At 39.6% G+C, this 144179-nt stretch overlaps 1 protein-coding gene and 1 long non-coding RNA gene across 3 annotated transcripts; both read left to right on the top strand.

Moving 5' to 3' along the window:
• Positions 1-27904: 27904 nt before the first annotated feature.
• Positions 27905-30837, top strand: LOC145999516 (uncharacterized). The gene is made up of 2 exons (XR_014443412.1): positions 27905-28021; positions 30723-30837. It is a non-coding gene; the product is annotated as an uncharacterized LOC145999516 (long non-coding RNA).
• Positions 30838-59935: 29098 nt separating this feature from the next.
• LOC145999764 (uncharacterized) lies at positions 59936-115055 on the top strand. 2 transcript variants are annotated; one of them, XR_014443427.1, is made up of 3 exons: positions 59936-60056; positions 105394-105547; positions 114981-115055. XR_014443427.1 is itself a non-coding variant. In XM_083137057.1 (2 exons), exon 2 carries the CDS (start codon positions 95331-95333, stop codon positions 98556-98558), a length of 3228 nt encoding a protein of 1075 aa, XP_082993183.1. In that variant the 5' UTR covers positions 59936-60056; positions 95228-95330; the 3' UTR covers positions 98559-101288. The 2 variants fall into 2 exon arrangements, 1 of the variants encoding a protein (XP_082993183.1); XM_083137057.1 differs by lacking the exons at positions 105394-105547; positions 114981-115055 and adding an exon at positions 95228-101288.
• Positions 115056-144179: the final 29124 nt, after the last annotated feature.

Raw genomic sequence — 144179 nt, 5'->3', positions numbered from 1 at the left:
ATGTGCAAAATAATCTACGTAACCAGTTCAATGTCTATAAATTGTATGACAGTCTTCTTTTACAGCAAGTAGGATCCGAGAGAGACTTAAAAGTTGACGAGCTATATCTTTGCGGGTGACTTGGCTACTCCGCGCAGAGTGTGAGAGAGATACGTTTATGTAGTTGCCACCTACTCGCCCTTTGGGTGGTCGACAGCAAGAACAGAACGCAAGGATAATGACGCGCAGCCGGTAGCTCCTCCCCCTTGCTACTGCGCAGCCAGGCTTGGGCAGGGTTCACCCGCAAAGATACAGCTCGTCAACTCTAGAGCCTGTTGTCTGGTTAGTGTGCGGCGTATTCCCCGCTCCTCATTTCTTTGCTAGCATGTAGTGTCCTCCCACCGTAAAACCAGACAACAGCTTTATGTAAAAAAAACGCGGTGATATTTTAGGTTCCAAAATTGAAAAATTCGAATAATTTCACAAAACTCCCCCCACCATCAATTCTTTTTGTATATCCTCTTTCTAATATATAAAAATGGATGTGTGTGTGTATGTATGTGTGTTTGTTCCGAGATAAATGTCGAACACCTGGAGCGATTTCAACCAAACGTCGTACGCGTATCACTTGCAATCTCGACGAAAGAAATACTGTTGTGGTAAGACACCTCTAGAAGAAGGGGTGGAAGGAGGTAACATGTAAAAATAATAACGAACGACCGATATTAGTATAGAATCAATAGTTGTTGGGGTCGCTAAAATGAATAGTGACATTCCCAATGCCGTTCAACTCCAAGACACCCCTGGCACTCCTAAGGCGTGGGGGTGCGAAGGGGTGGCTTGTAAAATTAATCGAAAACGACAGATATTAGTGTGGAAACCATAGTTATTGGTTTCGCTAAGATGAATAGTGACACTCCCAATGCCCTTCAACTCCAAGACACCCCTGGCACCCCTAGGAGTGGCGGTGGGAAGAGGGTGACATGTAAAACTACAGACATTAGTGTGGAATCCATAGTTTTCGCGGTCGCTAAGATAAATAATGACACTCTCAATGACATTCAACTCCAATACACCCCTGGCACCCCTAAGGGTGGTAATGGGAAGGGGGTTGCATGGCAAAAAATGAAAAAGACCGATATTTGTGTGGAATCCATAGTTTTCGCGGTCGCTAAGATAAATAGTTACACTCTTAATGACATTCAACTCCAAGACACCCCTGGCACCCCTAAGGGTGGTAATGGGAAGGGGTTGCATGTAAAAAAAATGAAAAAGACCGATATTAGTGTGGAATTCAAATTTTTGGCGGTCGCTAAGATAAATAGTGACACTCTCAATGACATTCAACTCCAAGACACCCCTGGCACCCCTAAGGGTGGTAATGGGAAGGGTGTTGCATGTAAAAAAATTGAAAAAGACCGATATTAGTGTGGAATCAATAGTTCTGGCGGTCGCTAAGATAAATAGTGACACTCTCAATGACATTCAACTCCAAGACACCCCTGACACCCCTAAGGGTGGTAATGGGAAGGGGTTGCATGTAAAAAAAATTGAAAAAGACCGATATTAGTGTGGTATTCAAATTTTTGGCGGTCGCTAAGATAAATAGTGACACTCTCAATGACATTCAACTCCAAGACACCCCTGGCACCCCTAAAGGTGGTAATAGGAAGGGGGTTGCATGTAAAAAAAAATTGAAAAAGACCGATATTAGTGTGGAATACATAGTTTTCGCGGTCGCTAAGATAAATAGTGACACTCTCAATGACATTCAACTCCAAGACACCCCTGGCACCCCTAAGGGTGGTAATAGGAAGGGGGTTGCATGTAAAAAAAATTGAAAAAGACCGATATTAGTGTGGAATCCATAGTTTTCGCGGTCGCTAAGATAAATAGTGACACTCTCAATGACATTCAACTCCAAGACACCCCTGGCACCCCTAAGGGTGGTAATAGGAAGGGGGTTGCATGTAAAAAAAATTGAAAAAGACCGATATTAGTGTGGAATCCATAGTTTTCGCGGTCGCTAAGATAAATAGTGACACTCTCAATGACATTCAACTCCAAGACACCCCTGGCACCCCTAAGGGTGGTAATGGGAAGGGGGTTGCATGTAAAAAAATTGAAAAAGACAGATATTAGTGTGGAATCCATAGTTTTTGGGGTCGCTATGATGAATATTCACACTCTAAATGCCGTCCAACACCAAATTCAGCACCTATCGGGATGGAGGGTTAGAGGGGGTGAAAAATAAAATGTCAAGAATGACCTAGATTTGTGTCGAATCCATACTTTTCGCGGGGCCTCCCCGATGGCGCAGTGGTAGCGTCGCCGCCTTGTAATCAAGGGGTCCTGAGTTCGATACCCGGTGGAGGCACATAGTGGTTCGGATCCCACTTTAAACTGTAGGCCCAGTCCCGATTAGCCATACTGTGCATAAAGTGGACTTAAAACACCGAATCAACCAACCAACCAACCAACCAATCATATTTTTCGGAGTCTCTAAGCTAACTGGGGACATTCACTATGACCAAACTTGGTACACATATGACTTACAATCTGGAAAGAAATGCTGTGGGGTTAAGACACCCCTGGCACCCCTCGGGTGGGGGTGGGAAGGGTAAGACATGTAAAAATAATCTAAAACGACCAATATTAGTGTGGAATCCACAGTTTTCGGGGCGGCTGAAACGAATAGTGACACTCCCCACGCCGTTCAACTCCAAGTTCATTTTACGCTATAGAGAGAATTCATTATATTCCTGTCTAATAAAAGATTGGGATAAATAAATACACAGACAAAGCCAGGTAATCAGCTAGTTTTTAAATATTAGTGAACTAGACACCACATTAATGTATTCGCAGAGTTTAGCGAATGGAATTGTTATTCAAATTAAATTATAGAAATAAGTGGCACACTAGTTGTCAGTGTGCATTTACAAAGTACAAAGTACTCTGTTCCGGGACTCTGTGGAGCAACGCCGTGCATTACGATAGAGAAGGGGAGAAAGCGAGTGTGTGGAGCAAAGCAGTGCGCGCTGCTGCAAATGTCTCTCGTAGCTGCAAATGGCTCCCAGCTGCAGCCACTTTATCTCCTCCAGGAACTCACTCCACCTCAAGCGTTCATTGGTCAAGCCCTCTCATGTTACTACTTGCGCAGAACACATTTTCTTCGTTTGGTTGCTGGGACAGAGTATAGGTGAGCTGAATGAGTAATGAAGCGTGAAACGCAATGTATTGCAGAGATATACACAACCTACAATCCTGCATTAGCGGACGATCTGCTAGCCATTTATATACTCTGTCCCAGCTATCTCTGAAGAAAGCGAAGGAAAACAAGTCTTTGCGTAAGTAGTGACGCGAGACGGCTCCACCAATGAACACATGAGGAAAAACGAGACTGCGTGGAGGGGAGGGAAGCGACTGCAGTTACCAGCCTTCGTGCAGCATGAACCGTTTTGTTCCGACCACTAGATTGCTCCGGCATCTGTGACGCTGTGAGTGGCCTTGTTCCAGAGATACTTGGGACAAGGTATAGTAAATGAATCTGACCGTATGGCTTTTGGATGAGCCCGTAAGGTTTAAAATATGCAGTGATGCCAAAACTTCAACCTCCTCACCATACAAAGCGTGCCTCCATAACGGAAATAGTGACGTAGGTAACCGCAGAAGGAAATCCATTTATTGACTGCACGCATGTTGGTGTCTCATATCAAGGAGCGGTTAAAATCAATGGACTTTCATGACTGCGGTTCCGCATTGTAATCGATGGTTGTTAGGGTAAATAAAACACTTTGTTTGGCTTAGAGCTGCTATCAATTACGCAGTGAACCTTTTGAATGTTTTGGTATCATTGCTCATAATTAAGTCAGTTCAGGTAATACTCCATCTCGGGAATATCTAAGGTAAGGCCTGGGCATAACAGTGGAGAAGGGGAGGTAGCGAGTGGGCGTTGTTGCAAAGGCTGATTACTGCAGTCACTTTTCCTCTTCCACGCAATCATGTTCCCTCTCACGAGTTCATTGGTCAAGGCTTCTCGAGTCGCTACTTCCGCCGAGACTTTGCTTTCGTTCGCTTGCTCCAGAGATTCCCGCGACGGAGTGTACCTGCAGATATTCACCCTTTCAGTATAGCTAGTGTTAGTTCAAGTGTAATTAACTGACGAAAAATAATGCTCTTGTGATAAAGGAGAAGCAGTTTAAATTTCAGTTCAATCCATATTTAGGAAATAATTTCAGTCCCTTCTTGAGATTGAACTTAAACAAAAATGACATAGGTAAATTTGTATTAACTCATTAAAAATAACTGAATACTTTAAATATTTTATTTCTAGAAGTTTAGGAGTTAATAATAAGCGTTGACTTTAAGGGGCGCAAGGCACCTTTGTGCCCCCCAAAATTTCTCGAAATATATCCATTTACATAAGAATGAAATTACTGTTGCCCCCAATATTTACATGAAGTTTGCGCGTCTGAGTCTAAGGATTCAGCGTTTGAGTTCCCATGTAGCGGAATGGTGAGGACTCTTACCTTTGGTGCGACCGGTCGCTGGTTCGATTACCGACAGGTGATACAGACTTTCTCTGTTGGGGAGCTCTTGGAAAACAAGAGAAATGGATTCTGCTCTCGAGTTTTAAGTCCACTTTATGCACAGACAGGCTAATCGGCACTGCAGCTATTGTGTCTCCACCGGGTGTCGTACCTGTGACCCTTGATTACAAAACGACTAAAATTACGGTTTCGATGGCCACACAAAAGCAGCAACTTTGATGACTTTCATAGCTACAGAAAAAAGTAGCTCTCCACTGGCTAATCGCAACGGTTAGGATGAATGACGATTAAATGAATTGTTGAAGGAACACTGGCAAAGGAACAGCCATACCCAGTCCAGGACTCCCGTTGTAGATATCTCATTGTCACTGGTTTACTTATCATACTTAATTCTGGCACATAAAATTTAAGGTTCTGGACATGAGATTGGTTTAAAATATTCATACAGCAATGATTTCATAGAAATACGAAGTGCTTCGCGGGGTCTGCTAACAAATGGAAAAAAGCTTGAGTATGATGATGGTATAGCCTGAATGCATAACAAGCACTAACAAAAATTTATTACTGCGTGATTGTTTTAAACTGTAGAAAAGATTTGTCAAGCATGTTTCTGTTAAGCATATAGGCTACAGGTGCTAATGATTTTGTCGGAGATCAATGAAAATTGTGCGTTCACAAATTTTTAAGCTTTTATGCAATTAGAAACAATAATAATTTCCAGATTAGTTTATTTACTTATTTACATTGAGTAGGACAACTTTTCTTTTTCGTGAAATCTCGCTAGTATGACTTGTTATTATTTTCGCGTACTGAATCCATTTTTGGAGATAATTTCGCACCCTGCATCCATTCAAATGTCCAAATGCTTTCTATAATTTCTTCGTCATTTTGAAAACGGATAATGTACACTTCTCCATATGTTACTTCACCGTCCTGAAAGTTTTCTAAGTTCAGAATTCGTTAATTTGGCAACATAGCTCTTGAGAACGAGCAGAGAGTAGCCAACTTTACTGCAGGTCCCTCTACTAGGCGAGAAACCCTATGGTGAAAGATTTACATTATTTTTAATAATATGAAGTCAGAAACTATAATTGCTCAACATATTAATAGAGAACAATATGAAAAACTCAAGTATGAGAAATAACTTACGAGAATACTTGCGATTCGGCATGTTAAAATATGAATGAGAGAAACTGTTGTGAGGCTGGAAACACTGCACTTGCTCGTGATACACCTGGAGGAAATCGCTGTAACGTTTGAACAGAAAAGGACATAATTACGAATAGTTTATGCAAATAAAAATAACAACACCTTGCAAAGTACTGTGCAATGAGGGAAAATTAAAGAATCTCGCAATTTGCAGCGAAAATGTGTTCGTCGCATAGAAAAGTGGTAGCTTGAACAATCATCAACAGGTTTCAAAGCATTTGCTACAAGCGATGTTGTAGAGTATTGGTAAAGTACTGGTTTCACAAATATCTTTTTTCAAATAATTAATGGTCGCGGGTTCAAATCCAAAGCTCTCCAATTTTTTCGTTGGTCTTTTTTATAATTTTTTCTGTACGTATGCCATCAGATACATTGAGCATTGAGTTTAGTAATTAAGTTTAATAATTTTGTTTCAGAATATTCGTAAAAAATAATTGGGTGTTAAAATCCACGAATGTTTACAACAGCTCAATGTATTTGTTTCTTCTTTCTGCCACTAACTTTAATCAATATGAACCTAGAAATGTCTAAATTGTTGTCGTATTCCAACAGATACTATTTGGTCAAACAATTTATGTGCTGACTATGGTTCGTCTTTTCTGAGTCTACAAAAGAATGCTAAACCGAATATCAGCTCGTTTGCTTTCAGCTAGAACCAGTCGGCCTTCTCTTGGATTTTAAGTCATATTCAGTAGTTTTTGCTTTATATGGCTTGTGTTTCTCCTTCCTTGTGGTTTCGTGAATTTTAAATGCAGTTGTTAGCATAACTTGTAGATTTAAATTTCCTGACATGGTCCTTTTAGCAAGTTCGTCATTAAACGAATATATGGTCAATGGAAAAGCACAACTATCATTTTCAAGTTTGGCAATGTATTAAATAATTAATTGTGATACATTTATTTTTCCTACTCCAAATTTAAGATACTTTGTGTGAACCCTACTTTGAGATTCCTCTCTAGCCTCTGTTATCGCTTTAATCTGTGATTTTAAAATAAAATTTGTCACAATATTAAAGAAGATATAAGCTTATGTACGCCAAACACAAATGTATTTCAGTTGCTGGCTGTCTACTGTATAGTGGGAGATTTATTCCCAAAGGAGGTGAATGATTTATACATTTCGCCATCTGAAATAGTTTCTGTTGAGCTTAGGAATCGATTTTGCGACCCCTGTCAGTGTCACACACGATACCACTACACCACAGAAACCACTTGTACTCAACGTGTAGTTTAAAAATATGAAAGTCAACTATTTAGATCTTTTTGTTTAACAATATCTCGTAATCGTAATCACTATTAGTTATGTGAAACGTGCGGGGAATTACTGATGGTTGTGCAAGTAGTGCGTTCGTGTGTTCATTCGAAGTTCTGAGAAACGTTGGAGAATAAAGAGAGGCCAAGCACAAGGCTTTTCGATCTCACGAGTGGGAGAGAGAAAGACTCCTCACAAATAAAGATGGGTATTTACAATTTCATTTTGCGTGATTTGAGAAATAAGGATACGAGAATTTGTTAAATTAAAAGATCTATGCTGTGGGATTGTCATTGTTCGAACTTTACGTTCAGTAGGGGAGAGTCGTACAGTACCGGCCACCTTAAGCTTAATGATTATAACTGATAAAGGATTAGGAGATAGTCGGATTGAACATAGTAACATGATACCTCCATTCATACTTTAAGGAACACGGGTTTAATTTCTCTGAAATGTTTTCAGAACTACAAGATATATGCAAAAAACGAAAAGCTGAATTTTCAATGAGTGGAAAATGTGTCGTCCAGTATCGGCCAGTCAATATTTTAATTTTAGATGGTGATAACTATTGATAAATTCTTCGGTTTTATGAAGAAACTGTGAACTATGTGCACAAAGGTATGGTAGTTAACAAATGTGGAAATAAAGTCCGTTAAAGCAGAATTAAAATCACATATTATCAATAGTCACAATATATATATATATATATATATATATATATATATATATATATATATATATATTTTCTTGGTCTACGCATTCAACATGTGCCAAACTCCACATTCGGTACACTGAACCCAATCGTCCTCAAAGGACTCTAGACAAATTACGCATTGTGCAGTTTCTACAGTTGTCTTCTTTGTTTTCTAATTTACTGAGGGACATTCATAAACTTATTGTCCAAGTCTTTCATATACGAAAGTAATTGTTTTTCCATTTCGTCATCAAACGTCTTCTTAAATCTGTCCATCTGAGGTGGGAGGTCCACATCCATACCACGTTGAATTGCTCTCAATCTATCTCCTAGCGTGCTTCTTGGTAAACAATATATACTACCTGCTTGTCTTGCTGTCATTTCGTTTGTCATTGCCTCATTTACCACCGCTTTCATGGCCTCTTCAATTCATTTACCTCTTTTGTTGCCCTCCTCGTCTGCCATCTTACTCTGAAAACAAAAGCAAGCAGGACTGCAGTACGCGCGTACGAAATTCTGTGTGGCCGATACTGGACGACACTTCACTGGCCGATACTGTACGATCATTAGGTGGTGACAAAAGATCCGATTACACGTTGTTTATAATCAATTTGCTAAACTATTTACAGGATTTCGTATCCTTATAGAATACCGATAAACTAAATCTGACAATAAAATCAAACACTTACCTGGAACATGAATACCAGGGCCCCAGAAATAACTTCTCTCACGCAGCCACTTGACTCTTCACAGAAACACAGGCACAGCTCTCACAATACTGCGTGAAAGCAGGTGACCCCGAACTATAGAGCACACGAATACTCCAACTCCCCTGAACTACTGCTATGTAACGTCAAATGTCCGAACTAGAAATTGACCGATGCTGTAGGACGGCCGGTACTGTACGACTGTCCCATACTACTGGCATCCGTGATGTAGTGGTAACCTGCTCGACTTCTATGACAGTGGTCGTGAGATCGATGCCCAACCCTGGCAGAACATTTTTCAAGAGGCGAAAAGCGTTTCACGAAACTTTTCTTCAGATTCATAGAAATGACTTTCACTTCTTCCAAGACTTGGAAACCTTAAATTCCAGACAGCTATCTAAATTGAAGCAGACAATCAGATGCCACGTGACAGAGGCAGAAATAAGATAGGAAGCATAGATTAGTCATCGCTAGGGCTGGGAAGTTGATGACTTGTAGAATAACCTAAAACTAATTTTTAAAAATTGTCTAAAATAATTTTCGCGCTGAAAATGAAAGCTTGATTCTTAAATAAATTAAAAGAGAGTCGTTGAATAATTCGCTGTTTGGTGGTTTAAACTACTAAACTACTGAAGCAAAGGGATTAAAGTAGTTAAGTGCTAATTTAGTTTTCTCTATTTTAACTTCAAGCATAACATGCACTGCAATTTTTTTCTATAAATCATTCACCTCCTTTCAGAATGATACAATAGACGTCCAGCGACTGAAATACATTTGTGTTTGGCGTACATGATTATGTCTTCTTTAATTTTGTGACTAATTTTATTTTAAAGGCACAGATTAAAGCGATAACAGAGACTAGCAAGGGAATCTCAAAGTAGGGTTCACACAACGTATCTTAAGTTTGGAGTAGGAAAAATAAATGTATCACAATTAATTATTTAATACATCGCCAAACTTGAAAATGATAATTGTGCTTTTCCATTGACCATATATTCGTTTAATGACGAACTTGCTAAAGGACCATGTCAGGAAATTTAAATCTACAAGTTATGCTAACAGATGCATTTAAAATTCACGAAACCACTAGGAAGGAGAAAAATTAACCATAAAAGGCAAAAACTAGTGAAAATGACTTAAAAGCCAAAAGATGGCCGACTGGTTCTAGCTGAAGGCAAACGGACTGATATTCGGTTTATCATTGTTTTGTAGGTTCAGAAAAGACGAGACATAGTCAGCACATTCCTTGTTTGACCAAATAGTATCTGTTGGAATACGACAACAATTTAGGTATTTTTCGATCCAAATTGATAAATGTTAGTGCCAGAATGAAGAAACAAATACATTGTGTTGCTGGAAACATTCGTCGATTTCAACACGGAATTACTTTTGGCGAACATTCTGGAACAACATTATTCAACTCAGGGCCGTATTTAGGTTTGTGTAGGCCCCTGGGCAAAATGTTTGTGGGGCCCCCCCATTTTTATTATTATTTTTTTGCTAGAAACTTTATTAACTCAATATGTTAAACAAAATTTTCAGCAGTTGAAATGGTAGACCTGCTTTTGAATCAGTAGTCATTCACAATCGATGATATCGCAGATAAGTTTGCAGGGAGAATAGCGCAGTGAAAATAAAGTTACAGGGCGAAAATTGTAGCGCTATAGCAGCACTAAAATTCTGCGTCTAAATGTTTACAGTATATTATGAAGAGTGAACACCGTAACTACAATATATAGTAAATAGTAAGGAGGTTCAAACGGAAACAGAGAACTGAGCAGTAGACTGTACTTACGTACATAATTTATTACAAATGATATTATTTATAATTAAGAGTAAATATGTCACTACATATGCACGGTCCATCTACCGGACAATTACCGACAGGTTCATTGTGGAAATTGTAGTAACTACACTTTCTTCAAGAAAATTCCCAAAGGCTTAACACTTATAGTACACACACTTTTCTTGACTTTTTCGCCGAAAATTCATCTACTATATCATCGAAGTCCAATTCACGAAGAAGTTCATGTTCAATGCTTAATAAACAAAGATTGGATAAGCGATACTGTCCCATGGCAGCACGAAGCCTGTTTTTCACTAATTTCATTTTTGAGAAAGATCTTTCTCCGCTGCAGTTTGTTACCATAAGAATTTCGACATTGGGAAATGTACTGTGGAACGAGTCCTTACATACAAAATTACGGTATACATAGACAGTTCCATTGGGATATCTTCCTGATGTTTGACATTGCTACTGCTTACTAGGTATGCAAACTGTATCAGCTCATTTTCTAGCGAGGGTTCTCGATCATCCTCGTAGATGCTCGCGATCTGCAGATGTAATATGTGATGGAGTTGCCAATTTTTTTCCCTAGAAAAACTCACACTTCTTATAATATGTTATTAACAAAAGAACGTTATTTACTTCGTAGGATTATATATTATCTTAATCGTATCTGAGAATTGATTGCTTGAATAAGTGTGCCTTATTTCCACACCACAGCCAAATCAGTCCATGGTATAAAGTATACTGAGCTTCAGATATCTACAAATAGATCGACTGAGAGCTGTGCTACAGTTGGATCGAGAACAGTGTAGACATACGACAATATTGAAGATCTTTTGATTTTTAAAATACAACTTCTTATGTAATTTTTCACAAGCATAGCCAGCTGGTTAAAATATTTTTTGGTGGAGGCCCTTCACAGCTTCCTTTTAGTGGGGGCCCCGGGGCAATTGCCCCAGTTGCCCAGAGGTTAACCCGGCCCTGATTCAACTTAATTACTAAACTCCATGCTCAATGTATCTGATGCCATACTTACAGAAAAAAATAATAAAAAATACAACGAGAAAATTGGAGAGCTTTGGATTTGAACCCGCGACCATTAATTATTTGAAAAAAACATATTTGTGAAACCAGTACTTTACCAATACTCTACAACATCGCTTGTAGCAAATCTTTTGAAAATTGTTGATGATTGCTCAAGCTACCACTTTTCTCTGCGACGAACACATTTTCGCTGCAAATTGCGAGATTCTTTAATTTTCCATCATTGCACAGTACTTGGCAAGGTATTGTTATTTTTATTTGCATGAACTCTTCGTAATTATGTCCTTTTGTGTTCAAACGTGACAGCGATTTCCTTCAGGTGTATCACGAGCGAGTGCAGTGTTTCCAGCCTCACAACCGTTTCTCTAATTCATATTTTAACATGCCGAATCGCAAGTATTCTCGTAAGTTGTTCCTCATACTTGAGTTTTTCATATTGTTCTCTCTTAATATGTTGAGCAATTATAGTTTCTGACTTCATATTATGAAAAATAATGTAAATCTTTCACCACATGGTTTCTCGCCTAGTAGAGGGACCTGCAGTAAAGTTGGCTACTCTCTGCTCGTTCTCAAGAGCTATGTTGCCAAAGTAACGATTTCTGGACTTAGAAAACTCTCAGGGCGGTCACGTGACTCTTCCAGAAGTGTACATGAGGGGGGCATGGAAATTGCCTTGCAATTTTGAGCCACAGTTTCGTAGAAATATCCAGATTATATACTTCTTGCTTCTCTTGTGTTTGAATTATTGTTTAATTAGGTTTATTATTGGCTCACTACTCTGCTCATTTTGGCTATTCACGAAGATAAGGATGAGAAATAATATGATGAAATATTGAAAGGACATTCACTAACAACGTCCATTCGAAGCCGGCCCATGGCGCCGTACCGCGCTGCGCTAACAACTCCGTCAAGGATGTCGCCGCGTTAACATGAATACGGCTTCAGAACAGAAGTTTCCAAATAACCCTTGATGCGAAGGAACATATTTTACAACATATAACATGTGGTATTGCGAATTGCTTCATAAACTTTTGAAAGAAATCGTGCACGATTGTCAAAGCACCTTTGCACAATTTGCATTTTCAGATGTTTATGAAAGGGAATGAAATCTAAAGTGAAATTCGACTGTTCTATATACAGTGATTTTCACGGTCGAGTCATCCGTAAAGCTGTGGCTAAAACGCCAGGCAGTGAGAGCGCGTCTGCCGGCATTTAGACCGACAGCTGTACGCTGATTTGCCACTGGACGCATCAATGTTCAGATAAATGGTGTCTCGTTTGTGGCGTGTTAAGGTGTTAATAACGTGTTTTTTAGATTGTTTTGTTTTAGTTTACCTATTACTGGGGCTTTCTTGCAGTCTAATAATGCAACGCAATCCGTAGAATTTAAATTAAGGAATTTTTGCGTGCAACTTTTACGTCATTACGAATTCTTGTAGGAAAGTTAGAAGGCGTTTTGCAGCAGAATTCCCAGATGTTCCTGTTCCACACAGAGAAAATGCTCGAAAACTTGTGAATTTATGAAAACTGGGTCTGTTCTTGATAAGAAGCGAAGGGTGAAACGGTATGCGCTTTCTGAGGGGAAACTAGACGAGTTGGAGCACGATTGGAACGTACAAGGTAAAGTTTCCCGTGCAAATAGCATTTTAGCATGAAGGCACATTTAGGGAAAGTGGGGGTAGGGCCCCACACATTCCTAATCTCGCCCATTTTGAGGGTGATGTGATCAGCACGATGCTCCGGCCGCATTTACCCCCCCCCCCCGCCCCGTTAGGGTTGCCCCAGGTACTTTTATCAATATAAAGATTGATTGATTGGTTTGGTTTACTTTACATCGCGTTTTGTGCCTCTTGGCTAATTTGCGAAGATGGGGATGGGTGATGAAATGATGAAATTGATGAATGGACATTCACAAACAACCAAGGCCGAGCGGGATTCAAACCCGGGACCCTTGGCGTCGCAGCGCGATATGCTAACCACTCGGCCACAGGGTCCGGCTTATCAATATAAAGAAAACCCAAATTAACCAACCCTTATGAATTTATCATATCATCACTTATCTAGACGATTAACCGGGAAATGCCAGGAAAGCGAAATGAAATAAGGAAAATCAATCAATCCATTATTCTGACACTACGTTTCGAGAGAGAGCTTCTTCTCTCGTATTTAGGTGAAAATATTTATTTTTGACGGTGGTGGAATCGAACCTACCATTGACCTATTAAATCACTAGACAAAGGATAATATCAAAATAACATTGCATGCTGATATGCAGCGTTATTCAAAAGTCCATTTAATACCCCTATGAAAACATTCTGGCATTGGTTTCTCACACCTGGAAAATGAGACAATGACAATCATGCAGTCATAACTTTTTCTGATTAATGATAGGTTTTAAAAAACCTTCACCATTGCACTTCTCGTGAAATTCTAGCCTGATCTGATATGTCATATCGCGATCTTCCGATTTCAACAATTTTGAGCTGAATTCAATATGGCGGCTACCAATATGGCGAACGTCTTCTTGGACGCACCAATATAGTTTCCGCTAGGCATAATCTGTTTGTACCCAGCCTAAGTCCTTTACATTTTATAGAGGAATGTTAATGGGACTTTTGAATCACCCTGTAGAACCATTTCGCTAATATTCAGATATTTTACACTGTATTTTTATTTTCACGAACTGGCATCACATTTTGCAGCTCTTGTAATCATCTAATGTGAGAACGACGGACTGAGAAGAATCCCAATCGTGTAGATTTTCTCGTTCTGTCAACTTTTCCATTCATTTCTTTGCATAGGACTATCAATATTTAACAGTGAATATTTCTTTACAATAACCTGTGAGAATCTGTCAGTTTTTATTAAATGCGACAATGGTATTGTTAATCGGGGGAGGGGTAACAATTCAGTTTTGTTGCAGAGGACACTTGGAGTCTAGTGGGGAAAGATACCGTTTGAAACCTGGAAAGCGACATACAGTATATTGTTAATCGATATTCCACGCCAAGTAAACTTGTCGAACTATTATTACGTGTGTTATTACTACCTTCTGAAAATATTGAACGGCCACTACCACTGCTTATTTCTTCCAGTTGCGATACTAAGTGGTGATTTGCGTGTGCATTAAAGACGGGGGCATGCGCCAACTGGGTGACGTTGTTTTGAACATTCAATAGTCACTGTCTCTCTCTTGGTAGACTGGAAGAGATATGTCAATATCACCTCATAGTGCTGGTATCATCAATACCGAAAGGTGTTGAACGGGTACTCAAAAATCAGACAGGTAAGTTTGATGACAACTACTTACAAGTGTGTGTGTGTGTGTGTGTGTGAGAGAGAGAGAGAGAGAGAGAGAGAGAGAGTAAATGATTACCTCCCGTTTCGCCGAATCTTCCAGAGACAAATATCTCAAACTAAGCAAAATTTTCGGCGAAATGGGAATTCCCGTTTTGCCGAATCCTATTTCGCCAAATATTCTGAATCGAGAGAAATTTCCCTCTGCCGGGAAATTTCAGAAACTGAAGGGAAAAAATACGAGCGGTTAGGGACAGCATTAGCACATTGAGAAATACATGCTAACAGCACCAAACCTGACCTGCCTAACCTATCCACGTAGGCATTAGCATGTAAACAGGTTGGGCAGGTTAACTTTGGTGTATGTAACCTATTATATGCATACTTGGAGAGGCTAAGCAGGCCAGGTTTGATACTGTTAGCATGTATTTTCAAGTTGCTAATGCTGTCCCTAGCCGCTCGTGAAAAAAATGTTCTACCAAGTTAAAAGCTTATTATACATTTTCATTGACAATGAAAGTGAATGTAGCTATACAAGATTTAGAAAATCGGATATCAGAAACTCTTTGTTAATGCAATGCAAGCTCACTTTATTGTTTTCAAAGGGTAGCAGTGCTACATTTCTTGTGGTGAATTAAACCATAAAAATAACATTTTATTTTTCCAACTCTCTTTTCTGAGAAGAATGTCAGAAAGAAACCTAATACTTTAATACTCTGATACTTCAGTCCCTTAACAAAAACATGGTATTTGAAAAACGACCAAATATTTGGGGGCGAACTCGTTATGAACAAAAGAACGAAACACGGTGAGAAAAGGGGAAGACACGGAGTAAATAGTATTTCAGGGTAACGTGCAGTAACGACAAGAACCTGTCAAAAACCTGTCCTTACCTCCCCCTCTTCCCTCCCGAGGCAGCTGTTCCTGAGTTGGGAATATCCACTTCAAACATTCCATGTGAAAATATCGGTTCCTGAATGGGGACATCCATAGATGGGGCAAAGATGGTCTGTTCCTACGGCATGTAATCCAGTTTTTAGAATCTCAGCCGAATGAGTGAAATAAGGGGTTTTCCTGCATGGGTACCCTATCTCCTACTTGGCAGGGCAGATAAATCATTAGCGATATGCAGTAACATTTTATGAAAACAGGTATTTGAAAAAATTTACCACCCCGATGGGGCAGTTGTAATCAAGAGGTCCCGGATTCGATACCTCCTGAAGGCACAAGTGGTTCAGATCCCACTTTAAACTGTAGCTCCAGCCCCGATTGACTTACTTAATTCCTTTTGCTGCATCAGGAGCATAGGGCTTTAGTGAAACGCCTTCATTTGGCTCTGTGACGTGCCAACTCCTTGACCTCTCTCCATGTTTTTCCTTTCTCAGCTGCTTCTTCTTCTACTGTTCTCTTCCATGTCTTCTTCGGACGTCCTATTTTCCGGGCTCCTTGGGGTTTCCAGTCTAAGGCTACTTTCTCTATTGCTCCAGTTGGTTTTCGTAAGGGGTGTCCTAACCAACTCCATTTTCTTCTTTTTATTTGGGTTGCAATTGGCTGTTGTTTAATTTCTCTCCGTAATTCTTCATTTGATATTATTTCTGGCCATTTTATATTGAGGATACGCAAGAGACAGCGATTAATAAAGGTTTGTACCCTTTTCGTGTTAGCTTGTATGGTTTTCCATGTTTTGCAAGCATTTAGTAAAACTGATTTTACATTTGTATTGAAAATCCTTGTTATTGTCTTTGTAGAAACATTGCAGGTTTTCCAAATATAATACAGTTGTATCAATGCCGCCACATTGGCTTTCTTGATTCTATTTTGTATGTCTTCATCTGAACCTCCTTCTTTTGTCATGACACTTCCTAAGTATGAAAATGACTCTACTTGTTCAACCAGCTCATGACAAACATTCAATTTTTCTTTTCCTCTTGCATTGACTCTCATTTCTTTAGTCTTGTTCACATTAATAGTGAGTCCTTCTATCTTTGCTTCCTCAACCGCTCCTGTAGTCTTTTTAGTTTCTCCTTCATGTCGCTAACTCTTTGAGCTAATAAGCAGATGTCATCCGCAAAATCTAAATCTTCTAGTCTATATTTGAGTCTCCATTGTATTCCTCTTTTCCTGCAACCCATCGTTTTCTTCATAACTGCATCTAGTACTAGCAGAAATATTGTTGGAGATAGAATGCAGCCCTGTCTTACTCCATTTGTAACATCTATGTATTCTGTAAGCTGTCCTCCATGTACGATTTTGCACCTGAAACTTTCGTACATATGTTTCATTAGATTTAATATCTTCGTTGGAATACCATAGTCTGCTAGTGTCTGCCACATGACTCTTCTATTTAGTGAATCAAAAGCCTATTCAAAATCGATGAATGTAAGATATAAGGTGGCTTGCCATTCACTGTTTTCTTCCCGAATTATTCTTAGAGTATCTTGATTCTACAACATCCTTCACTCTATTTAAGATTATTCTCGATAGTATCTTGCTTGGTATACTTAGCAAAGTAATTCCCCTCCAGTTTTTACAGTTAGTTCTATCTCCCTTTTTTGGCAGCTTTGCTATTAAACCTTCTCTCCATTCCAATGGAACTTTTTCTTCCTTCCATATTTTCTCTAACATCGGTTGTAATAGGTCAATGGAAGTTTCCATATTAGCTTTAATTCGTTCCGGATTGATGTTATCCATTCCAGGAGCCTTGCCATTCTTAATTTGCTTTATTGCTAGTCTAACTTCTGCTCTAGTTGGAGGCCCTAATTTAATTTTGGCATATTTTCTATTTCCTTCTGTTCTTGTTCGATTACAAGTTTCTTCTTCTCTTTTATCATCTCTATACAATATGTCTGAAAAATATTCTCTTCATCTTTCCATTTTTTTTTCTTGGGTTAGCAATAGATTACCATTTCTATCTCTCGCCAGATTACTCTTCCTGAATGTGTTTCTGGATAATTTCTTAGTTATTTCATATAACTGTTTTAAGTCACCTCTCTTTTATGTCTCTTCTACATTTTGTGCTAAGTCCTCTACCCATTTCCTCTTATCTCTCCTCACACGTTTCTTTACCTTTTTATCTATTTCCGAGTACTCTGTTTGGGCTTTTGCTTTCTGCAATCTTGTTCTGCTTTGGTTTATTTTTTGCTTTGCTTGTTTCCTATTTCTTATTACTTCCCAAGTGTCTTCAGATATCTCCCGGGTTCGAATCCCGGTCGGGCTTGGTTGTTTGTGAATGTCCATTCATCAATTTCATCATTTCATCACTCATCCCCATCTTCGCAAATTAGCCAAGAGGCACAAAACGCGAAGTAAAATAAGCTAAATCAATCAATCAATCAATCAATCAATCTTCAGATATCCAGTCTTTTTGTAATTGATTTCTAATTCCAAGTACGTTCTCTCTAGTTTCTAAGTAGATTATCTTCACATTTTCCCAATTTGTTTCAATATCTGGTTCATGCTGTGTACTTCCCGACAGAGCTTGGAATCTATTATTTATTTCTAATTTAAATTCCTTTTGTTTTTCTTTCTCTGTCAATCTTTGAACATTAATTTTCTTTCTTCCTCCTTCAAATTTCTTGGATGTTGACATTATTTTTAGCTTAAATTTGGCTACCACAAGATGATGGTCACTGTCTACATCTGCTCCTCTTTTATTTCTTACATCCATTAGCGATCTCCTAAACTTCCTGCTTATTGTTATATGGTCTATTTGGTTTTCTGTAATACTATCTGGTGAAACCCAAGTTACTTTGTGACAGTTTTTATGAGGGAAGATGGTTCCTCCAATGACCAATTCGTGATATGCACATAGGTTTACCAATCTTTCTCCATTATCATTTATGTCTCCCAAACCATGTTTCCCCATTATATGTTCCAATCTCTCATTTTGCGAGCCTACATTGGCATTCATGTCACCCATGAGGATCAAAATATCTCTCTTCTTCACATTTTTTATTGCGTCATTTAGTTGTTGGTAAAATTCATCTTTCCTCTCAATTTCTGTCGTCTCTGTGGGAGCATAACATCGTATTATAGTTATATTTCTAAAGCGGGTTCTAAACCTAACTGTAATAATTCTGCCTGAGATAGGTTTCCATTCCATAGCCCCGATTAGCCTTCCTATACATATAAGTGGACCCAAAACCAAAGCTCAAACTCATCATCCGATAATTTGATAGAGTCACTCGGGGGAATACGCTCAATTTTTTTCTTGGTGGTTTATAGCTTCGCTAAATGAAGGAGTGTAGCAATAAAAAGGATGTCAAATGAAAGCTACATGTTTTGTTATTGTTACCTATAAGTTTTATTACTGTTAGTCTTATAGCTAAAGAACCAGAGAGAAATAAACAGATGAACGTCAATTTGGGCAAATCACAACGTGTTCAGTGTAAAATACCCACCCATTAGGAGTGAAATGCCCAATACAAGAAAATTGTTGTAATAAAGGAAAATAATACACAGGATTAACTGGAAGATTATTAATGTATATTTCGTAAACACATAATTTGTACAGACAAGCATAGCGTTCCTAACAACATTTATTTTGAATTTACCATAGCCTCTTTTACTGTTTACATTTGTGCGAAATTGCATTGAACTTTGGACACATAGACGTGAATTTGATACTTATTTCATGCATCCACATACTAAAACGAATACACTGCATCCAGTCACATTGTGGTCCTTTCTGGTTATAATGCCCATAATGCCATAATAAAATGCCCATGGGCATATTACACTTAATTTCTGTGGGCATATCACCCAACAGCTAAAAGCACAAAATCAATATTGGTTAGGAAAGATGGAGTTATCTAGGCTTCTTGTCAGTGGTTGCCACAAGGGAAGAGGAAAATAGGTGCCTTAAGCTTCGCTTCGTCATTTGCGAACGTTTGTTACATAATGTAAAGAGCATACAAAAAGTTCCATGTACGAAATGGAATGTGGAAATTAATATTAAACTATCTCTAATTGATTCATACAATTTTTTGACCAATGAAATAATTAATACAATTATAATAATGCCCACATGTGCAAAATGATCTACGTAACCAGTTCAATGACTATAAATTGTTCAAAGGTCTTCCTTTACAACAAGTAGGATCCGAGAAAGACTCAGTGCCTGTTGTCTGGTTGGTGTGCGGCGTATTCGCCGATCCCCATTTCCTTGCTAGCATATAGTCTCTTCCCGCAGTAAAACCAGACAACAGCTTTATCTAAAAAAAAACGCGGGTGTTATTTTAGGTTCCAAATTCCAAAAATTTGAATAATTTAAAAAAAAAACACCACTACCACCGCCATTAATTTTTTTTATTTATTTTTAAATATTAGGGAACTAGACACCACATTAATGAATTCGCAGAGTTTAGCGAATGGAATTGTCATTCAAATTAAATTAGAGAATTAAGTGGCACAGTAGTTGTGGGTGTGCATTTACAACGTCATGATTTACCTATACTCTGTTCCGGGAATTTGTGGAGCAAGGCCGCGCATAACGGTAGAGAATGAGAGAAATCGAGTGGGTTAAGCAAAGCAGTGCGTCCTGCTGGAATTGCCTCTAGTAGCTGCAACCACGTTATCCCCTCCATGCACTCACTTTCCCCTCACGCGTTCATTGATGAAGCCCTCTCATGTCACTACTTGCGCAGAACACATTTTTCATTAGCTTGCTGTAGAGATTCCTTGGACAGAGTATAGGTGAGCTGAAGGAGTAGTGAAGGGTCAAACGAAAATTAATGTACAGATCTCCAACCTATGATCCTGCATTAGCTGACTATCTGCTATCCATTTACACTATGTCGTAGTTATCTGTGGAGGAAGCGAACGAAAACAAGTCTCTGCGTAAGTAGTGACGCGAGACGCATCCATAACGCAAATTGTGACGTAGGTAACCGCAGAAGGAAATCCATTTATTGACTGCACGCATGTTGGTGTCTCATATCAAGGGGCGGTAAACATCAATCGACTTCAATAGCTGCGGTCCCGCAATGTAATCGATGGTTGTCAAGGTAAACAGTCCTTTGTTTGGCTGAGTTGCGATCAATTACGCAGTGAACCTTTTGAATGTTTTGATACGATTGTTGGTAATTAAGTCAATTGAGGTATGCCGGTAATCTGTGGGGCAAAGAGACAGCGAGTGGGAGCTGTTGCAAAGGCTGATTAGTGCAGTCACTTTTCCTCTTCCACGCAATCCCGTTCCCTCTCACGAGTTCATTGCTCAAGGCTTCTCGAGTCACTACTTCCGCAGAGACTTTGTTTTCGTTCGCTTGCTCCAGAGATTCCCGCGACGGAGAATACCTGCACATCTTCAAACTTTCAGTATAGCTAGTGTTAGTTCGAGTGTAATTAATTGACGAAAAGTAATGCTGTTGTGATAAAGCAGAGGCACTTTCAATTTCAGTTCACTCCATAATGTGGCCAAATTTAACATATTTAGGAAATAATTTCAGTCCCTTTTTGCGATTGAACTTAAACAAAAATGACATAGTTAAATTTACATTAATTCTTTAGAAATAACTGAATACTTTAAATGTTTCATTTCCAGAAGTTTAGGAGCTAACAATAAGCGTCGACTTCAGGGGGCGCAAGGCACTTTTGTCCCCCCAAAATTCATCAATTCATTTTACCTGGTCGCGATTGTTACATGTGTGTAGTGTATATTCAACCTGCATCTCCCGTGGCCGTATACGAGAACTTATTTAGTCATATAACTGCACATTACCCTCTGGGGAGCCCGTTGGTCACTGCAGGTGATTTCAACATCCCTGAAATTAAAATTTTAAACACGGAGTTGCTCACGTTAGGCGCACAATGTCGCGAACTGAAATATTTCCTCGATTTCAACGACCTGAAAAGCAAAAATTCCTTCCAGAACGCCAACAGTAGAACGGCCGACCTAGTTTTAACAAATATTGAAAATACTAAAATATTTCTCCAAGAGCCTCTGGTAAGCGACGATAAACACCATCCGGCTCTAGGAATAACTTTAACGCAAACCATGCCTAAACAAAGAGCTTTAAATCCAAACAACCAACGATATAATTTCAAGAAAGCAGATTTCATTAATATGTATCGGAAACTCGAATTAACTGACTGGGACCAACTGAAAGGATGCGAAGACGTAGATATTGCTGTTGATAAATTTTATGAAATGATCAAAACCATTTTTTAATGAATGTGTTCCATGATCTCGCTCCTCTGTAAAAAAATCTTACCCATGTTGGTTCACGTGGGAAATTATTAAATATCTGAAAGCATAATCACGTCACCACAAACCACTAACCAGTTTTGGTCCTTCATTAAAAATCAAAGAAAAAATTCACCCGTGCAGCCAACTAAGTATAATGATAAAACCATTGACGATAATGAAAGTATCCAAGATCTCTTTGCAAAGTATTTTGAATTCGTATATTCCAAATAACCCTTTTTCTACAAGGATCCGGATCCTAATGTAAACATGAACTCGCTTCCTAGTATCTTAAATATCTCTGAAATATCACTAAATGAAATTGAGGAAGCCATTAAGAAACTCAAACCTAAAAAACCTGCCGGCCCTGATTCAATCCCCCCTTATGTAATTAAAGGATGTTCGGAAATTCTTAAGTACCCTCTTCAGCCGCTGATAAGGCTGACATATGTAACTACAGGCCTATTGCAAAATTGTCAGTACCAGCAAAACTCTTCGAGCAGATAATATACAAACATATATATATTTTCATATTAAACCCATTCTTTCCCCCAAACAGCACGGATTTGTCCCAAAGCGCTCAACCGTAACTAATCTTGTCGAACTGACAAGCTACATTGCACCCAGTATAGCTAATAAAGGGCAAGTTGACGTTTTATATAACAGACTTTTCATAGACATTCGACACGGTTCACCACGATATATTAATACAGAAATTACCCAAAAATAGCCTTTCTCCTCCACGTATAACCCTTCTTTCTTCCTACCTGCAGAACCGCCGACAATATGTCGTGTATCAAGGCAGCAGATCAACCGAATACGTGGCCAGTTCAGGAGTCCCACAGGGGTCGAACCTTGGTCCCTTGCTATATTTAATTTTTATAAACGATTTGCCAGAACTACTCACAAAATCTGAGACATTAATATTTACCGATGATGTTAAAATATATAAAAATATCGAAAACGCTGATGACTGTACAATATTACATGAAGAGCTGAATAACTTGCTTCAGTGGTGTGAAATTAATAAAGTCAGCCTAAACCTAAAGAAATGTAAACTTGTATCATTCACCCACAACAGACACCCTATTCATTGAATTTTGCTTTTCATTCAGCTTGTAAGGCTACATCCAACAGTTTAGCGTCATTAACTATTGTATTGTCTCTGTGTTCCCTTTGCTTCTATAATCTAATAATTAATTTCTTCTCACAATTGTTCTTAAATGTAAAATGTATATTGCGTCATTCATATTTATTGTTAATTTTCTTGTTTATGTAATGGTGTCATCCCATATTGAACACTGTAATTGGGTATGCGCCTGTTGTGTATCAATTAAATAAATAAATAAATAAATAAATAATGATTCAACGTTTGAGTTCACATGTAGAGAAATGTTGAGGACTATTACCTTTTGTGCGACCGGTCCCTGATTCGATTACCGATGGGGGATACAGACTTTCTCTGTTTCCACTGTCTCCTGGAAATAACTCGGTTATATAGCGAGTAATGATATGTTGAAAATCATGAAAGAACACTCACAAGGAATACCCAAGCACAAGCCAGAATTCGAACCCGGGACCCCTGGCGTCGTACCGCACTGTGATAACCACTCTGCCACTGAGGTCGATGCGATTACATAGGTACGTCTTCAGAGCAGAAGTTTCAAGATTTCCTTGATCACACTTTCCAACGTATAACATGTGGTAATACGAATTTCTTCATAAACGTTTGAAGGAAATCCTGCACGATTCGCAAGGCACCTTTGTACACTTTGAATTCTCAGATGTTTATGAATGGCCATCCAATCCAAAGTGAAATTCAACCATTCTATATACAGTGCTTTTCACGGCCGAGTCGTCCGTAGAGCTGCGGCTGACGCACGGGACAGTGACAGCGCGTCTACCGGCAATTAGACCAAAAGCTTTACGCTGACTTTGGTACTGGACGCGTAACTGCTTCAGAATTCAGATAGCTGGTGTCCAGTTTGCACGAGTTTGTGGCGTGTTAAGGAGTTAACAAGTGTTTTAGATTGGTTTGTTTTAGTTTCGTATTACTTGTCCTTTTCTGTTGTCTAATAATGTCACGCAATATGTACAATTTAAAACAACTTATTTTTATGTACGACTCTTACATCATCACGAATTCTTGTAGGGAAGTTAGAACGCGGTTTGCATCTGAATTCCCAGATGTTCCTGTTCCACACAGAGAAAACTTGTGAGCAAATTTAGGGAAACAGGGTCTGTTTTTTATAAGAAGCCAAGGGTGAAACGGCGTGAGTTTACTGAGGAGAAACTAGACGACGCTGGAACCCGATTGGAACGTAGAAGATAAAGTTCTCCGTTCAAATAGCACCGTGCCATGAAGGCACATTTAGGGAAAGTGGGGGTAGGACCCACACATTCTTCATCTAGGCCATTTTGGAGGAGATGTGATCAGCACCACGCTCCGGCCGCCTTTGCCCCCGCCCTCCCCCTTCGCCAGGGTTGCCCATAGGTACTTTTATCAATTTAAAGAAAAATCAAATCAACCAACCCTTACCAATTTCATCATATCATCGTTCATCTTGATGATTAACCAGAAGTGCCAGGAAAGCGAAATGAAATAAACCAAATCAATCAATCAGTCTACAGGGTCATCCGTTTGAGATGTCAGAAAAGTAAGCAGTTATATACAAGAGGTTAATGTACGTATCTCCGAGCAGCTTGTTGTAATATAAGCAGAAAGGATGTAAGTTTCGAATGAGTGGAGGTTTACAGACTTCAGCCACATGGCGGCGCTAATGTGCATGGTAACAAAGGTGGTGGTCACGTCACAACAGCGCACACAGTATGTCGTATGGTATGCAAATTTTTCGACAATTACATGCATGCTACTGCCGCCATGCAGCTGAAGACTGTAAACCTCCTTTCACTCGAAACTTACATCCTTTCTGCTTATATTACAACAAGCTGCTCGGAGATACGTACATTAACCTCTTGTATATAACTGTTTACTTTTCTGACATCTCAAACGGATGACCCTGTATTATTCTACCACTACATATCGAGAGAGCGCCTGTTATCTCGTCTTTAGGTGAAAATATCTCTATTTGATTGTGGTGGGATCGAACCTACGACAGACCTATCGAAAGCACTAGACAAAGGATTCAAAGTTCCCTTTAAAGTCCCCTTCTGGCACTGCATTCTCACACCTGGAAAATGAGACATTTCGTTACAATCATGCAGTCAAAACTATTTCCTGATTAATGACAGGTTTATAAATCTTTCACCAATGTATTTCTCGTGTAATTTTAGCCTGAACTGATATATCACATAACCCCATTGTAATTTAAAAATTTTGAGTTGAATTCAACATGGCGATAACCAATATGGCGGACATCTTTTTGGAACACATCAATATTATTTCCCGTAGTCATACTGTTTCTTTCAAGACCAATTGTATCCATCCTATGTTAATGACATTTTATAAAGCGATGTTAAAGGGACTCTTGAATCACCCTGTAGAACCATTTCGCTAATATTCCCATATTTACTACTGCATTTTCATTCTAGCGAATTGGCATCCCATTTTGCAGCTATTCTTGTAAGCATCTAATGTGAGAACGTCGAACTGAAAATAATTACAATCCTCTATATTTTCTCGTCCTGTCATTATATGAAGTTTACATTTTAGAATTTAATGCAAATCTTTGAGTTCCAGTACTCAATGTGACAATTGTATTGTTAAGCGGTGGAGGGATGAGAACTGAGCTTTGTTGCAAAGGACACTTGGAGTCTAGTGAGGAAAGTACCGTTAATTCGAAACCTGGGGAGCGACATATAGTATACTGCTAATCGATATTCCACGCCAAGTAAACTTGTCGAACTATTATTACGCGTGTAATTAGTACGTGCTGAAAATATTGACCGGCCAGTTCGACTGCTTGTTTCATCCAGTTGCGATACTAAGCGATGATTTCCGTGTAGATTAACGTCGGGGGACATGCGCCAACTGGGTGACGTTGTATTGAACATTCCATAGTCACTATTTCTCTCTTGGTAGAAACATGTTAATATCGCCTCATGCTGCTGGTGTCATCAATACTGAGGAATGTTGGACTAACACTCAAAAATCAGCCAGGTAAGTTTGATGACAATTGCTTACAAGTGTGTAAGTATGTGTGTGTGTGTGTGTGTGAGAGAGAGAGAGAGAGAGAGAGAGAGAGAGAGAGAATTGCCTCCTGCCTTATTTCCCATGCAAGATTTCTCAACTCAGGAACTCTGAAAATTCTAATGAGAACTGTACCGTCTCCGAAACTGGTTTTACCAATTGGATATTTCAATGAAATGCCTTCCCAACTCAGAACGTCATAATTGCCTCCAGGGATGATGAATGGGCGTTTCAAACAGTTTTCATTACGCACATCTAACCTATAACCTACGTGCTTGATTGATTGATTAATTTGCTTTATTTTACTTCACTTTTTTTCCACATTTGGCTAATTGCAAAGATGGGTATGAGTGATGTGTATAAAATTGATAAATGGACACTCACAAACATCCATGCGCAATCAAGGATTCTAACCTGAGACTCCTGGCGTCGAAGCGCAATGTGCTAGCCTCTTCGCCACGGGGGTCTAACCTACGTGCAAAATATCTGCAAAATACTCATAACATGTGAGAGGAAAGTAGAATGTCCCGTAATGCACAATACTTTATTTCTGCAAATAGATATGTACAATATGTACGTATTAGTATTTCAGGATAACGTGCAGCAACGATGAGAACCTCTCAGTCCTTACCTCTCCCCCTTAACCCCAGAGGGAGCGGTTCCTGAGTTGGAAACATTTCACTTCTAACATTCCGCTTGAAAAACATCACTTCCTCAATTGGGAACTTTCGTCATAGTTCCTGAATTGGGACGTCCTATGTTGGGACATCACCAGTCTTTTCCTACGGGTGCTGATCCACTTTTTAGAATCCCAACGAACAAATGAAGGAAGAGTTTTTCTTGAAAGGATGCCCACTCACCTACTTGATAGGGACAGATAAATCAATGGCTACATAAAGTAACATTTTCTTCGAATATTTCCTTTATATATATTACAAAACTTATCATCCGAAAATTTAATATTGTCTTCATCAATCCTAATCCAATCTGTGACTGGCAAAATCAATATTGGTTAGGAAGGATGGAGGTTTTTAGGCTTCTTGTCAGTGGTTGCCATAATGGTCCCACAAGGGAAGAGGTAAATAGGTGCCTTAAGCTTCGCTTCGTCATTGTCGAACTTTGTTCCGTGATGCAAACAGGACACAAAAAATTCCCCAGTATGAAATTGAATGTGAAAATTAATATTAAACATTGTGTAATCAAATCAAATATTTTTGACCAACAAAACAATTAATATAAGTTTAACAATGCCCACGATAGGTTGCAAAATGCTGTACAAAACAAGTACAGTCACGGCCACTTCTGGGTTGTAGCAATCCTATTGAAAGTAAATGGGGCTGTTACAACCCAGACGTCTACGTGACTGTACAATGTCTAACAGCGGTGAAAGCGTTTTCGTTTTAGCAAGTAGGTTTCGAGGTAGACTCTGAGATCCACGCTTTAGTGAAATAGAGAAATTAATACCTTGTGATTTGTATAGCATTCATCATAGTGCAATGTATGCAGCCATGTTATTATTAACCATCATTTCATATATCGTATTTTTTTGCTTACCAATCCTGTCTCATTGTGTTCTCGTAAGATTTATTTGTGTAGTGATCTAGCGCTACGGAATCTAGAGGAAGTATTTGTGAAACTCCTTATATAAGGCCTCGCTCACATCTGAAGAGAACCCTAAATCCAATATCATCACCAATGTTGCTGCTGGTGTGTATTGACGTCATTATTGTGGTATTACCTTTATGGACCTGTAATCAAGATATCCCTCCGGTAAATAGAATTTCAAATAGATGTAGCACCTATTAGCCTGTTAATAGTTGACTTTTTGGTTGTATTCTTTTGAAGTCTGTGAAAGGATATTATTGAAGGATTGTATTCTACGATGAGATATATTGTTGCCTGTTTCAATGTTGTTATATATCCATCTCATCAATTTTCGTAATACATAGCCATGGCTTTCTGGAGAGTAGACACTTGCCCCAATGTCCCCCTACTAAATCAACCAATGAGTGAGTGTGTATAACTGTCACTTTGTTTTTCTCTACAGAATTCAACTCCCAGTTCATCTTCTATAAACCTGTATGGTTTATCAACGCAAGAAATTGATCTTCTGGAGACTGAGCCATAGCAGGGGCACTCCCGTGCGTCCTTTCCTGCTGAGTTCAGAGGTGAGTGCAAATGACTTCTATGCTGACGTATCTACAATATAAGATGAACAGATTGTTGAAGTCAAGCACGATCTGAAATGTTGAATTCAGATAGTTATAAAAACGTCAAAGTAATGATTACTTGGAAAGCAAATTCAACTAAATTTTAACTAACAACAAAAATAAAAATTTCAAAGATTTATATAATGATTTAAAGGAATTTAGAAAAATATTGCAACCTACAGTAATATTAAAAAAAGATCAAACTTTGAATTTATGAATGTCCCAAACTATATTCATAGAGATGGAAGAACTACCTTTAAATGTTCATGTAAGAGAGTCCCGTTATTTGCACCCTGAAAGGCAACATTCGTTTGAAATATTATGTTAGGGCTTTTAAAAATCTAGGTATTATACTTGCATATGTAGCTACTCCAAATTCGACTAGGTCAATTGTTGTGTAGAGTATTGTTGATTTAATATAATTATTATTATTTGCTTCTGAAAATATTGAATGACGTTTCCAACCCCTCTTTCCTCCTGTGTCGCAACTAAATAGTAGCTTGCGTGTGCATTAAGTTGTAAGGGGGGGGGGGGTGCATGCCAAACTGGGTGATGTTGTTTTGCACATTCCATAGCGACGATTTCCTTTGGAGCAGACATGTCAATATTACCTCATGGCGCTGCTATCATCAATACTGAAGAGTGTTGGGCGTACACTAAAAAATCAGCAGGGTAAGTTTGATGACAATTGCTTAGAAGAGTGAGTGTGTGTGTGTGGGGAGAGAGAGAGAGTGAGACAGAAAATAGTATCTTGATTTATTCCTGGTTCAGTATTTTCCAATTAAGGTACTATATAAATTCGAATGAAAACAGTCCTATCTCAGGAACATATCTTTACCAGTTGGATATTTCACTGAAATGTCTTCCCAACTCAGAACGTCCTACTAATTGCCTCTGGGGAGCATGAATTGGTATTTCAAGTAGTTCATATTCGCACACCTCCCTTAACCTACGTGATTGATTGATTGATTTACTTTAATTTACTTCGCTTTTCTGCCACTTTTGGATAATTGCCAAGATGGGGATGAGTGATAATATGATGAAATTGATGTATGGACACTCACAAGCATGAATGCCCAGTCCGGGATTCGAACCCGGGACACCTGGCGTCGTGGCGCGATGACCCAACAAGTCCGCTACGTGCAAAATACCTGCAATATACTCAAAATATGTGAGAGGAAAGTAGAAAGCCCCGTAAAGCACACAACTTTATTCTGCAAATGGATATGTACGGTTCATACGCATTAATATCTCAGGGTAACATGCAGCAACAACAAGAACCTCTCAAAGTCCTTACTTCTCCCCCTTCCCTCCAGAGCCAGCGGTTCCTGAGTTGGGAACATTCCAAAATATCGGTTCCTGAACTAAGAACTTTCGTCATAGTTCCTGAGTTGGGACATCACCAGTCTTTTCCTACGGGTGCTGATCCACTTTTTAGAATCCCAACGAACGAATGAAGGAAGAGTTTTTCTTGAAAGGATGCCCACTCACCTACTTGATAGGGACAGAAAAATCAATGGCTACATAAAGTAACATTTTCTTCGAATATTTTCTTTATATATATTACAAAACTTATCATCCGAAAATTTAATATTGTCTTCATCAATCCTAATCCATTCTGTGACTGGCAAAATCAATATTGGATAGGAAGGATGGAGTATTTTAGGCTTCTTGTCCCACAAGGGAAGAGGTAAATAGATGCCTTAAGCTTGGCTTCGTCATTGTCGAACTTTGTTCCGTGATGCAAACAGGACACAAAAAATTCCCCAGTATGAAATTGAATGTGAAAATTAATATTAAACATTGTGTAATCAAATCAAATATTTTTGACCAACAAAACAATTAATACAAGTTTAACAATGCCCACGATAGGTTGCAAAATGCTGTACAAAACAAGTACAGTCACGGCCACTTCTGGGTTGTAGCAATCCTATTGAAAGTATATGGGGCTGTTACAACCCAGACGTCTACGTGACTGTACAATGTCTAACAGCGGTGAAAGCGTTTTCGTTTTAGCAAGTAGGTTTCGAGGTAGACTCTGAGATCCACGCTTTAGTGAAATAGAGAAATTAATACCTTGTGATTTGTATAGCATTCATCATAGTGCGATGTATGCAGCCATGTTATTATTAACCATCATTTCATATATCGTATTTTTTTGCTTACCAATCCTGTCTCATTGTGTTCTCGTAAGATTTATTTGTGTAGTGATCTAGCGCTACGGAAACTAGAGGAAGTATTTGTGAAACTCCTTATATAAGGCCTCGCTCACATCTGAAGAGAACCCTAAATCCAATATCATCACCAATGTTGCTGCTGGTGTGTATTGACGTCATTATTGTGGTATTACCTTTATGGACCTGTAATCAAGATATCCCTCCGGTAAATAGAATTTCAAATAGATGTAGCACCTATTAGCCTGTTAATAGTTGACTTTTTGGTTGTATTCTTTTGAAGTCTGTGAAAGGATATTATTGAAGGATTGTATTCTACGATGAGATATATTGTTGCCTGTTTCAATGTTGTTATATATCCATCTCATCAATTTTCGTAATACATAGCCATGGCTTTCTGGAGAGTAGACACTTGCCCCAATGTCCCCCTACTAAATCAACCAATGAGTGAGTGTGTATAACTGTCACTTTGTTTTTCTCTACAGAATTCAACTCCCAGTTCATCTTCTATAAACCTGTATGGTTTATCAACGCAAGAAATTGATCTTCTGGAGACTGAGCCATAGCAGGGGCACTCCCGTGCGTCCTTTCCTGCTGAGTTCAGAGGTGAGTGCAAATGACTTCTATGCTGACGTATCTACAATATAAGATGAACAGATTGTTGAAGTCAAGCACGATCTAAAATGTTGAATTCAGATAGTTATAAAAACGTCAAAGTAATGATTACTTGGAAAGCAAATTCAACTAAATTTTAACTAACAACAAAAATAAAAATTTCAAAGATTTATATAATGATTTAAAGGAATTTAGAAAAATATTGCAACCTACAGTAATATTAAAAAAAGATCAAACTTTGAATTTATGGATGTCCCAAACTATATTCATAGAGATGGAAGAACTACCTTTAAATGTTCATGTAAGAGAGTCCCGTTATTTGCACCCTGAAAGGCAACATTCGTTTGAAATATTATGTTAGGGCTTTTAAAAATCTAGGTATTATACTTGCATATGTAGCTACTACAAATTCGACTAGGTCAATTGTTGTGTAGAGTATTGTTGATTTAATATAATTATTATTATTTGCTTCTGAAAATATTGAATGACGTTTCCAACCCCTCTTTCCTCCTGTGTCGCAACTAAATAGTAGCTTGCGTGTGCATTAAGTTGTAAGGGGGGGGGGGGGGGTGCATGCCAAACTGGGTGATGTTGTTTTGCACATTCCATAGCGACGATTTCCTTTGGAGCAGACATGTCAATATTACCTCATGGCGCTGCTATCATCAATACTGAAGAGTGTTGGGCGTACACTAAAAAATCAGCAGGGTAAGTTTGATGACAATTGCTTAGAAGAGTGAGTGTGTGTGTGTGGGGAGAGAGAGAGAGTGAGACAGAAAATAGTATCTTGATTTATTCCTGGTTCAGTATTTCCCAATTAAGGTACTATATAAATTCGAATGAAAACAGTCCTATCTCAGGAACATATCTTTACCAGTTGGATATTTCACTGAAATGTCTTCCCAACTCAGAACGTCCTACTAATTGCCTCTGGGGAGCATGAATTGGTATTTCAAGTAGTTCATATTCGCACACCTCCCTTAACCTACGTGATTGATTGATTGATTTACTTTAATTTACTTCGCTTTTCTGCCACTTTTGGATAATTGCCAAGATGGGGATGAGTGATAATATGATGAAATTGATGTATGGACACTCACAAGCATGAATGCCCAGTCCGGGATTCGAACCCGGGACACCTGGCGTCGTGGCGCGATGACCCAACAAGTCCGCTACGTGCAAAATACCTGCAATATACTCAAAATATGTGAGAGGAAAGTAGAAAGCCCCGTAAAGCACACAACTTTATTCTGCAAATGGATATGTACGGTTCATACGCATTAATATCTCAGGGTAACATGCAGCAACAACAAGAACCTCTCAAAGTCCTTACTTCTCCCCCTTCCCTCCAGAGCCAGCGGTTCCTGAGTTGGGAACATTCCAAAATATCGGTTCCTGAACTAAGAACTTTCGTCATAGTTCCTGAGTTGGGACATCACCAGTCTTTTCCTACGGGTGCTGATCCACTTTTTAGAATCCCAACGAACGAATGAAGGAAGAGTTTTTCTTGAAAGGATGCCCACTCACCTACTTGATAGGGACAGAAAAATCAATGGCTACATAAAGTAACATTTTCTTCGAATATTTTCTTTATATATATTACAAAACTTATCATCCGAAAATTTAATATTGTCTTCATCAATCCTAATCCATTCTGTGACTGGCAAAATCAATATTGGATAGGAAGGATGGAGTATTTTAGGCTTCTTGTCCCACAAGGGAAGAGGTAAATAGATGCCTTAAGCTTGGCTTCGTCATTGTCGAACTTTGTTCCGTGATGCAAACAGGACACAAAAAATTCCCCAGTATGAAATTGAATGTGAAAATTAATATTAAACATTGTGTAATCAAATCAAATATTTTTGACCAACAAAACAATTAATACAAGTTTAACAATGCCCACGATAGGTTGCAAAATGCTGTACAAAACAAGTACAGTCACGGCCACTTCTGGGTTGTAGCAATCCTATTGAAAGTATATGGGGCTGTTACAACCCAGACGTCTACGTGACTGTACAATGTCTAACAGCGGTGAAAGCGTTTTCGTTTTAGCAAGTAGGTTTCGAGGTAGACTCTGAGATCCACGCTTTAGTGAAATAGAGAAATTAATACCTTGTGATTTGTATAGCATTCATCATAGTGCGATGTATGCAGCCATGTTATTATTAACCATCATTTCATATATCGTATTTTTTTGCTTACCAATCCTGTCTCATTGTGTTCTCGTAAGATTTATTTGTGTAGTGATCTAGCGCTACGGAAACTAGAGGAAGTATTTGTGAAACTCCTTATATAAGGCCTCGCTCACATCTGAAGAGAACCCTAAATCCAATATCATCACCAATGTTGCTGCTGGTGTGTATTGACGTCATTATTGTGGTATTACCTTTATGGACCTGTAATCAAGATATCCCTCCGGTAAATAGAATTTCAAATAGATGTAGCACCTATTAGCCTGTTAATAGTTGACTTTTTGGTTGTATTCTTTTGAAGTCTGTGAAAGGATATTATTGAAGGATTGTATTCTACGATGAGATATATTGTTGCCTGTTTCAATGTTGTTATATATCCATCTCATCAATTTTCGTAATACATAGCCATGGCTTTCTGGAGAGTAGACACTTGCCCCAATGTCCCCCTACTAAATCAACCAATGAGTGAGTGTGTATAACTGTCACTTTGTTTTTCTCTACAGAATTCAACTCCCAGTTCATCTTCTATAAACCTGTATGGTTTATCAACGCAAGAAATTGATCTTCTGGAGACTGAGCCATAGCAGGGGCACTCCCGTGCGTCCTTTCCTGCTGAGTTCAGAGGTGAGTGCAAATGACTTCTATGCTGACGTATCTACAATATAAGATGAACAGATTGTTGAAGTCAAGCACGATCTGAAATGTTGAATTCAGATAGTTATAAAAACGTCAAAGTAATGATTACTTGGAAAGCAAATTCAACTAAATTTTAACTAACAACAAAAATAAAAATTTCAAAGATTTATATAATGATTTAAAGGAATTTAGAAAAATATTGCAACCTACAGTAATATTAAAAAAAGATCAAACTTTGAATTTATGGATGTCCCAAACTATATTCATAGAGATGGAAGAACTACCTTTAAATGTTTATGTAAGAGAGTCCCGTTATTTGCACCCTGAAAGGCAACATTCGTTTGAAATATTATGTTAGGGCTTTTAAAAATCTAGGTATTATACTTGCATATGTAGCTACTCCAAATTCGACTAGGTCAATTGTTGTGTAGAGTATTGTTGATTTAATATAATTATTATTATTTGCTTCTGAAAATATTGAATGACGTTTCCAACCCCTCTTTCCTCCTGTGTCGCAACTAAATAGTAGCTTGCGTGTGCATTAAGTTGTAAGGGGGGGGGGGGGTGCATGCCAAACTGGGTGATGTTGTTTTGCACATTCCATAGCGACGATTTCCTTTGGAGCAGACATGTCAATATTACCTCATGGCGCTGCTATCATCAATACTGAAGAGTGTTGGGCGTACACTAAAAAATCAGCAGGGTAAGTTTGATGACAATTGCTTAGAAGAGTGAGTGTGTGTGTGTGGGGAGAGAGAGAGAGTGAGACAGAAAATAGTATCTTGATTTATTCCTGGTTCAGTATTTCCCAATTAAGGTACTATATAAATTCGAATGAACACAGTCCTATCTCAGGAACATATCTTTACCAGTTGGATATTTCACTGAAATGTCTTCCCAACTCAGAACGTCCTACTAATTGCCTCTGGGGAGGATGAATTGGTATTTCAAGTAGTTCATATTCGCACACCTCCCTTAACCTACGTGATTGATTGATTGATTTACTTTAATTTACTTCGCTTTTCTGCCACTTTTGGATAATTGCCAAGATGGGGATGAGTGATAATATGATGAAATTGATGTATGGACACTCACAAGCATGAATGCCCAGTCCGGGATTCGAACCCGGGACACCTGGCGTCGTGGCGCGATGACCCAACAAGTCCGCTACGTGCAAAATACCTGCAATATACTCAAAATATGTGAGAGGAAAGTAGAAAGCCCCGTAAAGCACACAACTTTATTCTGCAAATGGATATGTACGGTTCATACGCATTAATATCTCAGGGTAACATGCAGCAACAACAAGAACCTCTCAAAGTCCTTACTTCTCCCCCTTCCCTCCAGAGCCAGCGGTTCCTGAGTTGGGAACATTCCAAAATATCGGTTCCTGAACTAAGAACTTTCGTCATAGTTCCTGAGTTGGGACATCACCAGTCTTTTCCTACGGGTGCTGATCCACTTTTTAGAATCCCAACGAACGAATGAAGGAAGAGTTTTTCTTGAAAGGATGCCCACTCACCTACTTGATAGGGACAGAAAAATCAATGGCTACATAAAGTAACATTTTCTTCGAATATTTTCTTTATATATATTACAAAACTTATCATCCGAAAATTTAATATTGTCTTCATCAATCCTAATCCATTCTGTGACTGGCAAAATCAATATTGGATAGGAAGGATGGAGTATTTTAGGCTTCTTGTCCCACAAGGGAAGAGGTAAATAGATGCCTTAAGCTTGGCTTCGTCATTGTCGAACTTTGTTCCGTGATGCAAACAGGACACAAAAAATTCCCCAGTATGAAATTGAATGTGAAAATTAATATTAAACATTGTGTAATCAAATCAAATATTTTTGACCAACAAAACAATTAATACAAGTTTAACAATGCCCACGATAGGTTGCAAAATGCTGTACAAAACAAGTACAGTCACGGCCACTTCTGGGTTGTAGCAATCCTATTGAAAGTATATGGGGCTGTTACAACCCAGACGTCTACGTGACTGTACAATGTCTAACAGCGGTGAAAGCGTTTTCGTTTTAGCAAGTAGGTTTCGAGGTAGACTCTGAGATCCACGCTTTAGTGAAATAGAGAAATTAATACCTTGTGATTTGTATAGCATTCATCATAGTGCGATGTATGCAGCCATGTTATTATTAACCATCATTTCATATATCGTATTTTTTTGCTTACCAATCCTGTCTCATTGTGTTCTCGTAAGATTTATTTGTGTAGTGATCTAGCGCTACGGAAACTAGAGGAAGTATTTGTGAAACTCCTTATATAAGGCCTCGCTCACATCTGAAGAGAACCCTAAATCCAATATCATCACCAATGTTGCTGCTGGTGTGTATTGACGTCATTATTGTGGTATTACCTTTATGGACCTGCAATCAAGATATCCCTCCGGTAAATAGAATTTCAAATAGATGTAGCACCTATTAGCCTGTTAATAGTTGACTTTTTGGTTGTATTCTTTTGAAGTCTGTGAAAGGATATTATTGAAGGATTGTATTCTACGATGAGATATATTGTTGCCTGTTTCAATGTTGTTATATATCCATCTCATCAATTTTCGTAATACATAGCCATGGCTTTCTGGAGAGTAGACACTTGCCCCAATGTCCCCCTACTAAATCAACCAATGAGTGAGTGTGTATAACTGTCACTTTGTTTTTCTCTACAGAATTCAACTCCCAGTTCATCTTCTATAAACCTGTATGGTTTATCAACGCAAGAAATTGATCTTCTGGAGACTGAGCCATAGCAGGGGCACTCCCGTGCGTCCTTTCCTGCTGAGTTCAGAGGTGAGTGCAAATGACTTCTATGCTGACGTATCTACAATATAAGATGAACAGATTGTTGAAGTCAAGCACGATCTGAAATGTTGAATTCAGATAGTTATAAAAACGTCAAAGTAATGATTACTTGGAAAGCAAATTCAACTAAATTTTAACTAACAACAAAAATAAAAATTTCAAAGATTTATATAATGATTTAAAGGAATTTAGAAAAATATTGCAACCTACAGTAATATTAAAAAAAGATCAAACTTTGAATTTATGGATGTCCCAAACTATATTCATAGAGATGGAAGAACTACCTTTAAATGTTCATGTAAGAGAGTCCCGTTATTTGCACCCTGAAAGGCAACATTCGTTTGAAATATTATGTTAGGGCTTTTAAAAATCTAGGTATTATACTTGCATATGTAGCTACTCCAAATTCGACTAGGTCAATTGTTGTGTAGAGTATTGTTGATTTAATATAATTATTATTATTTGCTTCTGAAAATATTGAATGACGTTTCCAACCCCTCTTTCCTCCTGTGTCGCAACTAAATAGTAGCTTGCGTGTGCATTAAGTTGTAAGGGGGGTGGGGTGCATGCCAAACTGGGTGATGTTGTTTTGCACATTCCATAGCGACGATTTCCTTTGGAGCAGACATGTCAATATTACCTCATGGCGCTGCTATCATCAATACTGAAGAGTGTTGGGCGTACACTAAAAAATCAGCAGGGTAAGTTTGATGACAATTGCTTAGAAGAGTGAGTGTGTGTGTGTGGGGAGAGAGAGAGAGTGAGACAGAAAATAGTATCTTGATTTATTCCTGGTTCAGTATTTCCCAATTAAGGTACTATATAAATTCGAATGAACACAGTCCTATCTCAGGAACATATCTTTACCAGTTGGATATTTCACTGAAATGTCTTCCCAACTCAGAACGTCCTACTAATTGCCTCTGGGGAGGATGAATTGGTATTTCAAGTAGTTCATATTCGCACACCTCCCTTAACCTACGTGATTGATTGATTGATTTACTTTAATTTACTTCGCTTTTCTGCCACTTTTGGATAATTGCCAAGATGGGGATGAGTGATAATATGATGAAATTGATGTATGGACACTCACAAGCATGAATGCCCAGTCCGGGATTCGAACCCGGGACACCTGGCGTCGTGGCGCGATGACCCAACAAGTCCGCTACGTGCAAAATACCTGCAATATACTCAAAATATGTGAGAGGAAAGTAGAAAGCCCCGTAAAGCACACAACTTTATTCTGCAAATGGATATGTACGGTTCATACGCATTAATATCTCAGGGTAACATGCAGCAACAACAAGAACCTCTCAAAGTCCTTACTTCTCCCCCTTCCCTCCAGAGCCAGCGGTTCCTGAGTTGGGAACATTCCAAAATATCGGTTCCTGAACTAAGAACTTTCGTCATAGTTCCTGAGTTGGGACATCACCAGTCTTTTCCTACGGGTGCTGATCCACTTTTTAGAATCCCAACGAACGAATGAAGGAAGAGTTTTTCTTGAAAGGATGCCCACTCACCTACTTGATAGGGACAGAAAAATCAATGGCTACATAAAGTAACATTTTCTTCGAATATTTTCTTTATATATATTACAAAACTTATCATCCGAAAATTTAATATTGTCTTCATCAATCCTAATCCATTCTGTGACTGGCAAAATCAATATTGGATAGGAAGGATGGAGTATTTTAGGCTTCTTGTCCCACAAGGGAAGAGGTAAATAGATGCCTTAAGCTTGGCTTCGTCATTGTCGAACTTTGTTCCGTGATGCAAACAGGACACAAAAAATTCCCCAGTATGAAATTGAATGTGAAAATTAATATTAAACATTGTGTAATCAAATCAAATATTTTTGACCAACAAAACAATTAATACAAGTTTAACAATGCCCACGATAGGTTGCAAAATGCTGTACAAAACAAGTACAGTCACGGCCACTTCTGGGTTGTAGCAATCCTATTGAAAGTATATGGGGCTGTTACAACCCAGACGTCTACGTGACTGTACAATGTCTAACAGCGGTGAAAGCGTTTTCGTTTTAGCAAGTAGGTTTCGAGGTAGACTCTGAGATCCACGCTTTAGTGAAATAGAGAAATTAATACCTTGTGATTTGTATAGCATTCATCATAGTGCGATGTATGCAGCCATGTTATTATTAACCATCATTTCATATATCGTATTTTTTTGCTTACCAATCCTGTCTCATTGTGTTCTCGTAAGATTTATTTGTGTAGTGATCTAGCGCTACGGAAACTAGAGGAAGTATTTGTGAAACTCCTTATATAAGGCCTCGCTCACATCTGAAGAGAACCCTAAATCCAATATCATCACCAATGTTGCTGCTGGTGTGTATTGACGTCATTATTGTGGTATTACCTTTATGGACCTGCAATCAAGATATCCCTCCGGTAAATAGAATTTCAAATAGATGTAGCACCTATTAGCCTGTTAATAGTTGACTTTTTGGTTGTATTCTTTTGAAGTCTGTGAAAGGATATTATTGAAGGATTGTATTCTACGATGAGATATATTGTTGCCTGTTTCAATGTTGTTATATATCCATCTCATCAATTTTCGTAATACATAGCCATGGCTTTCTGGAGAGTAGACACTTGCCCCAATGTCCCCCTACTAAATCAACCAATGAGTGAGTGTGTATAACTGTCACTTTGTTTTTCTCTACAGAATTCAACTCCCAGTTCATCTTCTATAAACCTGTATGGTTTATCAACGCAAGAAATTGATCTTCTGGAGACTGAGCCATAGCAGGGGCACTCCCGTGCGTCCTTTCCTGCTGAGTTCAGAGGTGAGTGCAAATGACTTCTATGCTGACGTATCTACAATATAAGATGAACAGATTGTTGAAGTCAAGCACGATCTGAAATGTTGAATTCAGATAGTTATAAAAACGTCAAAGTAATGATTACTTGGAAAGCAAATTCAACTAAATTTTAACTAACAACAAAAATAAAAATTTCAAAGATTTATATAATGATTTAAAGGAATTTAGAAAAATATTGCAACCTACAGTAATATTAAAAAAAGATCAAACTTTGAATTTATGGATGTCCCAAACTATATTCATAGAGATGGAAGAACTACCTTTAAATGTTCATGTAAGAGAGTCCCGTTATTTGCACCCTGAAAGGCAACATTCGTTTGAAATATTATGTTAGGGCTTTTAAAAATCTAGGTATTATACTTGCATATGTAGCTACTCCAAATTCGACTAGGTCAATTGTTGTGTAGAGTATTGTTGATTTAATATAATTATTATTATTTGCTTCTGAAAATATTGAATGACGTTTCCAACCCCTCTTTCCTCCTGTGTCGCAACTAAATAGTAGCTTGCGTGTGCATTAAGTTGTAAGGGGGGTGGGGTGCATGCCAAACTGGGTGATGTTGTTTTGCACATTCCATAGCGACGATTTCCTTTGGAGCAGACATGTCAATATTACCTCATGGCGCTGCTATCATCAATACTGAAGAGTGTTGGGCGTACACTAAAAAATCAGCAGGGTAAGTTTGATGACAATTGCTTAGAAGAGTGAGTGTGTGTGTGTGGGGAGAGAGAGAGAGTGAGACAGAAAATAGTATCTTGATTTATTCCTGGTTCAGTATTTCCCAATTAAGGTACTATATAAATTCGAATGAACACAGTCCTATCTCAGGAACATATCTTTACCAGTTGGATATTTCACTGAAATGTCTTCCCAACTCAGAACGTCCTACTAATTGCCTCTGGGGAGGATGAATTGGTATTTCAAGTAGTTCATATTCGCACACCTCCCTTAACCTACGTGATTGATTGATTGATTTACTTTAATTTACTTCGCTTTTCTGCCACTTTTGGATAATTGCCAAGATGGGGATGAGTGATAATATGATGAAATTGATGTATGGACACTCACAAGCATGAATGCCCAGTCCGGGATTCGAACCCGGGACACCTGGCGTCGTGGCGCGATGACCCAACAAGTCCGCTACGTGCAAAATACCTGCAATATACTCAAAATATGTGAGAGGAAAGTAGAAAGCCCCGTAAAGCACACAACTTTATTCTGCAAATGGATATGTACGGTTCATACGCATTAATATCTCAGGGTAACATGCAGCAACAACAAGAACCTCTCAAAGTCCTTACTTCTCCCCCTTCCCTCCAGAGCCAGCGGTTCCTGAGTTGGGAACATTCCAAAATATCGGTTCCTGAACTAAGAACTTTCGTCATAGTTCCTGAGTTGGGACATCACCAGTCTTTTCCTACGGGTGCTGATCCACTTTTTAGAATCCCAACGAACGAATGAAGGAAGAGTTTTTCTTGAAAGGATGCCCACTCACCTACTTGATAGGGACAGAAAAATCAATGGCTACATAAAGTAACATTTTCTTCGAATATTTTCTTTATATATATTACAAAACTTATCATCCGAAAATTTAATATTGTCTTCATCAATCCTAATCCATTCTGTGACTGGTAAAATCAATATTGGATAGGAAGGATGGAGTATTTTAGGCTTCTTGTCCCACAAGGGAAGAGGTAAATAGATGCCTTAAGCTTGGCTTCGTCATTGTCGAACTTTGTTCCGTGATGCAAACAGGACACAAAAAATTCCCCAGTATGAAATTGAATGTGAAAATTAATATTAAACATTGTGTAATCAAATCAAATATTTTTGACCAACAAAACAATTAATACAAGTTTAACAATGCCCACGATAGGTTGCAAAATGCTGTACAAAACAAGTACAGTCACGGCCACTTCTGGGTTGTAGCAATCCTATTGAAAGTATATGGGGCTGTTACAACCCAGACGTCTACGTGACTGTACAATGTCTAACAGCGGTGAAAGCGTTTTCGTTTTAGCAAGTAGGTTTCGAGGTAGACTCTGAGATCCACGCTTTAGTGAAATAGAGAAATTAATACCTTGTGATTTGTATAGCATTCATCATAGTGCGATGTATGCAGCCATGTTATTATTAACCATCATTTCATATATCGTATTTTTTTGCTTACCAATCCTGTCTCATTGTGTTCTCGTAAGATTTATTTGTGTAGTGATCTAGCGCTACGGAAACTAGAGGAAGTATTTGTGAAACTCCTTATATAAGGCCTCGCTCACATCTGAAGAGAACCCTAAATCCAATATCATCACCAATGTTGCTGCTGGTGTGTATTGACGTCATTATTGTGGTATTGCCTTTATGGACCTGTAATCAAGATATCCCTCCGGTAAATAGAATTTCAAATAGATGTAGCACCTATTAGCCTGTTAATAGTTGACTTTTTGGTTGTATTCTTTTGAAGTCTGTGAAAGGATATTATTGAAGGATTGTATTCTACGATGAGATATATTGTTGCCTGTTTCAATGTTGTTATATATCCATCTCATCAATTTTCGTAATACATAGCCATGGCTTTCTGGAGAGTAGACACTTGCCCCAATGTCCCCCTACTAAATCAACCAATGAGTGAGTGTGTATAACTGTCACTTTGTTTTTCTCTACAGAATTCAACTCCCAGTTCATCTTTTATAAACCTGTATGGTTTATCAACGCAAGAAATTGATCTTCTGGAGACTGAGCCATAGTAGGGGCACTCCCGTGCGTCCTTTCCTGCTGAGTTCAGAGGTGCGTGCAAATGACTTCTATGCTGACGTATCTACAATATAAGATGAACAGATTGTTGAAGTCAAGCACGATCTGAAATGTTGAATTCAGATAGTTATAAAAACGTCAAAGTAATGATTACTTGGAAAGCAAATTCAACTAAATTTTAACTAACAACAAAAATAAAAATTTCAAAGATTTATATGATGATTTAAAGGAATTTAGAAAAATATTGCAACCTACAGTAATATTAAAAAAAGATCAAACTTTGAATTTATGGATGTCCCAAACTATATTCATAGAGATGGAAGAACTACCTTTAAATGTTCATGTAAGAGAGTCCCGTTATTTGCACCCTGAAAGGCAACATTCGTTTGAAATATTATGTTAGGGCTTTTAAAAATCTAGGTATTATACTTGCATATGTAGCTACTCCAAATTCGACTAGGTCAATTGTTGTGTAGAGTATTGTTGATTTAATATAATTATTATTATTTGCTTCTGAAAATATTGAATGACGTTTCCAACCCCTCTTTCCTCCTGTGTCGCAACTAAATAGTAGCTTGCGTGTGCATTAAGTTGTAAGGGGGGGGGGGTGCATGCCAAACTGGGTGATGTTGTTTTGCACATTCCATAGCGACGATTTCCTTTGGAGCAGACATGTCAATATTACCTCATGGCGCTGCTATCATCAATACTGAAGAGTGTTGGGCGTACACTAAAAAATCAGCAGGGTAAGTTTGATGACAATTGCTTAGAAGAGTGAGTGTGTGTGTGTGTGGGGAGAGAGAGAGAGTGAGACAGAAAATAGTATCTTGATTTATTCCTGGTTCAGTATTTCCCAATTAAGGTACTATATAAATTCGAATGAAAACAGTCCTATCTCAGGAACATATCTTTACCAGTTGGATATTTCACTGAAATGTCTTCCCAACTCAGAACGTCCTACTAATTGCCTCTGGGGAGGATGAATTGGTATTTCAAGTAGTTCATATTCGCACACCTCCCTTAACCTACGTGATTGATTGATTGATTTACTTTAATTTACTTCGCTTTTCTGCCACTTTTGGATAATTGCCAAGATGGGGATGAGTGATAATATGATGAAATTGATGTATGGACACTCACAAGCATGAATGCCCAGTCCGGGATTCGAACCCGGGACACCTGGCGTCGTGGCGCGATGACCCAACAAGTCCGCTACGTGCAAAATACCTGCAATATACTCAAAATATGTGAGAGGAAAGTAGAAAGCCCCGTAAAGCACACAACTTTATTCTGCAAATGGATATGTACGGTGCATACGCATTAATATCTCAGGGTAACATGCAGCAACAACAAGAACCTCTCAAAGTCCTTACTTCTTCCCCTTCCTTCCAGAGCCAGCGGTTCCTGAGTTGGGAACATTCCAAAATATCGGTTCCTGAACTAAGAACTTTCGTCGTAGTTCCTGAGTTGGGACATCACCAGTCTTTTCCTAAGGGTGTTGATCCACTTTTTAGAATCCCAACGAACGAATGAAGGAAGAGTTTTTCTTGAAAGGATGCCCACTCACCTACTTGATAGGGACAGAAAAATCAATGGCTACATAAAGTAACATTTTCTTCGAATATTTTCTTTATATATATTACAAAACTTATCATCCGAAAATTTAATATTGTCTTCATCAATCCTAATCCATTGTGTGACTGGCAAAATCAATATTGGTTAGGAAGGATGGAGTTTTCTAGGCTTCTTGTCAGTGATTGCCATAATGGTCCCACGAGGGAAGAGGTAAAATGAAATTGAATGTGAAAATTGATATTAAACATTGTGTAATCAAATCAAATATTTTTGACCAACAAAACAATTAATACAAGTTTAACAATGCCCACGTTAGGTTGCAAAATGCTGTACAAAACAAGTACAGTCACGGCCACTTCTGGGTTGTAGCAATCCTATTGAAAGTATATGGAGCTGTTACAACCCAGACGTCTACGTGACTGTACAATGCCTAACAGCGGTGAAAGCGTTTTCGTTTTAGCAAGTAGGTTTCGAGGTAGACTCTGAGATCCACGCTTTAGTGAAATAGAAAAATTAATACCTTGTGATTTGTATAGCATTCATCATAGTGCGATGTATGCAGCCATATTATTATTAACCATCATTTCATATCTCGTATTTTTTTGCTTACCAATCCTGTCTCATTGTGTTCTCGTAAGATTTATTTGTGTAGTGATCTAGCGCAACGGAAACTAGAGGAAGTATTTGTGAAACTCCTTATATAAGGCCTCGCTCACATCTGAAGAGAACCCTAAATCCAATATCATCACCAATGTTGCTGCTGGTGTGTATTGACGTCATTATTGTGGTATTACCTTTATGGACCTGTAATCAAGATATCCCTCCGGAAAATAGAATTTCAAATAGATGTAGCACCTATTAGCCTGTTAATAGTTGACTTTTTGTTTGTATTCTTTTGAAGTCTGTGAAAGGATATTATTGAAGGATTGTATTCTACGATGAGATATATTGTTGCCTGTTTCAATGTTGGAATATATCCATCTCATCAATTTTCGTAATACATAGTCATGGCTTTCTGGAGAATAGACACTTGCCCCAATGTCCCCCTACTAAATCAACCAATGAGTGAGTGTGTATAACTGTCACTTTGTTTTTCTCTACAGAATTTAACTCCCAGTTCATCTTCTATAAACCTGTATGGTTTATCAACGCAAGAAATTGATCTTCTGGAGACTGAGCCATAGCAGGGCCACTCCCGTGCGTCCTTTCCTGCTGAGTTCAGAGGTGAGTGCAAATGACTTCTATGCTGACGTATCTACAATATAAGATGAACAGATTGTTGAAGTCAAGCACGATCTGAAATGTTGAATTCAGATAGTTATAAAAACGTCAAAGTAATGATTACTTGGAAAGCAAATTCAACTAAATTTTAACTAACAACAAAAATAAAAATTTCAAAGATTTATATGATGATTTAAAGGAATTTAGAAAAATATTGCAACCTACAGTAATATTAAAAAAAGATCAAACTTTGAATTTATGGATGTCCCAAACTATATGCATAGAGATGGAAGAACTACCTTTAAATGTTCATGTAAGAGAGTCCCGTTATTTGCACCCTGAAAGGCGACATTCGTTTGAAATGTTATGTTAGGGCTTTTAAAAATCTAGGTATTATACTTGCATATGTAGCTACTCCAAATTCGACTAGGTCAATTGTTGTGTAGAGTATTGTTGATTTAATATAATTATTATTATTTGCTTCTGAAAATATTGAATGACGTTTCCAACCCCTCTTTCCTCCTGTGTCGCAACTAAATAGTAGCTTGCGTGTGCATTAAGTTGTAAGGGGGGGGGGTGCATGCCAAACTGGGTGATGTTGTTTTGCACATTCCATAGCGACGATTTCCTTTGGAGCAGACATGTCAATATTACCTCATGGCGCTGCTATCATCAATACTGAAGAGTGTTGGGCGTACACTAAAAAATCAGCAGGGTAAGTTTGATGACAATTGCTTAGAAGAGTGAGTGTGTGTGTGTGGGGAGAGAGAGAGAGAGTGAGACAGAAAATAGTATCTTGATTTATTCCTGGTTCAGTATTTTCCAATTAAGGTACTATAAAATTCGAATGAAAACAGTCCCACCTCAGGAACATATCTTTACCAGTTGGATATTTCACTGAAATGTCTTCCCAACTCAGAACGTCCTACTAATTGCCTCTGGGGAGGATGAATTGGCGTTTCAAGTAGTTCATATTCGCACACCTCCCTTAACCTACGTGCTTGATTGATTGATTTACTTTAATTTACTTCGCTTTTCTGCCACTTTTGGATAATTGCCAAGATGGGGATGAGTGATAATATGATGAAATTGATGTATGGACACTCACAAGCATGAATGCCCAGTCCGGGATTCGAACCCGGGACACCTGGCGTCGTGGCGCGATGACCCAACAAGTCCGCTACGTGCAAAATACCTGCAATATACTCAAAATATGTGAGAGGAAAGTAGAAAGCCCCGTAAAGCACACAACTTTATTCTGCAAATGGATATGTACGGTTCATACGCATTAATATCTCAGGGTAACATGCAGCAACAACAAGAACCTCTCAAAGTCCTTACTTCTCCCCCTTCCCTCCAGAGCCAGCGGTTCCTGAGTTGGGAACATTCCAAAATATCGGTTCCTGAACTAAGAACTTTCGTCGTAGTTCCTGAGTTGGGACATCACCAGTCTTTTCCTAAGGGTGTTGATCCACTTTTTAGAATCCCAACGAACGAATGAAGGAAGAGTTTTTCTTGAAAGGATGCCCACTCACCTACTTGATAGGGACAGAAAAATCAATGGCTACATAAAGTAACATTTTCTTCGAATATTTTCTTTATATATATTACAAAACTTATCATTCGAAAATTTAATATTGTCTTCATCAATCCTAATCCATTCTGTGACTGGCAAAATCAATATTGGTTAGGAAGGATGGAGTATTCTAGGCTTCTTGTCAGTGGTTGCCATAATGGTCCCACAAGGGAAGAGGGAAATAGGTGCCTTAAGCTTGGCTTCGTCATTGTCGAACTTTGTTCCGCGATGCAAACAGGACACAAAATTCTCCAGTATGAAATTGAATGTGAAAATTAATATTAAACATTGTGTAATCAAATCAAATATTTTTCACCAACAAAACAATTAATACAAGTTTAACAATGCCCAACACAAGTACAGTCACGGCCACTTCTGGGTTGTAGCAATCCTATCTTTTTGCTTATCAATCGTGTCTTATTGCAGATGAGCTCTACACCCTTCCTGTCTGTCGTTGTTGCTTAGCCGAAAATGAATGGCCTTGCTCGATGTAAATATTTGAGCCTTTCAATTTGCTGCTATTTCGAATAATTTTCTATTTCTCTATATCGCGGAGGAATTTGCACAATGGGACGAGGTTTTCCGGACCGCATGCTTCCGATACGATGAGCGCTCTGGATTGAGTCCATTGGTAGGGAAAGATGAAATCTTTCTTCGACTAATTGTCGGAGCGCGTTAAGCGATTCATTTCATGTCTCGTTCATTTTCTCATGCTTACCGTGGAAAACAAGGTTTTGCCCTTAGATCTGTTTTCGACATCGTCCAGATGATCCTCCAGAATCCGAACATACGATTGAAGCTCGCTGATGTTACAATTAATCTTGCTTGGCTCGGCCTCAATCATGTCAATTCTTCCAACGACTTTGTTCACAGTGACGGACAGATGCTTGACCTCACGCTTAATAACATCGTTCGAGCTTTTTACTAGAAGCAGAACATGTTTCAGTTCCATAATTTCTCCTGTGAAATCAACATTGTTATGAAGGCCTGGATTTTTCTCGATGCCGTCTGTAATCATCAAAGTTAGCAGAAGCAGCAAAGTTAGCAGAAACACTCCATAAGCATGGTACACAGTTTTCGGAAAAACATTTCCCTTCTCCGTTCGGGTGTTTGGGCACCAAGCTGCGTGAAAGAGGCCGATTGCCTGCCGCCACTGCCCCACGGAATTTCCAATCTTGTTCCGCTTCGCTGCACTCTGATGACAACCGAAAACACGTCCTTTAGCTTTAAACACTACCATTGTAGTATCTCTTTGTGTTGTCGTAAGATTTATTTGTGTAGTGATCTAGAGCTACAGAAACTGTAGGAAGAATTTGTAAAACTCCTTATATAAGGCCTCGCTCACATCTGAAGAGAGAACTCAATCCGATATCATCGCCAGTGTTCCTGCTGGTGTGTATTGACGTTATTATCGTGGTATTAACTTTATAATCAAGATATCACTGCGGAAAATAGAATTTCAAATAGGTGTAGCATCTATTAGCCTGCTAATAGTAGACTTTTTGTTTGTATTCTTTTGAAGTCTGTGAAAGGATATTGTTGAAGGATTCTCTTCTACGATGAGATATGTTGTTGTCTGCTTCAATGTTGGAATATATCCATCTCATCAATTTTCGTAATACATAGTCATGGCTTTCTGTGGAGTAGTAACTGGCCCCAATGACCCCCTACTAAATCAACCAATGAATGGGTGTGTATAACTGTCACTTTGTTTTTCTCTACATAATTGAACTCCCAGTTCATCTTCTATAATAAACCTGTATGGTTTATCAACGCAAGCAATTGATCTTCTGGAGACTGTGCCATAGCAGGGACACTCCCGTGCGTCCTTTCCTGCTGAGTTCAGAGGTGAGTGCAAATGACTTCTATGCTGACGTATCTACAATATAAAGAGAACAGACTGTTTGTATGATTTGTTGTTTTAGGTCCAATTTATGCACAGTAAGGGTAATCGGGATTTGATCTACAGTTTAAAAGAGATCCGAAACACTATGTGCTTACACCGGGTATCGAACCTAGTACCCCTTGATTACAAGGCGACGAAGCTACCACTGCGCCTCGGGGAAGCCAAGAAGAAACTGTTGAAGTCATGTGGGATCTGAAATGTTGAATTTAGATGGTTAAAAAGACGTTAAAGTAATGTTCACTTGCAAAATCAACGAAATTGAGACTAACAGTAAAAATACAACTATCAGGGATTTATATAAATGTGTAAATGAATTTAGAAAAAGTTGCAACCTACAATAATCTTAATAACAAGATAAAACTGTCAATTTTTGGCTGTTTGAAGCAATATTTTAAATATATGGAAGAATTACTATCATGACATGTTAAATGTTCATGTAGGAGATAAATCAGATGAAGTACACACTGCAGAACCTTTAGTTCCAGAATCTACGTAACTTAACACAAATGTAAAATGCTATTAAAATACTAAAGAATAACAAACCACCTGCAATTATTAAATACCAGCTGAGTTAATTAAATATGGTGGGAATTTGTTGTTAATTTATAAAATTCGTAAATTAATTTGTATAATATGGAATATAGAGGAAATTCCTCAACAGTGGAAAGAACCTATCATTCTTCCTGTGTTTAAAAAATGTGGTAAAACGAACTGGAATAATTACCGTGGAATTTTTCTCCTGTCGACATCATACAAAATATTATCTGACATTATTCTAACAAGGATGAGGGTGAGTGAAGATAACATATAATTGATGAAGGGACCAATTTAAAATACAAAACAAGATTAAAGGGAAGGAACTCCCAAAATATGTCGGATTTAATATGATCCCGATATAACACGATTCATTGAATGTTAAGCAGGGTCTATGTTAAAGTATGTAATGTTTTAGATAGTGCTATATTACTATTGGCTTTGAGGTGTAAATGTTAATAGTAGGAATGCAGAAAGGAGTAGGCAACATGAAACGAACAAATCCAGATCTACAGGGGAAGAATATGCCAGGCTTAAAGTTGAACAAGTGCAAATTGTTTTATATTACATATAACGATAGTGTTTTATTCATATTTGCGCCGCATTCATTTTTTTTTTCAAACTGCAAATCTCTTCTAGAGGCAAAAAAAGTAATACTACAATATTTTGATTCATCGAAAAATATTTTCAGAATTAATCTTCAAACCTTTTGTTTCTAACAACGTCATTAATCACGTGTACAAAATTCTCCCTCACTAATAGGTATAGTTTGAGGAACACTCAGAGTGTAACAAAATAGGAATATATGTACTATTAAAAACGTCTCAACTAACGATATATGTGTGTGTGTGTGTGTGTGTGTGTGTGTGTGTGTGTGTGTGTGTGTGTGTGTGTGTGTGTATATATATATTATTGTCACTTTGCAAGGGAATAAGTTTAAAAATGTTGTTGCTCGACTCACTTGCTACACAGTTTTTTATAAGCCCCACGTATTGCATAAGAACGGATGTTATTTGATCTTTTGTACGGTTTGATGGCAGCGATGTGATATAGAAGGAACCGAATGATGAAATGTAATTATGTATTTCATTGTTTTGTTTATTTTACTTCGCTTTTCTGACACTTGTGAATAATCGCGAAGGTGGGGATAAGTAATGATACGATGAAATTGATGTAATATATAATAAAGACACAGAAAGAATACCGAAGCCCAGGCCAGGATTCGAACCCGGGACTCCTGGTGTCGTACCGCGCTGTGATAACCATTCCGTCACGAAGGCCGGAGTTATGTTAGGTGATTGTTAAAGGTGCATAATGCCGTTACATGAAAAGACGTTAAGCATGCTCAGCATTTAATAATGTCAGTCATAAAATAATACCTTGCCATGTTAGATTCAAAGGAGGTGAGCTTTAAAATTATTATTAGAAACACTAACATGTTAACTATTTTACCTATGCGGACATAATTCTATTTAATATACTATAAATTATCCATTAGAATAGAGAAAGCAAAAATACCAAGTGCGCATTTCGAGCCTTTGGAAAAGGACAATTTTATCCCAGTGAGCTCTGACTTTTGTTACATTTAAGAATGTTTTTGTTGTAAAGGAGTGTGCACATTTGAGATAAAATTAAATTTTTTGGCGTGAATGAGCATTAATGAAAATAGAGCATGTCGAAGAAATACATTATATTTTCACTTCCAATTGTTATTTAATATATGATTTTAATGAGTTCCAAAACAAAATGTTAAAAATTTTAAAAAAATATTTAACGCCTTAGTATTTGACGTTTAAAACTGGATCTTTTAATGCTACACAAACAAAAGGAAATCCCGCATGAGGAATGGTCTTACTACGCATGAACCCGTCAACTCCGATTTCACAATGACCTTGACTTGCGCGGTCAGTTTTCCTTCAAACAACGCGTTGCCAGTGTATAAGGTTTGATCCTTCAATCAACTATGAAACGCGGTTTGAAACATCCACACATGGTAAATGTTGAACCGAAAGAGTCTGGTTTCAGGGAAGTTCGAAGAAGCGCTGATCTTGTGTAGGAGCCTTAAAACTGATTTCATCACACTTTTCTATTGTTGCGATGTGGTGGAAATGAATAAGCTATGAATGCTAAATACTCGTTCAACATTGTTAAAACAACTATTTTCCGAAATCTCATTTCTAGTCGAACGTTTTTGTTTGTAGCTTTTCTAATATTTGTGTCATCTGTACACATTTGGAAACAGAGGAACGAAATCTGGAAGGCGAGATTTGCTCGTGACATTCTCTTGCTTTAGATCTCGACAGAAAAAGAAAAATTGGTTACGGCAGATGTTCTCAAGAAATTATGGTGACAAACGTATTTTGCAGCTTTTTTTTTAATTCTCACGCAACATGCAGCGATTAAATGATTATAGACCTTGTTTGGTGTTGGTGCTTGAGAGATTGTGAGCTGCTTCCTGAGAGGAAAGATTTAGATCCTTTGAGTGGATGAAGGTAAGTCTTCAACATACTATTTCATGTTTGTAAGCAAGCAACCAGCGGATTACTGTGAATGGTTAGAGTGAAGACTTGCACACACACAAAAAATCTTTAACTCTCCACACCGAAAGAAATACTAATAGTCGAGGTGAGGTTCATAAGGTTTAATGCCGACGTTGAATACAAAAGGTTTGAAGGTAGATTGTGAAACATTTTCTGTGCATTATTCAGATACTTGATTCTTTCATGCAAGTGATCACGCATTTGATCCCTACTAGAGTTTAAAATAATCAAATTCGCGGAAAATATGTGGTTAATGGAGATGTTGAACTTAAAAGGTTTGAAGGTGGATCCTGAAACCATATCTTCTGCTAAATTCAAGAATGTTATTTTTACAATTAAATGTATGTTAGGGCAATAAAAATGAAAACATTATTTTGCAAGAATCACATTTTTGAATTCTGCAGAAAAATGCTTTTGCAATATATATCTTCAAACCATTTGTATGTGAGAATAGTATTATATATTGCAATAACTATTCTCTGTCACTAAACTATTCGTCTCTTAAATGCAGTTTGCTTTTATAGTTAACGTTAATCATATTATTTTACCAATTTCAATACAATTTACGGTACTATTAAAAGTAAATACTCAGAATGACTTGCAAATACTTTTATCTGTGTATCGCTTTTCTGCCACTTTTGGATAATTGCCAAGATGGGGATGAGTGATAATATGATGAAATTGATGTATGGACAATCACAAGCATGAATGCCCAGTCCGGGATTCGAACCCGGGACACCTGGCGTCGTGGCGCGATGACCCAACAAGTCCGCTACGTGCAAAATACCTGCAATATACTCAAAATATGTGAGAGGAAAGTAGAAAGCCCCGTAAAGCACACAACTTTATTCTGCAAATGGATATGTACGGTTCATACGCATTAATATCTCAGGGTAACATGCAGCAACAACAAGAACCTCTCAAAGTCCTTACTTCTCCCCCTTCCCTCCAGAGCCAGCGGTTCCTGAGTTGGGAACATTCCAAAATATCGGTTCCTGAACTAAGAACTTTCGTCATAGTTCCTGAGTTGGGACATCACCAGTCTTTTCCTACGGGTGCTGATCCACTTTTTAGAATCCCAACGAACGAATGAAGGAAGAGTTTTTCTTGAAAGGATGCCCACTCACCTACTTGATAGGGACAGAAAAATCAATGGCTACATAAAGTAACATTTTCTTCGAATATTTTCTTTATATATATTACAAAACTTATCATCCGAAAATTTAATATTGTCTTCATCAATCCTAATCCATTCTGTGACTGGCAAAATCAATATTGGATAGGAAGGATGGAGTATTTTAGGCTTCTTGTCCCACAAGGGAAGAGGTAAATAGATGCCTTAAGCTTGGCTTCGTCATTGTCGAACTTTGTTCCGTGATGCAAACAGGACACAAAAAATTCCCCAGTATGAAATTGAATGTGAAAATTAATATTAAACATTGTGTAATCAAATCAAATATTTTTGACCAACAAAACAATTAATACAAGTTTAACAATGCCCACGATAGGTTGCAAAATGCTGTACAAAACAAGTACAGTCACGGCCACTTCTGGGTTGTAGCAATCCTATTGAAAGTATATGGGGCTGTTACAACCCAGACGTCTACGTGACTGTACAATGTCTAACAGCGGTGAAAGCGTTTTCGTTTTAGCAAGTAGGTTTCGAGGTAGACTCTGAGATCCACGCTTTAGTGAAATAGAGAAATTAATACCTTGTGATTTGTATAGCATTCATCATAGTGCGATGTATGCAGCCATGTTATTATTAACCATCATTTCATATATCGTATTTTTTTGCTTACCAATCCTGTCTCATTGTGTTCTCGTAAGATTTATTTGTGTAGTGATCTAGCGCTACGGAAACTAGAGGAAGTATTTGTGAAACTCCTTATATAAGGCCTCGCTCACATCTGAAGAGAACCCTAAATCCAATATCATCACCAATGTTGCTGCTGGTGTGTATTGACGTCATTATTGTGGTATTGCCTTTATGGACCTGTAATCAAGATATCCCTCCGGTAAATAGAATTTCAAATAGATGTAGCACCTATTAGCCTGTTAATAGTTGACTTTTTGGTTGTATTCTTTTGAAGTCTGTGAAAGGATATTATTGAAGGATTGTATTCTACGATGAGATATATTGTTGCCTGTTTCAATGTTGTTATATATCCATCTCATCAATTTTCGTAATACATAGCCATGGCTTTCTGGAGAGTAGACACTTGCCCCAATGTCCCCCTACTAAATCAACCAATGAGTGAGTGTGTATAACTGTCACTTTGTTTTTCTCTACAGAATTCAACTCCCAGTTCATCTTTTATAAACCTGTATGGTTTATCAACGCAAGAAATTGATCTTCTGGAGACTGAGCCATAGCAGGGGCACTCCCGTGCGTCCTTTCCTGCTGAGTTCAGAGGTGCGTGCAAATGACTTCTATGCTGACGTATCTACAATATAAGATGAACAGATTGTTGAAGTCAAGCACGATCTGAAATGTTGAATTCAGATAGTTATAAAAACGTCAAAGTAATGATTACTTGGAAAGCAAATTCAACTAAATTTTAACTAACAACAAAAATAAAAATTTCAAAGATTTATATGATGATTTAAAGGAATTTAGAAAAATATTGCAACCTACAGTAATATTAAAAAAAGATCAAACTTTGAATTTATGGATGTCCCAAACTATATTCATAGAGATGGAAGAACTACCTTTAAATGTTCATGTAAGAGAGTCCCGTTATTTGCACCCTGAAAGGCAACATTCGTTTGAAATATTATGTTAGGGCTTTTAAAAATCTAGGTATTATACTTGCATATGTAGCTACTCCAAATTCGACTAGGTCAATTGTTGTGTAGAGTATTGTTGATTTAATATAATTATTATTATTTGCTTCTGAAAATATTGAATGACGTTTCCAACCCCTCTTTCCTCCTGTGTCGCAACTAAATAGTAGCTTGCGTGTGCATTAAGTTGTAAGGGGGGGGGGGGTGCATGCCAAACTGGGTGATGTTGTTTTGCACATTCCATAGCGACGATTTCCTTTGGAGCAGACATGTCAATATTACCTCATGGCGCTGCTATCATCAATACTGAAGAGTGTTGGGCGTACACTAAAAAATCAGCAGGGTAAGTTTGATGACAATTGCTTAGAAGAGTGAGTGTGTGTGTGTGTGGGGAGAGAGAGAGAGTGAGACAGAAAATAGTATCTTGATTTATTCCTGGTTCAGTATTTCCCAATTAAGGTACTATATAAATTCGAATGAAAACAGTCCTATCTCAGGAACATATCTTTACCAGTTGGATATTTCACTGAAATGTCTTCCCAACTCAGAACGTCCTACTAATTGCCTCTGGGGAGGATGAATTGGTATTTCAAGTAGTTCATATTCGCACACCTCCCTTAACCTACGTGATTGATTGATTGATTTACTTTAATTTACTTCGCTTTTCTGCCACTTTTGGATAATTGCCAAGATGGGGATGAGTGATAATATGATGAAATTGATGTATGGACACTCACAAGCATGAATGCCCAGTCCGGGATTCGAACCCGGGACACCTGGCGTCGTGGCGCGATGACCCAACAAGTCCGCTACGTGCAAAATACCTGCAATATACTCAAAATATGTGAGAGGAAAGTAGAAAGCCCCGTAAAGCACACAACTTTATTCTGCAAATGGATATGTACGGTGCATACGCATTAATATCTCAGGGTAACATGCAGCAACAACAAGAACCTCTCAAAGTCCTTACTTCTTCCCCTTCCTTCCAGAGCCAGCGGTTCCTGAGTTGGGAACATTCCAAAATATCGGTTCCTGAACTAAGAACTTTCGTCGTAGTTCCTGAGTTGGGACATCACCAGTCTTTTCCTAAGGGTGTTGATCCACTTTTTAGAATCCCAACGAACGAATGAAGGAAGAGTTTTTCTTGAAAGGATGCCCACTCACCTACTTGATAGGGACAGAAAAATCAATGGCTACATAAAGTAACATTTTCTTCGAATATTTTCTTTATATATATTACAAAACTTATCATCCGAAAATTTAATATTGTCTTCATCAATCCTAATCCATTGTGTGACTGGCAAAATCAATATTGGTTAGGAAGGATGGAGTTTTCTAGGCTTCTTGTCAGTGATTGCCATAATGGTCCCACGAGGGAAGAGGTAAAATGAAATTGAATGTGAAAATTGATATTAAACATTGTGTAATCAAATCAAATATTTTTGACCAACAAAACAATTAATACAAGTTTAACAATGCCCACGTTAGGTTGCAAAATGCTGTACAAAACAAGTACAGTCACGGCCACTTCTGGGTTGTAGCAATCCTATTGAAAGTATATGGAGCTGTTACAACCCAGACGTCTACGTGACTGTACAATGCCTAACAGCGGTGAAAGCGTTTTCGTTTTAGCAAGTAGGTTTCGAGGTAGACTCTGAGATCCACGCTTTAGTGAAATAGAAAAATTAATACCTTGTGATTTGTATAGCATTCATCATAGTGCGATGTATGCAGCCATATTATTATTAACCATCATTTCATATCTCGTATTTTTTTGCTTACCAATCCTGTCTCATTGTGTTCTCGTAAGATTTATTTGTGTAGTGATCTAGCGCAACGGAAACTAGAGGAAGTATTTGTGAAACTCCTTATATAAGGCCTCGCTCACATCTGAAGAGAACCCTAAATCCAATATCATCACCAATGTTGCTGCTGGTGTGTATTGACGTCATTATTGTGGTATTACCTTTATGGACCTGTAATCAAGATATCCCTCCGGAAAATAGAATTTCAAATAGATGTAGCACCTATTAGCCTGTTAATAGTTGACTTTTTGTTTGTATTCTTTTGAAGTCTGTGAAAGGATATTATTGAAGGATTGTATTCTACGATGAGATATATTGTTGCCTGTTTCAATGTTGGAATATATCCATCTCATCAATTTTCGTAATACATAGTCATGGCTTTCTGGAGAATAGACACTTGCCCCAATGTCCCCCTACTAAATCAACCAATGAGTGAGTGTGTATAACTGTCACTTTGTTTTTCTCTACAGAATTTAACTCCCAGTTCATCTTCTATAAACCTGTATGGTTTATCAACGCAAGAAATTGATCTTCTGGAGACTGAGCCATAGCAGGGCCACTCCCGTGCGTCCTTTCCTGCTGAGTTCAGAGGTGAGTGCAAATGACTTCTATGCTGACGTATCTACAATATAAGATGAACAGATTGTTGAAGTCAAGCACGATCTGAAATGTTGAATTCAGATAGTTATAAAAACGTCAAAGTAATGATTACTTGGAAAGCAAATTCAACTAAATTTTAACTAACAACAAAAATAAAAATTTCAAAGATTTATATGATGATTTAAAGGAATTTAGAAAAATATTGCAACCTACAGTAATATTAAAAAAAGATCAAACTTTGAATTTATGGATGTCCCAAACTATATGCATAGAGATGGAAGAACTACCTTTAAATGTTCATGTAAGAGAGTCCCGTTATTTGCACCCTGAAAGGCGACATTCGTTTGAAATGTTATGTTAGGGCTTTTAAAAATCTAGGTATTATACTTGCATATGTAGCTACTCCAAATTCGACTAGGTCAATTGTTGTGTAGAGTATTGTTGATTTAATATAATTATTATTATTTGCTTCTGAAAATATTGAATGACGTTTCCAACCCCTCTTTCCTCCTGTGTCGCAACTAAATAGTAGCTTGCGTGTGCATTAAGTTGTAAGGGGGGGGGGTGCATGCCAAACTGGGTGATGTTGTTTTGCACATTCCATAGCGACGATTTCCTTTGGAGCAGACATGTCAATATTACCTCATGGCGCTGCTATCATCAATACTGAAGAGTGTTGGGCGTACACTAAAAAATCAGCAGGGTAAGTTTGATGACAATTGCTTAGAAGAGTGAGTGTGTGTGTGTGGGGAGAGAGAGAGAGAGTGAGACAGAAAATAGTATCTTGATTTATTCCTGGTTCAGTATTTTCCAATTAAGGTACTATAAAATTCGAATGAAAACAGTCCCACCTCAGGAACATATCTTTACCAGTTGGATATTTCACTGAAATGTCTTCCCAACTCAGAACGTCCTACTAATTGCCTCTGGGGAGGATGAATTGGCGTTTCAAGTAGTTCATATTCGCACACCTCCCTTAACCTACGTGCTTGATTGATTGATTTACTTTAATTTACTTCGCTTTTCTGCCACTTTTGGATAATTGCCAAGATGGGGATGAGTGATAATATGATGAAATTGATGTATGGACACTCACAAGCATGAATGCCCAGTCCGGGATTCGAACCCGGGACACCTGGCGTCGTGGCGCGATGACCCAACAAGTCCGCTACGTGCAAAATACCTGCAATATACTCAAAATATGTGAGAGGAAAGTAGAAAGCCCCGTAAAGCACACAACTTTATTCTGCAAATGGATATGTACGGTTCATACGCATTAATATCTCAGGGTAACATGCAGCAACAACAAGAACCTCTCAAAGTCCTTACTTCTCCCCCTTCCCTCCAGAGCCAGCGGTTCCTGAGTTGGGAACATTCCAAAATATCGGTTCCTGAACTAAGAACTTTCGTCGTAGTTCCTGAGTTGGGACATCACCAGTCTTTTCCTAAGGGTGTTGATCCACTTTTTAGAATCCCAACGAACGAATGAAGGAAGAGTTTTTCTTGAAAGGATGCCCACTCACCTACTTGATAGGGACAGAAAAATCAATGGCTACATAAAGTAACATTTTCTTCGAATATTTTCTTTATATATATTACAAAACTTATCATTCGAAAATTTAATATTGTCTTCATCAATCCTAATCCATTCTGTGACTGGCAAAATCAATATTGGTTAGGAAGGATGGAGTATTCTAGGCTTCTTGTCAGTGGTTGCCATAATGGTCCCACAAGGGAAGAGGGAAATAGGTGCCTTAAGCTTGGCTTCGTCATTGTCGAACTTTGTTCCGCGATGCAAACAGGACACAAAATTCTCCAGTATGAAATTGAATGTGAAAATTAATATTAAACATTGTGTAATCAAATCAAATATTTTTCACCAACAAAACAATTAATACAAGTTTAACAATGCCCAACACAAGTACAGTCACGGCCACTTCTGGGTTGTAGCAATCCTATCTTTTTGCTTATCAATCGTGTCTTATTGCAGATGAGCTCTACACCCTTCCTGTCTGTCGTTGTTGCTTAGCCGAAAATGAATGGCCTTGCTCGATGTAAATATTTGAGCCTTTCAATTTGCTGCTATTTCGAATAATTTTCTATTTCTCTATATCGCGGAGGAATTTGCACAATGGGACGAGGTTTTCCGGACCGCATGCTTCCGATACGATGAGCGCTCTGGATTGAGTCCATTGGTAGGGAAAGATGAAATCTTTCTTCGACTAATTGTCGGAGCGCGTTAAGCGATTCATTTCATGTCTCGTTCATTTTCTCATGCTTACCGTGGAAAACAAGGTTTTGCCCTTAGATCTGTTTTCGACATCGTCCAGATGATCCTCCAGAATCCGAACATACGATTGAAGCTCGCTGATGTTACAATTAATCTTGCTTGGCTCGGCCTCAATCATGTCAATTCTTCCAACGACTTTGTTCACAGTGACGGACAGATGCTTGACCTCACGCTTAATAACATCGTTCGAGCTTTTTACTAGAAGCAGAACATGTTTCAGTTCCATAATTTCTCCTGTGAAATCAACATTGTTATGAAGGCCTGGATTTTTCTCGATGCCGTCTGTAATCATCAAAGTTAGCAGAAGCAGCAAAGTTAGCAGAAACACTCCATAAGCATGGTACACAGTTTTCGGAAAAACATTTCCCTTCTCCGTTCGGGTGTTTGGGCACCAAGCTGCGTGAAAGAGGCCGATTGCCTGCCGCCACTGCCCCACGGAATTTCCAATCTTGTTCCGCTTCGCTGCACTCTGATGACAACCGAAAACACGTCCTTTAGCTTTAAACACTACCATTGTAGTATCTCTTTGTGTTGTCGTAAGATTTATTTGTGTAGTGATCTAGAGCTACAGAAACTGTAGGAAGAATTTGTAAAACTCCTTATATAAGGCCTCGCTCACATCTGAAGAGAGAACTCAATCCGATATCATCGCCAGTGTTCCTGCTGGTGTGTATTGACGTTATTATCGTGGTATTAACTTTATAATCAAGATATCACTGCGGAAAATAGAATTTCAAATAGGTGTAGCATCTATTAGCCTGCTAATAGTAGACTTTTTGTTTGTATTCTTTTGAAGTCTGTGAAAGGATATTGTTGAAGGATTCTCTTCTACGATGAGATATGTTGTTGTCTGCTTCAATGTTGGAATATATCCATCTCATCAATTTTCGTAATACATAGTCATGGCTTTCTGTGGAGTAGTAACTGGCCCCAATGACCCCCTACTAAATCAACCAATGAATGGGTGTGTATAACTGTCACTTTGTTTTTCTCTACATAATTGAACTCCCAGTTCATCTTCTATAATAAACCTGTATGGTTTATCAACGCAAGCAATTGATCTTCTGGAGACTGTGCCATAGCAGGGACACTCCCGTGCGTCCTTTCCTGCTGAGTTCAGAGGTGAGTGCAAATGACTTCTATGCTGACGTATCTACAATATAAAGAGAACAGACTGTTTGTATGATTTGTTGTTTTAGGTCCAATTTATGCACAGTAAGGGTAATCGGGATTTGATCTACAGTTTAAAAGAGATCCGAAACACTATGTGCTTACACCGGGTATCGAACCTAGTACCCCTTGATTACAAGGCGACGAAGCTACCACTGCGCCTCGGGGAAGCCAAGAAGAAACTGTTGAAGTCATGTGGGATCTGAAATGTTGAATTTAGATGGTTAAAAAGACGTTAAAGTAATGTTCACTTGCAAAATCAACGAAATTGAGACTAACAGTAAAAATACAACTATCAGGGATTTATATAAATGTGTAAATGAATTTAGAAAAAGTTGCAACCTACAATAATCTTAATAACAAGATAAAACTGTCAATTTTTGGCTGTTTGAAGCAATATTTTAAATATATGGAAGAATTACTATCATGACATGTTAAATGTTCATGTAGGAGATAAATCAGATGAAGTACACACTGCAGAACCTTTAGTTCCAGAATCTACGTAACTTAACACAAATGTAAAATGCTATTAAAATACTAAAGAATAACAAACCACCTGCAATTATTAAATACCAGCTGAGTTAATTAAATATGGTGGGAATTTGTTGTTAATTTATAAAATTCGTAAATTAATTTGTATAATATGGAATATAGAGGAAATTCCTCAACAGTGGAAAGAACCTATCATTCTTCCTGTGTTTAAAAAATGTGGTAAAACGAACTGGAATAATTACCGTGGAATTTTTCTCCTGTCGACATCATACAAAATATTATCTGACATTATTCTAACAAGGATGAGGGTGAGTGAAGATAACATATAATTGATGAAGGGACCAATTTAAAATACAAAACAAGATTAAAGGGAAGGAACTCCCAAAATATGTCGGATTTAATATGATCCCGATATAACACGATTCATTGAATGTTAAGCAGGGTCTATGTTAAAGTATGTAATGTTTTAGATAGTGCTATATTACTATTGGCTTTGAGGTGTAAATGTTAATAGTAGGAATGCAGAAAGGAGTAGGCAACATGAAACGAACAAATCCAGATCTACAGGGGAAGAATATGCCAGGCTTAAAGTTGAACAAGTGCAAATTGTTTTATATTACATATAACGATAGTGTTTTATTCATATTTGCGCCGCATTCATTTTTTTTTTTCAAACTGCAAATCTCTTCTAGAGGCAAAAAAAGTAATACTACAATATTTTGATTCATCGAAAAATATTTTCAGAATTAATCTTCAAACCTTTTGTTTCTAACAACGTCATTAATCACGTGTACAAAATTCTCCCTCACTAATAGGTATAGTTTGAGGAACACTCAGAGTGTAACAAAATAGGAATATATGTACTATTAAAAACGTCTCAACTAACGATATATGTGTGTGTGTGTGTGTGTGTGTGTGTGTGTGTGTGTGTGTGTGTGTGTGTGTGTGTATATATATATATTATTGTCACTTTGCAAGGGAATAAGTTTAAAAATGTTGTTGCTCGACTCACTTGCTACACAGTTTTTTATAAGCCCCACGTATTGCATAAGAACGGATGTTATTTGATCTTTTGTACGGTTTGATGGCAGCGATGTGATATAGAAGGAACCGAATGATGAAATGTAATTATGTATTTCATTGTTTTGTTTATTTTACTTCGCTTTTCTGACACTTGTGAATAATCGCGAAGGTGGGGATAAGTAATGATACGATGAAATTGATGTAATATATAATAAAGACACAGAAAGAATACCGAAGCCCAGGCCAGGATTCGAACCCGGGACTCCTGGTGTCGTACCGCGCTGTGATAACCATTCCGTCACGAAGGCCGGAGTTATGTTAGGTGATTGTTAAAGGTGCATAATGCCGTTACATGAAAAGACGTTAAGCATGCTCAGCATTTAATAATGTCAGTCATAAAATAATACCTTGCCATGTTAGATTCAAAGGAGGTGAGCTTTAAAATTATTATTAGAAACACTAACATGTTAACTATTTTACCTATGCGGACATAATTCTATTTAATATACTATAAATTATCCATTAGAATAGAGAAAGCAAAAATACCAAGTGCGCATTTCGAGCCTTTGGAAAAGGACAATTTTATCCCAGTGAGCTCTGACTTTTGTTACATTTAAGAATGTTTTTGTTGTAAAGGAGTGTGCACATTTGAGATAAAATTAAATTTTTTGGCGTGAATGAGCATTAATGAAAATAGAGCATGTCGAAGAAATACATTATATTTTCACTTCCAATTGTTATTTAATATATGATTTTAATGAGTTCCAAAACAAAATGTTAAAAATTTTAAAAAAATATTTAACGCCTTAGTATTTGACGTTTAAAACTGGATCTTTTAATGCTACACAAACAAAAGGAAATCCCGCATGAGGAATGGTCTTACTACGCATGAACCCGTCAACTCCGATTTCACAATGACCTTGACTTGCGCGGTCAGTTTTCCTTCAAACAACGCGTTGCCAGTGTATAAGGTTTGATCCTTCAATCAACTATGAAACGCGGTTTGAAACATCCACACATGGTAAATGTTGAACCGAAAGAGTCTGGTTTCAGGGAAGTTCGAAGAAGCGCTGATCTTGTGTAGGAGCCTTAAAACTGATTTCATCACACTTTTCTATTGTTGCGATGTGGTGGAAATGAATAAGCTATGAATGCTAAATACTCGTTCAACATTGTTAAAACAACTATTTTCCGAAATCTCATTTCTAGTCGAACGTTTTTGTTTGTAGCTTTTCTAATATTTGTGTCATCTGTACACATTTGGAAACAGAGGAACGAAATCTGGAAGGCGAGATTTGCTCGTGACATTCTCTTGCTTTAGATCTCGACAGAAAAAGAAAAATTGGTTACGGCAGATGTTCTCAAGAAATTATGGTGACAAACGTATTTTGCAGCTTTTTTTTTAATTCTCACGCAACATGCAGCGATTAAATGATTATAGACCTTGTTTGGTGTTGGTGCTTGAGAGATTGTGAGCTGCTTCCTGAGAGGAAAGATTTAGATCCTTTGAGTGGATGAAGGTAAGTCTTCAACATACTATTTCATGTTTGTAAGCAAGCAACCAGCGGATTACTGTGAATGGTTAGAGTGAAGACTTGCACACACACAAAAAATCTTTAACTCTCCACACCGAAAGAAATACTAATAGTCGAGGTGAGGTTCATAAGGTTTAATGCCGACGTTGAATACAAAAGGTTTGAAGGTAGATTGTGAAACATTTTCTGTGCATTATTCAGATACTTGATTCTTTCATGCAAGTGATCACGCATTTGATCCCTACTAGAGTTTAAAATAATCAAATTCGCGGAAAATATGTGGTTAATGGAGATGTTGAACTTAAAAGGTTTGAAGGTGGATCCTGAAACCATATCTTCTGCTAAATTCAAGAATGTTATTTTTACAATTAAATGTATGTTAGGGCAATAAAAATGAAAACATTATTTTGCAAGAATCACATTTTTGAATTCTGCAGAAAAATGCTTTTGCAATATATATCTTCAAACCATTTGTATGTGAGAATAGTATTATATATTGCAATAACTATTCTCTGTCACTAAACTATTCGTCTCTTAAATGCAGTTTGCTTTTATAGTTAACGTTAATCATATTATTTTACCAATTTCAATACAATTTACGGTACTATTAAAAGTAAATACTCAGAATGACTTGCAAATACTTTTATCTGTGTATATGTTATTAAATCATCGTTATAACAACGATTTTAGAATAGATAACACGATGAGTGTCATTCTGTAACGATTATAACACCATTAAGCCTTGTTTCCATTATATAAAAATTCAATACGCTGACCAAGGCAGTAATTTAATTTCATTATAAAACATAAACTAAACGTAACGTTTCAACCTTATAGCAAGATTTTCTTCAGACTATGTACCAAGTACAAATGTAACAAGATACAAAAACAGGACGATTTATATACACAAACATTACTCCCCTCCAGACTATTAGAAAGTTGTTCTGGAACATTCTAGCAGGTGGCTTTCCCTTCTCAACTGTACATTCACCTGAAAATGAATGTGGCTGAACTCTTTATCTCAAGCTCTTTCTCCTTCATTCTTCTTTCTTCTCCTCTCCTCTTTCTCTCTTGTCCTTTCCACTCTTTCTAACTCCTTCTTCCATTCTTTGTGTCCTCTTCTCCTTTCTTTTTTGTATTTCCTGGGCTTTCTTCCAATTTCTCATTAGCATTCTCTTCTCCCTTCCTATCTGCTAAGCCTTATCCCACTCTATATCATGTCCTGTTTCTCTCGTGTGTTTAAATATCGCATTTCTCTCTCTCTTAAGTCGTCCATCATCCCTATGTTGTTTCAACCTGTCTTTCAGCCTTTTTTTCGTTTCTCCTATGCTATGTACACACTCTGACATTCTTTACATTTTACTTCGTAGATAATCCCTTCCTCTTCCTCTTCTCTGTTTTCCTTTTTCTTGTTTGTATTCTTCGCTTTCTTAAGATGCTTCTCCCTCCCTTCCTGCAAGTTTTAATGCCCGCTTTCCTAAGCACTTTGCATATCTTTTCTGTGGTCTCCCCCATACTCCTTATTCCAAACCTTCTCTCTTTTTCTTTCTCTTCCAATTCTCCCCTGCCACTTTCCTTCCTTCTGTTAATGTCCAGTCTATCCTCCTTCTCACAGCCATCCTTTTCCAGCTGTTTCCATAGGCTATTTATTTTGCCTTCATTTTCACATTCTTTCGTGCATATTTTCTTGATTCTGTTCTCCATATTCTTTACAAAATATATTTTTGTCACCTCACTTACGTCACTTTTTTTGTGGCAGATTACCTCTGCTTCACACTTCTTCTGATGCCAATCGGTTTCAATTTCTTGTTGGCATCAGAAGAAGATGGCAGCAGGGGTATTCTGCCACAAAAGAAGTGATGTAAGTGAGGTGACAAAAATATATTTTATAAAGAATATGGAGGACAGAATCAAGAAAATATGCACGAAAGAATGTGAAAAAGAAGGCAAAATAAATAGCCTATGGAAACAGCTGGAAAAGGATGGCTGTGAGAAGGAGGATAGACTGGACATAAACAGAAGAAGGAAGAAAAGAGGCAGGGCAGAATTGGAAGAGAAAAAAGGATTGATTGATTGATTGATTTGGTGTTTTGAGTCTACTTTATGCACAGTAAGGCTAATTGGGACTGAACCTACAGTTTAAAGTGGTATCCGAACCACTATGTGCCTCTACCGGGTATCGAACCCTGGATCCCTTGATTACAAGGCGATGACGCTACCACTGCGCTATCGGGGAGGCCTAGAAAGAAAAAGAGGAAGAGAAAGAAAAAGAGAGAAGGTTTGGAATAAGGAGTATGGGGAAGACCACAGAAAAGATATGCAAAGTGCTTAGGAAAGCGGGCATTTAAACTTACAGGAGGGAGGGAGAAGCATCTTAAGAATAGCGAAGAATGCAAACAAGAAAAAGGAAAACAGAGAAGAGTAATATGAAGGGATTATCTACGAAGTGAAATGTAAAAAATGTCAGAGTGTGTAAATAGGAGCAACGAAAAAGAGGCTGAAAGACAGGTTGAAACAACATAGGGATGATGGACGACTTAAGAGAGAGAGAAATGCGATATTTAAACACACAAGAGAAACAAGACATGACATAGAGTGGGATAAGGCTAAGCAGATAGGAAGGGAGAAGAGAATGCTAGTGAGAAAATGGAAGGAAAACAAGGAAATAGAGAAGAAAGGAGAAGAAGACACAATGAACTGGAATGGGGGACTGAAGTTAAACAAAGAATGGAAGAAGGTGTTAGAAAGAGTGGAAATGACAAGAGATGAAGAGGAGAGGAGAAGGAAGAAGAATGCAGGAAAAAGAGCGTGAGATAGAGAGTCTAACCACATTCTATATGGAAGAAAATATGTTTAGCCTTTTAGGTGAAAGTACAGTTGACAAGAGAAAGCCACCTGCTAGAATGTTCCAGGAACAACTTTCTAATAATCTGGAGGGGAGTAATGTTTGTGTATATAAATCGTCCTGTTTTTGTATCTTGTTACATTTGTACTTGGTGCAGAGTCTGAAGAAGTCCTTGCTATAAGGTTGAAACGTTACGTTTAGTTTATGTGTTATATTAAAATTAAATTACTGCCTTGGTCATCATATTGCATTTTTTTCTGTAACGAATCATTTCCTCTTGTCATGTTCAGCATATTATGCTAGAGTTATGTTACAAACTTTATTAACGAAACTGTCTAAAGCAATTTAAGAATTATAATAAGTATTAATCGGAAATATATATATATATTGAGTTATATTTCCATTCAAATTGTGAGTCTATTACGATTTTAGAAAGTAACAATTCACCCTATTCTTTCTTTGAATAAACTGCAACGTCCCACCTACACACAATTACCACACTCTAAACACTTCACTTAGGAGGATGGCAAAAGTCTACCCATATGCGCTAACTTTTTGTCAGCCGTAGAACATGGTCTTAGAAATATCTCAGGGCTAGCTGGGTGTAAGGAAAGACTATACCAGCTTAATATATATATTTTTATATGTTTATTATAGTCTCAACACAAGGGTGTCCGTTTGCACATTTACACACGTGTCTTTACTAGGGATGGCCAAACGGATACGGATCCAAAAGTTACGGATCTGGATCCGGATCCGGATCCGGATCTGAAAGTTTCGGATCTGGATCCGGATCCGAGAGTTCCGGATCCGCGGATCCGGATCCGTGTCTGAAAGTTTCGGATCTGGATCCGGATCCGGGTCTGAAAGTTTCGGATCTGGATCCGGATCCGAAAATCCGGATCCGGATCCGAGAGTTTCGTATCTCAATCCCATTATAATATTACCACACCTTAGTCCTACAAGAATTTTTTTCAAGTGTTGTTCCTAAAATACTTTGCTAAGCATCGGCTAACACACTCGTGCACAAATGTCCGAAGTGATTTTGTAAATGCCATTGAAACGAATATGTATTCATTCGAATGTATTGGAAATGAAAACACACATAAATGTGAGACATTCCATTCCAGGATGAAACCTTTAACACATATAACAAGATAGAAATGTTATACAAAAATTATACAATTGTTCTACAGTTACAGTTTTAAAAATTAAAATAAAACATTATAATATATGCAGTGTTATATAATTACAAAGTGTAAGACTAACAAGGGAGGTTATCTAAAGGTCCCCCTCCGATTTCCATGAAACTTGGCAGTATAGTGGGGCCCAAAGGAAGAATTACGTGTTTTTTTGTTTCAGCTAAAAAACGGTTTTAGGGGGCAAAACCCCCTCAAATGTCAAGATGAGGACAAATTGAAGTGAGGATCTGACCCCTGTGTCTTTTCGATTTCCATTAAACTTGGCAGGTGTATAGTGGGGCCCAATGGAAGAAATACGTGTTTTTTTGTTTCAGATAAAAAACGGTTTTAGGGGGCAAAACCCCCTCAAATGTCAAGATGAGGACAAATTGAAGTGAGGATCTGACCCTGTGTCCCCCTCCGATTTCCATGATACTTGGCAGGTGTGTGTATAAACGGGCCCAAATGAAAAAATACGTGTTTTTTTTTTTGTTTCAGCTAAAAAACGGTTTTAGGGGGCAAAACCCCCTCAAATGTCAAGATGAGGACAAATTGAAGTGAGGATCTGACCCCTGTATCCCTCCCATTTCCATAAAACTTGGCAGGTGTATAGTGGGGCCCAATGGAAGAAATAAGTGTTTTTTTTTGTTTCAGCTAAAAAACGGTTTTAGTGGGCAAAACCCCCTCAAATGTCAAGATGAGAACAAATTGAAGTGAGGATCGGACCCCTGTGTCCCCCTCCGATTTCCATGATACTTGGTAGGTGTGTGTATAAACGGGCCCAAATGAAGAAATACGTGTTTTTTTTGTTTCGGCTAAAAAACGATTTTAGGGGGCAACCCCCCCTCAAATGTCAATATGAGGACAAATTTAAGTGGGCATTTGATTTGTGTGTCCCCCTCCGATTTACATGAAACTTGGCAGGTGTATAGTGGGGCCCAAAGGAAGAATACATGTTTGTTTTTTTTGTTTCAGCTAAAAAACGGTTTTACAGGGCGAAACCCACTGAATTGTCAAGATGAGGACACATTGAAGTGGGGATCTGACCCCTGTGTCCCCCTCAGATTTCCATGAAACTTGGCAGGTGTGTGTATAAACGGGCCAGTAGTGGGGGAAAGAGAGTTCTGCGCCCGAAAATGAGGCTCGGTGAGGCTCGCCTTAATGGATTTCTCTCGTAAGGCATGAGCCTCATTTTCTCGCAGTGTTGCCAGCTCACCCCAAGAATATTTCACCATGTGATATTTTACAGGCGAAGCTAACCTACAAATGGGAGTTGGCAACACTGGCAACATCAATTGCGGTTCAGTGTTGCCAACTCACCTCAAGAATATTTCACCATGTGATATTTTACAGGCTAAGCTAACCTACAGAGTAGAGCAGTGGGCCCGGTTCACCAACCGAAAATGGGGCTCGGTGGGGCTCGCAGTGTTGCCAGCTCCTCACTCGAAAAAATCACCAAGGTTTTTGTTTTTGGGTATAACCTAACCTCAAGCAAGGAGCTGGCAACGCTTGAGGCTTTCTCGCAGTGTTGCCAACTCACCCCAAGAATATTTCACCATGTGATATTTTACAAGCGAAGCTAACCTACCAATGGGAGTTGGCAACACTGATTAGTAGAGGTAGCCGAGTTCACCAACATCAATTGGCGATCAGTGTTGCCAACTCACCCCAAGAATATTTCACCATGTGATATTTTACAAGCGAAGCTAACCTACGAATGGGAGTTAGCAACACTGATTAGTGTAATCAGCTCAGTTGAGCGCCATCAATTGGCGATGAGTGTTGCCAACTCACCCCAAGAATATTTCACCATATGATATTTTACAAGCAAAGATAACCTACGAATGGGAGTTGGCAACACTGACTAGTGGAGGTGCGCGGGTTGAGTGCCATCAATTGATGTTGCCAGTGTTGCCAACTCACCTCAAGAATATTTCACCATGTGATATTTTACAGGCGAAGCTAACCTACAAATAGAAGTTGACAACACTGGTAACATCAATTGCGATTCAATGTTGCCAACTCACCTGAAGAATATTTCGCCATGTGATATTTTACAGGCGAAGCTAACCTACAAATAGAAGTTGACAACACTGGTAACATCAATTGCGGTTCAATGTTGCCAACTTACCTGAAGAATATTTCATCATGTGATATTTTACAGGCGAAGCTAACCTACAAATGGGAGTTGGCAACACTGACTAATAGAAGTGGCCAGGGTTGCGTCCGAATCAGCAGCAGATGTCACCTAGAGCGCTGTTCCATCCGGGACTCAGCCAATCTCTGTTGTCCGAATTTGCGGTAGACGTGGAGTCGGAGGGAAGAGCAGAGAGGCGCGACAGATGCACGCTTGAACTCGCTGTGACGCTGCGCTTGGCAGCCATATTCTAACTTTCACTTTGTACAGACAACATTTACTGATTAGAGGATGTAAAACTCTATATTTTAATATTTTATCGATAATACTGAATGCAGAAAACATAAATAATGAAATAGCGTGTTATATTTTTAATGTGAGTAGTTAGGTGGAAATCATTGTCATGTTTGTTTGCGCCCCAGAGCGCGGTGGGTGAAGTTCGGGCTGACACCTGGCGGGAAAAGTGACAGCCGTACTACAAGGGGACATGCAGATTCGGACAACTTGGACGCGACTTCGAGTGCACGCGAGAGCAACGGGAGAGAACAGGATGGAGCGCTTGCCAATCCGGACACGGCTTTTGTAAACCTCTCTCGGGAACGATGTGCCACACACGCGCGCGCGCGCCTATCGGTAGATTACGTTTCGCGTATTTATTCGTTGCGCTGACACAGCGTGATGAGTAAATAATGCATTTTCTCATTTTTGAAGTACGAATGCACTTTATCGTAATCTTCCAAGTCCCGGGGACACCAATGTATATCGTGACCTTTGTAAACCTCTCTCGGGAACGATGTGCCACACACGTGCACGCGCTGGCGCCTCTTATTATTTCTGTATTATGGCGCAAACACATCTAGAAAAACTACAATTTTGCTCCCTCTCCTCTCTGCGTGTGCTATCAACAATACGTAGGCCTTGGGACGACGAAAGTTACACAACGGTGAGCCTCGTCAGTACACCTACCCCGCAACATCTGGAGCATGCAAGTACATAATAGCGGGTCGCTTGGGTGTATACAATTTGTTTTGTTTATATTTTGTTTCAGAGCGAGCGAGATAACCGGAGCATGCAGGCACACAACAGCGAGCTGGGATGGAAGATCGTCAGCATATCCGGAGCGTGCAGGTACATAATAGCGAGCTGCTTGGGCGTTAGCGTGGCTTCGCCGGATGCAATACACACGATGCTTAGGTTACAACAGGTTGTTAACATTAGCTTTGGGGAAGAATATTCTAGAGAAGATTGTCTCAGAACATTTTCATAGTTTCACACTTCTATTAGATTGGTAGAAAAATATATTAGTGGGCAATAAAATCTGAAGAAGATTTGTGTCTAGCAAAAATAAGCTAAATAGAATTACACATGCATACAATATTTATTTTTTTTTCTATCTACAATCATATTTTTCTTATATATTTTTTCAATTTTTTTATAGGGTTGATTAAAACACATATTTGAGGAAGGCAACACTCTACCACCAACCGATCACATATAAATAAACATACCCAAAAAAAATGCGCTCCATGAAAAGTTGCCCTGTGTGCAAAACAGCCATATCAAGCAAAAATTTTGCAAGACATTGTCGCACCTGCGTGCCAAGCAAGCATTTGGCTGCCACCGAACTGTGTTCCGGATGCAATAAACATATTACAATTGCGTATGTCAAGAAGCATAAGCTTACTTGTCTAAGCAAAAATACATCTGGGGCCCAGCCTTCGACCTCCACCAAGAGGAAGGCAGAAGCAGCCTCCATCAATGCACCACCTGCTAAACGCGTCAAGCCTGCGATAAAAGCAGACCGGTCTGCTTTCGGTGGAATATTAGGAGATTACGTTCAATTGTCGGATGGCTCATGCGACGTGCGTAGCTTTTTAGAGGAGAAGCGAGCAGAAATAGTTTCTATTTTTAGTAATGCACTGGCTACGCACGCCTCCACTAAATTCTACGCATCGCTTCGTTGCTGGTACAAAAGGCCATCTGATGAAATTTACAGCTTCTGCCACAACACCAAGGCGAGGACGCTGCATCTGGCGGATGTCGACAACCTCGAGGACATCTACAACAAGTTTGTCGAGGAGCTGGTGGCAAAGCAAGAAGAACATCAAGCCAAGGGCTCGGGGGGTTCGCTGTGTGGGGAGCCTCACGAACTGCGCGTCAAACTTTCCAAGTTTGTGCCTCTCTCCGCCTCCAGCTACGTCCCCTTACCAGAAGCAATTGCGGAAAAGAAGGCCGTCCTGAACATTCAGAACAGTGACGCCAAGTGCTTTCTCTGGTCGGTGCTTGCAGCGTTGCACCCTGTCGACCGGAAAAACCATCCACACCGAGTTAACCACTACCTACCCTACGAGCCAGAGCTGGAAGATGCCATTGCTGGGATCAACTACCCGGTGGAGGTCACGGATATTCGCAAGTTCGAGCCCCGTACACACAACCCTCGGTTGGCCATTAATGTTTATGGCCTCATCGACAAAAAAATGGTGTACCCCATCCGGGTGAGCGACGTAGACGACAATGATGCTCGAGAAATCCATCTCCTACTCATCAAGAACAAGGCCCATCACCATTACACTCTTATTCGCTCGCTCTCCCGGTTGGTGTCGAGTCAAAAAAGCAAGCATCATGGTAGCATAGAAGTTTGTGGAAGATGTCTGATCACTTTTGACAACCAACAACAAAAACACCAGAGCTTACAAGAAGAAAACATCGCTGCCGAAAAACTCGCTCGCCACAAACTTTATTGCAATACTAACGAGCCTGGGCTGGCAGACTTGCCCAAACCTGGCACCGTGGAGCGTTTCCACATGCACAGTGCCATGGTAGAGCACCCTGCCATCATCATTGCGGATTTCGAGGCCTTCCTCAAACCCCTGTCCACTTGCGATCCCGATCCTGAAGTTTCTTCCACCACCCCTTACCAACTCCACGAGGCATCCAGTTTTGCATATGTTGTGGTGCGACGAAATAAACACATCGCCCCCGAGCCCTACGTGTACCGTGGTCCCGACGCAGCCAAGCACTTCCTCGAGAGGATGGTTGTCGAGGCCATCGAGATAGGAAAGATACTATTGGCCCCCAAGTCTATGCTCCCACTGTCCCCCGACGATCAACATAGACACGACGAGGCCATCGCTTGCCCTGTCTGCGTCAAGGAGTACACTGCCAACAACCGTAAAGTCCAACACCACGACCACTTTAACGGTAGGTATGTTGGTCCTTGGTGCAACGGATGCAATCTCATGGCCCGGGACCCGCGATTTATCCCGATCTTCTTCCACAACGGCTCGGGGTACGACTTTCACCACCTGATCAAGCATCTTGGGTACGACAACGAGGGAATCAACGTCCTGGCGCAGAACGAGGAGCGTTACATTAGTGTGAGCAAACGAGTGCCAATCCCGGGATCATGCTCTACCGTCGAGCTTCGCTTCCTCGACTCCCTCAGGTTCCTCCCAGCAAGCCTCGATGCTCTCGCGGGGAAGCTTAGCGACGAGCAAATACGCATCACCTCTGCGAATTTTCCGAACTTGGACGTCGGTCTCTTCAGGCGTAAGGGGGTCTACCCCTACGAATACGTCACAGACCCTGCCAAGTTCGCGGAGACGTCGCTACCCCCCCCCAGGCGAAGTTTTACAGTCAGCTACGAGGCTCGAACATCACTGACGAAGAATATTACCACGCCCAGTCCATGTGGCGCGAGCTGGGTTGTCGAACTCTCGGAGACTACCACGACGCCTACCTCAGACTTGATGTGACGCTCCTCGCCGACGTGTTCCAGACATTCCGGGCGACTGCAAAGACCATCTACCAGCTGGACCCCGCCTACTTCTATAGTCTCCCCGGACTGGCGTGGTCAGCCATGTTTCTGGTGACGAAAATCGAGTTGGAGCTTCTTTCGGACGTGGACATGATGCTGTTTGTGGAACGCGCCGTGCGGGGTGGCATGGTCCAGGTGTCGCAACGGCACGCGCGCGCCAACAACCGTCACATGGCTACTGGCTACGACTCCACCCAACCGTCGAGCTACATCATGCACACGGACGTGAATAACTTGTACGGGCACTCCATGATGCAGCCACTCCCCTTTAGAGGGTTCGAGTGGGCTGACCCTTCCAACTTCGACGTTGAAGGTTTCGACGATTCGGAACATGGGTTCTTCGCCGAGGTGGACCTTGAGTTCTCCGAGAAGCTGCAGGATTTGTTCTGCGATCTCCCCCCTGCACCCGAGTTCAAGTGTCCACCCGATTCCAACCAGAAGAAGCTCGTCATGGATTTCGAACCCAAGAAGAATTACGTTCTTCACTACCAGAATCTCCGGTGGTTGATGCAGCGAGGTGTCACGGTCCACGCAGTTCACCACATCCTCAAGTTCGAGCATTCTCCGTGGTTGCGCCCATATATCGAAGTCAACACTGAACACCGCACCGCAGCTACGTCCGAGCTTGATAAGGATTTCTTCAAGCTCATGAATAATGCGGTGTTTGGCAAAACCATGGAGAATGTACGGAATCGCGTGGACATAAAATTGGTGACGAGGAAAGAGCGATGTCGTCAGCTTGTCGCGAGTCCATTGTTCAAGTCTCGAACAATCTATAACGAGCAGCTGGCTCTAATTCACATGAGGCAAGGTGTGGTGAAACTCACCAAGCCCATCTACGTTGGAGCCACTGTTCTGGATCTGAGCAAGCTCCACATGTTCGAGACATACTACGACATATTACGTCCACACTACGGCCACAACATCTCGCTTCTCTACACGGACACGGACAGCTTGGTGTACCACGTCCGCTCAGCCGACGCATACGGGGATATAGTCAAAGTTCGAGCTCTTGAAAAGCTCTTTGACACGTCAGGCTATTCCCAGCCGAACCGGTACGGTATCCTGGCCCGCAACAAGAAGGTGCCCGGCAAACTCAAAGACGAGAAGGACGGAGACGTGATTCTCGAGTTTGCAGGTCTTCGCGCCAAGGCCTATACTATCAAAGCCGAGAGTAGCGTTACCAAGAAGGCCAAGGGTGTCGGCAGACAGGTGGTTCGGGAGCATCTCACATTCGAGGACTTCGTCGATTGCCTCAAGACCAGGTCGTCGGTTCTAAGAGCAGAACACCGCATCCAGAGCGTCGACCATGTGTTGACCACCAACAAAGTGAGGAAGATTGCCCTGGATCCCAACGACGACAAGAGGTACGTCCTCGAGTGTGGAATCCACACACTGCCGTGGGGACACTATCGCTTAGCAGAAAGCAAAACCTGCAACATATGCCCATCTTCAACAGAAGATTCATAAAACAAAACAAAAAAAAAACAAAAAAAAATTATTTTGTTAATCATTACAAAAAAAACACTGACTGTCATTACAAAAAAACTTTGACCGTATTTTAAATAACCAGCATACCTATGAATCTCTTTGGTTTCCGAAAACAAACCAACATGGAGACTGTACACCGCGCGACGACAGATCATGAATTTCTACCTTCCATGTTAACTAAACTCAACGGTCTACTGATTGTTCACCTTAACAGCATTTGGACGAAATTGGATGACGATGTGGGCAAGATGTTTTACGTCTTCAACAACAATTTACATTTCTACGAAATTCCGATCGATGGAAAACTTCAAATCGCCGTGAATCCGGAAAACGTAGGCGAAATCAAAATATCTACCGGCAAGAACATTTTTCGAATCAAGCACGACAAGATGCTTTCTAACATTACGTACGATGTTTCTGCAGGAGATTGTTTATACGTGGAACTCCTAGGAGATTACGACAAACTCATTCCTCTCTTCGTAGAATTACGAATCGTCTATCCTATTATAAATAACCGTTAACCAAAATGCCTAACGATATTTTCGGCAACACTAAGCGTGTAGACCACGCAGAAGAGATTCTCATGTTGGACGTCCGAATTAAAAAGTTGAGGAGCGATTTGATCGCTTTGCAGGAGACCTTAAACAAAAGTTTAGAGTCGGAGATCGCTACGCTCCAAACGCAATGTCTCGACCCCATTCTGAAAATCGATTCCGAACTGAAAACGCTCATAAAAAATTACGTCGACGTACCTTCTTACGACAACGTTCAAAATATACAGTTGAGCGTGGATAAGCTTCAAAATGATTTGGCCAAATTACAACAATTTCAATCGAAAAATGAAGATTTGGAAAAATTGAAACTCGAAATCGAAGAACGAACTTCGGCAATCGAAAAGAATTTCTCTGAACTTCAAACCGTCGTGAAGGATATTGATGTAGAACGCTTGCATGTTGTTGTTTCCAAATTACAAGAAGAATTCGCCGGCACGTTGGAAGAAATTAAATCCAAGTTACAGACTTTGGAAGATACCATGACGAACCTACCATCGTCAGACGAACTGCAGGTCATCGGCAAAAGCGTTGCGAACATAAAAATTCAATTAGAGGCTTATCAAGATTTCGAACACATTCAAACCACCATCGCTACGCTTCAGGCGTCTCTGGAGTTGATCAACGAAGAAATTAAAAATATTCACGCTGAAGCAAGTGCGTTGACGAGCATACAAGACACGTTGAGCACGGTTCAGCAGAAGATTGAATATTTAGAAAATTTGAATGTCGAAACGAATCTTGCTCATTTTCATCACGTACTGGACAACATACAGGGTGACTTGGAATCGTTACGGACGAGCGTACCTTCGAGCGAAGATTTGGAAAAATTGAAAACGGCGGTGACGGCACTATCCGATTCGAGTGACATCAAAAGTTCGTTGAGCGATCTCGAGAGTAGGGTTGCCAATCTCCCCACCTCCAAAGAATTGCACGCTTTGAAAAGGAACATATCACGTATGCTAAAACGACTGGAAACGGAAACGGCGAACGTGGAACAGATTCGAGACGAACTTGCTTCGCTGGTGTCGACGCTGCCCACTTCGCAGAGCGTCGCCGATCTTCACACGCAGTTTACCGAGATGCGAAGCATCGTGAACGATCTCACCGAGAAAAGCTCGAAATTGAATCAAGTCGAGAACCTTCAGAGTATCGTCGTCAACATCAGAGATCAAGTTGGAGTGCTGGAATCCACGCAGGAATCGACGCTGGCCTCTTTCGGTGCCAAATTACAAGAACTCAACGAAAACTTCAAGCAGTTGAACGTGGAAGTGAAAATCAAACCGTCATTTTCTTCAGTAACGGATACCATAGTCGAATATTTGTTGCCCGTACAAAATACACTGGGACAGCTTCACAGCAACCTCGTTAGCGTCGATACTAAATTCGCTAAACTGCATTCTCTGCAAGCCATCGAAATCAACAGCGTACCCAATCAACAGAGAATCTCCACGTTCGTCGACGGTAACAAACTGTACATGTTACATCCTTATCATCCGTACTACAAGTTTCTCCTCGATGGCACGATTCAGATAAATGAATTTTCGTACTGGTCTCACGGCAGAAAAGCTAGCGTTCCCACCATGACCTTGATATCGAATCGTGGTGTCCAGAAAGCAGGAAATATTCCTCTGGCACGTTGGAACGAAACGCGCAACATATATGAAATACACGAAGACGAAGATCTCACCGTTTTTGACGTGAGTGCCGGCGATAAGCTGATCATTCAAAACACGAGCGAAGTGCCACCCTCTTTGAATCCCATCACGCTGGTGCTTCTCTTCAAACGTAATCTCTAAAAAATGTCTAGGCAAGCCATCGTCGAAGAATTGCATAAACCTGCACGCCGCAACTACCAACGTTTAGCTGTGGTAACCAAGGGAATCGACGACCTCTGGCAAAGTGACCTCGTGGAGATGAGCAGCGGCAATCTAAAAAATGTGCATAAATTGAACAAGGGCAACAAGTACCTCCTCACCGTCATAGACACGTTTTCGAAATTCGCATGGGCTCTACCTTTGAAAGCCAAAACGGGAACATGTGTCACGGAAGCATTCAAGACAATTTTTCGCGAAAGCGACAGACGACCACGGTTTTTGCAAACAGACAACGGGAAGGAATTTTACAATGCCGTATTCCAAAAGTTTATTCGGAAACACGACATTCGACATTATTCAACCTTCAGTCACATCAAAGCCAGCATCGTGGAAAGATTTAATCGAACCTTGAAAACACACATGTGGAAACAATTCACCCTTCGGGGGAATTACAAATGGGTCGACATCCTGCCGGAACTCGTCGACACCTATAATGATACGGTACACAGAACGATAGGCATGAAGCCAGCTGACGTTACGAAATCCGACGAGCAGCGTTTAATTTCTTCAGTTTACTGTCCAAAGTACACTCCCACAACTACCAAAAAATCAAAATTCAAAATTGGAGACCAGGTGAGGATCAGCAAATTCAAACACACCTTCGAGAAGGGGTTCACAAAAAATTGGAGCACGGAGCTCTTTACCGTGGTTCGAGTTCTACCCGGAAACCGTCACACGTATATAATAAAAGATAGTAGCGGCGAGATTTTGAAAGGAAGATTTTACGAAGAGGAACTCTCTAAAACAAAACATCCCGACACGTACCTCATCGAGAAAGTATTGCGTAGGAAAGGCGACAAACTGTTTGTTAAATGGCTGGGACTTCCGGAAAAAAGTTGGATCGACGCAAACGAAGTGATCTTGTGAGTACGTGGAACGTGGTGAAACGTCTACCGGATTCGGAAAGTCAAACAAAAAAAAAGAACGGCGAGTTGCTTCCCGACAACATTCGCTGTCTAATCGTAGGTCCTTCAGGGTGTGGAAAAACAACACTGTTCGTGGACAATTTTCTCCTCGCACCTAATTGGTTAGATTGGAAGAACAGGCACCTGTACGTGTTCTCGAAAAGTTTGGAGCAATCCAAATACCAGCAACTGATGAAACTGTACGATGGTCTGGACATTGCAACGTTCGCTTCGGAAATAAAACCACTCGACGATTGTCGTGAAAATTCAGTTGTTGTGTTCGACGACGTCATCCTGGAAAATCAAAATGAAATTCGCAACTTTTTCACGCTGGGTCGTCACAAAGGAATGGATTGCTTTTACCTAGCTCAAACGTTTTCCAAAATTCCAAAACAGTTAGTACGCGACAACGCTAATTTCATATGTTTGTTTCGCCAAGATCACACTAACCTCAAGCACGCGTACGATGACTATGTAGGCGGAGACATGAACTACAATCAATTTTCGGAACGCTGCTGCTCCCACTGTTGGAACAGTGACGATTTCGGATTCGCGACGATCGACATGACGAGGAAACCCAACGACGGAAAATACAGAAACAAAATCAACGACTTTCTAAACGTTGCAACGTTGTGAGAAACGACGTGTATAAATAACATTATGACGAAACGAAAAATCGAAGACGAAAATCTCAAGCTTCGCGATTACCTCGCGAAACGCTTCAAAGGTTGGAAATCCGAGAATCGCGGATTCTACGAAGAGAAGAAACGTCAAGATCAACCTGTGATCGACGCCATCAGCGATCTAGGTAAAGAAATTAAAGGCGTGACGGAACAAAATAAAAATTTGATCAACGAACTCGTACCACTTGCAGCTAAAAGTTACACCGTACCCACGCCCATTTCGAGCATTCCTTCGACGCCGTTCGAACTAAGGGACGTACCGGCACGACGTCAAGCCATAGGTAGCACGTCGTCGTCTTTGGATAAGATCGAGTTGGGGCCTTTGGCACGAGACTACCTGAGCACGGGGAAATTCGACAAGGATGAAGTGTTCGGATTGTATCCGAGCATGGAGAGCAACGAAAGCGGCGGTGTGGTTTGGAAGATTGGAAAATCGAAGGTGACCTTCGAAGGCAACGACATTAAAGTTAATTTAGGCGAGAAGGATAGTTGGAACAGGTATCCGGGTACGGTAGGACTGTGGGAACTCGTTGCCAAAAAGCAGCCGAAAGATTACACCGACGAAGATTACCAGAGTTACAAGGAAATATTTGATCATGACGGATGCCTTGTACCAGAACAACGACGCCTCGCAGAATAGGGTGAAATCGAGCAGCGGCGAGAAGTACAGAAATCTCATCAAGCCGATATGGAACCAGGTCAAAACAGGCAGCGGCGTCAAACTCTACAACACCCTACCCAAAGAGTTTGTGTGGGTGGACGACGTGCGCAAGCTCATAGACCGATTGTTGGTTATTGCAGGAGAGGAGAATGCAGGCAATCGTAATTTCTACAACGAGAAGGTAGGAATTGTGGACATGATCAGCGCCAAACTTTCCAACTTCATCGTGAACGACGACAAGGGCATAGGTTACCTCATTAAAATTATCAACACGCTGCCTCCGAGATTCTGGAACATGGTCGAAGGAAAGGGACTCGTGAACGACATCATCAACAAGTTACCTTTCGAGATGCATTTACCCGGCTACCAGTACTGCGGACCGGGTACCAAACTCGAGAAAAGATTGGAGAGAGGAGACAAGGGTGTAAATCCGTTGGACGCCGCATGCAAAGATCACGACATCGCCTACAACACCACTCGCACCGATCTAGATGCACGTCACGAAGCAGACAGAAAATTAGAGCACGCAGCTTTCGAAAGATTCGTCAGCAGAGACGCATCGCTGGGAGAAAGAGTTGCGGCACTGGGCACCACCATAGCCATGAACACAAAACAAAAACTTGGGTGGGGTATATAAATAACATACAGTAAAAAAAAAAACATCATGTCTGGTATAACCGACTTGCCACACGAACTACTGTGTAAAATATTCAAACATGCAGTAAACGGAGATTGTGAGGATATAAGAAAATTTTTGATCATAGCGAGATCAACGCCGGAATTTCGCATCCCTTGTGAAATGGCTGTCAAGGATTATCTTCGGGAAATTAGCGGCATGAGGTGCGACGATCTCGACACTCTTTTTTCGGCCGCAGGGGAAAAATTAAACAATAGGTTAGATGAACTGCATGAGGCGAGGCAGGGGAGAAGACGATTCACAGATGATTGGCATAAGTCGAAACAAGAGACGGAAGATATCATCACGCACATCATCGCATTTTCCGAAGCACAAACTTTCTTCCTCTAACACAGACAAAAAAAATCTTCGATACAAAAATCTCGTGAAAAAAAAAAATATATATAAAATAACACACATCGTGAAAAAAAAATAATCTTCAGTGTATATATAAATAACACACATTGTGAAAAAAAATTAAATTTCTCTAACACACACACTGAAAATTTCTCTTCAATATGACGACTGAAAAAATGAGTGACCTCCAAGCATTAAAACAAATGCTAAATTTGTCAGTAGAGTATGTAAAAATTCAGGAATTGGAAGTGGACAAACCTTACACGATAACTTCCGGTTCAATTGTTTCTACCCAGTATGGTCCCAAGGCGCGTCTGTTGCTCAACGCACAATACAGTCTATTTTTACCAGATCGATACGCTAACATGTTATCCGACGAGAAGCTAGCTATTTTAATCGAGAACAAAACTCAAATCGTGTACAAGGGTACAAAGGAACTTCTTGGTAAGAAAACAAAGCACGTAATAGAATTTGTGTAAGGGCTCTGCGCGGAGTATATCCTTGAAAAAAAAATTACACGGAACAAAAAAAATCTCAGAACATTTATATATAAATAACATACCGAAAAAAATTACACAAAACAAAAAAAATCTCAGAACATATATATAAATAACATACCGTGAAGATAACATATAGAGCATCAACATGAAGCCTAAAGGTGTCGTGTACCAGATACCATACTCCAATCTGAAAAATCTAGGTGCCCTCGATGGGTTACTCACCAAGAAACAACGCGAGAAGAAACGTTCTTGCTTGACGAAAGGACACGGAATGAAATTACATCTCAGCACACCTCAATTGAAACGCTTGCAGCGTTCGCGGAAACAGCAAAAAATCGGAGGTTTCATATTCAGCATCCCGGCCATCCTGGCAGCATTGGGGGCCGTTGGAAGTTTGGCCGGCGGAAGCGCCGCCATCGCGAAAACCGTCATCGACTCGAAGAAGAACAAGGCGGAACTGGAAGAACAAAAACGTCACAATCTGGCTATGGAGAAGAAGGGGAAAGGTATAACCAAAAAGCAAAAAAGCAACCTCGATGCTTTGAAAAAATATAAAAAAAAGAAGAAGCCCTGTCCAACTTCGATATTGAATCTCTAATCGAACTGTTGGGAATAAGAAACTTCAGGGGTGTTTTCATGTCCGATTCTCTACCCTCTGCTGTGAAGAAAAAGGAGTATGGCGTGGTCAACCTTGACAGTTACAAAAATCCTGGTACACATTGGATATGCTACCTCAAAATTAACGATAACAATGCATTTGTTTTCGATTCGTTCGGTGGCACACCACCTGCCAGGTTGGTGAAGTATCTCAGTGTTGCCAACCTCTACTACAATGACAAACGCATCCAGGGTTTCACCGATGTTAACTGCGGCCACCTTTGCCTTTCTGTTCTCGCATACATGTCTAAAATAAATAACCCGTCGGTGGAACATTTTCAGAAAGCATTGTGGAATCTTAAACACGATGGGCGTGTTCCATCTCACGAGCGAATCTTCAATCTTGAAACTCACGCTGCACGACGACATCGTCTATCCTAAATCCGTAGCTTTGCGTGCATTCTACAGCATGTACCTCATACCTAACGTCACGCATCACAACAACAAAATTAGCGTCGGAAGCGAACACATCGTCGTCACGCCAGGTCAATACAATCTTTCCACTTTGCAAGCTCAATTACCCAAAGGCACGTACCTTTCTCAAAATTCGGTCACGCACAGAGTGGAAATCGTGTCGGCGACGGAGACCGTGGACCTGGGCACCATGGGAGAACTTTTAGGTTTCGAGAACAACACAAAACTCGAAGCTGGCATCAAGCACACGGCAGCAAACATTCCTAAATTTCTGGCCATAGAGACTCTGAACGTTCACTGTAACGTAGCGGAAGGAATGATCACTAAATCTTCGGACGGGGGGTTGCTGGGAAGTCACAAGCAGACGGGAATCATCGCCACATTCAAACCCAATTCCGAATTCATGGAACCGATCATCTACACGCCCTCTTCGCCGATCTATTTTCCAGTATGTCGCAACCGCATAGACGACATAGAGTTGGTAGTGACGAACGAGAAAGAAGAGGTGGTGGATTTTGCAGGTGCCACTACGACGGCCATCGTGGAGATCAACGTATAGTAAATAACACGCATAGTGAAAATGGAACAAATCGAAAGTTACGAATTGCAATCTTTCCCTCCGAACCGTCGCACGTTCGCTAATCTCAACGAAGCGAACAGGGAGATCGAATACGACGTGGACGTAGGGGACGGGTTTGTTCATCCTCACAGAGCAGACCTCTACCTTCAATTCGACGTGGTGAAGAAAGAAAGCGGAGAAGCGTTTTCGCCCAATGCAAATTTGAAACTCGTGGACAACTTCGTACCTCACCTGTTCTCGCAGGTGGAGGTGAGGAAACACAACACCGTCATCGACAGAATAGATTATCCAGGCATCACGTCGACGGCAGTGGGAACATTAAAATTATCCAAAACGGATGCGGCATACTACCAGGCGGGGGGATTCGAAGCGGGAACGAAAATATCGACGAGAAGTCACACGGTGCTCTTTCCCATGCGTCTGCTACCGGGATTCTTCTCCGACTACAAAGAGATCATGTGGAAGGGGGGATTGCGCGTCACGTTTCGAAGAGCGGCCAACGACAACGACGCACTGATGCGATACACCAACTTGAATGCCGACGGCACGCCGATAGCCAACACATTACCCGAAGCAGCCAAGTGCGTCATCCGGAGCATGGAATTGAGAATGCCGATCGTGGAATACGAAACAAACTACGCCCTCAAGTACAAAGCGGAGATCTTGAAGAGTCCACAGGTGCCGATTCACTTTCACGGTTACCAGTGCGTGCAGAAGTTGGCGTCGGGAAGTCACATGGAATTCGACGTGACGACTCAGTTCAACAACATACAGTTCGACATGCCAGATTTCGTCGTAGTGCTCTTTCAGACCGGGCGCGATAACAACCAGGAAAAAGATTCCAGCAAATTCGACGACTGCAAGATCAAGAACGTTTATCTCAAGAATGGTAGGAACGAAGTGTTCCCGCGCGAGAATTACAACCTCGACATGACCAAAGACGATTACCTCAAACTTTACGAAGCTTACACGGCTTACAAGCGCGTGACCGAGGGAAACGTGGACGTGTACTACACGCCCAGCGAATTCAAAATCCGCAGGCCGATGTTCGTCATCAACACGACGAAGAGGAAGCAGGTGGTGGTCAACGATCGCACCAACATCAAGATCGTCTGCGAGTTCCACGACGCGCTGCCCGATGATACCGTGTGCAGCGTTATCCTGATTGCAGAGAAGTCTTTTGCGTACGACGTGAAGAACGAGAGAGTCACAGAGCAGTTTTAACAGGTTTAACATCTTTTTCTTGCACAATCAGTTACAATAAAAATTTTGTGCTAGCACAATAATAATACGAATTTCTCTAGTTCAGATCAGTTACAATGTCAATTTCACCAATTATCAGTTACAATATCTTTTTTTCATCAGTTTTTTTTTGCACTATAGCACGAAACAATCAGAATTTGCACAAAATTTTGTTGTTTTTACATGAGAAAATTAACAATAAAATTCTTTTTTTATCGTTACAGATGCTGTCAAACATCAAGCACACACACACACTAGAAAAAAAGCATGCAACTTTAGTTTTTATAACACACACATTCTCCATCTTCATCAAGAAAATATTATAATAAACATATCTCACAATAAAACTCTATATCCAAAAATATTACAACATCAAATAACACTAGAGTCGTTAGTACACGTTGCATGCATTACGGAGGTCCTCTGTAGAGTTTCATGGAAGTTTGAGAGAAAAAAAACACATGAAAACTCTACAGAGGTGTGGTTATCCATAACCACAGCCGTTAGAACCTTTTTGGGTTGAGCACCACGCACCCTGGCGAGGTTAGAGGCTAGGAATCCTAAAAAAATTATTTGTTTGTTTGCTTGAGTCACAATACAAAAATAATAAGAGGCGCCAGCACGCGCGCGCGTGCGTGTGGCACATCGTTCCCGAGAGAGGTTTACAAAGGTCACGATATACAAACATTAGTGTCCCCGGGACTTGGAAGATTACGATAAAGTGCATTCGTACTTCAGAAATGAGAAAATGCATTATTTACTCATCACGCTGTGTCAGCGCAACGAATAAATACGCGAAACGTAATCTGCCGATAGGCGCGCGCGCGTGTGTGTGGCACATCGTTCCCGAGAGAGGTTTACAAAAATCACGATATACATTGGTGTCCCCGGGACTTGGAAATAAAATATCATATGGTAAAATATTCTTGGGGTGAGTTGGCAACACTGAACCGCAATTGATGGCGCAGAACCGGGTTGATTACACTAGTCAGTGTTGCCAACTCCCATTTGTAGGTTAGCTTCGTCTGTAAAATATCACATGGTGGAATATTCTTGGGGTGAGTTGGCAACACTGATCGCCAATTGATGGCGCTCAACTGAGCTGATTACACTAATCAGTGTTGCTAACTCTTATTCGTAGGTTAGCTTCGCCTGTCAAATATCACATGGTGAAATATTCTTGAGGTGAGTTGGCAACACTGAACCGCAATTGACGTTGCTAGTGTTGCTAACTCCCATTCGTAGGTTAGCTTCGCTTGTAATATATCACATGGTGAAATATTCTTGGGGTGAGTTGGCAACACTGATCGCCAATTGATGCTGGTGAACCCGTGCACCTCCACTAGTCAATGTTGCCAACTCCCATTCGTAGGTTAGCTTCGCCTGTCAAATATCACATGGTGAAATATTCTTGAGGTGATTTGGCAACACTGATCGCCAATTGATGTTGCCAGTGTTGCCAACTCCCATTTGTAGGTTAGCTTCGCCTGCAAAATATCACATGGTGAAATATTCTTGAGGTGAGTTGGCAACACTGAACCGCAATTGATGTTGCCAGTGTTGCCAACTCCCATTCGTAGGTTATCTTCGCTTGTAAAATATCACATGGTGAAATATTTTTTGGGGTGAGTTGGCAACACTGCGAGAAAGCCTCAAGCGTTGCCAGCTCTTTGCTTGAGGTTAGGTTATACCCAAAAACAAAAACCTTGGTGATTTTTTCGAGTGAGGAGCTGGCAACACTGCGAAAATAAAAAAGTAGGTCAAAGGACCCAGCCAGGATCGCCCCTTCCACCTACTACTAAAGTTAGCTTCGCCTGTAAAATATCACATGGTGAAATATTCTTGGGATGAGCTGGCAACACTGCGAGAAAATGAGGCTCATGCCTTACGAGAGAAATCCATTAAGGCGAGCCTCACCGAGCCTCATTTTCGGTTTCAGAACCCGGGACACTGCACTACTCGGGCCCAAATGAAGAAATACGTGTTTTTTTGTTTCGGAAAAAAAATTGTTCTAGGGGGCAACCTCCTCTCAAATGTCAAGATGAGGACAAATTGAAGTGGGGATCTGACCCCTGAGTTCCCCTCCGATTTCCATGAAACGTGGCAGGTGTATAGAGGGGCCCGAAGGAAGAATTACGTGTTTTTTTGTTTGAGCTAAAAACTGTTTCAGGGGGCAAAATCCACTCAAATGTCAAGATGAGGACAAATTGAAGTAAGGATCTGACCCCTGTGTTCCCCTCCGATTTTCATGAAACTTCGCAGGTGTATAGAGGGGCCCAAAGGAAGAAATACGTGTTTTTTTGTTTCGGCTAAAATACTGTTTTAGGGGGCAAAACCCGCCTCAAATGTCAAGATTAGGACAAATTGCCGTGGGAATCATCTGACCCCTGTGTCCCCCTCCGATTCCCATGAAATTTGACAGGTGTATGCCCCCTGTTTCTTCCTATGCCATATTTACGTGGTTTCGGGGACAGATCCCCACTTCAATTTCTCCTCATCTTGACATTTGAGGGGGGGGGCTCTATACACCTGCCAAGTTTCATGGAAATCGGAGGGGCAGACTTAGACCTCCCTAGTAAGTAAGTGTATTAATTAATTACAAATCGCGCACGCGAGCACACACACTATATATATATGTGTGTATGTATATTATATATATATGTATATTAGCAGGTAACAATATGTTATAAGCACATTCTTACTTTCCAAAGAAGCGCATGTGGGATGGCAAAACGGATCCGGATCCGAAAATTCCGGATTCGGATCCAAAAGTACCGGATCCGGATCCAAAAGTACCGGATCCGTATCCGAAAGTACCTGATCCGGATCTGAAAGTACCGGATCCGAAAATTCTGGATCCGGATCCGAAAGTTCTGGATCCGGATCCGGATCTGAAAATTCCGGATCCGCGGATCCGGATCCGAAAGTTCTGGATCCGGATCCGGATCTGGATCTGAAAATTCCGGATCCGAAAAATTTTAGGATCCGGATCCTAAGGATCCGGAACCAACCGGATCCGGATTTCGGATCCGCCAGGATCCGGATCTGGCCACCCCTAGTCTTTACCTGAAACCCTTACCACGCGCGTGTATTTACTTGTACCACACACGTGCTTTTACCTGTACCACGCACGTTCTTTTACCTGTACCACCTTTGGTCTCGAAGAGATAAGGGGGGGCAGGGAACATCCAATTTATTCCTCGCTGTGAGGCGCCAGGGGGAGTATGGGGACCTAATTTTATTTAGGGCCTTGGTCGCCGCTGACGTCACGGGTTCCCCTGTAAAAGACAGTAGGTTGTGCGTAGTACCCCAACCACAGCCGGGAATTGGCCGAAACCAATCGGTACTCCCGAATAACGGGCGCAGGGTAAAAGGATTAAAGGATGCCGTGACACCCCCGGCGTAAGCTGGTAATTGGCAAGCCAACCGGTGTCTCCTATGCAGGGACGGCAGGTTAGAAAGGAAGGTCCGGGTGCTCCCAGACAAGCCGGGCAGGTAGAACCTGGGCACCTATCAGCCTAAGCGAGCGGACCAGGTAGGTAGGTTGCTGCTAGGCTCTTCTTCTTCTTTCTTCTTTCTCCGTCCTTCCTTCTGGGATGGCTTCTAGTTCTCAGGCTGGGAGGCCAGTTAGCCCTGGATGTTTGCCTGTTGACATCAGGGAGCCAACTGAGCTCCGGGCCTCGCTGCGCTGGCTTTATACTCGCGGGGGCGGCGCATTGGTGGTGAAAATTTTAACTACAAGTACGCGTTGCTAACTCATTTTTTTACATATAGCAACCTTCGTACTGAGAAACATCCAAGAAGTGACATTAAGAAAACACTAGTGGGAAAATCACTATATGCACGCGTTAATATAAAGTAAAACTGTGTGCATTCAGACAATACAATTTATAATGAGCCTCGCAGGACTCTGCAATTTTAAACAACGAGTTGAACAGTGTAAATGACAATAATTAATAACATTTACTGAATACAGCAACCACGCAGGGTCTAATAATAAGCAAAACTAATAAACATAGAGGTGGATCCGTTAACGTTTACAGAATACAGCGACCACTCAGGGTCAAATAATAAGCGAAACTAATTATCGTAGAGGTGGATCCGTTAACACATTTAAACTAAAAGCGTACTCCTCGCAGGGACATATAGCATGCATTCTTCTTAACAAAATATAATATGGCGACCACGCAGGGTCGTTACAAAACTACATGTATTTCGTTACCCCCCTAACATAAGAATATTTTGTGAACATATTTGGCAATGAATTGTTTTAATTCCACTTTATGCAGGCTAATCGAGACTGCGCCTACAGTCTCAAAGCGGGATCCGAACCACTATGTGTCTCCTCCGGGTATCGAACCCGCGATCCCTTGTATACAAGGTAACGACGTTACCGCTACACTATCGGATGGCTATTGGTGCACTGAATTATCAGAGAGTTTATCGACACTGAAGCGTTTTCACTTCTGCAGCAGAGCCACGAAAGTACAAAGAGGAAAGAGTGTTAGTGTGGAAAGTGGCTGTCATCTGTGCTTTCTGACACGAGCGGCTAGCGACAGCCTTAGTAACTTGGAAATCCATGCTAACTGCACCAAACCTGACCTGCCTAACATATCCATGTATGCATATAATAGCTTAAATAAACAAAACTTAACCTTCCTAACCTATTGACATGCTTATTTATTATATGCTTACATGGATAGGTTAATCAGGTCAGGTTTGGTGCTGTTCGCAGCATATATCAGCCAAGTTGTTAAGGCTGTCGCTACGCTAGCTGCTGGTATATCTGAAGCTTACACTTAATGATTAAATCCGATAGAGCCGCTGGTGTCGTTAGCTGTATGAGGAACTCGTCAAATAGAATTATCTAAATGAATGTTTACTGTGTGTTCCAGGTTATTGCGAGAATTGTTAAACATGTGAGGTAACTGGGCTCCTTTTTTCTATGAGCTCACAAAAAAATTAAGAGTTTGATGCTCTGTAACCAAAATGGTAGACAAGAGTTGAAATCTGAAATTTGTTCATCTTAGGACCCGACATAACAGTAAGGCGTTTTTCCGAATGAGAAATATTTAAAATTAAATTTAGTCAAAATTAGCCCCTTTATTATACTAAATACGTAAGATTAGGAAATGAAGATAAAGCAACACATTTAAAACGTATACTTACTAAAAATACTATATGCTACATATGAAACTATGTATTATATGTAGGTGAGTCAATAGTCGTGAACCGCAGGAACATTTTTAAAACAACTTTGCAAGTAAAAATTGATCGATTAATTGAATTAGGTTATTTTACGTCACTTTTCTGACACTTTTGGTTAATCCAAAGATGAAGATGAGTGATGATGTGGTGAAATTGATGAAGGGACATTCACAAAGTCTGCCAACGACTTCGTAGGTAGTCTGAAAGTGGAAATATTTAAAGTATTAGATCATATCCAGTTTCAAATATAACCATTGAATTCCTTTTTCAACCTTTTGTCTCGATATGTAGACCTATAATATATCTATAATATGTTTTATACGTGAACGTCATCTGAACGATTTCATTTTGCTTAAATGTGCTGTAGATAAGAAAACATATATTCTGGACTAAATCTGGATAGCTATTATAATTTAGACATTAGCAAGTCAATCAAAGGTTCACACTGGGAATCTACATGCACTGCAGTATGTTATCATATCGGTATGTTCACACATAGTTTGGACACGAAAACATCTGTGCCATTAGATTTAGGCATATCAATAACAAACTGTAGCATAATAGATTGTGTGTTAAGATCAAGCAATAGTAAACATATTATTTACTCTTTCAAACCGCTAAAGCAAAGATAGAAATGCTGGTTATTTTTAATTACCCATTTCTTAAAAAAATACTTGCGCCTGATTCGCCGCTTTCATTTGATTTAAACAGAAAAATCCTAACACAAAGTATATATTTTGATCGATAGTTACATAAATTGCAATCAGTCATTTTAATGTTTAACAAATGACAAGGTTATAAAAAATAAATTTCATTTTTTGAAAGATTTGGTTTAATATTTGATATCCATCATTTGAAGTGCGTTAGATATCGAAAAAATATTTTATATCCAGAAAGATATATAATACTTGGCATTGTCGATGTAATATAGTTTTCAAGTTGCCAATTGCATCCTCTAAGAACCTCTTGATCTAAACTAATTCAAAATGGTGATTTGAAATATCCTTCCTTCTTTAGAACATAATGATAATCTTTTGAAAATTTTCAATCCAGGCATTTTGAAGATATTCTAGCGGCACACAACTTTTGATTTACATTGTATCTACATACAGTAGTTTCATGATTCATATACATTTTTAGTAAGTATACGTTTTAAATATATTTAGACCATATTTTGTTTTGCAATTTCCTCAGTTTGCAATTTAAGATGTTTTAGTTAGGAATTGTAAAGTAACAAATGTTGGCTATGTTTAAACTTAAGTACCCTTCTTAATCGGAAAAACAGCTGCAGCAATTGTTACCCTCACTGTGGTACAATTTCAGATTTTCCCTGTTCCCGCATTTGGGTTAAAGAGCGTCAAACTTTTGACTTTCGTATTTTTTTAAAAAAAATATCGAAGACCTTTAGATAGAAGACACTGTACAGTAAACATAAACGCAAGCTTGAAAAAACATTAAATGTCTTTGAACACTGTTGGATATAGAAACAAGTGGTTAAATTATTAACATTTTTTAAAAATGTTGAAGCGACAAATTAATTCAAAATTGTTAGGAATGGTATAGAATGACCCTGTGAGATATTTAGAATTGAATATTACTACTTGAAAACAGCAATTGTTAAATCCATACTACAGTTTCGTATTTCTCATCCCTCAAAGAGCATTCAATTTCTTTATCTATTTTTCATGGATATCTTGGATACTAAGTATACTTAATATTGTAGTTATTCATGTTTTCTTTCAAATTGTTACAAAATTTAATTTGGCCTTTCACACGTTCCAATCACAGACTCGATTCTCATTGTAATATCAGAAGCCAATACGACTGTATGAACTTTAACTAGGTTAAAATCAGAATCCCTAATCTCAATTTAGGAGTGCAATTCCTAATTTTATTGCACAAGTTGAATCCTTAACTCTTCATTTGAAGACTCAAATTGAAATATTAATTATTTAAAAGCGGGGCCCAGATTTTGACAACATGACATATTTTTTTCCTCATGTAGTATGCATTGCTCTCAAATATTAAAACCCTAAATGCGAAACTCTGGTCATAAAAATGTGAATTTTATTGTGTATTTTTCGTTATATTTTCTATTTTCTAAGTTTTAGGTCATTTTTTCAAGATTTTACGTCACTTTTTGGTCATTTGTCGCGATTTACGTCTTTTTCTGTTTCTTTTTAATGAAATGTAATTGAATTATGTTTCACTTACTCATTTTTATCCAGGAACTGACATTTATCGCCTTAATGTCGGTAGCAATGAAAACGAGAATTCTATTGCCACACGATTGTAGGAGCAAAGCAACATGCCGCTCGACATTACCTACTGCAATAATTTTGAATAAGGGAAGATTTCAATTGATTTCCATACTTAAAATTCCCACATACACCTTGTAATTTCAGTTGTAACGTTACAGAATTAAGAACTGTGCCGTAATACACTGAAATAAACAGAATTTTTAAGTCATTTTTCAGGTCATTCTATTGCCATTTTAGGTCATCTTATACCGGGTGACCGAGAAGTCTTTGTATGAAAACAAAAATTTACTGTATCTGCTATATGCAACATAGACATGAAAAAATGGTACTAAAATGTTCGGAAACTATTCAAGTTTTCTTGCCAATAGGAAATAAATCAATAAATCTCCACGTGAGCACCCTTGGTAGCACGGAGTACATCTAGTCGAAATTCAACTTTTCGCCATGCATTAGCCAACATCACAGGAGGGATTGATGTGATGACTTGGGTTATCCATTGTCGCAGAGTTGCAAGATCGGATACAGGAGTTCTGTAGACATTGTCTTTCACATAACTCCATAGAAAAAATTTAAAGGGGTTATGTCTGGAGATCGTTCAGGCCACGCCGTCGGTCCATCTCCACCAATCCATTTTCCAGGAAATGTCTGTTCAAGGTAGGAACGAACCTCCAGACTCCAATGTGGCTGTGCACCGTCTTGTTGAAAGACAACATCTGGGTGGTATTCTAGCAGTTGAGTAACAGAAAACAATTGCAACATATCGAGATACACTCCAGATGTTACGGTGTCCTCACAGAAAAAGAATGGTCCGATTATTCTGTCATGCAGCAGCGCGCACCAAACATTCACCTTCGGGCTGTCCATGGTCGACTCCCTCACCTCATGAGGGGGCTCTTTACCCCAGATACGAACGTTGTGTTTATTCACTAAACCACTAACATGAAAGACCGCCTCGTCTGAAAAAGCAACACGTTCCAGATAGCCATTATCAGCGTCAATGCGTGATAACATTTTCACCGCAAAGTTATACGGACGTTTGCCGTCATTGGGCAACAAAGCCTGCAAGATTTGCACTTTGTATGTATGAAACAGTAATGGCTTGTGTAACACATCATGAACAGAACTTTTTGACATCTGTAATTCACGTGAGGCCGTACGCACGGATTTCTTTGGACTGCGCACAAAAGCCACTCTGACATCTTCCACCCTTTCGTCTGAGGTTGATGGTCGGCCACTTCTCGGTGCGTAAAGAACAGATCCTGTGGTGTTGAATTTGTCATACCACGACTTAATGCTCCCACCATCGGGCGGCACCTTTCCGTACGATATTTGAACTGTCTCTACACTGTTTTTTGTGACCTGCTCTCGTGAAACCACAGGACACACTCAGCTTTTTCTTGATTTGTGTACATTTCCGATTTGCTGGACACTGGTACTGCTACACTACTGCAATGTTACAGAAACCTGATACCAAAAAAAACTTGAATAGTCTCCGAACATATTTGTACCATTTTTTCATGTCTATGTTGCATATAGCGGATACAGTTAATTTTTGTTTTTTATACAAAGACTTCTCGGACACCCGGTATATCATTCTTCTTTTTTTAGCTCACCAAATTCCTGACCCTGATTGTAAGAGACCTCAATCCGTGTTTGTTCCAGTATGCTTCATTATTCATCATTCATTTGCATCTTCCACAATAAGATGACAAGATGAAAGGTGCTGACTTTGCAGAAGGATAGCACTGATTAAAAAATTACGTCCGGTGGAGCGTAAAATATAGCTTAACCCTCGAGTACTCGCGTGGCATCCCGTAACACGGATACTCGCGCGGGTGACAGTTGTCACCCATAAGGTATTTTATTTATTTCGAAAAGACTAATTATAGTATGGTGGATTTTTTTGTTTTGTTATATTTACAATCTATTCTAGTGACTCTTAAAAGTGGTTTTTGTATTATTTTTGTATCAAACAGGTGTTGTAAGAAAAAAATTACCAAATCGTTCTTTAACAAAATTTTGCATGGAAAAAATATCTTAAACTTTAGGCTACCATAACTTTTTTTTAATGCAGGGTAACATTGTAAAATTCCTTGCTCATCTCAAAGACAGCTTTATTGGGAATTCATAAACATATATATTAACATATTTTTGGCTAATATTACAAGGCAAAAGAAATCGCTAAAGCGTACCCTGCATTTTACATATAGAAAGAGTATAGTCACAACAATTTTTGTTGCTCGTAATATTTTTTTTTACGCATGTTGTAGGTTGAAAATTTCAATGTAATAACTAGGCCTATAATGTCCTTATTTTGTTTCACATTTTGGATATCAAGATTGAAATGAATGTTTAACTACAGAAATACATTTGTACATAAGAATACTAAGAAGTCAGCAATATTTTACAGTTGCAATGTTTGTATTACCTTAGTCCCATTATAAGCATTGACTACAAACAATTGATGAATGATCATTACAGATATGACGGTCACATTTTTTCACAATGTTTTCTGGTCGTTTTGTCTCTCGCCCTCCCACACAGATAACAGTGACCTCTACTGTTACCTTGTTGTCTGCGCTAAGGCTGAAGAGTTTCTTCGATTACAAGAAGGGCCTTTCCTCTTCTTTTCAGATGTACAGGGATGAAAGAAAGCTGGATTACACTCTCAATAAGAGGTTTTATGAGTTCCAAAGCCAAACTTTTCAGGAATTCTCGTCTTGCATGTGGTTTAGCTGCATCATTGTTGAACTTGTAAATGATTGAGGCCTTGACCACAAGTTTTGCCCCACAAGTTCTATAATTTCTCTGATAAGCGCAAGCTGATCAATTTCTTTTCGCTGCTGACGATCTCTGATGTCATCAAAACGAAGACATCGCATGAGAAAATGAAATCTATTCTCACTCATGGCAAGATAACAGACTTCCACACCAGTGCCTGCAGAGTTGTCCCGCACCTGCTTAGTTTTTTTCCTGTTACTCCCCAAACAGCGGGTTAGTAGCAAAATGCCTATGAAAGCACGAATTTCAATAAACATTCGTGTGTTTGGCGTCCCTTGATTGATTGATTGATTGATTTCGTTTATTTTACTTCGCGTTTTGTGCCTCTTGGCTAATTTGCGAAGATGAGGATGAGTGATGAAAGGATGAAATTGATGAATGGACATTCACAAACAACCAAGCCCGACCAGGATTCGAACCCGGGACCCTTGGCGTCGCAGCGCGATGTGCTAACCGCTCGGCCACAGGGTCGGGCTGTTTGGCGTCCCTGTCTCGGATAAAATGCTCCTTTATATGGTCAATATAAATGTTGGTTGATGTAGCTATAGTTCCAATAACGTTAAAAAGTACAAAGCAATCAAGTGCACTGCGTGCTTCCCTACCCTGTCCAGTTGGTCCTGAGAGCCGCAGAATAATGTTGTCAGCTCTGGTTCGTACATTTCTGGACTGAGGGGATAGTTCATCCACTTCATTACATTTTTAAACTGGTCTCTTACCATGCATAAATTTGCAAATGGGATGTCCTCTTCTTCAGTGGATTCTTCTTCCGCATTTGGCTCCAGGTCATTTTCGACATTTTTCACTTGGTCCTTTTGTGGCTCACCTTCTTCTTCGGTGTCAAAGAGATCGTCCTGGACATCTGGAACTCTCACCAAGCAATACGTCCAAAATAAGAGAGCTATTACAGAGTCGTGGACGCTTTGGTGCATTCATAACGCCGTTAATCGCGCGGGGGACAAGTGTCACCCAACTGACTTTCAAGCGCAATAACACGGGCCACTCCTCACTACAACATACTAACGCACACTAGTCAGGTAGCTGAAAATGTAGGCGGAAGGTACTGAAGCCCCTACCACTCCCCTCCTCCACACTACTTGGCGGTAACAAAAACAAAGGGGCTGGGTGACAATGGTCACCCGCGCGAGTACTGGAGGGTTAAACTGTAGTTTTATATCATGTACTTTAAAAACAACAAACTCAAGTAATGAAGTTTGGTTGACAGTTTATAAAAAAATATTTTTTGTTTCAGGAACAGCTGCTATCCAGTAAAGGTTAAAGTAGACATACACGTTTCAAAGAGTCATACATTGTGAAGACGTAAGTTTTGTGGACAACCAAGACTCTCAATCAAGATGGGAGAAAGATCATATTGTGAAGGTACCCAATTTGAAGCCAGAGAGAAGGGGTTACAGCAGGATCCATCCCTTTGTAGAGTGTTGGACAAGAGTGTAACTTTTCAAGGAGTTCCAGTGACACTGAGAGAACTGTGCAGCGAAGATTCTACACCCTCCTTCACCCAAGAAGATATTATGAGATTAAATGAAGAAGAAGACATTTCTGTGGGAGAGAAAGTTACTACTGTGTATCAGAAAACTATGACCTACGTACCTCGCACACTCTATGCTCAACATTTTTTACGCGAGGAATGTTTATATAACTTGAAAGAGGAATTATTTGTTATATTAATTGCACAGAATACGGAGAATGTTTACAGCAATAGCGCTAATTCGTCGCCAGATGAAATGGAGTTTCATTTAAAAGAAACTATGGAAAATATCCATTCTGCAATGGATGAAGAAGAAGCGCAGCAAATTTTTGCTGCACTGTGTTGTTCGTCTCCAGAAAGAAACATTCATATGTTAAAAGTATACAAGAACGTTTGTCATTGTAGGTCAATTCTGTGGCTTCAAACACATGGTTCAATTCGCGAACTGAAAAATTTTGTATTTCCATATCTAGGGTACAACGAGATCAAAATTGAACCTAAATCATTTGCTGTTATTGCAGCACACCCAGGAATGGAAAGAACCACTCTCCTATCTCACATAGCAGAAGAAGTGAAGGATCAGCACAGAGACTGGTGGGTTCTTACGATATCCCTCAGAGATATTGCAGATAAATTCCTTAAAATGATTCCAGACGTAAGCATTACGCATTTCTATAAGTTCTTGAGCGAAATCTTCCTGGAAGGAGAGACATCGCTTTCCAAGATCCTGTTTCAACACAGCCTTGAAGAAACAGGGAAGTTTGTCCTCCTCTTGGATGGATACGACGAGATTGCTTCGAAAGAAGAAAGGGAGAAGGTCCTTCTAGTTCTTCAGAAGTTGAAGAAGCACTCACGTGGACAGGTGATAATCACGACAAGACTTCATTTGAAGGAGGAGTTGGAGGAGGCGACTTCAACCTTTGCTTATCGCTTGGAGCCATTGAATGAAACAGAACAGAGGAAACTGCTGGAAGAGATTTGGATTAAGAATCTGGATGATTCTTCCGACGAGGAGAAAACAGAACGCGTTCATGTGGACGCACAAGAGTTCGTGATGGCTATCATTAAGAAGGTTAGACTATTATGTGAGGAAGATTTTGATAGCCAATCCTCACATGAGTGCGAGGAGGCATTTGAGTATCTGGTCAGACGAGGATGTGAACTACAAGCTAGAAAAAATATTGCAAATTTTACACCATCGGAATTGGCTGTGAAGCTAAACAGTTTGTTTCGTCTCCCCATAGATTTCATATTGATGCAAAAAGCTGAAGTAAGGAATCTAGTTTTGGTTGCAACTCACTCAAAAATGAAAAAAAGTAAATGGCTTCGTCATGTGATGGAGGACTCGCATTATTTCATGAGTCCGTATATCTTGGACAAAACTGTTATTTTTCAGGGGTTTCCAGTAACACTGAGGGAATTGTGTAACAACAAGTTTGTGCACTCGTGCACCGGAGAAGATATTACGAGATTAATTAAAGAAGAAAATATTTCTATGGGAGAGAAAGTAACTAGCGCATATGAGACAACTCGTATTTACGTACCTCGTACACTCTATTCTCAGCACATTTTCCGAAAGGAATGTTTGTACAATTTTAAAGAAGAAGAATTGATTGTGCTTTTAATTCCAGAAAATGTGGAGAATCGTTCTGGAAACAAGATCAATTCTGCACAAAATGACGAACATGAAATTCAACATAAGTCAATTGTGGTTATTGCAGCAGAGACAGGGATGGGGAAAACCACTCTGCTATCTCACATAGCAGAAGAAGTGAAGGATCAGCACAGAGACTGGTGGGTTCTTACGATATCCCTCAGAGATATTGCAGATAAATTCCTTAAAATGATTCCAGACGTAAGCATTACGCATTTCTATAAGTTCTTGAGCGAAATCTTCCTGGAAGGAGAGACATCGCTTTCCAAGATCCTGTTTCAACACAGCCTTGAAGAAACAGGGAAGTTTGTCCTCCTCTTGGATGGATACGACGAGATTGCTTCGAAAGAAGAAAGGGAGAAAGTACTTCTCGTTGTTCGGAAGTTGAAGGAGAACTCACGTGGACAGGTGATAATAACGACAAGACTTCATTTGAAGGAGGAGTTGGAGGAGGCGACTTCAACATTTGCTTATCGCTTGGAGCCATTGAACGAAACAGAACAGGAGAAGTTGCTGGCAGAGATTTGGATTAAGAATCTGGATGTTTCTTCCGATAAGGAAATGTCAGAACGTGTTCATGTGTACGCAAGAGAGGTAGTGAGACATTTCTCTACGAGGGTCGACAGAAGGATAGGAAGCCTCATTGGGATTCCCCTGCCAGTAACATTGCTCACGGAGGTCTGTGAAGAAAGATGCAACTTATTTTGCCACCAGCAAGATAGTCCTTCTGTAGAACTTCCTTTCAAGATCCTACTTTCACTTTATTCAAAATTTGAAAACATTAGGTATGAGAAATTGGTTAAGATAAATTCTTGCTTGACCTTCGACACCGTTTGCGAACAGCATAGAATGGAGTGCGCTAAAATAGCACTTGACGCCCTCTTCCCAAAAAATAAATTCCGTCGTGACTGCTGCTTGGGAGGAAATGAAAGCAAACCGGACTTAGATGACCATCAGATTCTTCAAATTGGGATTTTGGAAAAATCGGAGGGAGGAAATATGTTCTTCATTCACACGAGTTTTGCAGCTTATTTCTTTGCAATGTACATTGAAAGGTCCATAACAAAGAAAAAACCTTGCAAAGAATGTATGAATATATTTAAGTTCATTTTGTACACGTATCATCAAAGAAATGAACTAATAAGAATGTTTGTTGATAATTCTTTAGCTAAGAGCGGAATTCACATTGCTGCTTTATCAAATGACGTCGATGCCCTTGAAGAGGAATTAGAAAACGAACCAGATATTAACAAAAGAGATGCTCTTGGAAGAACTGCTTGCCACTTAGCAGAGGCCTACGGGCACAAGGAGGCTTCTAAATTTCTTATGAGCAGAAAGTGCGATCTAGACGCCCGAGAATATGTGGCAAACTTTACTCCATCATCACTCGGCACGTATTTCAGACTTTCACAATATCTTTTGGATTCGGGTTCATGTTGAATCTAATAACAGTGTATCAAGGGCTTGTTGAATATCCGTGCAATGATGTGAAAACAATAAAAAATCCCAAGATAATGTGAAAGACATTATATTTAGTATTCTTGCCTTTTTATGATAGTTCGAATACGTGTAAATAGTGATCGAATTGAAATGGAAAGATGTTTTCTGAACAACGCTAGACATTTACGTTTCATATTTGTATTGTTATTATCTTACTGGGCCACTGGAAAGTCCGCCGCTTAATGCGCTTGACCACCGAGCCGCAATGAGGAGCATTGCTACAGTATTTCATTTATAGAAATGGGGAGACAGCAAGAAGAGCAAGTGAATATTTTACTAGTTCTCTTCTCTGAAGATGATTTACTAATTCACCTCGCAGTCAAAACCGACAACTGTGACATGTTTCTCATCTTCATTCACTTCATCAGACTGAACCAAGGAAATATAGAAATCTACCTCCAATAACATTCTCACGAAAAAAAATGTCCATGTTGCTGTCGAATTTTACCAACACGAAAAATTAAACTGGAATTTTTTGAGCACGCACAAATTTTAGAGGTAGTGTTGTGGAAGTGTGCTGAATGCCATTACCGAGAACCAAGGTTCATGTAATATCATTTGGCATGAAATATGCGGTGGGTCTTTACCGACCATACATGGATAGATTAATTAGAAAATAACACATGCACATGACAACTGCTCGTCCAAATGGAAAACAGGGTTATTTGTAGAGACCGAATTTTAAAGGGAAGTGCCTTTTTATTTTTCAAAATGTTATCATGGAATAAATAACAACTGTGTTGATAATTATCTTCCATCAATAAGATTACATGGTTTGGGTTCCCCCCCCCCCCCCCAGTTTCAGCCCACATTCCCTTTTTTCCCTTCGTTAAAAACATTTTCCTTTCTAGTCCCTCTATGGACTAGTTTTTCAGTCTACATTCCCTTTTTCAAACAAACATCTTCCTTGGTCCCTATATTGACAAGATTCTCACTCGGCATTTCCAGCGAGTGCCTGTTCGCGGGCGCCAAATCTCACTGGGAAACTTCACCTTCGTCGGGTGACCGAAGTCCCCTTTCTATGTGCCGAGCTAACGGTTCGATTCCAGGATTCGTGTGACCGAATCTGTTTTTCACCCCCGGCGCATAGCCAACTCGTGCAAAAAGTGATGTTGAATAATTGATGATGATAATAATAATAATAATGTCGATAATAATAATCACGTCGATAATTATAATAATTGATGTTAAGTTATAAAAATCAGCGGGAATGAGCTGAACAAGGCTTAACTTCGAACAAATCTAAATACCAATATTAATGAGGATATAATATATATACACAAATAAATCATAGTCATCTGTAAAATAACGTAAATGTATATTGTATAAAACACATAAAAATAGACAAATACACAACCCCTCACTTGCATTCAAGCATTCACAAGCACACTCATACTGCAGGGGTTAAAAAATACATTAACTTCAGTACATTGGCCCTGCATTAGATATAAGCAACATTGATTGCGTTTTATTTGAGCACGGATGAACCATAACTCGTGCCTGCAGACGTTAATTTATCAGATACCAACATACTTAGCATAGCACGTAGTCTTTTGCATTTCGCAATTAATTAAGCATTAAATATTGTTATCAAATGTTCACAAATGTGCCTAGAAACTGATTAACATTAGGCAGGGCACAACTCGTAGAACATAAATGTCAAATGCCAGGCAAGTACACGTTCACTGAATAAAAAGAAGACAACTAGTGTATAAAGATAATAAAAATAGCACGAGGTTAAATTACATTCGTACCTAACAAACTGAGAGGTGATCTCTGCAAAAGATACACGAATTCTCCGGACGGGAGACAAGTTACACAATTATAATCAAATACTGTATTTACTGAGCAAAAGAAACATATAATATAGCAAAATATAGCACACTTACACACTGGTAATACATACTTCTTCAATAAAACAAAAAAGTAGCTTGCATCATTGTGTTTGACTCATTTTCAATTGTCTCATACAGGGATCTACTCAACTAACACTATAATGTGCTATATGTATATGATGGTTTGAGTACTTCTGTAGTGCAATTCTATACACACAAGTAATTCCTTCTGTTAATAAAATAATAAACATCATTACCTTCTTGTAGCTGTCAAAATTATTTGAGAAGGTATAGGGGATAAATTTGGGTCAAGTGGATAAATGGGTAATTTATACCTCCAATTTTTTTAAAGAAAAGAAAGTATTTGAGAATTAAAGAATCATTCATTGCCTAAAAATTTACATTCAAAAGACATTAGAAGTGTACGAAAGTCAAATTGTTGCTATTGTTGTTATGATAAAAATAATAATATTTGTTTTGAAGAATATCATCATAAGTTACAGGTATATAGTTTACATTTGTTGATAGCAGTAAGAGATTTTGTATTTTATTTATTATTTTTTGTAGAAAGATTAGGAATGAAAATTTAGAGTTTCTTAAATATGTAATAATAGAGTAGTAACATATATTTTATTGTAATGATTGTTGTATATTGACCATGTAGATGTGATATTTATATAATATATTTGAAATGTTTACACACACACACATCATGATCATCATGTATATAATATCCTTGAAATGTTTACATACATACATCATTATGATATGCATATAATATCTTTGAAATATGTAAAGAAGTAACTGTGTGGAGGTTTTACATCATATTAACAAAGTAAGGTATTGCAAATAAAACACTTTGCTAATATTTTATCTTCTTATTTATTTTATGGCTCTGTTAATGTACTCTTGTTATTGTTTGATTCATATTTTATGTTGTTTGATTCAAATATTTGGAGCAGGTAGCTTGGTTTGGCAGGACAAAGCTTTCTAAAGCATGTTTCTGAGTCGCAATTATTCTTCCAGACGAATTTGCTTTAGTATTCTAGAGTAAATGTGTTTTCATTAAAACCAATACCATGCAAAAATTCACTAAATCCTTCCGAAGTAACTGGCATTATCAGAACAAATTTAGGAAAATATCCAAAATTTCAACATCTTTGATTTTGATTTGCTTTATTTTTACTTCTCTTTTTATGCTACTTTTGGCTAATTTGCGATGATGGAGATGAGTGATGATATGATGAAATTGATGAATGGACACTCACAAACATCCATGCCCAGGCCAGGATTCGAACCCGGTACTCCTTGCGTCGTAGCGCGATGTGCTAACCACTCCGCCACGGGGCCGGCAACAACCACATCTTTGAAAATACTGGATCATTATTCCTTATTAAATTTGACGTAATGCTTGATACCTAACGTATCTTCTTCCATTATCAACTATGTAATATTAATACATACTTGTGTCCATTAGAATTTGGCAACGATCCCAATATACCACAACTCACCCTTTGCAATGGGTGCCTCATTATTGCAGATGAAAAGACATCCATTCCATGTTAGCTTTATTTTGTTAACTGGCATAAATTACAACTTGCCACCTTTTCTTTTACATCGCTTAAATATTTAAAATTTTGTTCAGAGTTTTGGAACAATTTGAATATCTACCACATATGACATTTTATGATAATATTGTATCAATTAACTGCTTTTGAACCCACTTTTGCATAGTAGTCCTTTATACCTTGTTATCTGTAAAGAGTATCATCTCTCACAGAATAATTAAGAAGTTGGACATTTAAATCAACAATTGTTCTTCATTATCATTTTCTTGTTCCGACAACAATGAATTTTTCAATGTAGGAAAACCTAATAAGCTTTAAAAAACATCAATTTCAGTCTTGTATGTATCTTCACTTTCATATTATGAAAGATGGGCCTCCCCCGTGACGCAGTGGTAGCGTCGTAGCCTTGTAATCAAGGGGTCCCGGGTTCGATTCCTGGTAGAGGCACAAAGTAGTAAGGATCCCAATTTAAACTGTAGGTCAAGTCCCGATTAGCCTTACTGTTCAAAAAGTGGACTTAAAACACAAAATCAACCAACCAACATTATGAATGATCATACATTCTATTAAGAAAAATCTGCAATTAAATTAACAAGAGATGGATAGAATAGAGTAATGAAACAAAGTCAACCCACCTAACAAACTTACTATGTTTGTTATCTACTATAATAAAAAAAATGGCATTGCAAGAAATACATGAACTTTTCTAATGCTTTAACTAATCTCGTCGGTTCTAGTATATATATATATTGTCCGATTTCGATCAGTTTCCCTCAATATCGTCAAGGAAGAAATCAACTGACTTGTTTACCTACTCCATCTTCTAGCATTAAACAAGCACCATGAGCTTGTAACTGAACTATCAAATTCAAGGACAAAACATTTTGAAAAATTTGGTGAAGCTAAAAATACATGTTCCAAGACTTATACAGTGAAAGGCACTTTAATGAAAATCCGCCCAACAAAATTTATTTTTCCGGTTCCTCAATTCATTCAACGGCCCCGGCCTTGTTATGCGTTCATTCTCTAGCAGTGGCGGCTGCGGCGTATTCGCACACTCGCTCGTGCACACCCAAATAACTGTGTAATGCAATACATTTTCTTCAGTGTTTCTATCGAATGAGGTTCGATTGAGCAACCTTTCAAAGTGAACCACTTCGTGGCGCTGTTTTCAGCGGCGAATAGAGAAAGCAGAAATGCTCTTACGGCTTGTATTAGTGGGCTTTCGGACTCGCTTCGCACAAAGAATTGAGATATAGTACCTACAGGCATGAGCTGACTTTCTTCTTCGTCATGTAGTATTGCAATTCCTTTCCATTCCTTGTCGTGTGACAGAGACGAGGGCAACCTACACATCATTGCAAATGGAGTATTTTATTTTAGAAAGAGAGATTTTTTATAATATCTCTGTCACCTCACGTTGTTCCGAACATAGAAATCCGAAAGCATTTGGAGCCTTGCCTTGAACGAGGAAAGGGCGGAAAAGGAAGGAGAGTTGTAAACTAAATTTTGCAGCGCTGGGCCTTTGCTTAGTATAAAGAAAGAAAGCATTTATTTGACGACAAGCTTCGGGTGGATCTGCGAGGGAGGAAGAATGATGTAAAAAAAGAACAAATAAATTCTGCTCAAGAAACAGAAGTTGGATGTTTCTCAGTCAACGGTGAAGAAAGAGCAGAAAAATATTATTGTTTCAGTCTGTTTCTTGAGAGTGGGATCGACAGGTTGCAAATGTAATAGAGCTTTGACGCATGCTTATCCGCAGCATGCAATGACGAGCGTATTCAAGGATGCAAGGCCAGATGCGATATGTGGAATACATTCATACAGGTTCTGGAAAAATACGTACATGTAAGAGTTTGTGCTTTAAAAATGTCAGCGGTTTGAATTAAACCTATTCATAATGTCGTAGGAATTCTTATCATTTAGACGCTCTCTCTTATATTTGGAAGATCAACGAAATTTTTTAGATAATCAGAGGTTAGTCTTGTATTTTTGTCATAGAACAGACAATCCAATTCGTTATGCAGTGCATATGAGAATCTTTAATTTATACTGTATGTCAGAGTAAAGATGCTGGCAAGAACAAGTTGCATTTGATTAGGGTTTTAAGGATCCTCATGTGACTAAATTGAAAAAGTACATTAAAAATAACTTAAGTTTACGTTGAATTGTTTATGTAATGTTAAACTTGGGTTTCTGATGGAACGTATTTATATTGAAGAAAGATAATATACGTTATTAACACACTGTTAATTACTCAAAATACTGGAAATACATTATCCCTTACAAACCATAGCAGTTTATCAGTATAGCGCTGTGAGTGATTTTGTCAGATCGTCGAATGTTGATTTTCTACAGGTCACGAAAAAGATCATACAAAACATCTGGGGTATTTCGAATTTCTGCTATCGTCTCATTATAAGTGAAAGATGTGTCATAACTTGGATTGCCAATACAATTAACAGAAACGGATGGGAATAATTGGGTGGGGGCTGACAACACTTTTGGACGCGAGGCTGAGGTGCACACCCATAGACCCAGACTGCCAGCCGCCACTGTAACTCTGATGTAAAGGAATGATAATAATTAAGTATTTCAATAATTTGATCGGTTTTTAGGGCAAGGAAAATATTGAATTGCTATAATTCGTAGTAGATCAATGTGTATTTCCCTGTCCTCTTCCTTGTTAAAAATAAATAAATTAATGCATATGTGCTTGATCGCGATTTTCAAGTGCAAAATAGTCAAAAATGCGTAGCTTTCCTATAGACAGAATTGCCAATGGTTTTAGAAAGGTTCTGCACTGCCTATATTATGTTTTGATGGGGCCAGTAAGTAGGCAAGAGAGTAGGCGGAAATATTTTCTCAGGGGAAGCGGAGGGCAGTCACGATTAATATACTCCTAAATAAGAATCAAAAAATTGCTGTCGGACTAACTAGTCATACTATACTCTGTCCTAGAAATCGTTGGAGCAAGTAAACGAAAGCAAGTGTCTGCGCAACTAGTGACTTGAGAGTGCTCCGACCATGAACGCGTGTTATGGAACGGGATTGTTTGGAGGGGGAAAGGGGACTGTAGTTCCCAGCCTTTGGCGCAGAGTATACAGTTTTGCTCCGCCCACTCGCTTCTCAGGCATGGTCACAAGAATACAAAACCAACTGTTTAAGAATTGAGGGGTCTCTCTAATTTAGTATCTTCCCCGCACCACTTGGTTGCGTGGGCCTTAAACCGCCGCTGGGTCTCGCTTCAAGTTCAAACAACTTGTAACAATCTGACTTTTAAACTAATAAATTGACTCTCTTTGTTGTAATCTGTGGAACAGGATATGGTTGTCCACGTCTAGTGAATAGCGATAATCCTATTGATTTCAGATTTATGGAGGTCATCATGTTCCAAGATGTTTGTGTGGTAGCTCATGGACAGGAATATATCTTCGAAGGTTAATTTGTTCCACTCGATTCCTCAAATGACTGCAGGCACACCTTGAATATTCCACGACGGAGAAAGACGTTGTAATTATATCAGGTAATAACAATTAAAAAATAATTCGTTTTCGTCAAATGATAACGACTACAAAAGATAAGATTATCACCTAAATAATTACTAAACTCAAAGTTTATGCTATACACCACCCTCTTCAAGAATGTAAAGTTAAATTTTACAGTATATATTTACAAATTGGGATTAGTATGTAAAAATCAAGCCAATTTATAAGCCTCACACGTATGTACTTTCTTCCCAACTTCTTTTTTACTTACTTATTTCTATATTTTCATCTCCCTCTTTACCTTTCTACTGTCTCTTTTTTTCTTGTTTCCACTTTCTGTCAATTGTCTCTCCTCTCCTCTCCCTCAATCCCTCCTCAGGTGTTCGAAGTGCAAATTCCTAGTTGTGGATGCTTGATTGAGTTTGGGTATAAATAGGGGGTGTTCGTATGGTTCAATGTCATGACTATGGAGACGGTGGAGGGATCCTTACAGAAATCATTTGATGCTTTATGCAAATTCTCTTATCTGGGGAGATGTCATATCCGTGTTCCTCCTCCATCTTCTTGAGTGTTCTGAACTTCTCTGTTCATTTTTCTGTCTTGCTTGCTTTGTCTCCATCTCTCTCTCTTGTTCTCCTAGTTCTTTCAACCATCGTCGAAATTGTCTCTCTCTTTTGTACCCTCGCCATCCACCTATTTCTCCCTTCGTTTCCCTTCAACTTGTTTTCGCTTCCATGTTTGTAATCATTTTCTGTACCTCTGCCTTCCACCCCCCCCCCCCTTCCCCACGCAGCTTACTCTTTCCCTTGCTCTCCCCAACATGAGAAAATTAAATTTTGCTGCAGTCTTCCAAAGTTGTTCTGTAAACTGAAATAACGTCGATTGTAATGATATTTTGTGAAAATTTCAAGTACTGACCCTATTTAGAGGAAAATAAGTTTGGAAATCCAAACAACATAGGCTATCTATTTTTGGAAACAAGTCTATGAAAAGAGGTAAATTTGTATTTCTGCTATAAGTCTTTTCTACTCTTAAGGCGGCCTCCTCGTGCTGGCAAGGGAAGTGGGGGAGCGGGGATTACGGCGCAGAACAACCAGACAAGAGCGGAGGCGCCGAGAGTTACGACGCGGCGGTAGGAAGTACTACGACGTAAACCTGGTACAACAGGCTGCTCCGTTTCTTATCGCACTGAATTGGTCACTTCTCCTTTCCCCACTTCCCTTGCCAGCATTAAGACCGGCCGCCGTAAGAGCAGAAAAGACCTATGGCCATACTTGCAACCGTCTCTAGATGATCCACACACTAGACAGAATATTCCTGAAAAAAGAAGGAAATCATTTATCCTTGCCAGGGATGAGTTTACTCTACCCTTCGCATCAGCGATGTTTCTTGGATTATAATTTTAGATCGACCTGTGTTGTTTACAAATAATCCACGAGTATTTACGTTAGTGTATAGATTGCTAATTCAACGCAGACAAATAAAAGTACAGAAAAGTCGCGAAAGCAGTTTCGAAGGGGAGCTTCTTCACGATTTCTGAGACTGAATACATTTGAAACAGCAAGAGTAATTGCCTGAAAAGGCATTGTGCAACGTTCAATTTGAAGTGTAATGGAAATATTCTTTCCCTTTATTGCCCGACCCTGTGGGCGAGTCACAGTTCCGCGGAAGTGCCCGCGAGAACAACATCGCCGTGTCTCTGCTCGTGAACCGGTGAGTCATCGGGACTCTGGCGTGCTAGACTACGCGAAACGCGTAAATTTTCAAGTTACGTAAAGTTGTTAAATTGAAGGAAAATGGAAATCCGTCGTGTAAATACGCTAAAGTTATGGTTTTCAAGTGTGAAGAAGTGCCCATCATCGCTGATGCTTCATCGTTGGATACGGGATACTCTTGCCTTGACTGAAGACCAGGTATTAAGTATTGAACTGGACCAATGCCGTAAGTGCGTATATATTAAGCTAGTGACGCGTCTATTAGGCGAACAGTTAATGAATAAATTTGAAGGGAAGTTAGTGTATTGTGATGAGGATGATGAACATGAAATTAGATTAGATTGGGCTGATAGGACAACTACACTAGTGAGACTACATGTTATACCAATGGAAATAACCGATAGCCATATCCGTACAGTGCTTGAGCAGTATGGTGAAATTAAGACCCCTCCGGTGGACGAGCGATATTCGGATGAGCATATTTATAAAACTCGTACAGGCATTAAGTTGGTGAGAATGGTTCTGAATAAGCCAATCCCGTCCTATGTATCAATACAGGGCATGCAATATTGGGTAACATATTATGGACAGAAACCTACCTGTAAAATATGTGAAGACACTCAACACACAGCACGGTTTTGTCCACAACGACGTGGTGCTATGGGTGAGCGAGTGATGCAAGATAATACTGGAGCATGTGCTACTCCTGTAGAAATCCAGCCTAAGCAGTCATATGCAGCAAGGGTACATGGACCACCTAGCCAACGTTCAGCGCACGAGACGGATATAAAGGCTGACACACAATTTACAGTGTTGCCAATTCCAATGCAGTTGCAAGAAAAAGCTGTGAACAATGAACGCGATAAAAATCTGCAAATAGAGCCGAAAAATGCTGATGTTTTAGAACACAAAATGGACCCTACGAAGGAAACACCTCTACCTGCGTCTATCCACAGCACATCGTGGGCGGAAGATGTGGCATCTTTAGACAACCTCCACAGTGACGTACGGGATAACGTGTTGGTGACTGACAGTCTGGAAACAACTGATCAAGCGATGCACGAGTCTGACACTACGAGTAATCCTCAAATGGAGACTGACATGTACGAAGCAGGAGGATCCCATACACTGGACGATCAACAAAACAAGGTTCAGCTTGGTGAAACCACAACAGGAACTAAGGACAATGCCAAAAGAAAATCAAATTTGAAGAGACTCCAGGAACAGAAGCAGTTGAAGAAGAAAAAAGTGCAACAAAATGTGGCACCTAACCCCCACCACAAGAAGAACGTGAAGCAGCAGGCAATAGCCCCCTCCCCAGTGCGTATAACCAGATCCCAAAGCGTGACAAATTTGGCCCCGAGTGTTGATTTTCAACCTGTGATCGGATCCAAATTCAGTGTTTCCCCTAGTGTGTCTAGTGAATGTGTGGGTGCAAGTAAAAATGAAAGTCAGAAATAGCATGTGTAAAATGAGTAAAGGTATATGATGCTTGGTCACGTGTTTGCACGAGGTACCGTGCACATATGCAAGGTTTACGTTTCGTGTGCATGGAAGTGAGTGGAAAAACAAGTGTACGAATATTAGTGTCCTCTGGGCAAAATGTATAATTCAAAGTGTTGGGTAACCCTAGTTCTTAAATTTCTGTTAATTGTATATATGATGAGTACTCTCCGTTTAGCTACGATCAACATTAACAAAATGCGATCTTTTACTAAACAGGAGGCGCTAGGAGATTTTTTCCTACAATCATCGTTAGATATAGCACTTCTTCAAGAATGTGGAATAACAGCATTTAACCTTCCCCCAAACATATTAGTCTATAATAATGCGACCTTTCAAGCGACAGGAACAGCCCTGTTAGTACGTAACACCGTACCGATTACAAATGTGATGTGCCATCCCAATGGTAGAATTATCTCAGCAAAAATAGCTAATGTGTGGGTATATAATTTATATGCACCTTCAGGGACACAATTTAGGAAACAGAGGGATGCGTTTTTTGCGACGGATGTCGCTACTGAAATGCAGGGTACAAGAGAACATATAATTTGCGCGGGCGATTTCAATTGTGTCCTGCATCCACAGGACCAAAGACCTGGCTTTAATACCTCCAATTCTTTGCAAAAATTAGTAAATGGGTTTAATTTTACAGATGTATGGAATGACAAATATTTTGGACAGAAAGGGTACACGTACATTCGTAATAATTGTGCTTCCCGTTTAGATCGATTTTATGTAACACCACATTTACGCCAACAAATCAAGTCACTTAGTATAACACCCACCTGTTTTTCAGACCATAGTGCCGTAATCATGGCGATAAATGTGGATATACCAATAGTACCTAGAGGGTATGGCTACTGGAAATTAAATGCTTCTATCCTTACAGATGCAAATTTCCAACGAGCCTTTCAGGACCAATGGAATATATGGGAAGCACACCGTACCAGACAAAGTGATATAATTCGCTGGTGGGACGAAATTCTTAAACCAGGCATCAAACGGTTTTGTCTTAGGTATTGTAAGGAACGTTCTAGTGACTGGAATAATAAATATAATTTCTATTACCGTGTGTTGCGTGAACTTATTCATGAAGCCACTGAAGGGAAACAAGTGCAAACAGAGGTAAAACGTGTACAAGCTGTACTGCTGAGGATGACAGCTGAAAGACGACAAGGTGTAAAAATTCGCAGCAGACTCCTCCACTTTGATAAAGAAGAGGTTGCATCTATAAGCCATGTGCTGCAAGAAAGACACAATGCGAAAAGACAATTTATTAGCGAAATAAACGATAATTCTGAAATTAAAATAAAAACAGCCCCGGAAATACGTAACAGATTTTACAACTATTTTGAGAAGCAATTTTCCCAACCAATAACACATAATGTAGATTTGACGTATAACTTGGAATCCTTGTCCGAGGTCCTTGACGATGAGGAACGTGAGCAATTAAATAACGACTACACAAGCGAAGAAGTATTCCGTGCGGTTAAGTCGGGGAAGCCGTTTTCTGCACCTGGTCTGGATGGGATACCAAACAAACTCTACCAAACATTTTGGACGTTGATGGGGAAAACACTAACTGAATGGATAAATGCAGTGTTCCGAAGGTATAAAATGGGAAAATCCTCAAATACTGGGATTATAGTTTTAATACCAAAATGTGTGAAACCCACTGAAGTTGGTCAATATAGACCCATTACTCTCTTATGTACTGATTATAAAATATTCTCTCGCTGTATGCTAGGCAGACTTATGCCCTATGTAGAAAAACTAGTTGGAGATACACAATATGTTTTTGGTATGAACAAGAAAATTACAAATGTCTTACAAACGCTTCGTGAAGTGCTTACCTGTTATAGAGTCAATAGCAATAACCATGATAATGCTATATTAGCAATAGATTTTGAACGAGCATTTGACTCGGTACACCATGATTACATATTTAATGTGCTTCAAAAGTACGGTATACGTGGACATTTTTGTCAGCTTTTAAAAGCCTTTATAGTAACGCAACATCCAAAATACAAATAAATGGATTTATGACAAGAGAAGTTCCTATTCAGAAGGGAGTAAGACAAGGTGACCCATTATCGATGATAGCTTTCTGTATCTCATTGAGACCCCTCCTTTCTGCATTAGAAAAGCAAGTACAAGGCATCACCATACATTCTATAAACACAAACGTGTTGGCCTATGCTGATGATGTCAATGTATTAATAAATACGCAGTCTGATGTTGCTGCAACGTCTAAAGTATTACAGGAATTTGGTCCCCTTTCAGGGCTCACAGTAAATCAGAAAAAATCAAATCTTATGCATTTAAACCCGGATATAACTTACCCTCAGAGCGGAGAATTTCATGTTGTTCCATCGATAAAAATACTTGGAATAATTTTCGCGCGCTGCCTTCAACGAATGATCCAGTTAAACTATGACAGAGTGATAGAGTAAGGTGGGGTAAGACTGCGCGGCGGGTAAGACTGCGCACCGGTTTTTCGAGGTGAAAATCACACACAGTTGGCACCACTGCGCCACCGTTACTTCGTCCAAGATGGTAGCTAGCTGTGGACAGTGGTGAAGATACGTTTGAAATTCGTTGTGCTGAGAGAGGTAAGTGAAAAGATTTTGAGGGTGTTTGCTATTTATTTTGGTACTTCGTGTTTTGAGTACTACGTCACTGTGAATGTATACAATATTACGATTTTCATGGATAGAAGAAGCTGTGTTAATGCCGAACCCACCTGTGTATTAGTTTCCATTGCTTTGTGCAATGGCTGGGCAGCATCACGTGATTTGTTCAGGAAAGCAGCACGGGGCAAGACTGCGCACGTGCACAATTTTACCCCACAAGTGTGTGGCTTGCAAGGCCCAGCCATTAGATCATTTTTTGGTCCACTGAAGTCGTTTCATTCATCTGAGTGTGATAAGTGGATGAGTAACCATCCGGGTCGCCCAATCACAGTTTTCCAAGTGGCATCCATTTTTACGAAGGAATATGGGAAGGCAGCTACAGTTGGGAATGCCATGAAGGGCTTTGAAGTGACTGGATTATGCCCATTCAATCAAGACATCTTCACTGAGGACGAGTTTCTTCCCTCTACTGTGACAAATGTATCAGCTCCAACTCCATTTGAGCAGCCTTCAACAAGTGGGGTTAACAATACTGGATCATACGGGCATATTTCCGTTAACCAGATATCACCACTTCCACGTGCAGAGCATATTCAGCACCGCCGACGAAAGGGAAGGCGGTCTCAGGTGTTAACTGGATCTCCATTCAAAGTCAACTTGGAAGCCTCCTTGGCTGAGAAGAGTAAGAAGAAAGTTCAGGGGAAACAGAAACGGAACATCATTGTTGAAGCAATGTAGCAAGCAGAAAACGCCAGAAGAAAGAGTACAATTGCCCAGGTTGTAATGAGAAGTACAGCGATCCTGCAGTAGAGGATTGGATCCAGTGTTCCACATGTGACGAGTAGTGGCATGAAAATTGCACCTCGTATGAAACAGGAACCTTTATTTGTGATTTGTGTTAGCGATTCCTAACCCAAGTGAAGGACGGAATTCACTGTGCCTACTGTGAGAATGCCACGAGAAATGTATTCCATATGATAGAAGAACTTTTTTAGGTGATTTGTGTTTCTTTTTATACAAATGTGACTCTGTGTAGAAAGTGCGCATTCTTACCCCAACTTGATCGCAGTCTAACCCTGCGGTGCGGGTAAGACTGCGCATTTGCATGGTCACGGTTTTGTAATTGTTTCATGCAGAAATATTGTTCATTCAGCTTTCGGAAATTTACTGTGAGTCAGCAAAGGATAGTGCAATGTGTATCACTATGTGTCTGTAGTTTCATAGCTTGAATATAAAATTATGAACTCAAACTGCGCAGTCTTGCCCCACCTTACTCTAAATGGTGTTGAAGCAGTTCTACAAATGAATAAATTTCGAATACTTAGTATACAGTCAAGAGTGACGTTTGTACAGGTGTACGCTCTCTCCAAGGTGTGGTATGTAGCAAAAATCCTCCCGTTGCGGCAACTGGATATTTTTAAGCTCAAGAGTGCTGTGAACTGGTTTGTCTGGAACGGTCAAATCTTGCGTGTAAATCACGCAACGCTTTGTTTACCCTATGAAGAAGGGGGAATGAACCTTGTAAACGTGGAATATAAAAGTCAGGCTCTACGTATTCAAGCTGATGTAACGACACTGATTCAACACCCAAACAGCCTCACTAGTAAAGTTCTGAGACACGCCTTGGACAACATTCAATTGGAGGCCCCCATTGATGTTACAAGACTTCCAGACAGAATATGGTATTTTAAGAATACAATAGTTGATATCAGTTACGCTTTAATACAATCTCCTATCCTTCCAACGCAAGAGACGTCAAAAATATATAGAAGAATGTGTTCACTATCACAAAAACAGTGTAAAATTGTAGATCGGAATCCAAGAGTCAATTGGCGGGAAGTATGTAATAATATACAGGCCCGCCACCTTACGTTAAGAGTCAGATCAGCGTGGTATATAATTGTACACCAAATATTCATTACTGGAGTTAAACTTTATGAGATAAAATTAGTAAATACTCCAATATGTGCTACATGTAATGTACAAGATAATTTAGTGCATAAGCTTAGTGAATGTCAAATAATCCAAAAATCATGGTTATATATCAAAAAACTTGTGAGTACAATTTGTCGTACATCAGAACGTAACATTTCAATAGATATTATTTTGTATCCTTCCTTTGCATATTATCCAAGAACAAAACGCCACACAGTGTACAATGGCTCTTAGGCCAATATGCCCTTTTTGTATCCATATATAGGCAACAAGATTTTCACACCCAATTTATCAATCACCTGCACCAGGAATACCAAATGATCCCGCGTTGTAAAAGAGATATGTTATATGCAAATTTCCTAAATGTAATGTTCACTTTAAAATGACCTAAAATGTATAACATGTACAATAATATGTAATAGTTTCGAATAAAAAAAAATAAAAAAAAAGTGGTTAGCACATCGCGCTGCGACGCCAAGGGTCCCAGGTTCGAATCCCGGTCGGGCTTGGTTGTTTGTGAATGTCCATTCATCAATTTCATCATTTCATCACTCATCCCCATCTTCGCAAATTAGCCAAGAGGCACAAAACGCGAAGTAAAATAAACTAAATCAATCAATCAATCTTTCCCTTTATTAATGTGACTTTTAAAACACACTGTATGAGGAGAAGCTAATATCAGGCAGCATTAGCTTTTTTTTCCGGCTAAAGAATTACGTTGTTGCTAAATATATTCTTCTCCAAATATTGCGAGGATTGAAAAATATATGTACTTTTACAATATCATTTATATTATTATTTTGACTTTCTAATTACCCTGTACAAGGGATGCTGACCATGCTGATACAACGAACTGTATGTACTGAATTTTGACATGCGGTTGTTTGTTTAGCACAGCATTTTTTTAAATACTAATGGTCACAATAAATATCGCATGCATGTGTCAAGATTATTTTTGGGACAAAATGTATGACGTGATACACATTTTTGGACTCAGTGGCTTGGAATTGTTTAGGAATACCCATCAGCGTGATTTCTGCCAAAAGTGTGTTGGGTATTGAAATTGTGTCAGTGGTCTACGTAGTTATGTTGCGTGTAACGAAAACAAATAATAACCTGATATAATCAAGAGAATCTCCAATCTATAATTGTAGTACAATCTGTAATTTATGGCAGGATCTGAACCCAGGAACTTATCATCTATAGTAGCACACGCTAGTCTTTAGATCATGGAAGTCTATATACGAATGAACTAAAAGTAACACAAAATGTTCAGGCTTTGAAATAATAAATGCTACTGCAACACAAAATTTTGCAATCTATTCAAACACAATATAACAGATCACGCTGTATAGAATTGCTTGTCATTTTTGTTAAAAGTTCACGTATTAAATATATTATTTTGTTGAATGCTATTTTTTTGTTTTCAGGTTATTTAAGTTTTTTTGTGAAATGAATATCAATTGTAGCGATGAAGATGAAAGCCCAATGGAAAAATTAGATTACAAACAGAAACCGTGAAATTCCCATGTCTTGTATAGAATTAGAATCTAGGGTATTTGGCTTCCATTTGCATTTCGCTCAACAGTCCACCTTAGAAAGTGCCTGATAGTCACTGTTAATTAACGCATTGAATACCAATGCTTCCTGAATACTTTCTCATATTATTATTATTATTATTTTAGGTCAAAGAGGAGAAGAAACAAGATATATAATCTAAGTTCCTTGAAAAAGAACCTCCTCCAAAATACATCTTTATGCATTTGGATTCCTGAAGATAGATAATAATGCCTGAAAGTATGCATCAAGATCCATCATGGGAGAGAGAGAGAGATGAAGGCTACCCCCAAAAACTTGGAAGTTCAAATTTGAAAAAGGGCCTAGATTATGAACTGAAGATAGCAGCACTGTTTGTGGCCTCAGCTATGAAGAGAGAGAACATTCGTTACCATCTTTCGATGCAAAATGATTCTGTAGGAAAGTTTGATGACGTGGTATTCAAAATATTTGAACATACATCGAGTAGTAGGGAAATACGCTGGTGCCTTCAAGCTAAAGAGAGGAAAGGAGGGAATTTTTCTATCACTTTAGAAAATCTTCTTTCAAATAATCCTCATGAAGACTTCTCCCTGAGTACATATTTCGAGTCGTTCCAAAAATTTACAAAACATCCAGATTTTAGAAGGGCGAAAGTGGAGAGATATATCGTATACACCCCTGCAAAGCTTAGTTTCGACCAAGATCAGCCAGACAATGATGTTAAGAAGATGTCACGTGCTGATGGTTGTCTGATATTCAAAAAGGTAATGGAAGACGATGATCTCCTGGACGCGAGTAAATACTCTTTGTTTGAGTTGCAACCAAACGACTTTATTAGAGGAAGACTGGAGAACTCAACTGAAGTAGATGCCTTTCTGAAGCATTTCAGGTTAGCTGTAGAACAACCAAATGAGAGTCGGATGGACGGGATTTTAGAGGAGAAATTGAATAACGTAAATACGGGAATTCTACCAGCAACGTTGAAGAACAGCCTGCGTACAAGTCTGGATAGATGGTTGAAGGATGGCAATCGGAAAGATACATATTTTACAGAAACCTGTGTTGCTAATGTTATACTGCAAACCCTTTCGGACACTTCCAAGGAAAAACTAATGTTGAATAATGTTACATTCTCAGCGTATGATGATCTTGGTAGACTTTCTAGAGACAGTGAAAGTGTTGTTTACACGGTTCCGTGTTCCCTAAAGCTTTGTTGTACCAAATTCCTTACGTATCCAAATACATACATAGAGTTGTTTATCTTGCAGCTCCAGGATTTGATGAAACTAAAGAATAATGTTGTCCCATTCCTTGCCCTGAATGGACGTAAGGTAATAATTGTTGTAGTGGGAGAAGGAAACAATGGAGCAGAGGAAAAGCAAGCCTTGGAGTCGTTGATAGAAGGAATGAAAACTCAAAGTGATTCGAAGTTAATTCTTGTTCTTAGCGATGAGAGTGTGACAGACATTTTGGAAAAAAACAAAGTACTTCGCTGGGAGGATGGAACTTATTCTGTCACATGCCTCTCTTCTGCAACGCAGCGCTTCTTAATGGAGAAAGGAGTAACATTCCAAGGAAATTCTGTGCCCTTCAAGGAAATCTGCGTAAATATGATTCCACATTTAAGTTCACAACACATCGAGCTATTATTATCAGAGCCAGAAGTAGTTATAGGTAAGCATGTATCTACCACAGAGGCCATTTTGAGTTCCTTTGTTCGAAGGACATTTCATCTTGAATGTTTCATAGGTGAGGAATGTTTAGATAAATTAGCAGACGGTGAGTATGTGCTGCTTACATCTAGGGATGATGATGATCACCAAGGGATATTTCAAAAGTGCATAGGAAGAAATAATATCTCCCTTGTGAGAAGTGAGGAAACTGATAAAATATTTAACGAAAAGCGTGACTCGAATCCAGGGAAAACCATCCATTTGATTGAGGTTTCTTCTCGACAATTGCAATGGGTTAGGTCTCAAGGTTCAATGGTTACGTTAAGAGCATATATACACGAGGGTGAGAAGATGCAAGTTTCTCACTCTAATATTTATCAGAGCCCAATTTCTGTAATAGCAGCTGAGGCTGGAATGGGGAAAACCACTCAGCTGTGTCACATGGCAGAAGAAAAGAAGAAGCAGAGAGACTGCTGGATTGTTAAGGTATCCCTCAGAGAAATTGCTGGGAAATTTCTAAACATTAACCCAAACGTAGCCACTAAACAATTCTCTAAGTACTTGAGCGATATTTTCTTTGAAGGAGAAACAACTCTCTCCAAGGTACTGTTTCAACACAGCTTCGAAGAAACAGGGAAGTTTATCCTCCTCTTGGACGGATACGACGAGATTACATCAAGAGAAGAAAGAGAGAAAGTGCTTCTAGTTCTTCGGAAGTTGAAGGAACACTCACGTGGACAGGTGGTAATAACCACGAGACTCCATTTCAAGGAGGAGTTGGAGGAGGCGACTTCAACGTTTGCTTATCGCTTGGAGCCATTGAACGAAACAGATCAGAAGAAGCTGCTGGCAGGGATTTGGATTAAGAATTTTGAGAATTTGGGTGTTTCTTCCAAGAAGGTCCATAAGTTCGCACGAGCGGTTGTTAATGATTTCACTGGGAAAGTAGACAGTAAAATGAAGAGCTTCATTGGGATTCCACAACTAGTAAATCTTCTTGCGGAGGTCTGTAGCGAAAGTTGTAAATCATTTTGCGACAAGCAAGGAAATACAAACACTCCTATTAAATTTCCTCCCACTAACCTACCTTTACTTTACACACAATTTGAAGAAACAATGTACGAGAAATTCCTGAGTAGTGAAGTAAATCCCAAGGCACTGATGTTGAATAACCTGAGAACCATGGTTCAGGAGGACCATAGAATGGCGTGCGCAGGCAAAGCCCTTCCCATCGTCTTCCCAGACTACCCATTCCCTTCTGACTTCCTCATGGGAAAAGTAGAAACCAAATCTCGCTTGCTGAATGAGGAAATCAATCATAGTATTGGGATTCTGAAAAAGTCCGAAGGAGTAAACATTCCATTCGATCACGGGACTTTTGCGTGTTATTTCGTCGCATTACACATTGCACAGCTCATAACAAACGGGGAAAATAGCGAGACATTAAATCAACTGTTGTCTCTTAGTATGTACAATTTTTATCCCAAATATGCAGTCATTGGACTCTTTATAGACAATGCTTTAGCTAAGAGCAGAATTCACATCGCTGCTCTCACAAATGACGTCGAATCTCTTGGAAAGGAATTAGAAGAAAACGGAGCAGATGTCAACCAAAGGGATGCACTTGGAAGAACTCCTTGTCACTTGGCAGCAGCCTATGGGCATAAGGAAGCTTTTGAGCTTCTTCAGGAGAAAGGATGCGATCCAGAGGTTGAGGAATTTCTTTTAAACTTTACACCATCACAACTACGTGATCATCTGAAAGATGCAGAGTATCATTTCTATATTAGAGGTTCTTAATCTAACAACAGTGGAAGAACGGCTTGTTGACGCCAAGAGATTATGAAGTGCAACATATTACATTTAGTTTTATTGCTACCTTCTTTCTTCTTTGTTGGAAGAGCTGTATATAGTGGTCCTTTTGAAATCGTCAGATATGTTTTCTAAATTAAGCTGAACATATTTTTTTTCATTTTTTTCTTTTTCTTATCTTGCTGGGCCATCGAGTAGGAATCAGAAATAGTGTTACTGTATACCATCTGTTCCGGGTGGTCACAAAGTGGGCGTACCCCCCCTTTATATTCGATACTACGATGGTAATAGTTGGATTACTTGATATGAACACATACCTGTGTCATTGATTAACCACCTCTGGGATTTCTTGGAGGCCCTTTAGAACGTCACCGCCCTGAAAAAGGTTTTATTCACACTTGCATCGCGAAGTGTGCCAAATATGGCGCAGAGTTCAGCCGTGCTACGGAAGAGACGGTCTCCATACCACTGTTCCAGACACTTAAACCATTAGGTAAGTGTTCATAATTCAACCATAACCATCGTAGTGTCGAAAATATAGGGAGAGTACGCCCACTTTGTGATCTCCCTGTACAAAGCGGCGAGATTTCTTTTGGAGTGACCGAAAGAAGAGCATGCGAATATTTTACTACATCTCTTCTCTGATGAGTATTCACCTAGGAAATGAGAACTGAACAAACACACGGTGGCTCACGTAATAGAATTCCATTAATATCAGGAAAATGATACAGAATTGTTACAGAATTAATCACCGTATCCTTGAGAATTGATGCAGCGGATAAAAAATTGAACATGATTCTACTTATTGATCTGTAAACACTTCGAATAACTCACTTGCATGTCTTCAGTGTTTACAGGTAAGCAAACGTGCGGTCTCACCGATCGTGCATTGGTAACGCTGTCATCGAGAGCTTCGTATTCGTTCCAAAGTAGGCACATTGTACAGCAAATGGGATCCCACTTTAAACTCTCTGCTCGATTCCGATTAGCTTGCCTGAGCAGGACTTAATGAAGTTTGACTTTTGCCTACGAATATAACCGCTGTCTTGATTCAAATCACCAAAGAACATATTATCCCAAGGATCAATTTTACAGGCTATGGTGATTACGTATATACCTCCCTGATAGCAAAGTGATGCTGGGATCAATAGTTATATTCCAGGTATAAGTTCATAGTGGCTGTGCTTCTACTTTAGACGGTTAGTCTCTTCTTGATTGGTCTATCGGTGCACAAAATATTCGGCCTTGTTTTTAAAACCAATACATCTTCCAGTACGTTACTGGATAGGCAAACTATTTCTCATTTTTCATCGTCACGATTGACATAGAACTATTATCAGTTTGGAACGATATTATTGCCTTACTTAAGAGCCTTAAATATCTAGAGTTGTCACTCGGTACTGCCTGGCAGTTTCGACGAGCGGCTAGGGACAGCATTAGCACCTTGGGAAATACATGCTAACAGCACCAAACCTGGCCTGTCTAACATATCCGTAGGCATATAATAGCATAAAATTGCATGTAAATAAGTTTGGAAACTTTTATTTTGTTTATTGAAGCTATTATATGCATACGTGGATAGGTTAGGCAAGTCAAGTTTGGTACTGTTAGCATGTATTTTCCAAGGTGCTAATGCTATCCCTAGCCGCTCGTGCAGTTTGTTTCCTGATGTTCAACTTCGCCATTAAACCCGCTGTGGCGCTGGTGTCGGCAACGAGGTAAAGAATCGGTCTGCTTGTAATGGTATCAAATTTAGACTGTTCGGGGAAAAGCACTTAAGTCACAAACTGTGATTTTCTGTTGCCTTTATGTAAGACACACTGAATGAATTAAACAAACTGGACATGTGTAAAGATTGTAAACAGTGATGTTCCAACAAGGATGTCTTTAATGTTTGGTAAGAATAAGCATAAATAACTGTCTGCTCTAAAGTGGCATTCTTTGACTTAAGTGAATTTCCCGAAGAGCCTCGATATTACGTCACCAAAGGGCCTTAAATACCTAGAGTGGCACTCGCTATAGACAGCTGCGTTTTCTGTTGGTTAACTTTGCCACGAAACCCGCTGTGGCGCTGGTGTCGGCTAAGAGCTAAATATTGCATTTGCTTTGCAATAGTATTAAGTAGAAGTTTGTGTAACTTTGATTGTTTTCCTTGTATTATTTCTATGGATGTGTAAGTTAAATGTATTTGGGATAATTGTCACCAAGATAGTAAAGAATTAAACTATTGGACACTTAATATTATTGTATTTTGTTGTTATAATTCATAAGAGAATGTTTGTAAGGAATATTACATTATACTAATTGTCTCCATTCACAAGAAAATTGCAGCAAGAATAAAAATTGTGTATACATTTCGTTCAAAGGCTCATTATTATTTTTGTAAGCATTACATTTTTTAATAAAAATATCACACTGACAAGCCTTAATATTTTTCCTTGGACTTGACTAATTGATTGATTTGGTTTCATTTACTTCGCTTTTATGTCACTTTTTGGCTAAGTGATGATATTATGAAAATTGAATAATTGAATATTGAGTAAGAACACCCATGCCCAGGCATTTTCTTTTCGTCTGTGAATATGTTGCCTATCTTATCGTATGCCAACTTGCAGGCGTCAATACGAGATTTTCATTTCCTGTTTCACAGAAAACGTAAACAAATACTCTTCCTCCTCGTGATTAGCCAAAAGTGACAAAAATGCGACGTAATATTAAAAAAATACAAATTCACAAACCACGTCAAACATCTAGGAAAGATGCAGAAATACGGAGCACTCGCACGGAAACAGTGGACGAAGTTCCAGCGAATGACAACAGATGTCACCACTTGAACTACTCCCAGCCTGCTTGTTCTCATGACGGCTTGGAACGTTCCTGTGGAGTTGTTTCTTTGGAGATAGGTAGGTAGGAAAGGGGAATTTTCTCAAATGTTGGCAAAATTGTAGTAAGCCTTCTGTGAAACCAAACAAGCATTTAAGCGCACAGGAAATTTCTTGATTTGTTTTACTTTACTTCGGTTTTTCTGCCACTTTTTGCTAATCGTGAAGATGAGATTGTGTGGTGATGACATGAAATGGATGAAGAGACAATCACAAAGATGTCAGAGCCTTGTTAGCCTGCAAAAAGCAGCAAATGTCATGAAAAGTGTTGATTCGATCCGCCGACACCCCCTCTCCCTGGAAATTGGCATTGTTTATTTCAAGTTACAAAAAAAAGCTGAAGTAATATTTATTGTTGTGTGTTACTTAGTATTCCAACAGTATAACCTAAGTAAAAACTTATTGTCAAAAAATTTAGCCCCCTCATTCCCCCATCGGAGGAAAATGGCTAGATTATTACTATTTTCTAGTGCATGTTATTAAGCTATCAAATTTGTAAAACTATCAATTTTTTTGGATTTGACTGCAAATTAATTGAATTGTTTCTTTAAGTCCATTTTATGCACAGAAAGGGTAATCGGGACTAGGCCTACAGTTGAAAGTAGGATGCAAACCATTGTGCTATGTGCCTCCACCGGGTATCGAACCCTTGACTACAAATGAGATTTAACTGTATTTATAACGTGCTGTTACAACCAATGTTTTTCTTAACACTGTAATATTTTTGTTATATTATGTGTAACATAATTAAGTCTTCGGTCTTCAGATGAACAAATAAATAAAATGAAATTAAAATCAGTACGTGGAACATGCACCTTGACGTTACATGTCTACGTTGTGTGAGGCAGAGGGGCTGGGGATGGGGAAGAAATACTTTACGAGGGGAGAAGGGGCCCCTTCTCCCAGGGGAGCATCTGCGCCATGCAGTCTGGCGAGTCCTTTCCACAGGAAATGGTCATGATCATTTATAGCGTCGCTGTCAAGTGAGAGAGCCCGCCTCATTCATCACCCGCCACACCTTTGGCCTCTGCACCTTCTCGCTGGCCTTAAACACGTCAACCCAGCCACCCAGTTGGATACTGACAGTGGTGCCAACTACAGAGCTTGGAAATAATTTGCAGGCCTCCCCTCCCAAAAAAAACTCTTTGAAAACGGGCACAAACCTTTAAGAATTGTGTATTTGCAATGCGGTGAAGAAGCATTAGAAATGAGATGAGGTAGCCTAGCTAACAATTGCACACGCGCCTTTATTTCTTGTCGCTTTCCAATTATATTACTTACCTAATGGAAATTGGTAGGGATGGAAAAAAGTATATTGATCTTGCTCAGGATAGATACAGTTGGAAGGCCTGTGTTGCTGCAGCCATGAACCTTCGGGTTCAAGAAGGCTAGAGAGTTAGTTAGTTAGTTCCAATTATTTATTCCATTTCATTTTCATTTATTTTTAATATTTACAATGGCGGAGTGGTTAGCATAGCGCCCAGGGGTTCTTGATTCGAATTCCGGGCTGAGCATGGGTGTTCTTTGTGACTGTCCCTTCATCATTCATCATTTCATCACTCACTCTCATAGTCTTCATTAGCCTCTGCCACGGAGGCCGATTGATTAAATTGTGATTTAAACGTAATTGAATCAGTGATTTATCATTAAAATTTTAACAAGTGGACAATTTATAGCCATTTTGGTTCTAAATTTTTCATGCCACCACCAAAACACAAACTTTCACTCCTCCCTCCACCCTCCCCGAGATTCTAGTTCCGAGTTTATGTTTTAAGTTCACTTTATGAACAGATAGGCTAATTGGGACCGCACCTACAATTTAAAGTGGGATCCGAACCACTGTTCAATTTGTATCCACCGTGTACCAAACCCAGGACCCCTTGATTACAAGGCAACGACGTTGCCACTACGCCATCGTGGAGCCTCTCCGCAACCCCCCCACCCCCCCGCCGATTGAGAAGTCTGTAGTAACCCCTGCAATATATAATTACAAATTTATTATATCTTGTGCACATAATGTCACATTACTAAGTCAGGTGACTGCATTGGTGAGTTTAATAGAATTAATTCATTAGGTTATTTTACGTCGCATTCCTGCCACTTTTGATTAATCGCTACGATGAGTATGAGTGATGATATGATGAAGTTGATGAAGGTACACACTCACAGAGAGAACAGCAATGCCCAATCCAGGATTCGAACCCGGGACTTACGGCGTTTTAGCACCCTATGCTAACCACTCCGCCATGGAGGTCGGCTGGTGGAATTATAGGAGAGGAATAGACTGCACTTTGAGCAAATATGCTAGGTATTGAAATAATGTGTCATATTACTAAGTGTGGTTAATGGCTTGCTGTGGCTGAGCCAAGAGGCTTCTCATTGGATGACTCTCCTGTGACGGCTGGTGAGCGCGTCGACTCTCATTGTACGTAGTATTCTTTTTCTTGCTTTCAAGACTAAGCTATAGAAGTCCCGTCTAGTTCGCTGCACTTGTTGACACTAGGTGTATTGCAGGGGCATCCCCGTGTCAGGCTGGTGCAAGGAAATGACGTTCAACCAAGCAGACGAAAAGCGGTGTTCAAGTTCAGAAGATTCAACTAATGCCTGCCTGCTGTTTCAAACGTTAATTTCATTAGTTAGCACGCACCCAGTGACCCTACACCCCTCCAGAACGTATACCCTGTCCCAGCTATCTCTGGAGCAGACGAACGAAGAGTGTCTGCGCAAGCAGTGACGCGATACGCCTCCACCAATGAGCACGTGAGAGGGAACAGGAATGCGTAGAGGGGGAGGGTCGACTGTAGCAGCATGTACTGCTTTGCTCCGCCCACTCGATTTTCACCTCTTCTCTGACGCTATGAGTGGTCTTGATCCAGAGACAGATATTACAGGGTATGGTGCAAACGGTGCAGACACCAAACTCACTACTTGACACCAAATCAACAACGTACACGAGTCGGTGTTGCACCGTGTAACCAACTGGACGCGTGACTGCAGAGAGAGTCACAAAGTACAGCGAAATAGACGGGGCTAATATATATTCAGTGGCGTCAACTTATATGGGCCTGTGGGGCTCAATCTCACCCAATAATTGGCCTGTCTATATCTGCAATATCTTTTCAGTGTTCTGTGTTAAGGCTTACTTACATTATCCGTGGTGACATCGTTATTAGCAAAGTAAGGGCGAAAAAGGGCTTATAACGAAGATGGGGCCCGATAGCCACTAAAAACTCAAAACAGGCAGGCAAGAAGCACCGAAAATACAATATAGGCACTAAGAGTGATGTACATAGTCACATTTGTCATTATTTTCCAGAATAATGCAGTTACCTTGGAAATGGTCACTTATAACTAAAACAGGCTAGAAGAGCCAATACAAAATCAATGTATTCTTCTCGGAAATGGACTGAAACAGGTTTTAAATGTAAAAGCAGGGCAATTCCACGGAAATGTCAACCGCCAGACCAAAAACTCAAAAGCTTTTTACTAGAGTACTGCATTGGACCACTTTCGCTCGAAAATACTCCATCCAATCTCCCACGCTCGAATATATAGAATATCAAATATTATTTCAATGGGACAATAATCGTACAAATTTTTTACATTTTAACATGGAGATGATGACTATGTTCACTTCAGTTTCAATTTCACTGCGACTTTCACTTCACGATCCATATTTGAGGTCCCAATACTACAGAAAGATTACGGTTACACGTGAACTACTGGGCTTCGAGCGTATACGAATCGATTGCCTATTCGAGCGTTAATCGCTCGATCGAAGAAACAGTCGATTCATTAAAGCCATCTAGCGTCATCAGTGCGAACTATTAGAAGATCGATGCAGCACTCTACTATTTACATAAAATGAAGATGATATCATACGAGAGTTATACTTGTAGTTAATGGAACAAGATGGCCGCAAGGTACATGGCATGGTATGTTGATTGTGCATCTTTACGGTACATGAACTCGTTGTATGTGGCAAGGAAGAACTAATATTGTAGTATGGTAAGATTAACATACCCTAGAAGAACTAATTGCTATATTTCACTATGATATTCTATGTATATACGGGTCTTTTAATATCTACGGCAAAATGGTAATTTCCTCACAATTCTTCACTTTTTCTGGCATAAAAAAGTATTGGGCGCTGCAATTCGACCGCACTTCAAGACTATTCTTGGAGAATGCTCCCTTCAAGTATGGTCTTGCACCTTTTGGACACGGCCAAAGCTTCTGTTTGCTGGCATGCAGATCCCATTCTATTCACAATAACATAAAATTGCCCACCCCTTTTGTTTGCAGGTGTCGGTATTTGAACCTCCTCTCCCACTAGACAATAACTTGTCTTCTAATCTGCCATCAGTTGTATCGTGGTGCGTTGAATCCAAACACAACCTTAGTGATGTCTAGGTAACGGATTTCTAGGTTCATACCTAGTTTTTTCTTTTGCTACGACCTTGATCTTTAGAGATCTTTGCGTCTCATGTACAGAGCACCCCACTACTGATATTCTATGGGATCTAAAAGAACTAAATGAACCGTAAATTCCTGTAAATGCCTAAGAGCAATATTTTGACCTGAAATGCGCCTTTGAAACATTGCCCGCAACTTTCAAAATAATATTTATTAAAGAGGAACCTTAATAATCACCGGAAAGGATTGAGACCCTTGAACTTTGAGACCTTGAACGAATCCGAGCGACAAAAGAACCAATGCAACAGCAAGAGGTGTCGCCTCTGTGCAAATTTCCGCCATCTTCCAGCCTGCATTACGAAATTGGAAAAATGTGGAGTGAATTGACTGGGTAAGGCGTTATCCGTTTTTAAACGTGTAATTCCCAGGCAATTAATGAAGGTATAGTGTACCAAACAAAAATGCAGGCTGTTTTGGAACGGAGCAAAATCATTCACTTGTTAAAACAGGGCCGTAGTTATTCCCCACCTCCAACAGTGTAAGAGCGCGGGAAGATTCCAAGAATACATCAGTCTGATTGGATGTATCGAGTGCATGCTGTGACGAGTAGGAAACAAGTGACCAACCACGCTGCCTATTTCACCCATTGACACACCAGTCTATGTGAATGGGAGCTTTTGCCCGGAAATTACAACTGCTCTAGTACAGAGGCTGTTCATCAACAAGAGAAGACAACTGCGAACCTGCCTACGGTTTGAGTTTTAAGGATTTTTTACCCTACTTAATGCACAGATAGGCTAAGCGGACCTACAGTAGTATACAGAAGGACGCATGGTGTTCAAGGTCCCAGGTTCGACACCAGGTGGAGGCCCATAGTGGTTCGTATCCCACTTTAAACTGTAGGTCCAGTCCCGATTAGCATTTCTGTGAATAAAGTGGACTTAAAACAGTAAATCAAATCATATAAAAAATCATAGCATGGCATTCAGCATTCTAAAAGTGGTTAGATAGAATGGCGTCTTGCATAGAGTGTAGCGGAGAGTATTTTGAGATAATATATAAGTAAGAATATTTTTATTTTCATTTTGAGGCTACCATTCTCAAACCTCAGTGACTCTACTGCTTTTGTATTGGACAAACTATATCTTCTTTATAATCAATGAATAGAATTCATACCACTGTAAATAGTGCTCTTTTGTATAGAGGAAGGGGGACAAATGTAGACTGAAAATAAAAACCGGGCTAAGTGCCACAACAATCGATTTGCATTTTATTGCTAAAATATGGGCTATGTGCTTATGCCAGTGCGGTAAAAACCAGGCTATGTGATATGCAGTCTGCAAGTAGTTCAAACTTTAGCTACAAGAATGCACCTTGGTCTAAGTGCCACCTGCTGTGTATCAAAATACGGGCTATGTGCCAAGCGTCATGTGACTGGTTTTGTGGTTACTTGGCCGTCTTGGAGGTTATGTGCTGCGTTTTGTATGTTGTCCCAGGCCACTCCTACTTAAGCTGTGACCGCGACTATGGTCTCATTGAAAAAAGAAAAAGAGTTGAGAAATGTGAGGTTCCTTTGGATGTTGTCAGACTTCTCTCTATTGCTTCCACAAAAAATAAAAATTCTAACATTGATGGATGATGACGATTTTTATGACTTCAGCGCAGCAGCTACAAGTTGCCTTAATACGACAACTTTAGGAATTGCTAAGGTTGTTTGGGTCAAAGTCACCAAGGAAAAGCCAGCAACTGTATACACAAAAAAACTTTCAGTGACGTTGAACAGTGGGTGAAAACAAAAGTGTTTAAAAAAGGAGTAACGAATGAAATTATCAAAAACTTTGAACTGCCATGGCTGGGAATGACATCAAGATTGACGCCTGAAAAGAAGGAAGATCTGAAAAAAAATATTCCATACCTAATGGAATAAAACAAACGTTTTTACACTAAACTAACACAGTAGCCATGGTTGCAGAACACTTTTACATATTAACAGTGTCAATATTTTTATATAGCCTACAGAAAAGTACTGTACAATACATTTTCTCACATTAATTATTTCAATAACAAAGTTTTGAAGAAAACACTACTTTTTCCTTAGGGTGTACTATTTCAGACTGAAGTACTTGTTTTTTATGTTTTATGAATAAAATTTATTAAAAAAACTATTTTCTTATCCATAACCTGTTGTTTGCTAACTCTGCACTTGTACATTTTGCCTTTCATTATGTGATACTTTAGGGCACTTAGCCCAGTTTTAATGGCACAGGAGTTGGCACATACCTCATTTCATAAAATGTTCAGAGAAAAGAGGTAATTACAGGAATAATATTCCATAGTTAACATTAAGCTTTCATGAGCGTTTCTATGTAAGTGCTTCTGTCTTTTTTAGCCTTTTTTTGGAAGCAAAAATCACAAAATGTGATACAGACAATGTTTTTCTGTTTTTCTCGGAACTTAGATTTTGGCACTTAGCTCGGTTTTTGTTTTCAGTCTACAAATATGGAATACCATTTTGTTTTTGACCATTCAATGGCACATTTTTTGAAGAATGCATGTTAGAAACTACCCTCTTCTTCCTTAATTAGTTCTCTAATAGAATATAAGGTTTAGACTACGTAACATTATAGTAAGTATTTGCAAATAACATTTTCCTAAAAGTTGACATGATTGCTCCAAAAGAAAATGGGGTACAAATATGGAATACTGGCAACATTGTGCAGAAAATGAACATATAAACACAATAAACACAATTGTAGTGAATAATAATTTATTGTGACACTGTAAAGTCACAAATATGAGAAAGTTTCTGAACTGTACGTGTCTGTATTACTATGATTATGAGGGCACTATTTACCTACTTACAAAAATTGCAAATGTAAAGTCCATTATCATATCCTGCACATTCAGTATGAGCACACATTTCGCACTTAACCCATTCTTCTCCACGCTTATCATCAGAAAATTGTCCAGAACAGAAGAGACATTCAGCATCATCACTACTTGGTGTTCTGGCATCTGACATACTGAGATCAGAAGAGTCATCTCGCACGCATAATATGCCGTCGCTGTCCGAGTCTGATGATTCGCAGTCTTTTGGTAATGGAGATTTTCCTTCTTTCCAATTGTTTTTAACAGGCTGTTTCTTAATAGCAGTGGATATTTCAATGGAAGTCTTTTATGGTGATGAAGTCAGGATATGAGAGGTCCCTGCTTTCCTCCCCCTACTCCCTTGCCTCTTCTTAATTGCAGGAACAGGTGAGGTGGCCACTTCACTTCTAGCAGAAGGTCCTGCTCCATCTTTGGGTTTGGATCCAGATGCAAGTTCAAGTTAATAATTTTTGTACATAAATGGGGTATAAATATGAAATACTACTATTCCATATTTGAGCCACTGTTACCTTCGAGTATCGAGGGCCAAAAGTATATTCAAACTCACCTCAACAATATACGCAAAATACCAGAATAAAGCCTGATTGATATGCTACAAAACTGTATACCATGTATTTTCATTCTGTGTACTAATAAGAAGCACAAGGCCAAAAGGTACTAACCTCCAAACTTTTCATTTTGGGCGGGAAGCACAACAATCGTTCTAACGCGCCCTGTTCAACCTCACGATAAAAACTAACTGCTTCCTGTGGTGGTGAGGGACACTGCCCAGCTTTTCACGTAGTTCTTGCTAGAGTGCAGCACTTACCAGGCGAGATATAATGGTATTCCATATTTGTACACCTATTTCATATTTGTCCCTCTTCCCCTACAAATTGCGTCTAAAAACTACGCTATTTCATAAACTTATTATTAATTAATAATTACAGCTTTCAATTTATTATAAGCACCTAAAAGTCATAAATCCCTCTCTTTTAGCGCCTCGTTCACTAGTGATAACTTATTTCACGCAATAAATGACCTAATTATTTTTGTTTATACTGTAGTACAGTAATTTTGTCGATTTCCTTAAACAATGCCTGTTTTTGTTAATTCGAGTTTTTTTCTTTTCCCATTAGAGTTCGAATTAAAAAGATTGATTTGTTGTTTTAAGTCCACTTTATGTACAGATAGGCTAATCGTAACTGGAATTTCAGTTTAAAGTGGGATCGGAACGACTATGTGCTTCCACCGGATATCAACGTTACCACTACGCCATCGGAGAGGCCAGAATTAAAAATAATCCACTGTTTATGCCACCCTTCTTTTTCAAAACATTGTGTAGGGTCAACTCGACTCGTTGACTCGATAGCTATCATGTTCCTGTTTATTAGATTGCAACACTTCAGCGGCAGGATCATTTTGTGTACGCCTTGAAATTTAGGCGGTAGAGAAGGGCAGGAAGCAAGTGGGTGGAGCATATTGAACTTCTTGAGTTCTAGGACTGAAATCAAAGAACCGAGTTAAAAATCTAAAAAATATTTAAAGAATGCAAGTCGTGTATCCACTGTGCTGATTTAAGAATGTAGACATTTGATTTCATTTCCAGATAACTGAAATTATATTCACAAGAACATACAACAGTTTTTAAGTACTAAACCGTTTAAAGTGCAATAGATTGCACGAAAATAGAAGAAAATACAAAAGAAGGCATCTGATTAAAGAATCATATGAAGGAATTGGGAGCATCAAGGTAGAAACATCAATCTTCCTAAAACATCGCTCTGAAGCTCGCAAGTTGAACGCTCATTCACCTCACATTCCACCGGATGCAGAGCCGAGCAACAAGAATTTTCCACTCGGCTCTGCACAGTCAGAAAGGCAACGGCCCTCGCCAGCGGTGAGTGCCCCTCCACTGTAAATTTCCATCTCTATCCAGGGATACCCCAGGTGTACAGCTGGAGGTGTAAAGTCCACCAAGTCATGACTCAATTCAAAAGTATAAAACCCCTGGAGACGGTAAATCGATCTCTCACTTCGCTCCTCTATTACCAGCAAATTAATCAACGACGACCTGTTGAGAGATCGCGACGTTACGAGGCGGCAACAAGCGAGAAGCCCTAGAAGCAGTCCGGACTATGGAGGAACATTAGCCAAAGCCAGCCGGAGAATCTACTCTCCATAAAATCAAGTCGCCGAATTGCCTGCCGCCTCTTATCGCCACCTTTGATCTCTCCAGCGGACATCTGTCACGGTACAACCGTCGCCGACGTCAGAAGCCTAGGGCCAGACCTACAGCAAGGGGTGAGTAGCGTTCAACATCACAGGATCCCAACGATCCTTCATCAGCTTCCTTAAGGGTAGAGGTGGTTAGCTTAATCAAACTTAAAGACCTACCTTATTTATCTGAGCTACCTCCCGGCGTGACTCGATCCCGTACCATACCCGACGTCACGCTACATGGTGAAGATAGCCGGCTCCACTCCATGGATTTGCATTTTTTTTTCGCCACTCAAAACTCCATAATTTAAAATCCCCGCCCCACACAGCAGCAACCCTAGAAATTCCTCTTTTTCGATAATACACTTCGTATTATAAACCCCCTTCTCGTAAATTTTCTTTTCCGCTCACTAACTTTTATTTCTTGTGAAAAAGTGCATAAAATTCCCCCTCCCTAAAATCGCATGAACGAATCCCAAATTAGTCTTCACGAAGAGCTAGACCGTTCTCTTGACCAGATTCTATCCTTAGCCTCCGCTATTAATTCCCCCGCTCCTTCCCCCCGAATAACCAGATCCAAGGCTCAACATCCCGATTATCCACAGTTTCTAGGTGGTTATGAAACACCCAAACGAAAAAGGAAACACCCAGAACCCCAAACCAGTACACGTAAAACTAACACCCCTACTACCATCAACCCTTCCCCGTCAAGAATGTCAGTAAATATACCCCATGGCTTATACCCCGCCCCCTTCACAGGGAAAAACCCTCAAGAAGTTGAGCAGTTTTTTGAAAAGTTCAATAGTATTGCAGGCGCTTTGGCGTGGGAGGAAAATAAAAAACGCGATATGTTGCCATTGTTCCTCGCAGACATAGCGCTCACATTTTTGAACGATCTCAAGAAGCAGTTAAACTTCAACACCTTTATCTTTACGCAAATCAAGAAAAAATTAATTTCATTATTTAAAGCCAGTCACTTAGTCAGCATGCCTATCCAAATTTTGTTAGAGACAAAGCAGGAAATTAACCAGCCCATTCATGATTATGTAATTCGTAAGAAAAATCTCGTCCTTCAATTCTTCTCACAAGCTACAAACCCTCAAATCCTTTCCTATGTTGTGTCGGGACTTCGTTCTAAACACATCGCTGCGATATGGGACAAAGAGTTCACCGACACAAGGTCTCTCATTGCACATCTGCAGAATAAAGAAAGGCAAGACATGCTGATTCAAGCTAGACGCAATGAGGAACAAAGTGAAGCGATGGAACTAATAGATTCCGCTAAGTACATGCACTCGATTTACGCAACAGCCTCCACTCAGTTTCCCAGTTGTACGCAACAACAGGTCAACAACACGCATCCTTTCCCCACGCCTCACCTTGCTTCGTCATTTGTGACGTATTCCCCCTACCCCTCCCGCAGATCTCTCAAGCTCCATACAACTTTATTCCGCAGCAATCCTATCAAGCAACACCAGCTCTCCCGAAAAAAACTCATGGCAGGTCCAAACCACGCCCACATCCCCGCCTTCCCTTCCCTCCGTTTCACAGTCTTGCAACGTAATTCTGCCACCTGGCGGTTCAACAGCGAACCAACTAGATTCAGTCACAAATCAATTGCGGACATTAACGTTAGAAAATAAAGTTGAAGCTTTGTGTCACACTGTACAGAACCTGCCGGACCAAATAAAATCAAATAACAGTAACCAATTTCGGACCCGGCCAACTTTTTACCGCCAGGGGAATAGCAATCGCAGAGGTTCTACTCGCGGCATAAGACGTAATTTCAGATCTCGAAGTGGAAATAAAAATTCAGTCGGGGGGTGGGGGGGCGACAAAATTCACAGTTTTCGCAATGCCAGATTTTTTTCCGCTCAAATCACTCTACCAGGGACTGTTTTCATAACCCAAACAATGAAAACAAGGGCGATTTAAACTGAAAAACCGCGTGAATCGATGGGAAGGATCCACACGCAAGACAACATTTGACACAGTTCCTATCCTTGAAAAAAACCTATTCTTCATTCAAGCTCATGTAATACCCTCCTAGAAATTATGATTGACAATGCAAGCTAGATTAGTATTTGTCCTGAGCATTTAATTCCACCCAATGCAAAGAAAATTCAAATGCACAGCATTATTAAAGGCGTCACTGGTAACAGACTTCCTATCTCAGAAATTGTAATACTCCCCCTTCACATAGGAAGATATAGGTACTCCCACCCTTTTAGAGTTGTGCAATCCAAAGAAATACCTCCTCTCCTTGGCAATGACTTCTTGAAGACACAAAAATGTGACATTTCACTCAGTACTAATCTGTTAACTCTTAGACGCTTAGGCCATATTCCGAACTCTAACCTTCCCACAAAATGACACACTTACACCATCCCTGATGTATTTTTTTCTAAACTACACCCTTCTAGCAACCAATACAGTTTCGTAACAATCCCAGAAAATATAACCCTAAAACCCAGAACGCGAACATATGTTCCAATTTCCATCACTCCCCCTCCCCCTCCCCCATAATATCCTACTCACACCCTCTCAGGAAACCCTCCTTACATACAACATCCTCATACCCCATGCTCTCCTTAACACTTCTTCCTCTCTGTTAATAATTAATAACCCCTCAGATAAACCAGTCACACTCAAATCCAACACCCCACTTGGCCAAGCAACCCCCTGTGACATAATAGTAGAATGACAGACGCATCCAACACTGATATGACTACCTCTACCACTACATACTCATGCACAGAAGACAAAACAGAAAACACAAGACTGAACGAAAGTCAGAAAAAATTTAACCCCTCTTGCCTCAGTATTAACCCTGACTTATCAGAGGCAGACCAACAAAAAATCATAAAGTTAGTATTTGATTATGCTGATGTTTTAGCTTGGAAAGGCGATAAACTCACCACAACCCCAATTTATGAGTATGACATTGACATTGGAGACATCAACCTCCTTATATGAGACAATACCCCATCCCTTTGAATCTTAGTGAGCAAATGAAAATTGAGCTTAACAAGCTCTTATAAGATGGCATCATTCGTAGGTCAGAAGGCAGTCCATTGCGACACCCAGTTCTCTTAGTGTGCTAATGAGATAAATCGTTCCCCGTGGTGTCTGACCTAGAGCGCTGAATAAAATTATTCAGCACTCTTCTCTCCCAACACCTAACATTGATAACATTCTAGCAGACATGGCAGACAAGAAATATTACACAACTCTTGACCTTAAGTCGGCATTTTTTCAGGTAAAATTAACAGAAAGGTCAAAGAAAATGACCTCATTTGCAATTAGTAATTGTGGAAATTACGAGTACGAAGTATTGCCAATGGGATTGAAGACGAGTAGTCAGGTCATGAACAATGTAATGTCTATGGATCTATCTGGCATAGATTGTTCCGAGATATCTGCATATACGGACAACATAATTTGCTACACAAACTCAGTTGACGCAATGCTACAAGTTTTACATAAAGTTTTTGCTAAATTACGTGCAGCCATTTTGAAACTAAGGCCAAATAAATGTAAATTCTGCTTTGAAGAAATTCCAGTCTTAGGCCATCTTGTGTCACAAAAGGGATTTAAAATTTCTGATCACATCCTGCGTGCGATCAAAGAATTCCCTCCAACTTAGTCTAAGAAGAATTTGAAATCCTTCCTAGGCATATGCAATTTCATCAGACGCTATGTACAAGGGTTTGCGGAACCCCCAGAATGTTTGTTTGTTCAAATTACTCAAGAAGAAAGTAAATTTTCATTGGCATGATGAGAATCAGCAAAGCCTTGAGGCATTAAAAGACAAAATTATTTCCGTACCCATTCTTAGACCTTATGACCCAAAGCAAACTTCATGCCTATACATCGACGCGTCCTACCAAGAATGGGCGGATGTCTTATGCAGAAGGATACTGATGGAATACTACATCCGATAGCCTTCTACAGCAAACACCTTCCAGACACTGAGAAAAAAGCAGATGTCTTTTCTCTTGAAATTTTAGCTGCCTTTTATGTCTTAAAATCATTCAAATTCTTCTTAATCAACACACCCTTTATAGTTTTCACAGACAACCATGCATTGTCTTACCTTAAAACAACAAAACAGTTGTCCGGGGTCCTTGCTCGAAGATCACTTTTCTTACAAAAGTTTGACTTCTAAATCCACCATATCCCATCATCACAGAATGGTGTTGCTGATGCACTATCAAGGAATCCTCTACACCCAGCCCCTTTCTTGCCCAACGACACAGCACAAGAAACTTCTCCCGACACAGACGAGGAGGACATACTAAATCAAGTCTTCATGTTACAATCCGATGACTTTGACATAGGTACGGCACAAAGAGAGGACCTGTAGTTACAAGCATTAATCAAAATTCATAAAAAAAAAACCAGATGCTGATCCCAAATTAGAGAAAACAGCCTACTCATTTGTTCTTGACAACGGAATTCTTTATAGGAAAACTAAATTTTCACCAGGCTATAGACGACAGTTATTTATTCCCCAAAAACTAAGAAAAGAAGTGTTCCAATTAATTCACTGTAACAAAATGATGGCCGCACATCAAGGTGCTGCTAATACATACTTCCATCTCTCTTTACGCTACTATTAGCTTAATCTAAAGAAATATGTGTACGCTGCAGTACGCAAATGCACTGAATGTCAAGTAGCAAGAAGAGCTCACGGAGCCGTACAATATACACTGCAAACGAGCCCACCCGCTAGTCATCCCTTTAGCCAAATACATATTGACGTGTGTGGACCCCTGACTTCAACATCTGACACAGGACACAAATATTTTCTATCCGTTGTTGACAATTGTACCAGATTTGCCCAACCATGATGCCAACCACTCAATGTCACCAAAGTTGTTAACTTGTTGAATGGAAGTGTCAACCATTCCACTGGCTTTGCACCCATAGAGCTTCAGCTAAATTATCCCATTGACAATGCAGTAAAAACACACTTTGACTTGCCAGCTGGTGAAGAGATGAACTGCGAACACAAGCTGTACATGGCTAGTATTAACACAACGGGTGAAAGGAACAAAATAAATACCAAGATAAATGCACAATTGTACCAAAGGCAAAATGTCTATGTAGGTAACCTAATCTTTTTGAAAACACACTTTCTTAGTAGCTTATTGGATGCCATAACCAGGAAATACTGCAATACCTTCTCCGGTCCTTATTACTGCTACCAGGAGGAGAGAGTTGACGTGTTCACACTGTTGGACTGCTGTACCGGCCAGATGGTAACCAATCAGCATGTGGAAAACATGAAGCTTTGGCACTGTACCGAAGGTAAAAGGACATTGTACCTCAGGATGTTGAAGGGTAAGAGACCAGATCTTTTTCCACAGGATGTTAATGATACACATGTTGCATAACACACATACTTTAAAAAAGTAAGGGAAGTCCTCTTAAAGGACTGGAGGCTGGGAGACTCTTTCACACTTGATTCTCAGGATGGCGTAAATAGAATCTTGTTCTTTATTTCTCCTTCAACCTAAAAATTGGTTCTAAAAAACAATATTTGGCTTATCTTTCATTTTCCACACTTAAAAGCGGTACGCTATTAAATAAGGCACCTAAAATGAATGTTCAGCATAAAAGCTACAATTTTTATAACAAGTGTTTACATTTAGAACTTAATAATAACAATTAAACTATAAATTCCTTAAATATAAAGAGTTAAGCTTGTATTGCTTCATAAAATTGAACTACTGTGACATAAAAATCCAAATTTTGTCTGAACTAGTACTTTTGCGGAGAACTTGAATTTTAAATCAGCCATAAAATGCTTAATTACAGTTGGATCTTTATGAAAACTAATTACTGGAGTCATAAATAGACTACCCTTGAAGGGAATTACTAAAAATCAACCAGGACTTGCATAATTTTATTTTTAAATATCCAGTTTTTATACGAAGGTGTCGTATCAGAGGCTCGTAAACTGAGAAGACCGATGTATAAGGAACCTAATCGTCCTTATCCATCGGACGAACTCATGGACCGTTCACAAAATGTATAATTCTAATCCTATCTAATTCAAATTGTGTTGGTACACTTAAATTTACTTACATGAATGAACATACATGCCTTATTTAACAAAGCTTTGGTTCGAACCCCCAAACGCCCCCCCTTAAATTTCCATTCTTAATATAAAGGTACCTGGTGCAACTGCAGATAGCGTCAAGGATTTTCTTCAGCTTCTGAGGTTTGCTGTGGAACAACCAACGAAGATTCAGTTGGATGATATTTTGCTGGCAAGAGCGAGGAAGAGGAGCACAGGAATTGATCCATTAACTTTAAGAGACAATATCTGCAAGAGACTGGACAAATGGTTCATGGCAGACAATGTACAATCTAACTATTTTACAGAGCTTGATGTTGGTCAAATAATTTTGCAATGGCTTTCAGACTATTGTAAAAAAATCTCTGATCTTAGAAAATGTCAAGTTATCTCCTTCCAATTCCATACACAGTTTTATATAATGTAATGAGGGTGTGTTGTTTATTAGTACAAGTAGCGTAAGGCTTTGTTGTACCAAGTTAATTCAAGTAACAGATCTCCCTGAGAAACATCTATTGTTAGATTTCGAAGATTTCAAGCAAGTGATCAATTTTATGAGTTCTCTTACTTTTATCGCAGATGCAATGATAATAGTTCGATTCAAAAGTTAATGTCTATGTCTGGGAATGCAAACAATGAAGAACATAAGGTAATGAAAGTTACACAAGGTGGTGGGTCGAAATTAGTTTTTGTCCATAGTAACTCACTATGTGAAAATGTTCAAGGAATACTGGAGACATACAGTGATGTGTTTTACTTGGAAAATGATACATATTCCTTCATAAACTTTTCTAGTGAAACCCAGAATTTAATTTTAGAGAAAATTATCAAATTTCAAGGTAATCCTGTAGCACTGAGGTAGTTATGCATAGAACATTCCATGCCTATATTCACCCTTTGTATAATCGAGAAGCTGCTGTCAGAAACCAACATTTCCCTGGGTGAGATTGTAAATAGTATTAGTGAGAGGGTGAGAACATGCATACTCCGCACGCTCCATTCTAAACGCCTTCTACGAAGGAACTGTTTGGTTGACTTGAAAGAAGACAGGTATGTACTACTTGTTCCAAACAAGATGAAGCATGTCCTAAAACAGCACTTTTGGAAAAAGAATAAGAGCAGAACAAACACAAGGACCGATGGGTTGTCAGTAATGTTAAAAGAAATAGTCAATAAACATATTGACATAAACACAAATGAAAACTCTGGTGACTTTGCCAAGTGCCTTAGCCATGTTATATTGGAAGGACAGACGTCGCTCTCAAAGCTTCTGTTTCCGACGAACTTTGGTCGAAAGATGAAAGGGAGAAAGTGCTCCTTGTTCTCCAGAGACTGAAGAAAAATCGACTTGGAAAAATAATAATAACTACGAGAATTCATTTCAAGGAAGAGTTGAAGGAAGCCACGTCATCCTTTGCTTACCGACTGGAGTCTTTGACCATAACGCAGCAGGAGAGGCTCCTGGCGGGCACTTGGATTAGGAATCTGGGTCTTTGTTCAGACGATGAATAAACGGAACACGTCTATGTCTACGCTGGAGAGCTCTTGAAGGACTTCTCCGTGAAAGTGGGTGAAAGGATCGGGGGCTTAATTGGAATCCCATTTCAAGTTACGCTCCTCGTTCAAGTGCATGAAGGAAACTGCCAAGTATATTGTAATACGGACGTCACTCTCAATAACATGGCGTCAATCCGTATCAATAATTTGTTAATGATGTATAAAAGTTTTGAAGAGAAGAAATGTGTAAACTTTGTTCAGGGCAACATAAAGACAGACCATCCTATGATCGGGAGGAAAATAAACGGAAATGTACTTGGCGATCATCGAAGTAGCCACCGACCTGTTATTCCGTGACAATGAATTCCGGTGTGGATGTTGCCTGAGAAGGTTTTCCAAGAAACTCTTGCTGTTGGAAGAAGATCATATTGTAAGAATCGGAATTTTGGAGAAGTTGAATTAAGGAAAGATATCATTTATCCACTAGACATTCGAAGAATATTTTTTCGCAGTTCACATTGTAAATCTGTTTGCAAAGGAGATAAAGTGCAAGAAATTTTTGAGTGTTGTCAAGGAAATATTTTATGAAAATAGTCATCCACTTATTAGAATGTTTGCGGACAACGCATTAGCTACCAGTAGAATCCACAACGCTGCTATTTCAAATGACCTAATCATACTAAAAGAGGAGCTAGAAAATGAGTCTCCAATTAACAAGCGCGATGCACAAGGAAGAACTGCTTGTCATCTGGCAGCAGCCAATGGACATGTTGAAGCTGTTGAGCTTCTGTTGAGCAAGGTGTGTGATGTCATGGTCAAGGATAATCTTCAAAATTTACACCTAACCCCTGCAATTTCCCACGTTCATGTGCGTTCATTTTTAGGTAAAATATCGAGTTTCTAATTTTCGAGCCCAGCGTTGCGCGCAAAACACACCTGCGCCATGCTGTGATGTCGTCGTTCGACTCGTCCTGTCGTCTGCACTGCGCGTTGGCTGCATTTGGTGTTAGGACGTGTCTGTGTTTCCTATGAGATAATGGATTGGAAAATATACGTAACTACTATGTGGAACCACAAGGGAAATAAACCTGCGCAGAACCTCATCGAGCTGGCGGGTTTGGAGAAAGGACAGGGGAAAGGAGCCTTCAGAGCGGCTCACGTCAGTGTTGCCAGAGCTATTGATTTCTCGGGAAATTCCTTAATAAACTATTGCTATGGAACCTCCAACGGCCTGCTCAAAAACACGTTTCCTGCTCATCTAACTTGAAGAAGGAGGAGAGAGGTAGAGTGGAACTATACTAAGCCATGAAAAGTGCTGTTTGAACTGTGAAATTATGCCAAACTATACTCAATTGTGCTAGGACATTATTATTATGTTATTACTATTACTACATTACTATTTTTAAATGGTTGTATTTTATCCCACCCCAAAATCTATTTCTATTTTAGTTAATTAGTTAATTCTGTGCCTCTACGGGTAAGTACGACAATATGGATGAATGAAAAACTGATGAAATAGATGAAGTGACACAAACACAGTGAAACATCCATGCCTTACTAGGTGGAACCTCTGACTTCGTAGCGTGGGGAAATTATTTTATACATGTATGTTTGTGTGTGTGTGTGTGTGTGTGTGTGTGTTGTGTGTGTGTGTGTGTGTGTGTGTGTGTGTGTGTGTATTTCTAGCAGATGGGGAGGATAGGTGGCACCTTAGCATAAGCGTTGCTACCTTGAATTATTGAGGAAGACATGCTGTCTAATTCACCAAATATATTTCACATACGTAATGCATTTTCTCATTATGGTGCAAGACGCGTTCCCACCCCTAACGATAGCTGTACACCGAACACCAGCAGTAGGCAAATTAATTTGTTATTGTTAGCATTCGACTTCAAAAATTGTGGAAAATAAAAGTTGACATAAAAGTACCTATTATTTCAGACGTATGAGTTGATTTCAGTCAGAGTAATTAACATCCATTATTATAATAGGGCTGTAGGAACGTGATAATTTCAAACTCAAGTGGTGTTTTCTGAGAGAGCAACACTATTACGGGGTAATATGCCTCGTTTACTCGCCTGTTAAAAATAAATTGTTTCCCCCTCGCTGGAAAAAATTGCTCCCCAGTGCGCACGCCTATGCCGCCGTAGCCCCCCCCCCCCCCGCCCCCGACAACGTTGTTCATCCGATACTATTAGGTCGTCGGATTTTGTAGCAGATCTTCTGGTTTCCCAAGGAACAATCTCCCGATTTTTCAAGTCTAACCTGGCAACACTGCCTAGAGCACCGATATGGGCAGGGAAGATGCGCGAACGCTTTTGACGGAAGGATTTTTCCCTTGTGGTCGAGCTATAGAACAGGAAATGGTCGTTACCACTAAGCAAGCACTAAGTCAGTGCTTTACTGTAGTTTTCTCTGCTGAGTTAACATTACAAACAGGGGCGCCGACTTGTCAAAGTTATTGGGGGGGCTCTGATCACTGAAATAAATGAATGAATGACTCACTCCCTCCCTTTTTTAAAAATAAAAATTATGTCTTCGTATAGCAGTTTTTAAGCAGCTATTATATTCCTCATGCAAATGAAATGTAACATGAAAAACGTTTAGAAAATGTTTCAAAGTCTCTTTATGTCTTTTGTGTCTGCTCATTTGTTTTTTAGAGAACAATTAACATTTTTATTGAAAAGTATGTATTTACATTAAGAGACCAACCTAACAGTTTTATACCGGCCTCGGTTTCGACAGTCTGGCTCGAGCAGTGGTCTGAGACGGTTGTGTTTGCGCGTCTCTCTAATAGCTCGAAGTCACGTAGCGCGTATTACTCGCGAGTCCGGTTGAAGTGAACCACGGCGACGCTGCCAACATGGTAATCAAGAGATTGAATACACTAAAACTGAACTTCAGTCAAGTGCGAAGGAAACCAACTTCGACGGAAATACACAATTGGATCAGCAAGACCATGAAATTGAAACCGGAACAAGTCGTAAGTATTGAAGTAGACAATTATAGACGTTGTATCTTTCTGAAACTACTATCGAAAGTAGTGTGTGAACAGTTGTTGCTACAGTCAAACGGAGAATACAAATATAGTGACGAAGACGGGGATTGTCCAGTGCTTGTTACGTGGGCGGATGCAAATTACGTGATAGTTAGAGTGCATGTTGTACCGAGTGAACTGTCCGATGACGCCATTCGATCGGTCCTGAGTACGTACGGTCAGATAATATCCTTGGACGATGAACGGTATTCCAGTGATCACATTTATCCGGTAAGAACTGGCCGTAAAATCGCCAAAATGAATCTAACTCGTGCGATTCCATCGTACGTAACAATCAGTGGCGGACGATACTGGGTGACATATAGCGGGCAAGACCGTACTTGCAGTTACTGTGACCTTAGTGACCATTTTTACGTTACCTGTCCGTCCCGACGTCGTCAAATGGAGAAACCCGAAGATACGTCCTATGCCGGGGCGGCGCGTCCTGTCCCGAGGAATGTGCCGGCTGCTGAGAAAATGATGACCCCGACACCTACTATACTACCTGTGCATCTGAAACGCTCCGGAGACCAGGAAAATGAGGACAACGTACAAGCTTCACTACAGGGTGTACCTAAAAATACCGTACCAGATTCCACTTTACCACCCAGTGTAGAAAACAAGACACCAGCAGACGTTCCTAACCCAGTCAGTGTGGACCAAGTTAATGTCAACCAAGCAGCCCACGTAGCAGAGAAGAATGGGGAAGAAACAATGGACGTTACCCTCGAGGTGCCCAATAGTCCGATGCAGCAGGCAGATGATGACCATGCAGGTGAAGGTGGGAACTCCGAGACGGCGTCCCCCGCATCAGGCACTCTTCCGAAAACAACGAAGGAACCAAAAAAGAAGAAGAAACGTAGTCTCCCTACGAACGATACGGCGTCGACACGGCGGCAAGATGGCCCTCATCGTTCGGTGTCTCCAGTGTCTCGGCGACTGCGTAGAACGATGAGTGCGACAAGAGAACAAAGTGCGAAATCTAGTGGCGGCTCTGATTGGTCGCTTGACATCAATGTGTGATATATGTCTACCATATCCTCGTTATGAAGTGTGTTGTCCGCGTTATAATGGTATTAGGGTTATGTTTGTCGCATGTCGTAGTGACATTGAAAAAGGTAAATAGTTTAACGTCAGTAAATGCACATAACATTCCCACCGAGTACACTAGTACAGAATCCCACATGACGACCCCCATATATCATTTTGCAACAATAAACATTAACAAGATGAAATCTAGTGTCAAGCATCATGCATTCTTAGACTATATTAAGCAAAGTCACCTGGATGTAATTTTCCTGCAAGAAGTCGGGACCGATGATTTCTGTCTGGGCAGTGAATATACCGTGTATAACAATTTTACTCACAATTCTCTAGGAACCGCCATAGTTGTGAAATCAGGCCTCCATATAACGGAAGTTTACCATCACCCGTCTGGTCGTATCACATGTATCCAAATAGGAAACATATGGTTTTGTAATGTTTATGCACCATCAGGTACCAACGCTAGAAATACTCGGAATATATTTTACGCTACAGACGTGGCGAAGGCATTAGGTGGCTCCCGTCAAAACATTGTGCTGGTGGGTGATTTTAATTGTACTCTCAGAAGACAGGACCAATATCCAGGATTCCATACATCACCTAGCTTGCAGGCGCTGGTTGAAGGGTTTAAACTGCACGATGTTTGGGTGGCTAAAGGTCCGAATATAGACGGCTACACATACATACGTGCCGACACAGCGAGTCGGCTTGATCGTTTTTACGTTAGTGCACACATGATTAGCAACATATCTGCGATTCGAATTTTCCCAACCTGCTTTAGTGATCATTTAAGTGTCCAACTCGACATGAGTTTGGATGTACCTTCAGTTGGACGAGGGCGGGGATTTTGGAAGTTCAATGTACGGTTATTGGAAGATGAACAATTTCGTACCGAATTTAAACAAAAATGGAAGAAGTGGGAAGAAATGAGCGTACGTCAAACTGACATTATTATGTGGTGGGACACTTTTCTGAAACCCTCCATTAAATATTTCTGTTTAGCATATAGTCGTGACAAATACGCAGATTTCAATAAGAAATATAACTTTTACTACAGAGTGCTTCACGAACTAACAACACAGCTAATACAAGGGAAGCCAGTGCGTCAAGAAGTGAAACGAGTGCAAGCAGTGCTGCTGAGCATGCACAGAGAGCGTATGCAAGGTTACAATGTTAGGAGTCGTCTTCCTATGTTTGATGCACAAGAAGAAGCCTCGTTGGTGCAGGTGTTAGCAGAGAGACGCAGTGCACAGCGAAAGAGAATAACGTGTCTCGATACAGCCACGGGGAGACTAACCGAACCCAAGTTAATACGAAAGTACTTACGGGACTTTTATGCAGATCAGTTTAAAGAGAAGGAAGATCAAAGCTCCCGTCGCACTCCACTGCAAGGGATGGACCTTCCTATGTTAACGGAAGATGACCGTCGCTATTTAGAACAGCCATTCTCAAAGAAAGAAGTGTACGAGTCTGTTCACAGTGGAAAAAGAGGTAAAGCTCCGGGAATCGATGGTGTCCCGATAGAATTGTTCCAAACCTTTTGGACAACGGTGGCTCCACTGTTCACACGCTGGCTCAATGAGGTATTTACGAAGAAACGCCTTGGACGAACGAGTCTTACGGGTGTTATGGTTTTGATTCCCAAAATATCTCAGCCCAGAAAGCCAGAAGACTTCCGGCCAATCACATTACTATGTGCTGATTATAAAATCTTTGCACGTTTGATCACCCGAAGGTTGCAACAATTTGCGGATACTTTATTAGGGCCGTATCAATATGTATATGGTACAAGTGGTAAAATATTTCACATT

The sequence above is a fragment of the Lepisma saccharinum genome, chromosome 15 (genome assembly GCF_977018435.1).
Source record: "Lepisma saccharinum chromosome 15, izLepSacc3.1, whole genome shotgun sequence".
In the NCBI taxonomy this organism is placed as follows: domain Eukaryota; kingdom Metazoa; phylum Arthropoda; class Insecta; order Zygentoma; family Lepismatidae; genus Lepisma; species Lepisma saccharinum.
Note: the sequence above shows the minus strand (reverse complement) of the source record. Positions and strands in the feature narration are given on the sequence as shown.

What these genes read in the sequence shown, in the direction of transcription:
- LOC145999764 (XM_083137057.1), top strand. Translation starts at nt 95,331, where the DNA reads ATGGGAGAAAGATCATATTGTGAAGGTACCCAATTTGAAGCCAGAGAG.